The 119,090-nt window shown below is 51.7% G+C and overlaps 2 protein-coding genes across 2 annotated transcripts; one reads left to right on the top strand and one right to left on the bottom strand.

Annotated features, from left to right (window-relative positions):
- Positions 1 to 6,371: 6,371 nt before the first annotated feature.
- On the bottom strand, positions 6,372 to 38,585 carry SH3RF2 (SH3 domain containing ring finger 2). Its single transcript, XM_054168535.1, has 8 exons — positions 38,090 to 38,585; positions 22,934 to 23,203; positions 19,365 to 19,688; positions 13,937 to 14,031; positions 11,736 to 11,906; positions 10,312 to 10,529; positions 8,213 to 8,559; positions 6,372 to 7,269 (listed from the first exon to the last, which is right to left on the bottom strand). Exons 1-8 carry the CDS (start codon positions 38,459 to 38,461, stop codon positions 6,967 to 6,969), a joined length of 2,100 nt encoding a protein of 699 aa, XP_054024510.1. The 5' UTR covers positions 38,462 to 38,585; the 3' UTR covers positions 6,372 to 6,966.
- Positions 38,586 to 54,647: 16,062 nt separating this feature from the next.
- On the top strand, positions 54,648 to 60,429 carry GRXCR2 (glutaredoxin and cysteine rich domain containing 2). Its single transcript, XM_054168547.1, has 3 exons — positions 54,648 to 54,992; positions 57,829 to 58,044; positions 60,044 to 60,429. The coding sequence occupies exons 1-3, from the start codon at positions 54,648 to 54,650 to the stop codon at positions 60,221 to 60,223; spliced, it is 741 nt and encodes a 246-aa protein (XP_054024522.1). The 3' UTR covers positions 60,224 to 60,429.
- The last annotated feature ends 58,661 nt before the right edge of the window (positions 60,430 to 119,090 follow it).

Here is a 119,090-nt window from a genome sequence, read left to right as displayed (position 1 = left end):
AGATGTGGTGGAAGTGAGTGTGGAGCTCTGCAGCAAGAAGTCACAGAAGCAACCCAACCCTTGAGAGGAAACTGCTGTAAAGTAATGCAGAAGGGTAGAACTAATCCTAGGAATTTGCTCCTCTTCTCCACAAGGATCCTCCAGTTCTGTGGATCCTACCCACAGCCCCAGGTACTGTTGGCACCACCCTGTGCAAGATGCTGCAGCCAAGCTCCTTCCTGCTCTGAACCTCTGCTCTATTACCTCCATGCCTCTGCAAAGCAGAACCAGCACAGTAAACCTGAGGAGCTGCTTTGTCCCCTGCACCACACAACCCCAGTCTGTGGTTTATGGTGGAGCAGAAGCCCTGACTAGGTGCTCGTGATTTTAAAGTGCTGTGTGGGAGCAGGGCTGTGAGGGGGGCAGCTGCTGTGGAATGGTGCTGCCTGGAGCAGATGCTGTACAGGCAATGTCACTGTGTAGTCAGGCAGCAAGGAGCTCTTCCAAGGCAGAGCTAAGGGCTCTCACACACCAAGCATCCTGCTTTTAGTCAAAGCTCTGGGTGTCCAGTACCTCTCAGGATGTCTTCTCTCTGCTGGTACTGGGCAGAAGGTTCCAGGTCACTAGCTGCAATGAGCTCCCCAAAGTGCAGAGGAATTCACCAGATCAGGTCTGGATCTGCCCTCTGAGCTCACTGTTGGAGTGACCTCAGCAGCACATACAGGATGAGAAGGAGAAGCTGATCCTCCTCCTCTTCCTTCCCAGGGACCCTGGGTGGAGGCTGGCCAGGGCTTCTGGCTGCTGCTGAGAGGGCAGCTGCCACCCAACCCCATGGGAATGCTGCTGCTTAGCTGAGACTGTCCCAGTTAAGCCTCCCTGGGAGGGAGCTTGAGTCATGAGTCTTCTGCCCATCCAGCCCTTCTCCCTCACTACCCACCATGCAGAAAGCCTTGGTTGCAAAAATAAAATGTGTGAGGATCTCACAGCAATGTCTCTGCTGCTTCTGGTCCCCTTCTGTGGGTATTGTGCCCAATGTCCCCATCTCCTACCCAGGCACCCCAGCAAGTTAGACCTGGGTGCCATGCTATAACCTGCTCCTTCTGCCAGCTCCTCATCTCACAGCAGTTTCACAACCCAGTGGTGCCTTTGAGAGGTGAGCCTAAGCTGCTCTCTTCAGCTGGCCTCTGTGATCTAAACGTTGAGTGCAGATCTGTTTGCAGTTGCTGGGAGAGCAGCAGTGCCCTGCTCCTCCTTCACCTGAAGAGTTTGGAGCACAGGGGCAGTGCCACAGAGCATTGGCACAGGGTGATGGAAGCAGGATGGGGGTCCTGTCCCTGCCTTCAGGGACTTTCTTCTGATTACCTAAAGGGAGCAAAGTGCTGTGCTCTCCTCTTGGCCAGTGGCTGCAAAGCACTTTAAAAAGGAGACTTTAAAAAAGAAGTCAGAAGCAGAGAAGGAGGGAATCATTTTGATTGGAAGAGGCTTTTAAGGTTATCAGGTCCAACATTAACCCCACTGCTAAACTGTGTCCTTCAGCACCACATCTCTATGGCTTTGAAACATCTTCAGGGATGGGGTCTCCACCACTGCCCTGGGCAGCCTGGGTCAGACTTTTTGGGGAAGAAGGTGTTCCTTATGTCCAACCTGAACCTTCCCTGATGCAACTTGAGTCCATTTCCTCTTGTCTTGTGACTTCTTCCTTAGGAGAAGACAACAACCCCCACCTGGCTCCAGCCTCCTTTCAGGGAGTTGTAGAGAGCAGGAAGGTCTCCTCTCAGCCTCTTTTTTATCCAGATTAAACAACCCCAGGGCCCTCAAATGCTCCTCACCAGACCCTTCACCAGCTTTGTTGCCCTTTTCTGGACCTGTTCCAGCAGCTCAGCATCCTTCTTGGAGTGAGAGGCCTCTTATCATCCTATGATGACATGACATTGTCACTCCTGTGCTTGTAGGTGCCTGCTGGGGTAAAAAGCATTAAAAACAGCAGAAGCATGAGCCAGAGCCTGGCTGGAGAGCAGAGCCTTCACTCCCAACCACCACCACAGGCAATCCTCTTTCTTCTCCTCCTTGCTGTTTCACAGAATCACCAAGGTTGGAAGACACCTCAAAGATCATCAAGTCCAACCTGTCACCCCAGACCCCATGACTAAACCATGGCACCAAGTGCCACGTCCAGTCCCCTCTTGAACACCTCCAGGGACAGTGACTCCACCACGGTGTTCCCAGCTGGTGAAGCAGCACCCCGAAATAAAGGACAAATGAACATTCCTGGGTTGTTTTTTCATGCAAAACGTTTTAATGGTAGCACAGGAGCTTCCAAGGGATGGAGAACCACACGTGTTGGGTGCTGAAGGCATCACCAGGAGCCGTGTTTCCTCTCGGTGACCCCCCAGCACCGGCCAGCTGCGCGCATGCTGCAACCCCATCCTGCTCCTGCGGGGTGTGAGGAGCTGTGATCTGCTCAGCTCTAATTAGTTTAATTAACCTACAGGCTACAGAGCTAAAAACCAGTGCTAGAAACTTAGATGAGTAAACTTCTGAGGGCTGAAAATGCTTTGAAACTAGGGGGAGGGGGTTGGTTACAGAAATACAAAATAAATACCTTGAAGATTAATATAAACCAGAAAACTAAGATCTGTGTTTATTGCCTCCTCTCCTCTCCTCTCCCCAGCTGTGCTCAGTTGGAAAAGCCTTCTAAAAAAAAAAAAAAAAAGAGTTTCACATCATGGAAAAAAAATAATAATATTCAGCATCACCCAGTTTGTGCAAATCTCTGAACAGCAAACTAAATGCACAGGGTTTAGTTCCCCCTCCCACCCACCACCAAGAAGGGAAGATTTGATACCCTCCCGTCTCTGAGCATGTCCATGTGAAAATGGTCACTTCTAGGTGCTTGTGTACAGCAGTGGGGCTGCAAGGCTCTGCTGTTCCCTAGGCTCAATGCAGGAAGGAGCCAGCACAATCCCCTGGGCTGCTCCGCAGGGATCGAGGGAATGACCCCTGGCTGATCTCGGCTGCCCTTCTGATTTATTTTGGGTTGAGCTTTGGTATAAATGGGTGGTTTTGTATTACTATTACGTGTGCAGTCTTCATCAGCCTGCCTGCTGTCGGGAATGCTGTGTGCCAGCCCATGCACTGCTTTGGGATCCCTTCCCAACACCCCATGTGGGAAAAGAGTCACAGAACGAGAAGTTGGAAAGAACCTGGGAGGCTCCTCAGTGTGTGCATGGGTCAGGGATGCACCCTCTCTGAGGGATGTGCAGAGCATCAGCTGATGTTGGTTTTCTTGCCTCTGCTGCCTCTGCTCATTGTTCACCTGGAGACACAAGAGCAGCTAAGGCTGGGAGCAATCACTTGGTGGAGCACAGGGAGGTCTCTGCCAGGCCAGGCAAGCAATGAAAGCTGAGCTGAGGGGTGCTGTGATTCCAGCTCTAAGTCATTAATTGGGCAGCAGAAATGAGTAGACAGAAAATCAGCCCAGTTCAAGAACTTCAGAGAGGGTCACTGGTGGTCCCTGTGTGCTGCTTTGTGCCCTTGTCCAGAGCTCCTTTGCTGACAGCCATGATGTTCTGGGTGGTGGGAGCCTGGATCAGCCCCAGCACCACCAGCTGGGCCAGCAGGAGTGATGTCCTCATTCCAGAAGCTCAGGAGGCTGCAGACACCTGCAATGGTGTTCTGCCTTCCTAAAGCTGCTTTCTTTGTGCTCTGTGTCTCAGGCGATGGTTGGTGGTAAAACAGAAGACTGCAGACTGGGTGGCTGAGCAGGGCCAGGGCTTGGACCAGCTTCTCCATGCCATTGAGAGTGCAGAGGGGAGATGCTCCTGAAGGACAAGGGGTGACCTTCCCTCATGAGACCTTCTGGCCAGCTCAGGAACGACCAGGCAGGGTCCCAATGCTGCTGGTCTAACCTCTCTTCACTGGGGCAATGGGCTGAAGGGAGCCTGGAAGGTGGGAAGGCAGGAGGAAAATTAAATGCATCTACAAAAAGAACAGAAACCCTTGAAGAGCTCGCCCACATCCATGTGATGCCTCCCTCTTCATCACTACCTAGCTGAAACAAACACAAATTGGATGACAGCAGCCAGAGAGGGACAGGGGTTTGGAGCAGATCCTCAGGGAAGATGCAGTGATGCTTTGGGCAGCCCAGAGCACAACCAACAAACATGGAGCTTGCTCATGCTCCAAGGCAGCAGCGTGGTGGCTCTGCTTGTGGAGCAAAGGTGGCCAAAGAGACTTCCAGAACAGATGTTCTTGGTCTGCTGCACTCAGAGAATTACCCCCTTACAGACCCAGTGTGGTCAGCTTCTCTGTGGAGACAAGGGTCACTTGGTAGGCACTGCCTTGCTCAGGGCTTGTGTCAAAACTCTATGCTGGCTCCAGCAGGTTCTGCTCCAGCCTGGGCTTTTGGAAGAGAAACATCAGAGCTCTGCTCCCTCTTCTCTGGGCTGTTCCTTGGTGTGATAGCACTGTCCAGGTGCCTCCTCCTAGGTGTTGCAAGGAGAGGACTGGGCAAGGTGAGGATCACCAAGGAAGGTGAGGAGGATGTAGCTGCTTTGCTTGGTGGCTGCAGTGTGGAACCAGTGGGCAGGGGTGCCTGTGGGAGCAGGACACTGATTAGAGCTGTTGCTTTAACAGGTCCTGTTTGCAGCTCTCTCCCTACACATTTGGAAGATATTTAGGGCACTTGTCACCATAGCATCAAAGCTCTGAAATATCCTGTGCAAGAAACTGAGACATCTGCCCCAAAATAGCTGCCTGCTCTTGTACCAGAGCTGCCAGTGCTTCCTCTGCCTGCCCGTGGATGTGTCACAGCTTCCTCTGTCCCACCAGCCTGACGTTGTCACTTGGCACAATGCAGCAGGTGAAGTGCCGTGTCCAGAAGAGATCCCTGCTGCTTTGGGCATTATTTCTCTTGAGACTTTAGTGTCCTGCAGTGGGCTGAGGGATTTTGCAGGCTTCCCTGTGGGCATGTGAGACCTTGTTGCTGTTGATCTTGGGATGAGAGGGTGGCTTTGTTCACAAAGGAGTCTTGCAGGACAGGGTCGATTGTCAGTAACAAGGAAGATTTTAGCTCATCAATCTTGTTCCTGGCTCTCTGGGGACACTAAGCTCTGCTGCGGCTGGGGAGCTTGTGGCTATCCTTCTCTGTAGAGTAGGATTGGGATCACCCTGATGTCTCACCAGAACAGAGCCCAGCTGCTTCCAGCTGTGTCACCCAGCTCACCAAACCAAAGTTAGACCTTGGCTCTGTTACATGGGCGTGAGATGAGGACACTGGTTTGAGGGCAGTGAAAGCCAGGAACTCTTCCTTCTCTGCATGCACATCCCTGCCAAGTGTTCCTCTGGGTTTCACATGTCTTGCTGCTCCTTCTCTGCCAGTGCTTCCAGGTGCATGATGAATCCTTGTGTAGCACCAACCTCCTGTGCCACTATCACCCTCTGGGGAGGTCAGCTCTAGAAAGGCCTGGGACGCTTGGTCAGCAGGCTCTGGTTGGGGTCACAATGAGCACCATGTGAGGAACTTCTGTGCTGTTGCAGCTGCTCAAAATCTCTACAGGCAGGCACCAGCTTCCTGCTCCATAGACAAAACATCTGAGAGTAAAAGAGCAGGGCCTGCAGAGTAGGGAATGATTTTATCCATTCCTTTTCTTAGTTCCAGTAGAAAACATCCTTCTCTGGGGCTGTTGCAGTGCCTCAGAGAGCTTCTGTTGACCAGTGGAGTTAATTTCATGGCTTTTGTGTGCCATTAGCCAAGGATGGGATTTCACAGCCATCCTGGATGAAGCACAGCCAGTGCTGTTAGGAGATGTGGCAGGTGGTGTTAGTGGCTAGGATGGGAGCTGCTGGACTCCAAACTGGCAGTAAAAACCAAGCGTGAAGACCAGAAGCTGTTCCACAGGGTTTGCTGGAGAGCAGGGCACAGCTCTGACCTGCTCTGCTTTGCCCTGGATTCACAGCAGGCTTCCTGGAATGGGGCCAGCTGCAGGCTGGTGCTGGTGCTGTGCTGGCAGGGGGTGGCCCGTGGCACGATCAATGCCGGGCCCTGCTCTGTCACACAGAGAACGTCCCATGCACCTTAATGTGGGCTCAAACCCCTGAGCTCCACCCAGGATATTTACAAAGCACTGTCTGAGGGGGTGGGTGGTGGGAAGGAGCTGGAGCAAGCTCATGGAGGTAGCTGGTGGGTACACAGAGGAAAGCAAGCAACGAGGAGAAGCAGGTCAGTGCGCAGAGCCCAGGTGCCTGTGGCACTGGCATATCCCTTTCTAGCATCTCTTTCCTCTCCAAGTCACCTTTTAAACTGTATTTTGTGTTAAAACTTGTGGGCTAAAACCAAAGAGAAAAGCAAGGAAGCAACTAACCTAACAACAAAAGAAAAAAATAATAACACAAAGCCCTGGGTGAAACCATCCACCCTGCCCCTGCAAAAACAAAACCAAACAAGGCAACAGGAACCAGCCAGGAGCTCACTGCCTTTGATTTATGGTTTCTTTACCCTGCAGAAGCAGCAAGGTAATGAACCTGAGTTTTGATCTCCAGGGGCTTTCCTGCAGCAGTGAGGAGATCAAAACCAGCTCAGCTGTCTCTGATACCTGCATGATTTCCCCCTCCTGCTGCTCCTCACAGGCAGCTTTGCAGGGCACCAAAGAACATCGGTTCTGTGGATGCCACAAACCTGCTTCACGTCTCCCTGGGGCTCCTCTAGCCGTGCTCAGCACAGCTGGGGCCAGGCCAGGACGCTTTTGTGCAGAGCTGGATGCTGTCCTGCCCCATCCTGCTCCCTCGGAAGCTCTCCCAGCTCTGCACAAGCCTCAGGCTTGCAGGTCCTGTGGGTGCTGGTGGAGTGGAATTGTGGGGATGTGGGGAACAGCTGCCCCTTGCCGTGGGATGGGCAGCAGTGGAGGCAGCAGGCTGGTGGGGCTCCGAGGTGCTGGCCCCTCAAGGCAGGGAGCAGAGGAGCTGAGGAGACCAGCAGAGCAGGACCCCTCAGTTGGCAGAGATGCTGCTGTAGCTCTTCTTGCCGGGGAAGGTCAGCGGCCCCGACAGCTCCAGCGCCAGCACCTTGGGGTGCAGCGCCCGCCGCTGGGGCAGGGGGCTGCAGCCGAGCCGGGGGGAGTAGAGCAGGGCCAGCTCGGGGCCTGGCTCTGGCAGCAGCGCCTCCAGCACGGCCGCTGGCTCCGTCCTGCCCCGCGGCAGGCTGGGCGAAGGCTGCAGGCTGAGCGAGGGCTGCAGGCTGTGCCGCTTGGGTGGCGGGGGGCTGTGGTTCTGGAACCTCACAGTCTTCACTTGCTGCAACGAGAAGGGGACCAGAGTCAGGGTGGGAACAGCAGCCACCCATCCTCCCAGCTGTGATCTGCCCTGGAGAACCAGAGGTGAGCTGAGTGGGGCTGACTCCTTCCTGGGGGCAGAGGATGCCTCTGTGTGTGATGTGATACCCATGTGTGATGTGCAGCTGACGGCAGGGGAAAGAGACACCAGTGACTGGCACGGTGTGGTCCAGCAGTGCCACCAGCTATGGCAGAGACTTGGGAGAGTAGAGAGCCACCACCCAAGTCAGGGGGAGAGAGTTTGGGGGCAGAGCAGGAGGCAGTGGATGCAAGGAGGGGTTTTCCTGTCCTGATATGCCCCTCGAAGAAACCCCCTGGTTGCTCTCCAGCTGGTGACTTTCCTCCTGGAAGCTTGGAGGTTGGCTGGCTTTCATGGGTTTGTGGAGCAACTTACTCTCTGGGTGCCCCAGGAAGAAAAATTGGTCACAAGGGCTGTTTGCAGGAGGATTTTATCCTTGTGAAATTCCCCTCTGGCTGACAGAGGACACAGGAATTCCTGTTCCAAATGGAGTTAAGGGGGGAGCTCTGTCAGACCAGCCTGACATCTGGTCTAACACCCAGGTCTGTGGCATTTGCTTTTTTCCTCCCAGACTCTCAGGGACCTTAGTGGGGCTCTTGCCCGGTGTAAGACCTCAGAGGAGTCTCAAGATTTGATCGTGACTGAACATGTTTTGCATGGAAACATGTAAAGCAGAATCTTGCCTTTTTAAAGGGCTTCATCTGAAGAGCAGCGTCAGCAACGCAAACACCTGCTGTCTTAACGTGGGTACCAGTGAAAAGAGAAAACCTGCTGAGAATGGAGTGAAGCCCTCAAGGGATTTGGCGCTGCTCAGTACCGGGCTGGCCCTGAACACCTGCCCGGAGGGCTGGGAACCCCTGAAGCAGCAGGCGACCCCTGGCCGTACCTTCTCGGCGCTGTTGCGGGAGGTATCTGGTTTCACCAGGATGGACGGAGGGGCTGAGGCTGGCGGCTTCGGGGCTGCCTCGCTCTTGGTTGGAGGCTCCTTGGCATCCAGGATCACCGAGCTGCACACTGAGGGGCTTCTGCTCTCCCCTCCTCTGCCTCCCACGGCTGGGGAAGCCTCCTGGGAGAAGGTTGACCTCGCTGCTGCCTCAGCCGTGCCGGCTCCAGGAGGGATGGTGTGGAAGAGCTGCAGCTGCTGAGGCCGCAGCGCAGCCATGGCAGGACGCCGCAGGGAGCCGGCCACCAGCACCGGGGTCGTTGCCTGCCCTGGCCTCTGTAGGGACCCATCTGTGGAGCAAGAGCCACCCCAGAGTCAGCAGAGATCCCCATGGCATGGGCAAAGGCGAGCAAGAGCTACCCCAGAGTCAGCAGAGATCCCCATGGCATGGGCAGAGGGGAGCAGTGGTCACAGTCCCCACCGACAGCCCCGTTCTCAGGGATGCTCTGGGCTCCCCACAGACCACCACATACCTGCCCCTATGAACTGGAACCAGAAACACTGGCTGCTTCTGTGCTGAGTCAGCCCTCTGGAATTATTCAAATGACCCTGGATGGGGACAGTTGGGGGGGTAGGACCATGGGCTCCTCACCAGCCTTGCAGGGGGGTTCATAAGAGCTCCCTCTCCTCCTTGGCAGGAGCATCTCCTGCAGCCCCAGGCTATGCAGGTGAGACACATGGATTGGATCTTTGTGGAGGAGGACAAGAAAAATAGATATGGAGCTTTCCCCCCCCCCCCCCCCCTAACTCTGCTACATCAAGGCTTTTGACTCTGCAATTTCAGTGGGTGACTCCAGCTTCTCTTTATTTGGTGAAGTATCTTTTCTCCCCTCCAGGCTATTCATCATTTTATGCATCTCAGATATTTCCAAGCTGAAATTTCTCTTTCTCCTGAAATAGAAGTTATTCTAGTCTCTTGATCATCCTCTTGCCTGCTTCTCCTGATATGACTCTGTTCTTTTTGAGGTACCAGGAATACATGAAGTGTTCAGGTTGCAAGTTCATCAGAACTGAATTTTTATTCTCTTGTTCTTTTCTTATTAGTGCCTAAATTAACCTTCCCCCCCCCCCCTTTTTTTTAATGACTTCTGAGGATGGCACTGGAGCCCTCTGTGACAATTCCAAAACCTTTCTCCAGAGCCACAAAAGCTAATTTAGGGGGCAGGGCTGTGTGTGTGTAACTGGGATTTTTTCTCCCCATTTCTGTTTCAGCTGCAGCTGCTGTGCCCTGTGCTGGGTGCTGTGGATTTCAAGGGCTGGATTTGCTGGTTTATGCTCTCCAAGATGAGGGCACAAGCCCCTTTTGGGTTTGCTCAGCTCATGTTTGCCTTGCTGGAGTTTGGTTTTGTTTGCTACAGGAGGGCAGTTTTACATCTAATGGCCTCTCTTACTCTGTTGTTTAAAGATTTTTGGCTAACCAGTGCATGCTGAGTGCTGTGCCCATTCCTGCTGAGGACATGGCCATCAGCTGCTACCCAGAAGCAAGACATGCCAGGCGCTGGGGCCGTGCTGGTTGGTACAGGTGAGCCAGCTGGCATCACCCCCAGCCCTGCAATTCCACTTTTGCAGGGAATTAACCCCCCATGGCATTTCACCTCCTCCCCTGCCAGCCTGGAGTGTTGATCCACAGCAGTCAGGGAAGGCTTTGCCCCACTCAGCTAGGAGATGGCATTTTCCTTCACCTGCAGCCCCTATCCTGGTATGGCAATGCTGCCTGTCCTGTGCACTGCAGCTCAGCTTGGAAATACTAGGAAATGGTTTCACAGGGGACATGCATCTGGGTGACAGCACGGTCACTCCATGTCCTCAAGCCTGGTGTGGCCCCCCCAGCTCACCTGTGGGTCACAGGAGATGTTGGTGAGGGCCTCAGGGTGCTGCTGCTCTCTGCTCATATTGGAGCCCAGCTCTGGAGGGGACCACCCAGGAAAGCTTCCACCCTCCTACTTCAGTTTTAGGGCTCTGGTGCTGGTTGCAGGCAGCCAGTTTGGTTTGGTGGGGGACAAGTCTGGCTTCTCCCTCCCCCAAGGCCCCCAGGCACTTACTCTTCCGGGTGCTGCCACGGCTGCGACGCAGCGATGCCTGTCCTGTGCCCGTGCTCCTGCCAGGCAGAGGGATGGGCACAGGCAGCAGTGCTGCCTTCAGGGGCCTGCTCTGCCTCGGGCCGTTTTCTGAGATGCTCCCCTGGGAGGAGAGCGAGGAGGTGGACAGCGTCCAGGAGGCATACAGGGAAGGTACCTTCGAGTCAGAGAGACTGGATTTCCTGTGGGAAAGGGCAAAGAGAACCAGTGAGGCTGGGATTGAGTGTGCCAGGAAAGCCAGAGTTTGCCCCAAAGGCAGCTCGATATGGCTCAGTGCAGCTGCACTGCTGCCAGGGCAGGGTGTGGGGGGGAATGCTGTGGGTGCTGCAGTCACCCCCCAGTTTCTGGTGCCTTTGTTACAAGGGCTTCTGTCTCTCTGCACCTGATTTCTGAGAAGTTGTTCCCAAACAGGGTTAGATTTGTGACAGTAACCCCATGGCATCTCAAAAGGGACAACCCAACACCAGCCTTCCCCTTGCAACTTTCCCAAATGCCTTCCCTCCTACCCCATCTTACCCCTTCCCTGCACAGGGCATGCTGGATGGCACCTTGAGCTGAAGCTCTCATCGTGATCAGTTTCCAGCCATGGAATAACAATATCCCAGTCCTGCTTTGACTTTGCCCCTCTGCAGAGGCAGAGCAAGCAGAGCACTACATGTTAAGCTGCTCTTCACTCCTGAGCATATTCAGGGCAACCAAGGACATAGGCATTTTTTTCCCTCCCTCTCTCCTAAATAGTGTATTTTAATTATTGCTCTTTCTAATGCTTGTTGGTTTCATTAGATCAATGGTGTCCAGTGCTTCAATGCCTGCTCTCAGAGAGCCTTCAGTTTGTGGTTTCCCTCCTGGCAGGACAAAGCCCAGCTGGAGTCATCCAAAAGGAATAAAGGTGAGTCCAAGCACACACACATGGTGCCACTCATCCTGGTCCTAGGCTCATCAAAACGTGCCGGTTGTGCCACCCCTAAGGCTCTGGGGCTGAATTCAACAGTCTAGGGAAAAGCTGCCGATGTCTCTGTTGACGTCTCAGGTTTAAAACACCTGGACTAAGGCTGATGTTGAGCTGTTCACTCAGCTGGGCTCTGTCCCCTCTCTGAGGGGAACACTGCTGGCCCCCCTCTGGCTTCTCCCTGCTGTGGCACCAGGCTGTTGGAGGAGCTGTGACCCCCACGTGGTGCATGCAGCAAGTCAGTACATGGAGAAACAAAAGGAGTGGGAGCTGCCAGCTGTCAGCCATAGAGCATTTGGGGTTTGAAGAGATCTTTAACTCCAGGGACTCATGGCCCTTGCTAGCACTGCAGAAATCCCTGTGGGAAGAAGACCCCAACTCTTAGGTGTCACCCCATTCCCTCTCCACGTGCTTTTGTTCCTTGTGAGAACAGCCAGACCTGAAGAGGGGAGCGACGTAGTTGCTGGGGAAGATGCCGACTCTGCCGGTGACGAGGGACATGCCCCGCAGCCAGCCCTCCTGCTCCTTCCCGAAGACACGGACCCCTTCCCCCTTCTGCAGCTCCAGCTCCTCGGGGCCGTGCGCCGTGTAGGAGTGCAGAGCCACGCACCTGGGGAACAGAGGGGTGAGTGAGAGCAGCAGCTGCCCCTGCAGCTCCTTGTCTCAGCTGAGCTGGGAACTGGTGCTGCTGGCTCTGGGACAGCTCCTCGCCTGCAGCCTCTTCTGCCATCAGCCAGTGTCTGGGTGCTGCCCTTACTGTGGAGCGAGGAGAGCCTGCCTGTGACTCCGTGCCAGAGGGGATGTGAATAAAAGAAGAGCCAGGAGGAGTGGAACAAAGCAGTCAGTGGTGGCTGCCCCAGAAATGCCAGCCAAGGGCAACGAGACAAGTGGTGTGGAGGAGGAAGCTGCTGCTCTCTACCTAGCAAGGTGAGGCCTCCATTGATAGAGCTGGTTGAGTGCTTGATGTGTCCCTGTCCTCAGGCAGCACAGTATGGAGGAGAGCAGTCAGATGCTCCATCTAAGAGACAGCACCAGGATTTCATTCTGCCTTTGAAGGATGTGGTGAGCCAGAGGCCCTACAGCTGCTGGCCTCTGGTGTCACCAGGGGCTATTGGAGGAGCATTGCTCCTGCAGAAGCCCATGTGCTAACTCCATCTTCCACCCTCTCCTCCTCCTTCTGCCACCAGATCCCTGCAGAGACCAATGCTGAGGCTTCAGCTGCTGCCATGAGGATCTTTGAGAGCAAAGTGGGCAGAGAAGGAGGTAAATGGCTCAGCTCTGGGCTGGTGAGGAAACTGGACTGGAAATTACTTATAGATCCCCTCTCCACTTCTTTGTTGTGATTCTGGGACCATGCTGAGGTGCCGAAGCTTCTTCTCCACAGGGAGTCATGTGTGACCATGCAGCAAAACATGAGCAAATGGCATGTTTGCCCCAACTTTCTCCTATTTGTTCTTGTAAGAACTGTAATTATTGTCTCCAGGATAGCACTTCTAATTTAACTGCATTATTGTTGTTGTTGTTTGGTTTGGTTTGGTTTTTTTCCTTTCCAAGGGGAATGGGATCAGCTCCCAAATATTAACAAGCTACAGACCAACACAGCAATTATCAGGTACTGTTTAGAAAATAGAAACCACAGGCTAGTTGTGTAGATAGTCAAGGACTATCCCATAACTTCTAGAAGGGTTTCTCTGTCCTGCTGTTCAGGACAACCATGTGAAAGTTTGACTTGACACACCTGCCTTTATAGGGTGACTTCTCCTTCTGTGCCTTGCAGAGAGCAGGTGAGGCTCTGTGCCAGGGTGTTCTAATTCTGCAGTGGTTACTCACTTCATCCAGGACTTGCCCTGAAGGCCAGGACCTGCAAACCCTGGAGTGAGATTGTAGGGCTGAAAAAGGAGCTGTGCGGAGCAGGCAGCTGATCCAACACTCTCACACCATCCTCATTCTGCACTTTATTTTAAGGTCTTGGGGTTTCTCTAGTGCTCAGGGTTGCACATGTGCCATGGTCTGGCATGACCTGTGCTAAGGCATGGAACCTGTGCCAAGAGCCTGGTCCAGGTTTACTGATCCCATGTCCTAGTGCTTCTCCAGCTTTGTCTCACCACCGTGGAGCTGCCATTGCCCTACAGACAGCTTTTGCTGCTCTGGGGTCATCTGGTGGCTAGCACAGTGCCAGGCAGGGGAATCTTGGCTAGAGGAAAACAAATCAGCACAGAATCATCTGCAAACTGTAACCCTGGGCAAGTTTTGAAGGGTCAGCCCTTCCAAAACACCAGAGACTCTCACTGTTGTGAGATAAATAACTAGAGACCTTTGAGGAGCAATTAGGTATTTTTATATTTCAAGTCTTTAAAATGTACTGTTGAGAAAGAGGCAGAACTATGAACACTGGAGTAAGGGAGAAGGTGCAAGGTCAGCTCTCCTGCTGGGAACAGCTGTGGTGCTAAGTCTATGTGACCTCTGCTTAGACCAGTCAGGGACATTCCCTTGTGGATTTGCACATGGAAGCTGTGCTCTGGTCTGCCTTTACCTCCCATCTCACAAGAATCTTTGGCTGGAGAAGCCTCAGGAGAAGGTACAGGAAATAACACACCCCCCCCTTCTCCCCCTCAAATGTCTTTTGGTCTCCTCACTTACATATAAGATGACATGTGGTGCTGGAGGTGGGGAAGGGTGACGATGGCTGCTGAGTGCCCCAGTGATCCTGGCGTGGAGTAGTAAGATGCACTGACCTGTGGGGAGGGAGACAGCAAAGAAATCCACATCAGTCACAGTGCTGGCTTCTCTTGGCCACTGCAAGAGCAGCTACAAACATTTGCTAGGATTCACCCACCTGTAAAAGAACCCAACCCAAAGCAAATCAAAGAATATGTGGGGAAAAATAGGAGTTTGGAGTATTTGACAAAACAAACCCCAACACAAACCAGGCAGTGAAAGGAAGGCTCATGGTCCTTCAACACCAAGGTGCTCTCCAGAGGGTGGTCCAGTTGGACCAATGGTCCTTATCCCATCCTGTAAGTAAGGAACTTGCTGGGACAAGTAGCCTGGTGTGTGAGGAGGCTCTTGGAACAACAGTTGCACAGGAGCTTAATCTCATAGCCATGATATCCAAGAGTTATATTTGGGTCCTAAACCTTTTGTCCAAAGGGTGAAGGCCACCCAGTAGAAAGAATAGAAGGGATTCCTACAAATGCCGGCTTTCCCAGTAAAAGCAGTCCTACTCTCCTGCCCTGCAGCTGGAGAAGTTAATAGAATGACCTCTGAGGCTGATAAACTCTGCACCTCCATCTCCAGCATACTCTGCAGGTTGCAAGGAGCTTCCAGATGCCGGGAACAAGATGTGGTGGTGTTCCACTTGGTTGCTGGTGTAAAGAGGGTTAGAGTTTCTTAGCTGGCTGATTGAATGAGTGCTAAAACCCCAGAAGTAGAGCTGTTAGATATGAGAAATGTTAATCCTTTGTCCAACACTATCTGACAAACATGCAGATAAAACCACCTAAAGTACATTGGTCAACTGTCCAAAGTGCTGCCTGAAAGGAGGCTGGAGGCAGGTTGGGATTGCTTTCTTTTCCCAGGGAACAAGTGGAAAGGACAAAGCCTCAAGCTGCCCCAGGTTGGACATAAGGAACAATTTCTTCCCCAAAGGGTTGTCAAACCCTTGACCAGGGTGCCCAGGGCAGTGGTGGAGTCCTCATCCCTAGAGGGACTGAAAAGCCTTGGAGATGTGGTGCTGAGGGCCATGGTTTGTGGTGACCTGGCAGTGCTGGGTGAACGGTTGGGCTTGATGACCTTAAAGGTCTCTTCCAACCAAAACGGTCCCACGATCCTCATTTGAAACCCAGCACCTGTGCACACTAGAAGGGCTTCACCCTTCCGTGCTGCTTCTGGAGCCCATCTGCTGTGGGAGATGAGCAGCTTTCCAGCCAGCCCAGGTGGCTGCAGCAGCAGCCCTGGGGAACCTCAGGCCGGCAGGCAGGCAGGCAGCAGGCTGGGCTGCGGCTGGAGTCCTGCTCTCCAGCAAAGACCACAGGATCTTTAATGTGCAAGTGAGGGCTTTAATCTCTTCTTCATTTCACATCTAATTTCTTGTGGTCATGTCTGTACCACAGTGCTGGGGCACTGGCTTAGCAAGGACCTAGGGAAAAAAAAGTGACTCACCAGCAGCTCTGCTGCTCTCCAGTAAACGAAGTTAATTAAAAACCCCAGCAACTACAGCTGCTGTCTCTGGACCTGGAGCAGCAGGTCAGCTTCAACCCACCTTTGCATTCCTCGTTTTCTAGTGCAGGTAGGGTCAGACCAGGCTCTCAGGGAAGTGGAGCTGATTAGAAATTGTAATTCTGGTTTAATAAGTCTCATGAGCAAACCCTTCAACATTTGGGGATTTGAGGTTTCTTTTCCCTGCAGCGGAGCAAACGATTCCTTTTGCTGCCTTTCCGGTGTGGAGGTGTCCCCATCAGGAGGCAAAGCCCAACGTTTTCCATCTTTCTTCCCTTCCACAGGGAAGCAGGGATCCTTTCAGAGCTGGCATTGAAGCTGGGGTTGCATTTTCAACAGAAGGAAGAAAGCTGGAATGAAGCCTTGTGTGACTGACTGCAGCAGTCCTTGTGCTGTGAGTGCGAAGAGTTTCACTTCCTGCCTCTCCTTAAATCCCTCTCTTGCTCTATCTCCCTGTCCAGCCTGTCACCAGCGTCATTCCTAGCCCAGCTCCTGCTGCAGAGACCTGCTGACATGGGCATTCCCTGATCAGAACGTTCATGGGATGCCCCTTGGGGAGGGGGATTTTCCCTCTTCCATCATGGGGCACCTGGTGCTGCTGGAATTTGCTTCTTGCAAGTTTCAGGCCATTTATTCTGCAGACAAGCCAAGTGTGCTAGATGGCAGATGAGCAGCATCTCCTAGACAGATGTCTCCTGACCCAGGTGCCACCAGCCCCAGAGGAATGGGGCTAGGAAGAGGTTCCTGCAGCTGTAGGAGGAGGGGAGGAGGGTGCAGCCAGGCAGCTATCCTGGTTGCACAACCAGCACATGCACAGGCACGGTGTGCCACCAGCCTGTAAACTGGTTCTGGCTCTTGCCCAAGCCCAGCTTGGCACCAGGAAGGGGAAGGAAGAGCAGGAGTGCCAGCTGCTGCAGTTTTCCCTTTTATGGGCTGAAATGAGTCTGACCTGCTCCTCCTGGGAATGCCAAGTAGGCACAGCATACTTTGAGAAGCCCTGTAGCCACCTTGAGGCTCTGCTTTGCTCTGTGTGCACCATGCTGCAGCCTTCCTGCTCCCTCTTCCCCAGCTCCAAGTGACACCTGAATCTTAGAGCCCTCTCCTGTGGCCCTAACCCTTGCTGGTGCCAAATCTGATTGCAGCACAGCTCCTTTCCTTCCAGCTGGTCTCTCAGGGCCTTTCATCCATATCTCAGGGGATGAAACTGGGTCATTGTCTGGAAGGACAAAAGCACCTGCAAGGAAGGTGTGCTCCCAGCTGCTGGGGCAGCTCCTTCCATGGAGGAGAAAAGCTCTGGTGTCTGGATGTGGAGTTCAGCAGTCACAGTTCCTCTTGTAGCTGGATGGGATGGTTCATGAAGGTTCCCTGGCTCCAGGGAGGGTGGAGGCTGCTGTGCACAACTCTCCTACCAGTGATTTACTACTAACCCTGCTCAGGCATCAACTGCTGCTTGCCATTGTAGACGACTCCATCTCCTGTCTTGCACCATCCCTCTGCTCAGTGGAGGAGAGCATCAGGGCTGGGCAGGATCACCTTCCACCCCTTGCTCAGCCTACCCTTACACCTCACCCTTGCCTGCCAGCTGAGGTTATCCAACCCCAGGTTTGGTCTCCTGAGACAATTCCCACTCAACCGGTTGCATTCTCACTTACATTCTCAACAATTCATTCTTGTGAATTGTTTGATCTTGCCCACCAGGAGCTCCTCTCAAGAGACTGTGCTGTCTGGGAGGGCTGGGGGCAGCCACTGCTGCTCCTCACCCCACACAGCCAGGAGCGAGCCCAGGCTCAGCACCCAGGTGAACCCTGGTGAGGATTTCAGCCTGAAGTCAGAAAGGCTGAGCTGAGCTGCAGACTCTGCTCCATCTGCTGTACCATATTGCTGACCACCCACAAAGATTTGGGCTACTCAACCTCTGCAGGCTCACTGGGGAGCTCAGAAATGCACGGAAATAATGCAGGAAGCGATTCAACCCACTCTGCTCTTCACTCTGCTGTGGAGAGCAGAAGACCCCAGCTTGATGCTTGTTCCAGGCTGGCAGCAAACACAACCACTTCTGAACTTCTCTTTCACAGAACAGAGCAGGACATGAAGAAAGCTGCTCTGGTGCTGTTGCTGCTGCCAGCAGCTCATGCTGAGGTGTTTTGGGTGCGATATTGGCTCTGTGAGACGTGACACCCCTGCTGCTGAATTACAGCTTTGTTGTAAGGCTTCTCATGTAAACCAGGAGCCAGCATCCAAGGCTCTTTGCAGGCTCCTGCTAAGTATAAGGTGCCTTCTGGGTGTTATTGCAGACACTGAGCTTCCAGGGCTGGCTTAGAGCTTCACAGAGTGTTAGAGCAACCTTCAGCATGAAGGACATTGCATTAGGCTAAACAAATCCTTTTCTCTCCCTTTTCAGATCTCCTGAGAGGATCCTGAGAACTTTCATCACTGTGAAGAAGTTCTTTTGCCTCCTAGAGAGCGGATGGAGACCAAAAGGTGAGTCTCCATTTGTGATCTCAGCCCCAAACTGAGCTTCTCTCAGCGCAGTCCCAGGGTTAGAATGCAGATTGGTGAGGACTCCTAGGAATTGCCCTTCCCTTGCAGGAAGCACCCACCTGGATGTGGGTGGATGTGGGCACAGGGCAAGGACCCTCAACTGCTTCTCAGAAGGGCTGACAGCACTGGGTAGAAGCAGCAGGAGGTTGCTTTGGTGTTCTGTAGATGTCCTAACTCTGCTGAGCTGGTGCTGGAAGGCCTGCCCTGGAAGCAGTCTGCCTTTGGGAGTTAGGGTGCAGCACCAAAGCCCTGCACTTCCATGGCAACTGTGTGTCCATTGACAAAGGTTGTGCTTAGAGAAGTCCAAAGCTGTAATCTGCACAGAGGTTTGGGGCTTAATCCAATTGTTTCATTAAGCCCAAAGCTCGTCATGGGGGATAATCACAGGAGGGGCTAGGAACCTAGCAAAGACACTGGGACACCAGTCAATGAACAGTGCAGGGGACAGGGGGTTGGATGGAAAGCTTGATAGAGGCATCCCTGGCAGTGCAGACTTGCCCAGTACAACCCAGCTTCCACTGGGATTTCATTTGCTCACAGTTCAGGGCCTGGCTCTGCAGATGCTGGTGTACTGGCACGTGCTGCAGGTGAACAGCACTGAGGGCTGGGTCCGGCTTTAGTTTTGCAAATGCTGAGAGCTGTCTGGTTTTGATCTACACTATTGAGTGTTTAAAGTGAGTTGGATGGGGCTTTGAGCAACCTGTTCTAGTAGGAGCTGTCCCTACCCATGGCAGGGGGGGTTGGAACTGAATGATCTTTAAGGTCACTTCCAACCCAAATAAGTCTAAGTTAGATGGCACACCAGGTGCTCGCTGGCAGCGTGAATCCAGGCACACACCTGTGTGTCTGGATGCGCTGAGGTTCAGTGAGCTCCCTTGGGAGTTCTCCTCTCTTGCCACTACCTAAAATGAAAAGTATTTTGCAAGTGGAACTGTCTCCCTGTGAGAGCAGTTGGACATTGGAATCATCTCCCAGGGGAAGAGGTAGGTTCCTCTACACTGGACGGTTTTAAGGCTCAAAGTGGCAGGGTGCTGGGCCAGCTCATCTCAACTACCCTGTTACCTGGAAAGGTTGGACCAGGTGATCCCTGGGGTCCCTTCCAACCTGGCATTCTGGGATTCTGTTTTCTCCAGCTCAAAAGGAGGGCAAAGTCCCAGGCAGCCTGATGTGGATGTTGTCTCACTGACAGGTTCTCAGTCCCTGCAGGCTGGTGCCTTAGCTGCTGGGATCTCTGCCCTGCACGGCGACGGTTTGTGCCCAGGAGCTCTGGAGGGCTCCCTCCCACGGCACCCACCCCTCAGCCCCTCACCTGCAGCGGGGTGCTGTAAGGGAGCTCAGCCTTCTCGCTGCTCTGGGTGGCCACGGTGGGGTTGCTGGAGCTGATGAGCACGGGGGAGCTGATCTCCAGGGCCTGCCGCTCGCTGGGCGCGTGGACCATGCGGTTGAGGGTGTTGAGGGCGGTGGTGATGGAGAACTGCCGCAGGCTCTTGCGCCGTGAGTCAGGCACCTTGGCGAAGGCCGGCGAGTCCGCGCCCTTGCCTTTGGGGGACGCCGTGCGCAGGGACCCCGACTTGAACTGGGGGGACCAGTGGCCTTTGCTGCTCTGCAGGAGCTGCCTTGCAGTGGTGTTTGGCTGGAAGAGACAAAGGGGTGTCAGCTGCTCAGTTTTCACAGACTCATAGGATGGTTTGGCATGGCAGGGACCTCAAAGAGCATCCTGGTTCCAGCCCTCCACTAGATCAGGTTGCTCAAGGCCTCATCCAGCTTGGCTTTGAACACCTCCAGGGAGGGGGCACCCACAGCCTTCCTGGGCAACCTGTTTCAGTGTCTCACCACCCTCACTGGGAAGAATTGTATTTCTAATCTCCAGTCTAAATCTCCTTTCCTCAAGCTTCAACCCAACCTCTCTCATCCTATTACTGCAAGCCCTTGTAAAAAGTCCCTTCACAGTTCTCAGGTAGCTTCCTTCAGGTACTAGAAGGCTGTTCTAAGGTCTCCCTGCAACCTTCTTTTCTCCAGGCTGAACAGTCCCAACTGATCATTTCCATGGCCTCCTCTGGACCCACTGCAAGAGTTCCATGTCCCTCTTATGCTGGGGACACCAGATCTGGATGCAGTACTGCAGGTGGGTTCCCTTTTCCCTCCCTTTCCCCACTGGCAGCAGGTCAGGTCAGGTTATGGGTGATCCTGGAGAACTTTGGCTCAACCATTCTCCTGACTTGCTCCCGGTGACAGACCCAACTCAGCTGCTGCAAAGCTTGCAACAGAACTCAGATGGGTTTGCAAACCTCACTGCTTAGACTCAGCTGGTTGAGGGCTCCACCCCAGGACTTCACAGGGAGCTTTGGCTCTTGTCAAAGCCTGTGGCTTGCAGAGGTTTGAGGGGAGCTGGCCACCTCCCTGGCAGCGTCATCATCAATTGAACTCTAAATTAGAAGGGAGGTTTGGGCTCCTCTTCCTTTTCCACACCGTGCTGGCATGCTTGGGTGCGTCTCGCAGTGGGACGTCAAAGCCCTGCAGCTGTCTTCAAGGCAGCAGCTTGGAGAAACCCTCCATAGTGGTGGCTTTCACGGCAGAATTAAAGCAACCCAATTAAATGTCTAGGACCAGACATTCATGGCTTGATCCTGCCCATGAGAAACAGCCTGACTGGTTAACCCTAGGGTCTAATGAGGGCAGAGCCAGCCCTGTGCTTGTGTGCGGGCAGCGTTCAGACAGCGCTTCTTGGGAACTGCTGATCACAGTGCTCATGGCACAGGGCATGTGGTGGGCATGCTGCTCACCACCATGGGCCAGGGGAGTTAACCATGAGTTACTGCTGACACCAACCAATTGCAGAACTTTGGGAGTCTCAGCTGCTCTTGAAAGCCAGCGTGCCTAGCTCTGGGCTGGCCAAGGACAGCAAGGAGGTGGAGGTGTCTCAAACCTTCTCTCTTTCAAGCAGGGATTGGTTTCACGTTGCCCCCTCCTCGCTCCTTGGGCAAGCTTTGGGGACCAAACTGTGTGTGTACAAACACGCACTGCCAGTGCTGCCATTTCTAGATGGGATTCAGCTTTAGCCTAAACCAGAAACATTTCTCTTTCTTCTCTAAAGAGCAGGAGCCACCATGAACTGGGGCCAAAACTGAATGCCCAAGCCAAGCCTTGCATCTCCCAGAGCAGATCCAGCTGTACCTGCTCCAGAATCAATTTCTCATTCCTTGGTGGCTGCAGGTGACCTTAACTGACTTATTTCTGCCAGCTCCAGACTTAAGAAAGTAATTATTGAAGCTAAAATGACTTCATTAAGTGAGAAGGCATTTGGCAAAATGTATCAGAACTTCAAACAGGATTTTTGTGGTGCCCTCCCCCAGAGCAACTTCAGAGCAGCACTGCTGGAATTGTGGGGATCACCAGGATTGGGTTTATTTCTAACACCAGGAATGCTGGGAGCACTGGGAATGCTGGCTGAGACATGCTGGACTGGTGCTGGCCAGGGCGGGGTGGCTGATGGCCACTGTGATGTCCACCTGCAGTCCCAGAGAAGCAGCTGAGGGGAGATCAGAGCTTTGGTCTAAAGGCAAGCAGTGGTGGGCAAATGTAGCTCCTGCCTGCCAGGGCTCCTGGAAGACAAATAACCTCCTTAGGGTGACGGGTGGAGGGGTGGCGCTCTCCAATCACCCTGTGCTGTGCCTGGCTAGAGGAGGACACAGCCCTGGTGTGGCCTTGGGTTTCCTGCAGAAGGGAGTTACTGAGGTGACTGATCCAACCTGTGCCATTTGGTAGGGTAAGAGCTGGCACTGTCACAGCTGGGGACAGGAGGATGCCCTTGCCTCTGCAGAAGCCTCTGCTAGTTTGAGATGCCCACTAACTGCCCACCTTTGCTGCAGGAGGGGAGCTGAGTGCAGCCTCCCAGCACAAACACTCCATGAGAGAGACAAAAGGAACTAGAAAGAGAAAAGCCCAGTGAAGGCAGATGGCAGAAACCATGGCAGGTGCCTCTTGCTGTTAGTGGATCCTGACGGTGGAGGGGGACTGCTGCAGCGCCTGCTCTGAGCACCTACTGTGGTGGGCGTTGTCCCTTGCAACCCATGTTTCTCTTCTTGTTCCTCCCCTTCCTCACAAACCATAGATGCCTCTTGGCCCTTCTCTTTCCCCCTGCCAGCCACTCCAGCTCCCTGGTGACCCCCAGCCTGGACCACAGCTGCCCTTTCCTTCCCCACTTCCTATGGGAGAGAGACAGGAGAGCACTGCAGCTGCGCTGCCAGCTGGACATGAAGGTGACTTCCCTGGGAGGACACCAACGCCCCTGGGCAGGACTTTCTGCTCCGCTGTGCCTCACCTACTTCAGACACTCCAGGGCCAGCTGGCTTTGCTGGGAGGTGCACGAAGTTGCTGAGAGGAGCGTGTCCTCTGACTGAGCACCAGTGCTGCAGCCTTCAGGGAACAAAGGGACACGGAGTGGAAGCTCAGGTGTGGCTCTGCAGGTTTGTGCCTCCCCTGGGCTGGGTACATGCCAGCTGCATAAGAGATATATCTCCAGACCTGGAAGCAATTTCCTTCACTGTGTCAGATTTTAGGGATCTTCTTGGGGTGTTTTGGTCCTGACTTGGAACACCACCACCACCAGTGGCTGCTCCTCATCAGTGACAGCAGCATGGGTGAGAAGCTGAGCTGAGGCACTGCTTGCTGTGGGCACTCATATCCCTCTAGATGCCCCTCATCCTGCAACTACCAGTGGGGCAGTTGTGTGTGGGGGTTACCTGCTGGCAGCAGCGCCAGAGTGGGCTTGTGAACCTCGCTGACCTCCAAAAGGGAGCTCCTATGGAGCTGGGGAACAGCAGAACACCCAAACAGTCTGAAGAAGCCAACCGCCCAGCCCCTGTCTGGTGGTGGTACCTTGTGGAAGGTCAGGGAGTCCTTGTTCTCCAGCTTGTCCCTGCTTCTCAGGTCGAGGCTGTAGAGCGCTCTGCCGAGGGGTGGTGGCAGGGGCAGGTGCTTGATGACTTGCACGGAGCTGGCTGGGAAGACGCCGCTGACCCCGTTGACCTCCCCCAGGTACCAGTTCTCGTCCAGCTGCCGGAGCAGCATGATGATGTCCCCCTTGTTGAACCTCAGCTCCCCAGGGTTGTGTCCTCGGTAGGTGTACAGGGCCTTGGCTCGTGGGACCTGTGGGACCAGAAACAGCCCTTGCAGTTCATCCATGACAGCAGTCCTTGACCTGGACAGAATTCCCCCAAAGCATTTGGAATGACTGGGAAGAGTGGAGGCCTAAGGTTTGAGCAGGCATTTGCTGGGATTAGCTGCCCACATCCTCTCTTGATGTCTTTTGCTAATGAGGATGAGCTCCAAAATACTTACACCAAAGTTCTATCAAGATGAAAAGCAGGTTGGACTTGTTTGAGAGTATTAAGAAACAGCTAATGCCTTAAACTAGTCTTCCCATGGGATCTTCCTGCCTGCTGCGAGGTCCCCTCTAATGCAATGTCTGGTTTTGTCAGCCCAGCTATTCCTGCTCCAGAGTGTCCAAGCTCACAGGCATTGTCCAGCTGACTTGGTGGCTGTCACCTGCAGTGGCCAGCTGTTCTTGTCTCAGAGGACACAACAGGAGCAAGGTGAGTGCAGGTCACTGCTCTCCCATGGCTGCCTCCTGCTTTGCCATCGTGTGACTGTGGCTTTATTCCACTCTATGCTCTGGGTCACAGGGAGTGAGGCTCTTCATGCTGTTGAATTGGAGCATAGCACGAGAAAGAGGAGGCACAGTGGGGCCAGAAATGAGGGAACTTTGCCCTCCTGACTCTCAGCAAAATGAAACTGCCAAGTTCACTGAAAATAACCCTTAGCTACACCAGAGAACTCCATTTCATCCCCAAGGCAGCAGAATATTTAGATGCCTCAATAAGCCCACAGCTGTCCCCAGGCTTGGTCCTCTGAACCCAGCAGACTTGAGGGCAGCCTGGGGGGTGTTTTTCTTGGGAGGAGTGGAGATATGTTGGTGTTTTCTATGCTCCAGATAACAGTTCTGATCCTGGCGGGTGCCATACACTGGAAATCAGCAATACTAAGAGGCTCCATCTTTACACACTGGTGATAAAGACAAGATGGAGATACCTTCAGCATGTTTGTTGGACTAGAGATCTGTGTCCTACACAAGTGCATCCTAGAATCAACCTGTGTTTATTTGTGTTGCCATTTGTGACATGACAGTTGTATATGAAATGCACAACTGATGTTGACCTCTGTCGTTCTGCTGGACCTTCAGCTGGAACAGAAATGCTCCTTCAGCTTCTGGTCAGCCCTGAAGTGGTTAGGAGATTGGACTAGATGATTACTTTAGGCCCATTCCTAATGAAGTCTTCTGTCCCCTCCCTCTCCTCTTGACTTGTACCAGGTTCTCAGCTTCAGTGATATCTTGCATTGTGGTTCATTTTAATCAACCTTCTTTTGGTACTACAGGAAGAACATTTGTGATTGGCAGAGGAGCTCCATCCATGACCAACTGCTTCAAATCCAGCACATCATCAGCTCTGGTCCACTGGCCAAGGCGTGTGGACCACCAAGGAGAGCAGGGTCACACCCCTGAGAGCTGAGGTGTGAGGAAGCTTGCTGGTGGGGCAGTGGGATCTATGGCTGCTGGTTCTGCCCCTCCTATGGACAAAATGTGGGTTTTTGTCTGCCAGCTGCCAAGTGCTGCAGTCTTGTGAGTTTGACCCCCGGTGGAGTTTTTCTAAGCCATAGTCACCAACCCCTCCTGACCTCATGGGAGAAGGCTCTTTTGTACCAGTGGCCCATCCAGGCTTTTCCTGCCTTTGTATGAAAGGAGGTGCACCCATTTCCCCAACCCACCCACCTCGGTGCCCAGGGCTTGGGCAGGATTGCTACTGAGTTCTCCCATCAGCCACTTTGGGAAGTCGGGAAGGTGGAAGAGAGAAACTCTATGTGAGACTCCTCAAGGGTTGAAAGGATCAGATTTTCCATGCAGATGAGTTAGGTTTTGGGAAGAGGACCTCATCCAGCACTCCCAGACATGGATGTTTGGTAGGCAGGACCCAAGAAGAGAAAAATGTTATGTGCTGTGTTTTCCTCAAAGTGTCTGGGCAGGAAGCAATTAGTTCAGTGCTTAGTCCTAATTAGTTCATTTTGTCTGTTTGTGCTAACAGCAAACACAAGCACTTGGCTTAGTGAGGCTCAAAGTACATTGCTGAGGGAAAAAAGGAAATGATGGAAGTGGGGCTGGGGCCAGCTTCAGCCTCCATCAGATCTCATATGGGAAACAGGGACCATGGCAGTGCTGGGACCATAGAGACCCTCGCTGCCAATCCATGTGGGTACTCACACCTCCTCATGCAGAGAACCAGACTGAGGGAACAGAGGGTTACAGGAGAGCCAGCCCTGCTTTGGGAAGGCTCAGTGACAGCCTCACTGGTGTGAAATGAGGACAAAGAGCACAGAAAGAGACCTTTGATGGTCTTGGGAGCGAGCAGAAGAACAGGGCTCAGGAAGGAGGAGCAGAAATGTGCAGGGCGATGAGAGCCTGGCTGCATGGCAAAATGAAGCAGAACATAAAAGGCCCCAAGAACAAGTTATGGAAATGTATGAAAAGTAAGAGAAACTCTGCAATGAGATGGATGCCTGCTGCTGCCTGGGGAGGGTAAGCCAGCATGGGGGGAAGAGTCTGGAACGGGTTTTCTTCAGCAAGAAAAGGGATGAGGCAGGAGAGCAGGGTGGACAAATATCTGACACTGTGCCGGGGGAGGTTTAGGTTGGATATTAGGAACAATTTCTTTGCTGCAAGAGAGGTCAGGCATTGGAACAGGCTACCCAGGGAGGTGGTGGAGTCACTGTCCCTAGAGGTATTCAAGAAATGTGTGGACATGACACTTAGGGACATGGTTTACTGGCCACGGTGGTCTTAGGTTGATGGTTGGACTCGATGATCTTGGAGGTCTCTTCCAACCAAAACAGTTCTATGACAGGTGAGTTTGTGATAGTGGGTTGGCTGAGACTCACCCCTGATGGGTGGGTGGATGGATGGATGGTTGGATGAATGAATGGATGGTCAGATGGATGAATATGGCTGTTTCTTCCTTTAAACATGGCCATAACCTTCATTTCCTCACCTTCTCTTTAACTCTTTCCTCCCACTTTCAGCCCCTCCAGGTCTCACAGCCTGTTCTGTTTTCTTCTGAGCCTGGTTTGCTTCTCCATTGCTATCTCCTGGAGCTGGCAGGGGCCACTGACCTAACCTCATGTTGCACATTACCAAGCAGAGTGCTTGCTCTCACTTGCTGAAATTGGTTGCAAGACTGGAGCTCAGTGAATGAAAGTCACAGTCAATGCTTTCCCATCCAAAACCCATTCAGAACTTTGGTCTTTTGGGACTTGCCAGTAATTTTGAGTACTCGGAAGGTAACATTGCCCCACAGATGTTATGTCAAGAAATTATGATGATGACCCTTTGATCTGTACTTTACTCTCTGCTGAAGCTCCCTGTGCTCCAGGGAAAGGCTCTGAGGGCTCTTCAGCTCCCCACTCCAGCCTGGCTGCAGCAGAGGGCACAGGACCCCCCCAGGCAGGGACTGGGGCTTGTCCCTGTTCTCCACAAGCCTCAATTAAAGCCACTCCAGACTGAAGTGCTTCCAAGGGACAGGTGGTGGTAGAGAGACATTGGGCTGGATGCAGGTTTCTGGTGGTACAGCAAGGAGAGCTGGACACACTCTGGACTGGCTCAGCATGGGATGACCAACACTTTCCCAATCCTAGGCTCTTTGAGCTGCCAACATATATTTTTTTCCCCTAGGATTTTATCCTCTGTTAACAGCAAAAAAATCAATGTGACTGAAAGAGAGAGGAAAAGGCTTGAGAGAACTGTAGCAGCATGGAGCAGCTTGTTTGGGAACCAGCTGAAATGAGCCTGAAATTGAGTTTTTCAAGATCTCCACTTCATTAAAAAAAAAAAAGAAAAAAAGCAAGTACTTTTTAAGGCCCAAGTCACTTTTTTTCCAAAGTCTTTGATGCTTTGAAAAAAATCCAACATAATTTGTTGTCTCTTCAGCCCCTGAGCCAAAAACACCCCATTGATTCCCCAGCTTTATTTAGGACATAAGCTGAGCCTTTATCTACCCACACGGAGCAGCCAGTGTGGTTTTGCTGTACAAGGAGCAACCCTGCTTCACAAAATACATCTTCAAGCTGGAGTTTTCAGGGAGATGTACATCAGGGTCACTGTTTCTTAATGTGTTCACAAGATGTGGGAAGGACAAAGAAAAACAGCTCAATTGCTCTGCAACTATTCCCTAGAGAGGCTGGGAAGCAGCAGAACCCTCCCAGGGCAGCAGATCCCATCATTTATGGTTCCTGCTGCTGCCAAATCCCAGGACCTGTGGCCACATCTCTCATCTGATTTCTGTCTCAGGCTTTGGCTGGTTTCTGTCCACTCTTGGAAGTGTAGGATCCTCTGCAAGGCATCTGCTTTGCTCTGTTACAAGCAGGTTAATTGCAGAGGCAGAAACTGGGGTGCTAATTAATCCTGCGATAGAAGTGGGTGTGCCTGGGGGAGGCTGCTTGGGACTGAGGGCAGAGGAGAAGCTTTCCCAGGCCAGGATGTGGTCCTGGGCATGGGATGAGGACAGATCTGCTGTGCTCTGCTGGGTTTTCTGCCAACTACCTGCCCAGAGGCTCTGTGCTGATCCCAGTCAGTGTTTTCTGCAGTGGGGTGGCAGTGGCAGGGAGATGCTCAGCTGAATTATTGCAGATCCTGGCGCACTGCAGGGTTCAGCTTCTGCCTCTGGTTTCAGTGGGGAAACACTGTGAGAGTCCTGAGAGAACTCAGCTAAAGCTTGGTGAAAACCTGCGTAGGGTGTTGGCTGCCCAGGAGCAGAGAGGTAGCAGCTACAGAGCAGGAAGGTCACTTGTGAGCAGAAAAGGCTCTTGATTCATGATGCCATCCAATGCTCCACCTAATTAGAGAGCAGGGTCCTTCCTGTTCTCCCAGGTGAGACCCCTGAACAGAAGACAACAATGCCATCACACATGAAACTGCCCACTGGCACTCCTCCAACCCCTTCCCACTTCAGGTAAGACATTGAGGGGCTGGAGCAGGTCCAGAGAAGTGCAACAGAGGTGGTTAAGAGTCTGGAGAACACATCTGGTGAGGAGCAGCTGAGCTGGGGTTGTTCATCCTGGAGAAGAGAAGGTTGAGGAGAGACCTCACGGCTCTCTACAACTGCCCGAAAGGAGGCTGGAGTGAGGTGGGAATTGGTCTCTTCTCCTTAGGATCAGGTGATAGAACAAGAGGAAATGGCCTGAAATTGTGCTAAAGGAGGTATGGGTTGGACATGAGGAACAATTTATTTAAACAAGAGTGGTCAGGCATTGGAACAGACTGCCCAGGGAGTGGAGTCCTCATCCCTGGAGGTGTTCAAGAAATGTGTGGACATGGCACTTGAGGACATGGTTTCATGGCCATGGTGGTCTTAGGTTGATGGTTGGACTCAATGATCTTAAAGGTCTTTTCCAACCCAAATAGTTCTATGATTCTATGACTTCCCAGGCTGTCAGGCAGACAAGGAGATGTTTTGCTGAGCCCTTTGGGCCAAAGGCAGTGCTGCTGAAACCAGGCCCTTGTGGGTTCTGGTGCTGAGAGAACTCGCATCTTGCCTGTAGTGCTCTGGCTGCTGCCTACAGCCTCTGCCAGAGAAGCCTTTTCCTCTCTGTTTTCTGAGGGGTTCTAACTTTTGTTTTGATGCTGCCTTGGGTGTTTTTTGCAATGTTTCCTTCTCCATCATGCCTGAGCGAGACAGGATCCTGATTTCAGGCTCTCCGAGCAGCTGGAGACCTGAGGTGCTCCATGCTGTGGGGCTGCAGAGTGGTTGAGAGAACCTGGGTGAGACAACACAGCAGGGAAACTCCAGGGTGTGGAAGCAGAAACTCCCTTCAACCACTGCAACACAGCCTGCGGTCTCTAGGCAAGATCTTTCCTCTCCTTGGCCACTCCACAAGCAGGGGTGGTTGTGGCAGATGCACCTCAACAGCTTCTCCCCACTCTTAGTGGATTTGAGGCCAAGAAGATTGATAAAGATGATGGTTTCTTGCTATTTTAGGCATGTGGCATCAGCTGTGCTGGGGCAGCCACCCAACATATCTGAGGCTCCCTCCGTAGTCAACAGCAGCAGATGACAAATCCGTGCATGTGTGGAAGCAACTCAAAGCATCTCCTGGGAGAAATGTGCACTGTAATTATCTCAGACAGGCTCGTTAGAACTTCCTCACTAGTGCCAGAGGATTAATCTGAGGCCACACAACCACAGCACTGGTACTTAGAGAAGAAAGAGAAGTGTGTGAGGTTGGCTGGGGTGGGGGTCACCGGGGAGAGCCATCACAAATTGCCCAGAAGGGACAGAAGCAAAGCTGGGAGTGCAGTGAAGGGGGGAGACGTCTGCTGGAGGCTTGTGTCCTGACCTCAGTGGGGGGTGGTGAGGGCACAGCTGGTCCCTGTTCATGGTCCCCACTCTCAGGGGTGGTCCATGCTGCCAGAGGCTGCTGCTGTGCAGACACTGTGCAGTAGCAATTCCTGTTCTGGGAAGTGGAGGATCCAAGGAGACAGAGCAGGTGAAGGGTGGGTTGATGGTGGCAATGCTGTCCCTGCTCTACCTGTGGGGACAACACTCAGGGTGTGGCTGAGAGACAGGCAGTGACTCCAGGACAGATCTGAGAACATGATTGAGGCCACACTGCTGCTGATTTACACAGGGTAGGTTGCCCAGGGAGGTGGTGGAGTCACCATCCCTGGAGGTGTTCAAGAAATGTGTGGATATGGCACTTGGGGACACGGTTTGATGGCCACAGTGGTGTTGAGTTGTTGCTTGGACCGAGCTTTTCCTACCCAAACCATTCTATGATTCCATGATTAGCTACATGTTGAGGCCAAGGGACATGCTGCCTGTCCACAGCAAGAGGCCATCAGTAACAGCCACCACCCAAGCTGACTGCCACTCTTCTACATGCTGCCCTCAGCGTCCTGCCACAGCCTGCCCCTATCTGGATGGGTGGAGGAGCTCATCCACTTGAGTGCTCAGCTGGAGCAGCTTCAGGGCTCTCTGGGATCCAGAGGATGAGAAGAGCGATTTGAATGCAAATGAATTGCCAGCACAGTTCTGTTTTCCTGCGGATAACTTCAGCCTTGTCACAGAGAACAAAACCCTCAGAAGTGAATTTGTCACTTCAATCTCTTCAGCTGATCATGCTCTGAGCATTCAGACAGCTGGGTGCTTTCTGCAGCGCCTCTTCCCCAAGGAGCGCTGCTCCCATCCCAAGCACAGACTGCACCGGGGACAGCAACGTCTGTCCCTTCCTGCTCGCATCACTGCTGGTGCTCACCAGACCTACCTGATGCCCTCTTGGGTTCACCAGGACACAAGGCCAGTGCTGGTCATGGCTAAAGCTGGTGGGCACCCTGCCCTGTGAGCCAGCTGAAGCTCACAGAGGGAAGCCAGGGGTGCAAATCGTGGGCATTGATCTGGGTCTGGAGAACGCTGCCCGAAGCTGCCGGTGGCAGTGGGTGTGATCCACAGCCCAAGATGAGAAGCCCAGGAGTGTGCAGGAGCAGAGCCAGAGCCTGTCACTGGGGCTGGGTTCTGTGCTGCCACACCTGCATCAGCTGGTGGGGCCATGGCACTTGCACCATCTACCAGCTGCCACCCCTTTGATGTGCCACTGCACCAGGGCTTGCGTCATCTCTGAGCTCTGCTTGCTATCATCCTGCTCTCTGCTGCTGTGGTAAGATGGAAAATGGGGAAAAGGCTGCACAGGGCCCAAGGAGCAGCTTCCATCCTGCAGAAACTCTTCACAACCTCTGCCCCCATGGATGTCTGTCCCTGCTGTGAGCAGTGGTGGTGGGCAATGGCTCTACTGTGTCACTGATTTGAGCCTCATGGAAAACAAACAGTGGCAGCCCTGGGTGTGCCCAGTCACGACGCCCTGCCTCAGCACCATGCTGCCTAGTGCCCTCCCTGTGTTGGGAAAGGGAGTGCTGGCACTGCCTGTCACCCAGCTCTGACAGGCCTGGGCAGTGGTGCCACCAGTGCCAGCGGGCATCGGGATGGGTGCTCTGCAAGCTGAAACAGCACTGGTGGCAGAGGGTGGGATGGTGACGAGGATAAAGGACAAGAGATGGCACTGGATGGGGATGAGAGATGGTGCTGGTGGCAGGGATGAGGACAAGGGACAGTACTGGTCACCTGTGTTGTGTCCCTGCCACCACACCAAGATGCCAGACCCAGATGGTTGCTTACAGGCTGGAGTTCAGTTTCCACACTTCAGTGGGTGCTTATCTGGTGCCAGTGCATCTCCCCACCAGCTCCTCACCTCTGCTTGGCAATCACTTTGGTGGGAAATCAATGACCTTCATGAAGTGATGGTCACCTGCCAGGCCTTGCTTTAGCTGCAGGACAAGAATGGGGAGGATGCTGTACACTTGGCCTGGGGTGTTCTCCTCCTGCCCAGACCTGGGGCTGGACAAAGGAGCTGCTGTCCTGTATTTCCATTTCCTAGGGGAGGCCCAACAGACCAGCAGGACACAGGGCAGTGCGGGTCCCCAGCAAACAAGGCTGGCTCCTTCCTCCCTGCAAAGCCAGGGAGAAATCCTGTGCCCATCACTTGTTCATAGCCCAAAGAAAACCCTCTTAAAGGTTGGACCAAACAACAGATATCTGTCTCAAATCAGCATCCCGGACCGTGTCCCCTCTCCTTCCATCAAAACAAATGCGGTTCCCCAGAGCAGGGTGGGCTCAGACCCCCATCAGCTCCTAGAGAAGTTTCTTAAAACTCCAGGTCATGGCTCTTGATTCCTTTTACCTGAGCCCTACCCTGGGGGGGCTGATGCTGAACAGACTCTGGCCACCTGAAGAGCAGTAGAACAAAGTCCTATTTGAGTGCAAGCACCACATTCTCCTATGGTGAAGGACAGCAGGATCAAGTTTAGATGGCAGCAGTGAATGGGTCTTCTCTGTGCCAAGGTCCAGCCTCACCTCTCTCAGGACACCTTTTTGCTCCAGCCCTGGAACACCATCAGAGCTGCACCTGAATGTTTCTCCTCTTCTCCCTTCCCTCTGGAGGAGAAAACTGCGAAGTCAGGCCAATGACCAACTTCATGGGTGCAGGGATGACGGCCAGGCACCAAAGGAAAACTCTCTGAGAAGAGGAGGACTCCCAGACTTTCAGCCTCCTGGCTGACCACGACACTAAGCAGGTGAGCAGGCGTGCTGAGAAGCCTGCTGTGCTATTCCTGACTTGCCATCTGAGCCTGACTCATTGCCTTGGAAACAAATTCAAACTCTGCTCTGTTTGCAGCTCGCTGCCTCATTTCGTAAAACCAGGGAAACTGGATCCTGATGTTGGCCATGGAGGTCCTTTGGCTGTCCCCTGCCTCACTCACCCATCAGAAGTGCAGAGGAGAGCTTGCCAGCAACACAAACAGACTTGAACATGAGAGGAGCCCACCACAGCCCTCTGCAAGGCCCCCTATCATAGAACCATGCCTTGGCCCAGCTGCACCAGAGCACCCTGCTGGGGGCTTCATCCTTCATCCCATCACAAAGGTATTTTTGCTTTAAGCTTTCTGTAGGGAAGCTGACATAGCCCTCACCCCGTGACCCCAAGATCTACCTCAGGCCACTGCCCAACAGAAAGGAATGGGTGGCTGGGTGTCCTGGTGTGGGACACCAGCTCTTCCTTGTGGCTACAGCCATTGCCAAGCTTCCTGCCTCTGAGCTCTGGAATCTGTTGGTGGTGCACACAGATCTTTTGGGACATGCGGTGTCAGGGAGTCTGTACCGAGGTGACCTCACTCCCTCTTTGTGGTGGATACAAGTGCTGAAACTCCAGGCAAAGGAGAAAAAGGCCCAGGGTGACATTCTGCTCGAGGTGCAGGCCAGCACTGCAGGGACAGTTCTGCAAGTCACACTCAGTGTTTTTCAGAATGGGACAAACCCTGATGGGATGTAGCTGTGGGGGAGGATTTGGCCAACCCCCTTCTTCATGGTATCCCTGCCCATGGCAGGGGGCTGGAACTAGATGATCTTCAAGGTTCCTTCAAACCCAAACTTTTCTATGATTACAGAAAGCCAGGAGGCCACACAGTATTTCTAGCCAAATCAAGCCTCTCCATCTCCAGCTGAAGGACCCTGTGGCACAAGCAGCCACCACCCCTAGCAGCTGCTGGGCAAGAGGCTATTCCTCCTCTTTGATGCCACGGCCTCAGGCAGAGCCAACGTGCCCATGCAGAGTCTCCAGGCGTGTAAGGTCTGCTCAGCACTTGTCCAGCCCTGGGTGATATCACACACGTGATGAGGTCATGGCTGGGACTGCACTGGGAACTCTTGGGATGGGTTTCTGGGGGGCTGGGGAGGGTGGTTTGCACAACGAGTGGGTCAGGAAACGTGCTTGCCTCCACTGGGGGCAAACATGGGGGTTGCTTTGAATCAGGTTTCTAAAAGCTCCAGCAATCCATGTGCTGTCTGTCAAATCCAGCATGGAGCTGGGGATGTTTCTGGGGGAGCAGCACACACCAAGAGGCAGGCTCTATATTTAGGCGGCCGTGTGAAGGTGGCGACGTTGGAGTGCAGGATATTTTTATCCCCATAGAGGTGTGATCTGTCTATCTCCATGAAATGCTGGAGGGGGCTGCTACAGCTCTGCTCCTGCAAGGAGAAAATAGCCCAAGTCCCAGATAAATCTGTGTGGTCCGGGTTTGCTGGAGGCAGGCTGCCATGCCCAGAATTATTCTCCTCTGGCTCACTGCCCTCTGTTTGTTGTATGACAAAGTTCAGCATCCAAGTAGCTGTTTGGTGGCCTGGGCAGATTTGTGCAGCGTGTGGGGTGTAGCCAGGTCTGCTGCTCCAGTTTGGGGCACACCTTGGCACGCAGCCTCCCTCGGCCATGGTGGCATACGCAGGCTGGAGCCGGGTGAGACGCTTCAGCACAAGCCCTGACCACACCTGGCACATGCCAGAGGCGGCTCCTGGGAGTTCAAAGGCTCCAGCCTTGATCACTTACACATTCACCTCCTGGCAAAATCCCTTTATTCTTAAATTCCAGACAGTTTCTTATGTGGAGATCCTGGAAATCCAAAGTCTTGTCCTCTCTGCATAGATGTTAAAGATCTTAAAACCTGGCCAGACGCCCCGGGAGCAGCCACCGGGCAGTGCCAGTGGCCTCTGTGCCCAGGTGGCTGCTCCCACGGTAGTGTCTCCAGGCCTGTCTGGTCCCAGCACGGGCACAGCCTAGGCACAGTTACACCTCGATGCATATATGTGCCCATGTGCACAGACCCAGATCGTGCCCACCCCATGCTTGCATGCAGGCAGCAGATTCTGTGTGTGACTTAAACACTAGCAGGGAAGCATCAGCTTGGGATGCGCTGTGACCAGAACGTTCCCTGGTTTTAGGGCTGGCTCTGTGGAACCCCTGGGTGAAACCTGAGTGCTCACTCAGTGCTCACTCAGCAGCATTGCTGGGGATGCTCATGCTTCCCCCTGGGAATGATTTGAGATAGAGTCACAGAATTGTTTGGGTTGGAAAAGACCTCTAAGATCATCCAGTCCAACCATCAACCCAACACCACCATGGCCTCTGAACTATGTCCCCAAGTGCCATGTCCGCATCTCAGCTTGCTGGCTGGTAAGGGCACTTGTTTTACTTCATGGATGCTCAGGAGGACAAAGTGCAAAGCTGGCAAGGAAAGATCTCTGCTGAGAAGAGAAACTTTGATCAAAGTTGTGATTTTCTCAGCTCAGTGGAGTAAAGGAAGTTTATTTATAGAACAGCCTCTTTGATAAAAACAACCCCATCCTGCACCCTGCCTTTGATGGTGGAGCTGGCTGCAGCACAGCACTGTGCACGGTAATATTCTTTGCTTTGTGGCACCAAGTGGTGCATGGAATTAGCAGTAATTAGCAGACTATGCAGATTGGGGCAGGCTGTCTCTGGGGAGCACACGACCTTCCGCTGCAGCTGCAAATGGATCCTGCATTGAAGAGCACCCAGGAAAGCAACCGTGGTGGGATTGGCTGTGGTGGGGCAGGATGGCACAATAGCTGTTCTCACCATGGTGGAGCAGGATGGCACAGCAGCTATTCTGTTCTCACCATGGTGGAGCAGGATGGCACAATAGCTGTTCTCACTATGGTGGTGCAGGATGGCACAATAGCTGTTCTCACCATGGTGGAGCAGGATGGCACAATAGCTGTTCTCACCATGGTGGAGCAGGATGGCACAATAGCTGTTCTCACTATGGTGGTGCAGGATGGCACAATAGCTGTTCTCACCATGGTGGAGCAGGATGGCACAGCAGCTACTTTGTTCTCACCATGGTGGAGCAAGATGGTACAATAGCTGTTCTCACCATGGTGGAGCAAGATGGTACAATAGCTGTTCTCACCATGGTGGAGCAAGATGGTACAATAGCTGTTCTCACCATGGTGGAGCAGGATGGCACAGCAGCTATTCTGTTCTCACTATGGTGGTGCAGGATGGCACAATAGCTGTTCTCACCATGGTGGAGCAGGATGGCACAGCAGCTATTCTGTTCTCACCATGGTGGAGGAGGATGGCACAATAGCTGTTCTCACCATGGTGGAGCAAGATGGCACAGCAGCTATTCTGTTCTCACCATGGTGGAGGAGGATGGCACAATAGCTGTTCTCACCATGGTGGAGCAGGATGGCACAGCAGCTATTCTGTTCTCACCATGGTGGAGCAGGATGGCACAATAGCTGTTCTCACTATGGTGGTGCAGGATGGCACAATAGCTGTTCTCACCATGGTGGAGCAGGATGGCACAATAGCTGTTCTCACCATGGTGGAGCAGGATGGCACAATAGCTGTTCTCACTATGGTGGTGCAGGATGGCACAATAGCTGTTCTCACCATGGTGGAGCAGGATGGCACAGCAGCTATTTTGTTCTCACCATGGTGGAGCAAGATGGTACAATAGCTGTTCTCACCATGGTGGAGCAAGATGGTACAATAGCTGTTCTCACCATGGTGGAGCAGGATGGCACAGCAGCTATTCTGTTCTCACTATGGTGGTGCAGGATGGCACAATAGCTGTTCTCACCATGGTGGAGCAGGATGGCACAGCAGCTATTCTGTTCTCACCATGGTGGAGGAGGATGGCACAATAGCTGTTCTCACCATGGTGGAGCAGGATGGCACAGCAGCTATTCTGTTCTCACCATGGTGGAGCAGAATGGCACAATTGCTGTTCTCACTGTGTCTCCTGACAAGAAGCATCTGCCCTGTGATGCAAATCACTTGGAGGCCTCTGCACTCTTAGATAACTTCAGGTGGACACCCTGAAGCTCAAGCTCTGGATGGGGCAAGGAGATGACAAGTCACCCTTACTGCTATCTTGTCTCTTTGCACCACACAGGCACCTCCAAACGAGTTCTTGCTGCTGCACAAGTGACATATTGATCTCACTGGGTGCCAGTTTAGGGCAGGGTCCACTTGCATTCATGCCCCATTGGAGCAGCTGAAGTGATGTCTGCTGCCATCTGCATGCATTTCAAACCACCAAACCCCAAACATGACTAATACCTTTCCCTCTTCACCTTCCAGCTGAGGATTCCAAAGTGTTTTAGAATTAATTAACCAATTAAGCATTTCAGTGGAATGTGTCTTTATGTCCCTCTGTCAGGAGACAAAGGAAGTCAGAAGCTATCTCAGGGCTGTGTGGGGATCTGGTCTCCAGCCCCAGCCCTCTTGCCCAGGGTCACTGGTTCTGCCCATTCCCGGCAGTTTGGGCTTAAAATGCTTTTGGGAGCTGCCAGCTGATGGATGCTGCTATGATAACAACAACAAGTTCCTGCCTGTCCCGAGAACTGCTGAAAGAAATGTGAAAGGGCTGAGAGAGGAGCAAAGCAGACAAACAGATTTGTGCTTTTATCTGGGGCTGGAGGACCTAGAACCTTCTCATCTCAGCCAGTTTCCCCTCAGTGCCCACTGCCCAGGCTCTACCTCTCTGCCTGCTGGACATGCCACGGGCCAGGAATTCTCCCAGGAGAAGGACCCACTTCACATGGCCAAACTGCCACACTTCCCAGTGGGAAAACCAAGAAAGGAGATCCTGAGAGATGTTGGGTTTGATGTGTGACCCATCCAGTATGACTTGTCAATGTCACAGGGAGTCCCTGGGATACAGACACCAGCTGATGCACACAGGGCATGGGGGTCCTCCATGCCCACAGGGATGCACTCCCATAGTACTGGGGTGAGAAAACCTGTCCTGTGTCTGCTGCGAGCTTGGAGCTCTGCAGCTCTGAGCAGTGCTCTGAGGCTGAGCAGCCACTCAAGCCAAGCTTTGAATGTTAGGGGAAGGTTTGTAGAGATACTGAACAGAAGGAAAGTTCTGGTGGGAGAAGTGGAAATCCAGGAACAGAGCAAGGAAAGGTAAAGACACAGGTCAGGCTGTACCCAAAACTCAGTGGAGCCAAAACCCTTCACCAGGTCTAGTATCATGTCCTTGTTACTTGAGAAAAGCTTTTGCACTGTTAAAGAAAATAGCAGAAACAACTTAAAACTAGCTCACTAAATCAACCCTAGATAAAGTTAGGAAGGAAGCTGAGTTTAATATTTGTCATTAGTGAACCTCAAAGTACTTTGCCAGGGACCCTTCTTCTCCTTCAGAGGCTGGGGAAACTGAGGTGCAGGAAAGACCTTTCCATACCAGTCACAGCTTTGCAGTTACTGATTTAATTGCTCTCTGTCTAAAACCAAAGTGCTTGAAATGTCCCCCCCCCTAAAAGTCAGGAGGCACCTGGGAACTGCTGGGAGCTCACTCCTGCCGTGCAGAAGGGCAGGCTGATTCTGTCCCAGCCGGCGAGTTGCTGCAGCTGCTGCTCGAGTCAAATAGTACCAGGGAGCAGCAGCAAAACACAAGGCTCTCACCCAGACATCTCTGCAGCGCTGCTGACAGCAAAGTTTCACAGCTCTTGGCACACTAGAAGGAAGCTTTCTATGCTGACGGACAGAGCAAAGAAGAAGGACCTTGCTTACCCCTTCCATGTGGATCCTGGGGTTTGTTGCTAGCCGGTGCTGATGAAGTTGCAAGCCCCTGGGGACCCTCCTGATGGAGGCAGGGGAGGACAGGACTCCCGACCTCTGGATTGAACCAAATCTGGTGACGTTTTGTCCACACCTGACTCCATCCAGGAGGCGAATGAGGAGCAGGTTGGAGGGCAGCTGCTCGATGCTGCAGAGGACGAGGGTCCTGCACTCGGGGCACCTGAGCTCCTTCTGGGACTTCAGGATCCTCTGCAGACAGGGCTTGCAGAAAGTGTGCTGGCAAGGTAGCACCTTGGCGGTGGCATCGAGCTTCTCGAAGCACACAGGACACTCCAACAGGTCGAGGAGAGCTAAATCATCCATCTTCAGTGCAGAGCTCCGTCACCAGCGGAGCCGGAGCCATCCACATGCCACAGCCACTGGAGCAGGCTAAGGAGACTTCCCGTGCCCGCCAGAACCACACCACAGCCCGGACTCCGGCAGCTCCTGCGCCGAGGGAGGAGGGAGGAGAGGAGCAGAACTTGTAATGCATCCCCCACCTACATGACAGGCAGCGCCTCGCCAGCCCATTTGCAAGCGAGCACTGCGCTCGCAGCCCGGCTGGCAGTGAGTCACTCGTGACTCAGTACACGCCAGGGGTGGCACTGGGGATGCTGCCAGGAGCCCCGCTCCTGCTGCTGGGCACACCAATCCCACAGCTGGAGTGGGGTGAGCTGGCTCCCTGCCACTGTCCCCACAGCTGCAGTGGGGTGAGCTGGCTCCTTGCCACTGTCCCCACAGCTGGAGTGGGGTGAGCTGGCTCCCTGCCACTGTCCCCACAGCTGGAGTGGGGTGAGCTGGCTCCCTGCCACTGTCCCCACAGCTGCAGTGGGGTGAGCTGGCTCCCTGCCACTGTCCCCACAGCTGCAATGGGGTGAGCTGGTTCCCTGCCACTGTCCCCACAGCTGCAGTGGGGTGAGCTGGTTCCCTGCCACTGTCCCCACAGCTGCAGTGGAGTGAGCTGGCTCCCTGCCACTGTCCCCACAGCTGCAATGGGGTGAGCTGGTTCCCTGCCACTGTCCCCACAGCTGCAGTGGGGTGAGCTGGCTGCCTGCCACTGTCCCCACAGCTGCAGTGGGGTGAGCTGGCTCCCTGCCACTGTCCCCACAGCTGCAGTGGAGTGAGCTGGCTCCCTGCCACCGTCCCCACAGCTGCAGTGGGGTGAGCTGGCTCTCTGCCACTGTCCCCACAGCTGCAGTGGAGTGAGCTGGCTCCCTGCCACTGTCCCCACAGCTGCAGTGGAGTGAGCTGGCTCTCTGCCACTGTCCCCACAGCTGCAGTGGAGTGAGCTGGCTCCCTGCCACTGTCCCCACAGCTGCAGTGGAGTGAGCTGGGTCTCTGCCACTGTCCCAACAGCTGCAGTGGAGTGAGCTGGCTCTCTGCCACTGTCCCCACAGCTGCAATGGGGTGAGCTGGCTCTCTGCCACTGTCCCCACAGCTGCAGTGGGGTGAGCTGGGTCTCTGCCACTGTCCCAACAGCTGCAGTGGAGTGAGCTGGCTCCCTGCCACTGTCCCCACAGCTGGAGTAGGGTGAGCTGACTCCCTGCCACTGTCCCCACAGCTGCAGTGGAGTGAGCTGGCTCTCTGACACTGTCCCCACAGCTGCAATGGGGTGAGCTGGCTCCCTGCCACTGTCCCCACAGCTGGAGTAGGGTGAGCTGACTCCCTGCCACTGTCCCCACAGCTGCAGTGGAGTGAGCTGGCTCTCTGACACTGTCCCCACAGCTGCAATGGGGTGAGCTGGCTCCCTGCCACCTGGTTGCAGCAGGATGGGTGATCTCAGCCCCGCACAAAGTTGTCTTTAAAGCTCCCCACGACTGACACCACTTCAGAATTCACCAACTCAGGAGATGGTTCCCGGATAAGCCTCAGGCTGGCCCTGTCCGTGCTCGGCTCCAGCTGCAGCAGCCCTCGCACACCTCCTCACCGCCTCGGGTTTCAGCTGCCTCCCGGTTTAGCTCCTTCTCCCCCCGTTTAGACAGCAGCTCTATAAAAAGCCCTCCGACCGCGGGCACTCGGGAGGTCCCTGGCAGCGAGGTGCGGCGCTGTGCGGTGCCATCCTCGCCCGGTTTGGCTGCCTCAGCTCTCTGAAGCAACCCAAAACGATTATTCCTCCCACAGCCTGCAGTCACCCAACCTGTTCGGCTCCCCACTGCTGGCTGAGACTCAGCACTCACCAGGTTAGGATTCAAGCCCGGACCTGTGCCCGCTGCATGCTTGAGGGGCCCAAGGGGAGCTGGCACGGCTGCTGCTGGGGTGGGCAGGCGGTGCCATGCGAGACCCAGCCTAGGCTTCCTGCCCTTGGCTTCCTGCACCCGGCGCTGCAAATGGGAGCTACAGCTGCAGCTGCTCGTCCCTGCAGATGCTGGACTCAGCTGCTCTGTGGGACAGGAGGGAAAACGCAAACGGCCTGCATTTGTTAGCTCCCATTGTGGCTCCCAGTGCCGTCACCAGGGGCTCCACCAGCTCCAGCTGTTCCCAGGCTGGTGGGCCAAGGGGGTGAGAAGGCCACAACTGGGTGCCAAGCACGTCCAGCTCCCACCACAAATCCCCATGGGAAGTGTCTCTGTGCGCTGCAGTGAGACCCAACAGCAGCAGCCTGGGGCTTGACACAGGCAGCTTCTCACCCCATTGAGGCACTGGAGGAGGCACTGGAGGCCAGAGGGCACCTTATGGTGTCTTTAACATGCGTTCACTTGATCAGATGACTTCCTACCTTGAGCTCTGCCTGGCTCACACATACCCATGAGCTGCCTAATGGGAGCAGGAGATGGAGTGAAGCTCCAAGAGAGTTTTGCTTATAGCCTCTGTCATACCTCAGTCATTGATTCCAACCTACAAGCTGTACAAACATCAGAGGAGAAGACTCAATCTGAAGGAATGATTTCTGCTTGGTTGTCACACAGGTGAGGCCAGCAGGCTTCACAGACATCCCTTCTCTCAGCAGGATTCCTCTGGAAGCACAGGCTGGAAATGGTTAAAATGAGTTCTTTCAAAAGTTCTTCTCCCCAGAGCACTATGCAGTCCAAATATGATCATATTTTATTATTATGATGATGATGATTATTCTGTTTTATTTAGAAATGGTGGCTACTGGCCCCTGGGGACATGGTTTAATGGCCATGGTGCTGTTGGGTTGATGGTTGGACTTGATGATCTTAGAGGGCTTTTCCAACCCAAACAATTCTATGGTTCTCTCTTGAGGATACTGCAAGAAACCTATGACCTCCTCCTGTTTCATCTCAAGTTCCCTTTGGCTTTGGGATTGCTTTGTAGCCTGTCATGTGCTGGTCTGTGCTTGGCTGGCCAAGCATACTCTGATCAGTGACTGATGCTGCAAACATCATCTCCTCTGCTGGCTCCGGTGAACGCACTGCGTGGCAGAGCCTGGGCTGCAAACAAAGGCCTGCAAGGTTGCTTTTCCTTTGGGCATGTTCTCCCCCATTTGTGCTCTGTGATGAACACTCCTCTTGCATTTCCCTCTGATTTGAGAGGAAACAGAATGATGAAATACCTTGCAGTGGCCAAGCGGTGGAAGTGAAGCTGACTGCCTGGTTTTGTGCACACCAGGGAATGCTGATTTCCCGAGGAATCTGGGTTGTGGGGACTTCTTCAGCTTCTCCTGAACTTCAAGACAACTCTGCTTTACTTGTACTCTCAAAATAACAGCAGGATGGAAACTGCTGGGGAGAAGCTCATGCATTTTGCAGCACAGTTCCCTGCGAATTCGCAAGAGAATTCCCAGTGGCTGCTGCTGGATCACCCATGGGGCACCTCAGGAGGACCCAGCCTGAGAGGACATGGTGGTGCTGAGCACACTGAGGAGTCTGGGCACATCTGGGGGTCCAGAGAGCACCCTGCCTGCAGGCCAGTCAGCCAAGGCAGCAGTTACTCTCCAGGCTTCCTGAGGGGCTGGGTCTCTGTGTGACATGGCTGTGGGCAGCATGTATCATAGTATCATAGCATCAGTCAGGGTTGGAAGGGTCCACAACGATCATCTAGTTCCAACCCCCTGCCATGGGCAGATGGGCATCTGCTGAGAATGCCACTGGCTGCTAAATCTCTGGGCAACCTTCCCCCTGAAGCTGATCCAGCTGAAGTGATTCCCTGCAGGCTGTGGGCCACCAGGGCAGGGACAGGGTGGGCTGTTTCTAGTCAGGAGCTCTTAAATTGCCTGGTGCAGCCAGGCTCTGATCTTGATTGCAGGCTCCAGGTTCTGTGCAATATAAACTCAGTGGTGCTGACACTCAGCATTTCTGTAACACCTTAAACCTTCAAAGCACTTCCCAAGTGCTCATCCATGTGGAATGCCCCTGTGGCTATGCATCACCCCCAGGTGACATGGAGAAAAGCAGGACATGAGGCCACAAAGCTGGTGGTCAGCCATTGGAACAGGCTGCCCAGGGAGGTGGCAGTGTCACCATCCCTGCAGGTATTGAAGAAATCTGGGGACATGGCACCTGGGGACATGGTTTAGTGGCCATGGTGGTGTTTGGTTGATGGTTGGAGTTGATGACCTTGGAGGCCTTTTCCATCCAAAACAATTCTATGGTCTTGTATCAATGTCTGCTTTAGGGTGGGATGTGAGGCTTTCCTGGCTCTCCACACTCAGGCCATCCCACTGAACTTTTCTTGCCTGCCACTGCCTGCCCCTGCACTGCACCTCCTAATTGGGGTTAAAAAGAAATGCAGAGCTGGAGAGCTGCTGGTCCTCCCCTTTCATTTGGGATGTCTCTGTTTGATGCTGCTGCTGCTGTAATTAGGGCCAGACTGGATGCAGTGGGGTGCTGGCTTTGGAGGACACAGCTCCTCAGGCAGCAGGAGTTTCCTGCCTGGGCACGGCTGAGTGTTGCCTGTTGCTGTCTTGGTCCTGCTGCTCTGCTTGGAGCTCTCCTTGGCTTACCAGTGGAGGAGTGTCTTGCACTGGTGGGGATGAAACCCCTGTGCTATGAGAGTCTTTTCATTAAAGTGGTTTCTCATGAAGCTGGAAACTATCACTGAGGGGAGGAACACTTGTTCTGCCCTGATGTGCCCATCCTCTCCTTGGTGCTGGTGGCTGCATCCATGGCTGCTCAGGGAGCTGCTTCCTTCAGCTTCCCCCACCTCCAGCATCGACTCAGGAAAGAGCTCAGGTTGATGCCAAACAGCAACTGTACTTTGTCCCCTTTGTCACACAGGATCTGGACTGCCCAGGGAACACTGCTGTCCGCCTGGACAGGGTCAGCACTGGGGACAGGCTGAGCGTGCCTAGGCTTGCAGGAACTCAGCCACATCCCTCCACAGTGTATGATCAGAAACCATCCCCGTCACTCCTGAGAGCACGAGGTGTTCTCCTGAGGCATGGTGGGATGTGCCATGGTGAGAAGCATGAGGTTTGTTTTCTCCAGGCTGTCACAGCAGGTGTCTTGTGAGAGTCTTGGTCTCTCCCACCACCTCGCTCCAAACCCTGGTTTCTCCTGGAGAAAAATGGACAGATTGCTGTGTTCACCTGAGTGTGTGCAGCTCCTCCCCCCTATGGCCACCAGCTTGAGTTTCCAACACATGAAGACATCGGTGACAGAAGTGTCACCCTGCACCAGCTTTGAATTTCCCCTGGTTTTGTGTTGTTGGCTGCTGCCAGTTCTGGTGGTTACGAGCCTCTAGCCCACAAAGAAGCTTTGCAGCTGTCCCTGCAGATCACAAGATGCTCTGTGAAGTTGGATGTGATTGCTTCTGTTTAAAGAGGAGGAAGAACAGAGGTGGGGTGACTCTTCAAGGTCATAAATGAATCAGTGGTGGAGTGGGGGAGGGAGCCTCCATGGAATGACCCCTGCAATCAGCTCTGATGGCCTGTCACACAGGATGTGTCCTTGCAACATGAAAGCTCCTTGCTCTTCCTGAGGCTGCCTAGAGAGCATGCCCAGGAGGCAGGGCACTGGGACCAGACATGGGGAACTCCACGGGTTTCCCAGTTTCTTTATTGAGTGACAATGAAACAGGAGGGAGTTGGTCTCTTCTCTCAAGCAACCAGCACCAGAACAAGAGGACACAGTCTCAAGCTGTGCCAGGGGAAGTTTAGGCTGGAGGTGAGGAGAAAGTTCTTCACTGAGAGAGTCATTTGCCATTGGAATGTGCTGGCCAGGGAGGTGGTGGAGTCACCATCCCTGGAGGTGTTCAAGAGGGGATTGGATGTGGCACTTGGTGCCATGGTTTAGTCATGAGTTCTGTGGTGACAGGTTGGACTGGATGATCTTTGAGGTCTCTTCCAACCTTGGTGATTCTGTGATTCTGAGGGGCAAGCTGCTGGTGAAACCCCTGCTGCTGCGAACAACCAGCTGGGCTACATGGCCAAAGTCTCTGGTAAGCATCTCCTCTGTCAAACCAAACAGGTTTTCTTTGGCTCATCCTATTGACAGCTCTCATGGACCTCTGCAAGGAGACCTTCAGTCTCCTGACTGAAGCTGTGGAGATGAAGCAGGCATCTGTGCTCCGCTCCTTCTGGGTACCCACTTTGGTGGAGCTGTGAACCTCTAGAACCCTGTGTCCTCCAGGACTGGATGCCTGCTTGAGGCTGTGTGAGATGGCTCCAGCAGGTCAAAAAGGCAAGATGGGCTTGACCATGGGTAACTGAGAAGTCCCTGTTGACGGTGGTGATGGGGTGGCTCTTGTCTTGGGATCCCTCTAGGCTTGAAACAAGCATCTTTCCATCTCCTTGTGTGATCTGGACCATCTTTCATGCCCTGTCCTTCATGTGACCATGCAGTCAGGGCCCAGACAGCCAACCCTGTGGCCATGAGGGACCCTGTGCCCCCTGCCAGCAGCACAGGGGCACCCAGCTGCAGTTCAGTGGACAGGGCATTGCTGCTGCGGGCAGGGGCTCTGTGCCGGGACAGGGCATGGGCACAGCAGCACTTCCCGAGGCTGTGAACAACCTCTGCTGCTCTGCATCTCACCAGTGGATGTCACACTCCTCCTCCTCCTGGCAGCAGGCACCTTTTGGGCTGTTTTTAGCTGCTGGAGGGCAGGGAGAGGGGGTGCCACTTCCAAGATGCTACAAATCATAGATCAGAAGCTAACAGCTTGTCCTCCTCCCCACCCACAGACACAGCGCCCGGGTTGCTGCTGAAGGGGAGCCAATGGCAGGACCTGCCTGTGCCTCTGGACCCCCAAAGGATGATATGGGCACTGCCAGGCCACTCAGCTGACAGGCTACTCAGCTGCCCACCCAGCAGTGGGTTCTGTGCCCATGTTCCAGTGCTGCTCCAGAGAGGGCTTGGGAAGCATCACAGTCAGGAGCTGTGCCGTGTTTGCTTGCAGACATAATTAGGGCAGTGTGGATCTGCAGGATGTGAGCAGCTCAGGGACCTGCAGCCAGCACAGCTAAAGCCTCTTGAAAATTTTCCACCTCTCAAACCAATGCCTGGACCTTTCTGCTAAGTCCTGGTTGGGCAGACAGTGAGTGGCCACCACCTGTCCGCTCCCAACACCCTGCTTGGCAGCTTTCAGAGGTGAGGACAGCAGGGACAAATCCACCAGCAGCTGGCTGTTGAGTCTTTCTTTCACCTCCTTCCCTTTGCAAGGTGAACTTCATCAGCTGGTGGAGAAAAGTCAAGCACTGGCAAGCCATTGACACTGGTGTAAGGAGAGAGGTTCAGAGAGCTGCTTATTGACCTTCTGGAGAGCTGCACACTGGGTTTTGCCCAGAGCAGCCTCGTGCAGTCTTGCTGCTGCTCTGAAGTAGCTGGAGCAGGGTGGTGCCTGGCCAGAAATAGAGAAGTATTTTTAAGTGAAATGTATTCACTGTTTTTCCTTCAGACAGATTGTTGGGTGTTTGTGGAAGTGTCATTAGAAGCAGCTGGTGGTGGAGCTGGGCTGAGCAGCAGCCAGTGAATGGACACCATAGCCACTGCATCAGAGGTTACCCAGATCTCCTCCCTCTCCTCCTGCTCTTGCCACCTGATCCTGCCCTGAGGGCTGTGGTGACAGCCCAGGAAGGGACTGGAGAGGATCAGAGCTGACAGCAGGCTTGTGACATTTTGAGCCAGACTCAGAACTGGCCTTGGCACCTCTGAGTTAGCACTTACAAGGTCTGAGCTCTTGTACCAGGTCCAGAGTGGGTGTTGCTGGCAGGTGACATTGCCACTTCTCTGAGGAGAGACCCCCTGAAGGCTGGAGATGACACAAGTCATTCTCAGGCTGCTGCATGGCCATAGGGATTCCTCAGGGGGAGGGGAAGGGCACTGGGCAGCCCCTGCTCAAGTAACCCTGGTTTGGATCTTATTCCTGTGGGGCTGTGGCCTCTACAGCAGATAGCAATAAAGCTGATCACAGATGTCACTGCTGCCAGCCCCTGCCTGGCTTTGTCTCTCCTTTCTGGGACTTTCACCCTCTGTAGTGCAGTGAAGAACCACAGAGCACCGAACCCTGCTCCACTGGGCTCTGCCCAGCCAGGGCACTGCAGGGATGTCACTTTCATTAAGACAAGAAATGAGTTTCCAAGTAGCAGTAGATCTGAGCACCACCTCACAGGCCTTTGAAAGCTGCTTTGAGACTTCTCAGCTGGTCTTTACCCACATCTGACCAGAGAAAACATCAGCCTTGAGTTAGCTAATTAACAGAGAAGCAAATACCAACCCTGTTGCGAGGAGACATCACCTCTGAGGGTTCCCAGCTGCTCCTGGCCAACAGCAAGTGCCCACAGCTCATCTGGCCAAGCCAACCAGCTTATAAATCCTGCTGCTGGTGGTGGGGGTAAGTGTTCCATGAACGTGTCTCTGTGTTGTGGAGTTAATGTGGCTCAGCTGTTTGATGCTGCTTTTTTCTTTGATCACATGGTGCTTTGGGAGTTGGAGGCTTGAGTTTGCTTCTCCAACAGAAGCTGGTGTGAAAGGATGTCTGGAGAGCAGGATCCAGGCTGTTTGTGGAGCCCAGCAAAGAGGAGCATCATGGAAAGGCACAGTGGTGCTGGAGTCCTTGGGGTAGGGTTACTCTGTGCTGGCAAACCAGTTGCCATAGAATCACAGACTGCTTTGGGTTGGAAAGGACCTTTAAAGCTCATCTAGTCCAGTGCTGCTGCAGTCAGCAGGGGCACCTGCAACTAGAGCAGGTTGCTGGACAGATGGGCAGAGTCCAAGGGCATGATATTTAACACATCCAAGTGCCGGGTTCTGCACATTGGCCACAACAACCCCATGCAGGGCTACAGGCTGGGGTCAGAGTGGCTGGAGAGCAGTCAGGCTGAGAGGGACCTGGGGGTGCTGGTCGATGGTAGACTGAACATGAGCCTGCAGTGTGCCCAGGCAGCCAAGAGGGCCAATGGCATCCTGGCCTGCATCAGGAACAGTGTGGCCAGCAGGAGCAGGGAGGTCATTCTGCCCCTGTACACTGCATTGGTTAGACCACACCTCGAGTACTGTGTCCAGTTCTGGGCCCCTCAGTTTAGGAAGGATGTTGACTTGCTGGAACGAGTCCAGAGAAGAGCAACAAAGTTGGTGAGGGGTTTGGAACACAAGCCCTACGAGGAGAGGCTGGGGGAGCTGGGGTTGCTTAGCCTGGAGAAGAGGAGACTCAGGGGTGACCCTTATTACTCTCTACAACTACCTGAAGGGAGGTTGTAGACAGATGGATGATGGTCTCTTCTCCCAGGCAGCCAGTACCAGAACAAGAGGACACAGTCTCAGGCTGTGCCAGGGGAGGTTCAGGCTGGATGTTAGGAAAAAGTTCTATACAGAGAGAGTGATTGCACATTGGAATGGGCTGCCTGGGGAGGTGGTGGAGTCGCCATCACTGGAGGTTATCAGGAGGAGACTTGATGGGGTGCTTGGTGCCATGGGTTAGTTGTTTGGGTGGTGTTGGATTGGTTGCTAGGTTGGACGCGATGATCTTGAAGGTCTCTTCCAACCTGGTTTATTCTATGTATTCATGGAGGTTCCATGGACTGTCTCAGCAGTGGCACAGACCAGTGTCCTCACGTGCTCCCCTCTGATGGGAGGTGGTGTTTGTCTGGGAGCTGTCTGTTGTCCTTATTTGGCTCCTGTTTGCAGCTGGAACCAGTGTGTTTCTGGAGGCGCTTGCTGGGCAGTGCCACCTTCATGCCTTGGCTGCTGTTGCTGTAGCCAGGGCACAGGTGTTCCTCTGAACTCCAGATCCAGGCTGTGCTGCTGCTCTTGGGAGGAGCTCAGGAGATTTGCCTCCATAGGTAAAACTCAACCCCTGGGAATTTCCCTCTTTGGAGGTTTTTTCCTGGTTCTTGTTTCTTTGTGACTTCAAGATTTTTATGCTTACTCAGGACTCTTCCCTGCCCATGTAAGAGTCTCCAGGGCTGAGGTGGGTGCTGGGTGAGCTGCTTTCATCAGGGAGCAGTGCTGGGCGTCCTCCACTCCCACTGACCTCAGCTTCCAGGAATGCACAGCGGGCCCTGCCTTGTGCAGGAGACAGCTGGGGCAAGGAGACCTTCTCACCTTGGTTTCCTAGAACAGCAGAGCTTTGGGAGCTCGTGGTATACATGATAGGGTGAGCAAAGCTCTGCCTGTGCAACCTCACCTTGTGAATCCATCTCAGGGGAGAGGAAAAGCACCCAGAACTTCAGACATCCTGTGAGTCTGGAAACAGCCTGAGCATGAGGGCAACTCTGTTAGTCCCTTCATGACAGGAGATGATGCAACAGGACTTCACAGCTCATTTCATATCTAATTAGATGCCGAGGACTCTCCATAGGAGACGTTAAATGTGCTCCAAAGGAGAGGATGTTTGCATCCTAATAGACAACAGAGAATCCAGACATGAGCTAAGTCCCTTTGAGACCAGGTTTCCCTTGCCTGCTCTGCAGTAGGTCTCCTGGGTGTTGCCCTGATCCAAACAGCTTCATTCCTGCTCTGTCTTAGCCCCTCAGCCCGTGCTGGGGTGTGCTGGCAGCAGATCTCAGCCTCCTTGGTAAGGAGAAGTTGGGATGCAGGAGGAGAGATGCTTCAGGAGCCCCATGGTTGAGGGGGATTGGATGAGGCCTTGAGCATCCTGGTCTAGTAGGAAGGTGTCTCTGCCCATGGTATGAGGGTTGGAACTGGATGGTCCCTTCCTACCCAAACCATTCTACAATGTATGAACTCTTTGCAGGAGCAGCATGGGCCCCTTGGCTGTGGGAGCCAAGCTCTAGCTAGGAGGGAAACTCCTGCTTCAGCTCCATGGAGTTTCAGCAGGATCCATGCTCGCTCCTGTGTTTCACAGCAGGAAGAAGCTGCCTTCCTGGTGCTGCAAGGAGTTTGAAGTCCAGCTCTGGTGGAGGCTGGAGGTGTCTGTGGACTTCAACAACATTTAGAGTAGGTCAGGCTGCTTCCCATCACCAAAGGGAGACAAGGCTTAGTGCCTCCTGATCTGACTACCAGAGCTTGCCCTGGTGTCCACAGCTTGCTGTGACTTTGAACTCGTGCTGTTGGGCTAACTGGTTTCAGTGCTGCCTGCACTGGTCCCCACCCGTTGCAGTTCCTCTGTGCTGCTCTTTTGTGCCAGTTTTCTGCTAGTGATGTTAAACAAGTGCATTGCTAGGAACATCTGTAGGAGCAGAGCCTGAGTGGACTGCTCTGAGCAGGAGGCTGGGTTAGATACCTCTGGAGTCAGATAACTCTGGTGACCCTAAATCAGAGAATGAACATTACACAGCCAGCACCACATGGAGGCCTGAGAGCTCCTCAGGTGTATACCCACACTGACCATAGTGATGCCACTATCTTCTCCACCATCAAGTCTTGCAACTTATGACTCCTTCCCTTCCCTCTGTGCATCCAAGATTGTGTATCTAACTGCTGATGGGATTTTCCTAGTACACCTCCAAAAGAAGATTCCTTCCTTAGGCTAGCAGCTCTGTTTGACTCCATGTGGAATCTTTTGCTCCTGGTTGGCCTCTTCAGCAGACACAGAGCCTGCTCCAACTCTTTTTAAATGATCAGCTAAAATTATCTTCTTGACCTGCTGCTCTGAACCTATCTGCTTGCTACTCCCACACTGAGGCAAGTTTAACACTGGTGCTCTTGCTTTCAATCTTCTACTTCGCTCCTTTGCTTCTTTCATATCTGACCTGCCTTCTTATCCATGACCTCTAGCCCTTCTCTGTGGCCTCTAATGCTGCCTCAGACACCTTTCTTATCTCTTCTCCAGCAGCCACCCACAGACCTGCCTTTGAGATGTGCTCAGAATACTGTGAGCAGTGGGGCAGGACTGAGGTGTTTGAGCATTGCTGAAGATGTAACTCTTCCCCATCTTGGTTCCCTGCCCACACTGAGGAGGAGGACTGGAGTGCTTGTTATGAGGAAGCAAAGCACAACAAAACATTTTCCATCAAAACCTGCAGGTGGAAACATGTCTTCAAAGCCTTGCAGTCCAGCTCACTACAGCTCTTCCTTCTGCCCTTCTTTGTACATACCCTGCTTTCTTGCTCTGGATCTAACCCAACGTGTTGCACTCCTTAGGGCAAGGGCTGTCTGCTCTGCACATCCTCCAGCTTGCTCCAGCAATCTCTTCATGGCTCCTGACACAGGGAGGAGGGTGAAGAGAGGCCCCAGGCTTGAGGGACAGGTGCATTGAAATGCAGCTGGAGTAAAGCACAATGCAGTGATGGTTGAGAGCACAAAAGAAAATGATTCCACTGTTGTATGCAACATAATTATTGTTGGGTTATTAACAGTGGGAGACAGCCCCCCACTGACACCAGAGCAGTGTGAATGCTGCTGTCCTGTGCTGTCAAGGCTGGAGATCCTCACAGCCCTTGCATCTTCCAGGCCCCAGCACACTGAATGTCCTCAACTGGAGTGAAACTGGTACTGCTTTGGAGATGTTCTCATCAAACCCATCGTGGAAAGGCCCTGTTGGAATGTTTAATGGGAAGAGATTGGCCTGAGTTGTTCAGAACCACTGAGCAGTGCAGAAGGGCTGCTCAGCAATCTTGTCTTTGCAAGGTTTCTCTGTACAGGACCATAAATCACAGAGCCTAGTGAGGAACCACTCTGCAGTGAGCCTGGTCAGCAGCCTCTGAGTGCTGATCTAGGGCTCTCATGGGGAAAACATGTGGCTGTAGGACTACTTTGAACTTCACCCTGATGGCAGTCATGAGCAGTGCACATCAACTCCAACTGATAGCTGTAGAGGAAGTCCTTGCTTTAAGGTGGAAATTGCAGGGCTGGGGTAGATGAGCTTTGGCAGTAAGTAACTGTGAGGGTAAGAAGTTGCTCCTCTCAAGTACAGACGGTAACATCTATGCTTGTGCTCTGTTCTCTCATTGCTGCTTTGAACTTTGTTTCCTGTTTGATTGTTCCTTTAATCAAAAGAAAAAGAACTCCAATTAAGGTATCTTGCAGAGTGGTTTGTGTCAAACAAGGCTGCTGCTGTGCCCTTGAAGCAGCAGGGACACCGAGGCCTGGCTCGCACAAAGGGGTGGATCAGGCTTCTTGGATGAAGGCAGCAAGAGCTGAGTTTGGTTGATGCAAATCAGAGTGTTTTTATAAAGTGAGATTCTGCTGTTGGAGATAGGCCAGGAGCCTGGCATGGGCACTGTGGTGGTGTTTGGGGAATGCAAAGGGCGGCTCCGTGGCTGGGCTTACCCAGGCGTGTCTATGCACGTTCTCTTGGTGGAGCAGCCACCTTCTGCATGTGCTTCTGCTAAGGCACCCAGCAGCACAAGGAAGCTGCAAGAGCAGTTGCTTTGGGCACAGAAGGGTTGATGGCTTGGGAAGTCTGTGCTGAGTGTACATCTCGTCTAAGCTGTCATCTTAGGATGTTGATATTAGAAAGAAGTCTTAGACTGGATGTTAGGAAGAAACTCTTTACAGTGAGGGTGGTGAGATGCTGGAGCAAGTTGCCCACTCCCTGGAGATGTTCAAGGCCAGATTGGATGGGGCCTTCAGCAACCTGGTCCAGTGGAAGGTGTCCCTGCACATGGCAGCAGGGCTGGAACTCGGTGATACCTCCCTGCCCAAGCCATTCTGTGGTTCTATGACTCTATGATTGCAGGAACAAACTTTTAATAAACAAAAGAAATTAATCTGTTGAGAACATTAAAAGTGCAGGCTTTGAACTGAAAGAAGATGACCTTGGCAGGATGGAGGCAGACAGCTCACCTGAATCTCCACTGCACTTCATGGTGGAAATCAGCTGCAATATTGAAACTTGGAAGCAGAGACATGGGAGCTCCTGTTGCATGTGCTTGATACAGGTCAGTACTAGGAGAGATTTAAACCTCAGACAGCAGCTACCCTGGTGATGCTTTGTACCAAACAGGCTCTTCTTTTTTTTTCCTTCTCTCCCCAGGAAGGAGAAGCTCTAGGTGTGTGCAGCAGGAATGGACACCATGAACAAACCCTGCTTTGAGTGACAAGGCACACGCCTCTATGGTACTGGTTTGGGGATAACTGTGAGGGACCAGAGAATGCCAGGTTGGAAGGGCCCTCCAGGATCATCTGGTCCAACCTTCCTAGGTAACAAGAGAGTTGAAATGAGCTGGCCCAGCACCCTGCAAAGCTGAGCTTTAAAACTGTCCAGTGTAGGGGAATCTACTGCTTCCCCTAGGAGATGATTCCAATGCCCAACTGTTTTAATGGGAAAACATTTTCTTCTGGAGTCCAATGGAATCTCCCTAGCAGTAACTTGTCCCAGTCACCCCTTGTCTTTGACAGGCTGTCATGTGGAGGTAGCAGGGTCACTACTCAATGCTGATGGGATGGATGGAGATTTGTGTGTGTTCAGGAACTGAAGTCCCTTGGGTGCAGAGCAGGGCTGGCCAAGACCAGCACCTTGCAGAGCTGCTGCTGTGCAAAGCAGAGATCTGCTAAATAGAATAGAATAAAATTAACCAGGTTGGAAGAGACCTTTGAGATCATCAAGTCCAACCCTTCATCCAACACCATCTAATCAACTAAACCATGGCACCAAGCACCCCATCCAGTCTCTTCCTAAACACCTCCAGTGATGGTGACTCCACCACCTCTCTGGGCAGCCCATTCCAATGGGCAGTCACTCTTTCTAAGAAGAACTTCTTCCTAACATCCAGCCTAAACCTCCCCTGGTGCAGCTTGAGACTGTGTCCTCTTGTTCTGGTGCTGGTTGCCTGGGAGAAGAGACCAACCCCCACCTGGCTACAACCTCCCTTCAGGTAGTTGTAGACAGCAGTAAGGTCTCCCCTGAGCCTCCTCTTCTCCAAGCTAAGCAACCTCAGCTCCCTGAGCCTCTCCTCATAGGGCTTGTGCTCCAACCCTCTCCCCAGCTTTGTTGCCCTTCTCTGGACACGTTCCAGCAAGTCAACATCTTTCCTAAACTGAGGGGCAAGTGCTTGTTCTTGCTCAGGGCAGCCTGGTGCCTTGTGCCCTTCCTTCTGCTCTGCACCTTTGCAACCCTCTGCTTTGCCTCCCAGGATGGAAAATGACCAAACCAGGGGAGCTGTGCTTTTGGAGCCCCTTGGGCACGTGTGAAGAGCTGCAGATGAGCAGAGGCTTGGGTTTCATCGCTCTCAGTAAGTGACTGTCTCTTCAAACTGAAAAGAAACCCAAAATGGTCAAAGGACCTGAAAGGGGGATTGGAAGCTCAAGAGAAAATCTTAATTAGATCTCCTTCAACCTGCAGAGGAAGACATTTGGATAAAAATGAAAAGGAGCTTTGTGCTGGCAGGGTTTCAGTGTGAGAATGGAAGAGGAATTATTCACATTTGCTGTTTTTTTTTTTTGAAGCAGGATTACTTTTCTGTGAACTTGTCTTTTTAACTTCTCACCTTGTCAGATAATTGAAGGGCTGCTGGGATGGTGTAGTTGAGTTAACTCTTATCACTGCAGAGAGCAGACACATGTCCATGGTTTCAGAGCACGGGCAGAGTGTCCTACTTAATTCTACCCTCCCCAGGTTAAGTCCTTTCCTTTCCTCTTGTGCTGGGCCAGCCTGACCACCCACCCCCTGTCCCCTTCTCCTCCAGTCTGTCCACCTGCCTTGTGTTTCCCTGTCCCTTTCTCCTGTCCCCCTCTCCTCCCGCCTGTCCACCTGCCCTGTGTTTCCCCGTCCCCTTCTCCTCCCACCTGTCCGCCTGCCCTGTGTTTCCCTGTCCCTTTCTCCTGTCCCCCTCTCCTCCAGCCTGTCCGCCTGCCCTGTGTTTCCCTGTCCCCTTCTCCTCCCGCCTGTCCGCCAGCCTTGTGTTTCCCTGTCCCCTTCTCCTCCCGCCTGTCCACCAGCCTTGTGTTTCCCTGTCCCCTTCTCCTCCCGCCTGTCCACCAGCCTTGTGTTTCCCTGTCCCCTTCTCCTCCCGCCTGTCCACCAGCCTTGTGTTTCCCTGTCCCCTGCTCCTCCCGCCTGTCCGCCAGCCTTGTGTTTCACAACCAGGACCTTTCCTTTGTGGAGATTTATCAATATTTCACACGGCGGTGTCGCCGTTGCTGTAAGATGAGAGGGACTGCTTAGAATCCTTGAATTATGCATTGTGTGGCTGGGGGCAGCTGGGGAGGGTTCTTTTGGACGCAGAGCTCTTGGAGCTGATCTCCAGGGCTTGCAGCTGGAAATCCTAATAATGGATGAGCCCCAGAAGAAACTCAATCAGCGGCACGAGGGGCGGCCCCGCAAAGTGAGGTTCAAAATCTCCTCCTCCTACAGCGGCCGGGTGCTGAAGCAGGTCTTTGAGGACGGGCAGGAGCTGGAGCCCCCAGCCAAGGAGCGCACTCGGCGCTTTCTCCGCCACAGCTTCGAGCCGGGGGACCATTTGTGCGGGGCTGGGGAGACGGCGGAGAACAGGTTCTACCCGCCAGCCAAGATGACTGCCCAGCGCATCAGCATCTTCAAGGAGGATAAGAAATACAGCCTGGCCAGCAGCTCCCCTCTCCTCGGGGACTGCCAGGCAGGGGACAGTCACTGCAGGGTGAGTAACGTCCAGCCTGGGGCTCTCAAACCAGCTGGAAGCCAGCTTCAGCCCAAAGAGTTTTTGTAGCGATGTAGTGACAGGAGTCTCACACTGGAGCCTCATGCAGAGGAAACTCAGTTTTTGTCAGCCCAGGATTTGAAGAGCGTGGCTGGAACTCTTCAGCCTGCATCCCACCAGTTCTGTGCTCTGACTCTGGCAGGATCTGTCTCCTGCAGCAGTGTGGGCCAGTAAGTGAAGAGCACCTGCCTGATGAACTCAATTTTCTTCATGGCTGTTTAGTCCTGAGAAGAGAAGGCTGAGAGGGGATCTTATTAATGTCTATAAATATCTGAGGGGTGGGTGCCAAGAAGAAGGTGCTAGGCTCTTTTTGGTGGTGCTCAGTCACAGGATAAGGGGCAGTGAGCACATGAGAAACTTCTTTACTGTTAGGTGCTGGAGCCCTGAAGCAGGCTGCCCAGAGAGGCTGTGGAGCCTCCTTCTGTGGGGAGACTCCAAACCCACCTGAATGCATTCCTGTGTGATCTGCCCTAGGTGATCCTGCATTGCCAGAGGTGCTGCACTGGATGCTCTTTGAGGATCCCTTCCATCCCTTCTGAGATGATTCTCACTGGTTCATTTGCATCTGCACATCTTGTAGACTAAGATAGAACCTTTCTACCTACACCAGTATCTACACACATTATATATCTCATCTATATTATCACTATAGATAATCCTAACCCATCTAAAAGCAGATATTTTCTTAGCTCTAGTTGAACACTAAAGTTGCATGGCTTCAGCTGGCAGAAGGGTTCATGCCACCAGCAGTGTACCAGGGAGCCTTGGAGTGCGGCATCCTCATGCTCTGGCAGGTCAGAATTCCTCTTTGCCCACTGTGAAAACCCCAGCTTGGTTTTGCTGGCTAGTTTGTTAGCATGTAATCAATGTCATTGATAGAAATGTCTCTTTAATGCCAATAAAAAGCCAATGCATGTGTGATAACTGATAAACTGATTAATTCAAGTTACGCTCATTTCTTACCCTGCCAGATTAGATTTATGTATCTTTTACTGCTGCTAGGCTTTATCAACCAGCTGAACAACTCATCACAGTGATGGCACAAGGGCTCTGTTGATAACACTGATACCCAAGCTCTAAGTGGAGTATTCTAAGACTCCATCTTTCTATATGACATGGTAGAGCCAGCAGACTTGTGAAACTCAAGATGAGTCTGCTCAAAGATGATAAAAAGGAAGATGGTGTGAGGCCAGCTGGTTTGCTGAGTTGATTCTGAGGCCTTCCCTGGCTCCTTCTAGCCCAGTTAAGACTACATGATGAGCAGTTTGTTAGCAGCCTGTTGTCCAGCCCACACCCCAGTCCCACAGCTCTGCTTGGTGTCCCAGGTGCTGGCAGAAAGGTCAAGAGCAGAGAGTATCTCCAGGGAGATGTGTGGTCACTCAACTACACCAAGCATTGCCATGTCAAGTTGTGTTGTCATCCATTGTAGTCTTTGGGCAGATAAGGAAGGTCCCTCTGGCACTCAGAGAGGCTGAAGTTCTTTGAAGCATAAAATGCTCTTTATGGCCTAGATTTGAATGCATTGAAATCTACAAGTTCTTGGTGCTAATCAGAGCTGTGCAGGATGCTCAGCTGGCTGATAGTCGAGCTCTGCACCCTGGGCATCCGTTGCACCGAAAGCATCAAACCATGCTGAACCTCTGCTGCCTGCAGACAGCACTGATGGGATTTTATCCACACTGTTAATTTGTTCTGTGCTCTTGGGTAAGACTCATCTGTTCCCTGCTTCCCCCAACCATAAATATCTTGAGTAATCACCTGTCCAGTACCAGTGCTGCATTGTATCAACACACATTTAGCATTTGGAGACACCGTGTCTCTGTAACAAACATGAGGCTTTTAAAGCCTTCTGCAGAGGGTAAGGACCTGCTCTCCCCTGCCATCCCCTCTATGAGTCTCCCCATGGAAAATCAGGAAAGCCATCAGCCACCTCACCTCAGCTGATGTGGCTCTGGCAGGGTATTTCCCTAGGAGAAAGTCTCCTCTTGCATCACTTCTTGAAACAGACACTTAAAGGGAGTGAATTATGCAGAGTGTGTAAGACAATAGGCTGTGGTGACTGCCATGTGATACCTGCTGCCAAGGGAAAGAGGGACCAGGTCAGCAGAATGCTGCTCTCAGAAATGTTTGGCCATGTCAAGCTTGGCTTTAAAGTTGTTAGAAAACAACATAAATCCAGGTGTGCCCAGAGCTGGTTACATGGGCTGGCTCCTCAGAGCTAGGGATGCAGTTTAGATTAGAGCATAAGGGGTCTTTATCCTTTTGGACCCTTTTGCCAGCATCAATAAATTGCAAGGGAAGGTCATCTTGAAAAAACCCAGCACAGGCTGCACAGGTCACCAGCATGGGGAATTGATGGACAAAGCCATGAAAAATCCTCTCTAACTTCCCATCCTCCAACCAGTCAACCTTCAAAGAACTGTAGGTGAGTCCCTACAGCAGAGGTTGCTTTCCCACATATGCCAACACCACTGCTCTTAGAATTGTGCCTTTTCTTGTACGTGGGTTGGAATGAGAATCTACATCCCAGAAAGCTTTCCCTATCCAGGCCAATGGCAATGAGGCTCCTAAGCTTGGACCCAAAGTCTTGGTCTGATCTCATGGTCCATTAGGGCTGTTTCTCCACCCCATTCTGCTCAGTGCTCTGGGTGGTGGTGGTGAGATGACTTGAGCTGCAGATGAGCAAGTAGAAGAGATGTTCTTTTGGAAGCCCAGGGATGACCAGTGTTTGTAGAGTGTATTTGTACAGGCAAGACACTGATCAATCCTTCTGCAGGCTTCCCCAATTCTAGATTTTGGCAAGATCATCATCTACACCAACAACCTGAAAATCATCCGTGCCCCAATGGACCAGAAGGAGCTCATGAGGAGAGTCATCCAGACTGAGGGAGTGAGTGACTGGGCCTTTGTGTACCGGGACAGGAAAGAGAGGCTTGGTGGTGGACATAAAAAAGAGGTGGAAATGAAGGCTGCCTGCAACCAGTATGTGCAGGTAAGAGATAATGGAAACTACTCCCTGCCCCCGCCCCAACCTGAAGCTTTTGAGTCTCACAGTCCTGGTTAGACCTCTGAGTGTTCCCACCCAGTCCTCATCCATGTCTGTATCTGGCACTTAACTGAACTTGGCTTAAAAGCATCACTTTGATACTATTTCCTCTCGGGAGAAAGCACCAACTGCAGAGCAGCCTTGAGAGACTCTGGGGACAGCTCTTCTCCTTCCAGATGCTCAAATCTCCCACTTGATTCCTCCCCTGGAGATCAGTGATGTTTGTGTATCTTGGCTCTGGTCCACTTGTTGTTCCCATGTCCCAGGGGAGTTGGGAGCAGCTTAGGGTTTCTCCAGCCTGAGGAGGCTAAACACAGCTGCTCTGTGGCTGAGACTGCTCCAGGCTCAATATCAGCTGGAATGAGGCTGTGCCTTCCACTTGTTTTCTCAGGGGTTAGTCTTTGTTGGTCAGAATCCCAATTACTCTGACCATAATTTGATCCCACAGACAGAGCCTTGTTGTGCAGGGTAAGTACAAAGCATGACAGTTTTGCAGCTCTGAGACTGACCTGTTCTGAGTTCAGGTCCTTCTGCAGCAGGAGCTTGGTGGCTGCCTTGCACAAGGACCTGAAATCAGCCCTAAGAAACAGAGGAGGGATTTTGGCCTTTGGCAGTTTTGAACCAAACCTGATTTTCATACAGACAGCTTTAAGACAGAAGCCAAGATTCATCCCACCTCCAGCAGACACCTACCTGAGTCACCAAAACCTTACTCCTGGCCTTTGAGGGGATAGATGTGGAAAAGGACCTGTGTAAGGTAATTGAGTGCCTTCCTCTGACCACCCTCACTGGAGGATCAACCTTTGGAGAACAGCTTCTGCAAGGCATTGCTTCAGAGACACTTGTTAACCCTGGAAGAACTCAGCAAGGTTCTTCTGTTCTCCTTGACATTTGGGAACTAAAAGTAAACCATGAAGGTCTTAAACCAATGATGTTTGTATGATAGTTGTGGACTTTTCTGTCCACTGGCATTATGAACACTCATCTAAAGCTGAAAAACCTCAGGACAGTTATTCTTCTGAGAGGTCAATTAATTTGCACCACCAAATTCATCAGCAGGCACCAATATGAAACACACCTGGCACCAGCTCCCCAGATCTCAGTTAAACCCTGTTCTATGGTGGCATGTAAAGCACTGATCACTGTGTGGGAATGATGCAGGGTTCTGAACCTGACTGAACCTATGCTGTGCTCTGTGCTTCCAGGTGGACATAAGGAAGCATTTCTGGGCTCTGTGGAAGCACTGAATTTTAAGATGGGATTGGAAGGAGGCTGTCTGGCACCCTGGGAGGGAGTTGCAGGCACAAGGGGACAGCTTGAAAGAAGCTGTTTGTGTTGGTGATGAGGGATGAGAGGAGGAGAGTGAGGAGAAATGCTTGAAGAAATGAAGAATGGCTCCAAATGGGCTTCACAGCTGAGAAGATGGATGGGTGGAGCTGTGCAGATCCTTGCAGGAGGAGAAAAGCTGAAAGTGTTGTGCTAGAAGCTCTGTCACATTACCAACTTGAAGGTGGAGGAGGGCAGATTTAGATTGGATATTAGGAAGAAATCCTTTCCAGTGAGGGTGGGGAGACACCAGAGCAGGGATGCCCCCTCCCTGGAGGTGTTCAAGGCCAGGCTGGATGAGGTCTTGAGCAACATGGGCTAGTGGAAGGTGTCCCTGCCCATGGCAGGAGGTTGGACGTGGTTGATCTTTGAGGTCCCATCCAACCTAAACTTTTCCATGAATTTGTGAACTTCTTATTTTGTAGATGGATCCACAAATTGTCCCCAAATACAGAGGAGCTTTTTTCTTAATTGTCTTACTGTAGAGGATGGGATATTGGCAGAGGGGCATGTCAGGAGCAATAACTACTCAAAACACCAGAATTTCCCACTTTCGGGTGTGCTCCTGCCTCTGGTCTCTGATAACCACTAACAGGTCTGTTTTCATGGTCTCTTTCAGGTCAGAGCTGCTGGAGGTGGTTGCTCCCAGTGTCAGGGGTCAGGCTGTGCCCCATGCTCGCTGTGCCACGGCAGCAAGTTTTCAATGCTGGCAAACAGGTTCAGAGAGTCCTACAGGGCTCTGCGGTGCCCAGCTTGCAATGAAAGCGGGCTGCAGCCCTGCCAGATCTGTGCTGCCTGACCAGGCCCACCCCCCCTGCTGCAGGCTACGGGCATCATCAGGATGTTTTGTTGAAAACATGGAGTTATTTAACGTTTGAGCAGCCTGGACATCAGGACAAGTGATTAAAAGAGGGTAAAGGCACCCAGATGTGAACACTGCAGCTGTCCCCTTGTCTGCTGCACGCACCAGTCTCCCTTTGGATCACCCAGACCCAGCTAGCTGCAGAGACACCAGGGACCTCCTGGCAGCAGAGATCTCCTGAGGAAATATCAGCATTCAGAAGTGAAGGACCTGCAATGAATGTCTCAGCTGGAATCCGCTGGCACTGCCCCTCAGTCAGCACCTTGCTGCCTGGCGCAGCCAGGTCCTGCCGCGCTGGGCACTTGAGTAACATCACTAAAAGCAGCAGAAATTGGTGCTGTTGGGTCACATTGGTAACGTCTGGGTGTAAAGGCTGCCTGTGTGACAAGTGCCTCCCCTAGGTCTGAACTTGCTGATGATTTTTAACTGACTCTGTCTTCTGCAGTTAACTCTGTGCTGGCCCTGCAGTGTCACAGGCATCTCCTGGAGACTACATAGGCTCTGGCACCTGCTCTTGTGGACACAGCCACTCCTTTGGGGCCTGGCTGAGGGGAAGAAATGGAAAGCCCTTCCCAAACCTGGAACTATAAAAATGTACAATAATTCATTATTATAAACAGCAGTTATTAAGTTTTCAGCCTACTTGTGAGGAAGTGCTGAACTAAAATTCCCCTGTCCCACGCTCAGCACTTTTCAGGATCAGGCTGCTGCTGAGCAGAACTTTTGTTGCCTAATATTAATCCCATGTTGTAATCTGCAGGAGGTAAACTCTAATTAGCTGAGGTGAAGTAATGATGTGGGATCTTTGTAGGCTGCCACTGGTGGCACAGAGCATGGAGGGGGCTTCCAGAGGTGGAGGCAGACAGGGGAAACGGTGTTTTTCCCCCAGAGCATTAACTTATTGCATTTAATATTCACGTGTCTTCATCTGCATGTTGCCTCTGAGACTCTGAGTGAAGAGGCTGCTCAGGGCTGCCTAATGCTGAGGCTGCAAGCCTGGACTGAGTAATTTATGGCTGAGTTTCTGTTTCCCTGTGATAGGTTGTGAGATTTCTCTGCACTTCTTAAATGGCTAGAAATGTCTGCTACTGAATCCTTCAGTGGGTACTGCATTCAGTTTGGTTTTGGTGTTGCTCTTTTTAAAGTACAAACAAACATACCACCCCCCAAAATAAAAACAACCCCCAAACCAGCAAAAAACAAACACCAAAACCCCAGCACAGAAATCTGTAGCAGATACTTAATTGGCTTCATTTATCTGATCAGGATCTGTGATACAAACGAACAAGGTCCTTGGGATTTTCACTGGGTGGGAGATGAGCCCTCACCAATCAGAACTTGTGGTCAGGTGGATTTCTTCCCCCAGCTTTAAATTCCTTGATCTCACAGCTGGGCTTGTTTAAAAAAAACCCAACCAACATGTTTCTGGCTTAAGATAAGAAACAGGCAAGCAGGTGAAATTGTTGCCTGGTAGTTTCTTGTTTAGGATAAAACCAGAGGCAAAGATGCATTTATAAAATCGATATTTATTGGGTTTGGGTAATTATCATGTTTCTCAGCCACTCTTGCTGCTGCTGGCTGTGTCAGCTATTTCTGTTCCTCCCAACATGGCACGGAGAGGGGCTGTGTTCTCTGAGTCTGGAGCTTCAGAGGCCTGGGTACTGTGGGGCTTGTCCGTGCACAGCGTTAGGGGTGGCTTCCGAGGGCCATGCTCAGAGCAACGATGGCTGGGTTTGCTCCCCCCACTTCAGATGCACTCACTTTGTCCTTGGCAATGCACTGGCTTGATTTACCCAATAAACACTGGCTTGTTTCATATGGAATAGAGGTTTGGCCTTTCCTAAAGCTGAGGCTGCTGTTGGGGGCATGGGTTACTTTCAACCACATTACTGCTCTTATTCAGTGTCAGCCAAAGGCTCCTGCTCCATCCTTTCTGGGCCCAGCCTGCATAGCCAGGCATGGTCTGAGGAGTAACCTGACCAGAGCAGCCAGCATCGACCTCACAGAACTGTCTTGGGGGTGGAAGAGACATCTAAAGCTTATCCAACCCCCCTGCAGTCAGCAGGGACATCTGCAACTGTAGCGGGTTGCTCAGAGCCCCAGACAATCTGACCTGGAATGGCTCCAAGGAAAGGGCATCTCCCACCTCTTGGGGCAGCCTAGGTCAGGGTCTCACCACTCTCAGTGGAAGAAATACCTTAGAATCATAGAATAGCTTTGGTTGGAAAAGCTCTCTAAGATCATCAAGTCCAACCATTGACCCAACACCACCATGGCCATTAAACCATGTCTCCAAGTGCCACTAGCCACCATTTCTTGAACACCTCCAGGGATGGTGACTTCACCACCTCCCTGGGCAGCACTATCCCTGGAGGTGTTTCAGAAATGTGTGGACGTGGCACCTGGGGACATGGTTTAGTGGCCATGGTGCTGCTGGGTTGATGGTTGGACTGGATGATCTTAGAGGGCTTTTCCAACCCAAACAGTTCTATGGTTCTTGTCCAGAAACAGCCTGACTGCTGCTTGCAGAGTATGATGTAGTTGGAACATGTGAGAGGGACTCTGATGTAGTGAACAAAACCAAATCCTCTTTCTGCCACAGGCTCTGGTCCTCAGTGATTGTGTGCAGGTCAGTGAGCCATGATGGGATGGATCTGCAGGGGCATGGCAGAAGGGATGTGCCCTCCAGGGGCTCTGCCATGGAGGCTGGGATCTGCTTGAAGGAGAGGTCAGGTCAGTAGGAATGAATTCTGGTTTTCTGTCCTTGCAGGGTCCTGATCCCTGCATCACTGCTGGGTGCAGCACAGCTTTTGGTGTCGTAGTGCAACAATCATCAGACATCTCAGTAGACACTAAAATGGAAATGGTTTGCAGTGTCAGAGGCTGTGCTAATGGCAGGTGGCAGCGTTTCGGTTTCATCTGCTCCCAGCAAAATAGCATCCTGCTGCATTTCCCTTCTGAGCCCTGTTGCCTCTCAGACCTAAGCTTCAAGGTGTGCATCAAAACTGTGCTTTTTGTGTTGGTGTTTTCCTCTGAGAGAGGGATGAATTCTAATCTTCATTGCAAGCTGATGTGGGGCTTTTGCCCTCTGTCTGTGGCTGGGTTTTGTGAGCACCAAGGTGGAGGGTAGAGCAGCCTCTGCTCTGCTTGTGTTGGCCATGCCTTTAACCATGAGGGATCGAAGTGAGCAGCCGTATGGTGCAGGGCTTTTCCTTGCAACCCCCCCTCCTGGGTTTCTGAACATTCTCAGCAGGACAACATGTTTAAACAAATGTTGACTTTAGGCTACATTCAGCCTTGATGCAGCTAACTTTGTTGGGGTTTTTTGTCTCAGCCAGCTGCCAGTTCTCCTGCTAGTGGGGGTCTGGCTTTGACAAAAACAGGATCAGGAGGAACCCAGAGTGTCTCAGATTGTGGGGGACACCGCCAGGCAGCTGGTGCAGGGAGAAATGGGCTGAACATGGGGCTGTGTCCCATGGCTGAAGCTCCTGTGTTGTCCAGCCTGGCTCTCTCCCTCTGCTGCCAGGTGCTGGGAGGCAGAGAAAGCCTTGTGCTGAGTAACCTGGTATTAAAAACTGTCCGATCCCCAAAACCTGGCTTGGTTTTATGAGTTAGGGTAGGAGTGGATGATGATGATGTGTTGCACTTCTACCAAGAAATAACAAGCTTTTCCTGTTTGCTGAAAGCCTGTAAGGATGGCATTGTGCTTGCTGAAGTCACCAGGCTTCTGCATGTGGTCTCTGTGGGGTCAGCCTCTCATGCCCAGTGTCCATCTCACGAGGGAATGAGTGATGAGATGTGAATTTCTAAAAGCTGTGGAGGCATGGGTTTGATTTCATTGACTGACTCATTTTTTATCCCCCACCCCACCTCCCTTTTCCTGGTTTGGTACAAAGTGAGCTCTGTAGTGTCATGCCCTGTACTGAAACCCCAACTGGCGTGTGTCTGAAATTCTTTTACAAAGGAAAAAACTACAAGATAGCTTCACAAGCTAAAGTGCCCAAACTTCGACCAGCAAATGCAGGCAAAGATGCTAAGTCTGGAGCCTGTTAGCTTCTCCTCTCTTATTAAGCATCTCTAGAGATTCTTTTTTTGGCCCTAGAGTGGCGGGGGGGGGGGGGTGGGGGGAAGGTCAGAAAAGCAAACCTATTTTCCTCTCTGGCTGCTGCAGAAGCCCCTGAGCTCTGTCTGAGGCAGGCTTGGGCAGGCCGGTTTGCTAACTGCAGTTTAGACTGCCACGCTATGGCTAAGCTGGGATGTGCTCTGAGAAGGGCTCATTTGGAAACTCTGAGCAGGCTTGGAAAAGGCAGAGCCACCTTCTGCTGATTTTCTGGAGTGCTTGGCAATTTGCAGTGAGAGGAGAAGCGGAGTCGGTGCTGTTCGTTGTGAGAGGTTTGCGGCAGAGTGGAAATGTAAATGGGAATTGTCTTCTGTCGTGTGCCTCCATCTGCTGGGAGAAGGGCAGTTGGAGGTGAGCAGGGAGGCTAATTATGACAGCCAGCAGCAGGGAGCAGAAAGGTTAAAGCAATCCTCATTTGTATGTGGCAGCAAAGTGCATCACAGGCTTTTAACCAGGAGCTTGATATGATTGAAAAAAATAATTGCCATAGTTACTCAGAAAAGCCACAGTTAAAGCTGACTTCAGGGCTCCTGCTCCTCTCCTTTCCACTGCCACTCTGCAAGCTGAACCTTGGAATGTTGTTATGTTGCAAAATAGGGTGGGAAGGTGCAACCAGACATGCTCTCAGAGGAGACCAAAGCCAAAGCAGTCGGGGTTCTTCAAGGGCATGTTTGTGCCAAGGCACCTCCTGGCTCACATCAATCCCACGCGTTGCTTTGACTGGAGCTGCTACCTCAGGTATCGGGGTGTTGGGAATCATAGAATGGGTTGGGTTGGGTTGGAAAGGACCTGAAAGATCATCCAGTTCTAATCCCTTGCCATAGGCAGAGACACTTCCTACTAGACCAGGTTGCTCAAGACCCTATCCAACCTGGCTTGGAGCACTTCCAGGCTTAGATCTTCCCCAAAGTCTCTGGGCAACTTGTACTAGTGCCTCACAACACCTTGTGGGGAAGAATTTCTTCCTGATGGCCAATCCAAATCCAGCTTGAAGCCACCAGCTCCAGCCCTGTCATTTCAAGCCTTTGTAGAAAGTCCCTCCCCAGCTCTCCTGTATCTCCTTTCAAATACTGGGAAGGCCACTGTAAGGCCTCCAGGAGCCTTTTCTTCTCCCTGCTGAACAACTCCAACCTTCTCAGCCTGTCACAGGATCACAGGATGTTAGGGGTTGGAAGGGACCACTGGAGATCGAGTCCAACCCCCCTACAAGAGCTGGACCACAGCAGAGATGTTCCAGCCCTTGGATCATCTTCATGCCCTCCTCTGGACATGTCTGGATATGTTCTTGTTCAGAGATGTGCTGAGAAATATTCAGCCTTTTGCAGCGTGTTTCTGGAGCAAATGTTCCCTCCATGGGCAGTGTGGGAGGATAGGTGCTGGCAGAGCATCATCTGGAGGGATGTGTTGGGTAGGTGGTGGTCTGCAAGGGTCAAGGTCACCTTTTGCATTGCTGTGATGTGGACAAGGAAAGATCCTACTGGAAGCAGGAACATTACTTTCTGTCTCACCTGCCGGAAGAAGAGGAGGCTGAGGGGAGATGATCTGGCTCTCTACAAGGAGCTTAGAGCCTGGTGGGACTTGGTCTCTTCTCCTTACTATCAGGTGATAGAAGGAGAGGAAATGGCCTGAAATCATGCCAGGAGAGGTTTAGGTTGGAGATAAGAAACAACCTCTTTGCTGCAAGAGTGATCAGACAATTGGAACAAGCTGCCCCGGGAGGTGGTGGAGTCACCATCCCCAGAGGTGTTCAAGAAACCTGTGGACATGGCACTTGGGGACATGGTTTAGTGGCCATGGTGGTGCTGGGTTGATGGTTGGACTCAATGATCTTAGAGGGTTTTTCCAGCCAAGACAACTCTGTGCTTCTGTGATTCTCTGATGTGCCTGGCTGGTGTGGTTGGAGCCAGGCAGAGCCGTGGTGTCTCTGAGGCTGCAGGAAAGCCAGGCAGTGTCCAGGGAAGCCCTGCCCCACGCTCAGGGACCCAGCCTGCAGGAGCAGAGCAGTTTGTGCTGGGTGGTGGCCTTTAGGTGACTTCAGGTGTTATTTAAAGTGAGCCCTAAATGATAAATCAAACATGGAGTGTGACCAATTGATTTGTATCTGGAAGAAGTGTGTCTGGGCGGCGTTGTGTTTATCGATCCCGAGCGCAGCCGGTGAGCCGTGCAGGGGCTTTGGGCTGCTCCTCTAATTTACATTTATCCTCAGCAGCCACCTGTCCAAACCAGCAGCAAAGTAGAGGAGTCTGGAGGGGCTTAGCTGATTTTTGTGGTGCCACTGCCTCCCTCCCTTGCAGTCAAAAAAGAAAAGCATCAGAATATTAATGAATGTGAATAGTGTTACTCTGTGCAAGTCTTTGAAGCTGCCATCTTGATTTCTCTGGGCTCCATTTGATCTTGCCTCTAAAACCAGGCCTTCAGTGTTTGGAAATGCTTCCTTTTTATACAAATCACTCCCTGTAACCTGCAGTGGTTTCTCTCTGCTCCTAAACACACTGCTGCTTCTCCAGGCCTGCCATTCCCCTCAAAGAACTCCTCAGAAACAATGCTTAGGAGCTGCTGCTTTTGCTAACTGATGGCACAGGACCCAGTTAGGAACGGCAGGCGGGGGTCTCCGTTCCCTGGGCTCAATGTAGTGATCAATGCAATCAATTTGGCTTGTTGTTGTTTGGGGAAAACAATCAATACCTCTGCAGGCTTGAACGAGAGCACAGGAATTCTTGGACTAATTTTAATTGTCAGGTTTTTGCAAGCAGAGAGTGGAGGCAATGAAATGAGGACTTAACCCTCTCGCTGCTCGAGCCTCCCCGTGCTGGGGTGCTGAGGGGTTTCTGGGTGCAGAGGTCTTGGTGCCCCCAAACTGCTGTCTGCTGGTGCCACGCTGGCAGTTCTGCATTTGTCAAGCACAGAATCACGGAATGGTAGGGGTTGGAAGGGCCCTCCAGAGGTCGTCAAGCCTAACCCCCCTGCCAAAGCAGGATCAGCTAGGGCAGGTCACACAGGAATGCATCCAGATGGGTCTTGAAAGTCTCCAGAGGAGGAGACTCCACAACCTCAGGTGCATCACAGCATCTTCAGGAATCATTCACGACCAGCAGCCAGGGTAATAGGACCTCATTTCCAAGCTCTGGAGAGGTTAGAGGCTTTGTTGCTGTCTCTGGTTTGTTTGGGGTCCTCTTAGTGTGACAGAGGAGAAATGTCTTTGAAACAAGTCGACCTGGAAAGAAATTTCCTGCAGGAACTCCCTGGGACTGCTGGTTTTTAAGGAAAAGCAGGGGACATGTCACCTGGGGAACTGCTTCTTTGTCACGAGAGCACGGTTTCGGAGCTGCAGCAGTTGGGGTTGTGCTTCCCCAGGTGTAGCTTGGTATGTGGGAAGCTCCTTGGCACAGCCCAGGAAAGGGTGGCAACACATGAGCCCCAAGCAGGGTGAGGGGTGGGATTTGCTCCTGCTGCAGGGAAGTGGCCAGGCCTTGGGGGTCCCTTCTGCTCCTGCATTTCCAGAGTGATGAAAGGTTCATGTTGGTCCCCTCCTGGAGAGACCCTTCAACGGGCTGGCACACGGCAGGTCAGGGACTCTGCTGGGGAGCAGCGCCTGCGCTCTGCTCTGCCTCAGCTGGGGGACGGGCAGAGCTCCCTCCGCCTGTGCCCCCTCTGCTGCCCTCTCTGGCTTTACCCAGCCCGGCAGTGCCCACCCGTGCCGGTGCCCTGCGCTGGCAGGCAGCACCACGAGGTGGCATTCCCTCCTTGCCAGGAACTGCCGGCGATGCGGGATGGGCTCTGGGAGCCGGGGATGTCTCCCGTGCCTCCCAGCTCTGCGGCCAGGGCTCATTGCCTACCAGTCCTGCTGCCCTGGCACCACAGCTGCCTCTGACACTCGGCCAGGTCCTGCCCAGAAGCTGCTTCCCATCTTCTCAGCAGGCAACCCTGCTCTCTGTCCTCAGCCTCGGCACCCTCTGTGGTGCTGGTTCATGGGCACAGGCTGAAGAACAGTGCCTTGGAAGCTCCAAGGATGTATCAGAGCAGGCTGGCAGTCCATGCCTGTCTCAGCTCCCCAAGTTCTCCCTCCAGGCACAGGGCTGTCCTTTGTGGCAGGAGCTGCAATGTCTGAGGTCACCTGTGGGCCAGCAGGACAACAGTAGCCACCTCTGCAGGCCATCATACATTTTGCTGTGTCCTGTGGCCCAGCACAGGCAGCTGGGGATACTGGAGCCAATGTCCCCTGTGACTGCCTGAAGGGATTGCAGCGCTGGCCCTGTGCCCACGCTGAGCAGCACAGATGATGAAGGGCACCAGAATCTGGGCAAGGAGAGCACAGGGTAGGGCTGGGCTGGGGACCTCGGGCTGGTGGGAGCCCCTCAGACAAGGGTGGTGCTCCTGTGCCCCTGGTGCTGGGGAGAAGGCTGAGGCTGAGGAGCTGCAGGACTGCAGTGCCAGCCAGGCTGAGCTCTGAGCTCTGCTGCTCTTAGCTGGGGCATCCCCGGAGAGCAGAGCCTTGCAGGGATGCTGGCGATGCTCTTTTGTGGCTGTTAGATGCTCCCAGCCATTAGAGCTGCTTGTAGCCCTGCAATGTTATTTCTTATCCTGTGCTGTGGAGGAAATTGAGTCTATTTCTGTTTAAATACTGGGGTAATAGAGCCTGCTGCTTAGGGGAAGATTGATGTAAGTGGCTCTTTGTTTCACACCATTGGGCCTTGCAGAGCCTCACTCACATCCATAATGTGATTGTGCCACTGCTGCCATGGCCTGGAGAAGCCTCCAATTTCTCTGTAGAATAGGGCTGGGGAACCCTGCACTTTTAAAATCAACTTTTATTCTGCAGTAAGAAAAAGCATTAGAGCAGGACAGCCTGTTGTGGAGTTGCTGGCCTTTTCAGCCCAGAACCCAAGATTTCTTTTAGATCAGGGTGGTGGAGCACCTATCACTGCACAGCATGATCATAGATTCATAGAATGGGTTGGGTTGGGAGGGACCTTAAAGATTGTCCAATTCCAAACCCCTGCCATGGGCAGGGACACCTTCCACTAGCCCAGGTTGTTCAAGGCCTTACCCATCCTGGCCTTGAACACCTCCAGGGAGGGGGCATCCACAACCTCTGTGGGCATCCTGTTCCAGTGTCTCTCCACCCTCACTGTAAAGAATTTCTTCCTGATCTCCAGTGTAGATCTCCCCTCTTCCAGCTCAAAGCCATTGCCCCTCACCCTGCCACTACAAGTCCTTGTAAAAAGTCCCTTCCCATCTTTCTTGTAGGCCACCTTCAGGTACTAATCACCTTGCCTAACCCAAGCTAGCCTCAAAAATGCAATTTTTCTCACCTTTCCTAAAGCTGTGAATTTTGTTTACTGTCAGGCTGGTGGTCAGTGCTGCTTCAGGCTGGCATACATCTGAGTATGGAGGTCAGAGTCACTCTCCAGTCTTATCTGAGCTCAATAAACTCCTTGTGCTTTTACAGTTTAGAGCTCACTGATCAGGTGGATGTTGATTCCTTTGTGCAATGGAGGGCAAGGTCTTTGTAGCCTCTGTGTCTCACTTGCAGCCAGAGGAGGTTTGTAAGCTCCAGAACTGTTCATCCCCAGCACCCCTGTTCTTGTGCTATGTTTCTTACATAGGATGCTTGCCCTACAGGCACCCTGCACACTGTTCACATTGTTCCTTTTCAGCAGTGGTTGTGGAGCAACAATCTGTTTCTTCCAGCCTTGATGTGACTCTGTATAGCCTTAGGACAATGAAGTGACCCTGGGCATGAGCAGGCAGTGACAAGCCCTACCCTTGCTGCAGGCCAGCCCTGAGCAGAAGAGCGTGGTGGGCCCACGCTGCTATCCAAAGTCACCTTCTGCTGTCACACTCTTCAGCAGCTTTTGCAAGACAGTCAAATGGCACATCCCAGAGGCTGCACTCTACCTCTCCAGGTTTTTGCTTGAGGAAATTCTTTACAGTGAGGGTGGTGAGACACTGGAGGATCTCGTTCTGTTTTATGGTCCCTTGGTGTTCCTGTAGTGGTTTTCATTCACAGTGCTCCACGGATCGGATGTAAGGCCCCTGGCAGGAAGCACAGCATCATACCACTGGGCTTGCAGCATCCCTACCTGCCAAGGGCAGCTGGCTGCTTCACTTTCCAAATGAGGAGAGACTTCCAGAAACCAGAGACTTGGGAGGTGGCCTTGTAGGATGCTGAGAGAAAGCAGTCACAGATCTTCCACGTAAAGCTTTGTCATCTAGAGTCCCTGAAATGCTGGAAATGAGACGTTACCATTTCCCAGCTGTAATAAATATGCTGAGGTCAGAGCACAGTTGTCAGGCCAGAGCTGTTGATACCACCTGGAGTTTTGTTTTCCAGCTGCTGAGCCTGCAGGAGATGCTGGCAGTAATGCACTTCGATGTACTGTACAAAGAGTCCCAAGGGACAAATACCAGAGGACTTTGTGTGGCAATAACCACCTTCCTTCCTGAGATGGGAACTGGGAGCAAGCACTCATTTGGGATGAAATAAGAACTTGCAGACTTTCAATGTTTAATCCAAATGCTTCAATCCCCAAAGTTTTAGCCTCTATAGTCTCTATTGTGCATTTAGAAATGCCATCTCACCTGCAGCTCAGGTTTAATGTGACTCCTGATTCCAGGCTTGTGCTCTCTGTCTAAGCAAAGTGGTGGTGAGGTTGCCCTGAGCCTCAAGGAAACCAAGCAGTAGCGCTGGCAGTGCCTTTTTTCTTCTGCTCTGTGATGCATGGAGGTGCTTCACATTATTGTGATGTGTTTGTTAGAGATCTGCAACCCATACCTCTTGAAGGTCTCATTTCACAGCTCCACCAAATGCAGCTGCTCCAGAAGGTGCTTCTTTATCCTGGAGAAGTCTGTAACCTGGGCTGCCTGCCAGTTGGCTTCTCGTTTGGTAGCATTCTGTTCTTGATCTGGGTCATTAAATATTAAGAGGCAAAGTGATTCTAAAAGCCAGCCATTTTTTGGAGACACTAAATAACTGTAATTTGTTTCCTAATAGATAGTTTTGTCCTTGTCACTGGGTCCACTCAACACAAAAATAAACATGTGATGGGACAGGGCTGCTCTGTAAACCTCACTCCCTGTGTTTGCCCAGGGAATGGGCCTGGGAATATCCATTGGGATGAGGATGGAAATGAACTAAGGCTCAGGGCAGTGTGTTGGTCTGGCAGCTCAGCTTCCCCAGCTTTTCTCACCCCAGTCATTGTCCACCTGGTTCCTCTGGGACCAGGTATGTCAAGGCGTTGCTGCCCAGTGGCACCACTGTAAATCACAGAATGGTTTGGGTTGGAAAAGCCCTCCAGGATCATCCAGTCCAACTGGCAGCCCAACACCACCATGGCCATTAAACCATGTCCCCAGGTGCCATGTCCACAGGTTTCTTGAACTCCTCTAGGGATGGAGACTCCACCACATCTCTGGGCAGCCTGTGCCAACATTGAAGGACAGAAATTGTACCCAGTCTCCAACAAAAGCTTCCTCTGGCACAATTTCAGGCTCTTTCCTCTTGTTCTACTGCCTAATACTAGGGAGAAGATACCAACCCTGACCTCACTCCAAACTCCTTTCTATAAATTGCAGAGAGCAATGAGGTCTTCTCTCAGCCTCCTTTTCTCCAGAGCAAACAACCCCAATTCCCTCAGCTGCTCCTCACCAGCCTTGTTCTCTAGACCCTTCACCAGCTTTGTTGATCTTCTCTGGACATACTCCAGCCCCTCAAAGTCCTTTTTGGAGTGAGGTGCCCCAAACTGAGCCCAGGATTTGAGTTGTAGCCTCACCAATGCCCAGTACATGGGGACAATCACTGCCGTACTCCTGCTGACCATTGCTGATCCAGGCTAGGATGCTGTTGGTAAAGTGTAGGTACCACAAGCTGGGTAAGGGGGTCTGGGCAGCAGGGATATGTGGAGCTGCATTTCACCTGAGGTAGAGCCAAATGCTTGTGGCAGGCTTTCCCCAGCCCTGTGGATGGGAAAGCAGCAGAAGTGCTTAAAACCCAATCCTAAAACCAAAGCCTACCCTGCAGTGCTCTGTTAATTTGGCAACATTTCTGCCTGCTCCTTTGCTGTGCTGAGACCTCTTCCAACTCCTTTGCTTTTAGTACAGCAATGGTGATGCTTGCTGGAACTCTTCCCTTCTGATTTTCTTCCCTCATCAGGCTTCTCTGCAGGGATTATTTACTGGGGGAGGACTGCCATGTGCCAGAGCTAATTCCTGACATTTCAGAAAGGTGACTGCTTGGAGAAATTCAGTCAGGTTGTAAATCATTAATGCTTCACTGTGGTTTATCTTGTGTGAAAGGATCACATTTCCTTATGATTCAAAATATCTATCTATCTATCTATCTATCTATCTATCTATCTATCTATCTCTATATATCTGTTTAATGACTTACTTTTAAAGAGAGGTTAAGGGAAAAGAATTCTCCAGGAACTGGTTTTATATTTAACTGGAATGGACCAAATTGTAGCCTTGAGCATACCCAGCTGTAACTGCTGGTGGTAGCTGTTTTACACACAGTGTGATGGGCTTTCATCTTTTTTGTACCTGGAAAAGAAATAATCAGCAGTTTGAAGATGTTACCTGGGCCACAGTGAAGGTGCAGCCATTGCCCTCACCCCAGTGGCACCTTAGGGCTTTTGCGTGGCCTTTAGTAGCTGCTGAGGATGTGGAATGTCCTCAGCTGGGCTGTCCACAGCTGCTCCTCAAGCCTCACTCCTGCCCTCAGAGCCTGGGAGTACCTTCAAAACATTGAGAAAGGGATTCTACCATTTCTGTTTAACAATAATGATAATAATATCTTTCTGTGTCCCAGGTCAGTGTCCAAAAAGTTCTCAGCATCTACTTGGACGAGGAATCTTGGCTTGACATGCAGAAAATAAACACTGCTATCAAACCCCATTGTCCTGCATGGACGCTGTGGCCCTGAGTGAGGAGTCTGGCCAGAGAACCAGAGTCACACAGGGCTTGGAAGGGACCTCTGAAGGACATGTAGTCCAAGAGAGAGACCTCAAGCCCATTCAGTGCTACAGGCTGGGGTCAGAGTGGCTGGAGAATGGCCAGGCAGAGAGAGACCTGGGGGTACTAGTTGATAGTAGGCTGAACATGAACCTGTAGTGTGCCCAGGTGGCCAAGAAGGCCAATGGCATCCTGGCCTATATCAGGAGCAGTGTAGCCAGCAGGAGCAGGGAGGTCATTCTGCCCCTGTACACTGCACTGGTTGGGCCACACCTTCACTCCTGTGTTCAGTTCTGGGCCCCTCAGTTTGGGAAGGAGGTTGACTTGCTGGAGCGTGTCCAGAGAAGGGCAACAAAGCTGGGGAGGGGTTTGGAACACAAGCCCTATGTGGAGAGGCTGAGGGAGCTGGGGTTGCTTAGCCTGGAGAAGAGGAGGCTCAGGGGAGACCTTCTTGCTCTCTACAACTACCTGAAAGGAGGTTGTAGCCAGGTGGGGGTTGGTCTCTTCTCCCAGGCAACCAGCACCAGAACAAGAGGACGCAGTCTCAAGCTGTGCCAGGGCAGGTTCAGACTGGATGTTAGAAAGAAGCTCTTCATAGAAAGAGTGATTGCCCATTGGAATGGGCTGCCCAGGGAGGTGGTGGAGTCACCATCATTGGAGGTGTTTAGGAAGAGACTGGATGGGGTGCTTGGTGCCATGGTTTACTTGATTAGGTGGTGTTGGATGATAGGTTGGACACGATGATCTTGAAGGTCTCTTCCAACCTGGTCTGGTCTACTCTACTCTGCTCTACTCTACTTTACTCTACTCTATTCTATTCTCACTGTGCTGGTGAGTCTGGGTGCAGCAGTGCTCCTGTGCTGGCCCCTGGGAATGGGTTTTCTGTTGCCTCTTGAATGCTCAGTGTGAGAGGGGTCTGAATAATAATTTCTCTGGTCTGTCCCGGATGTGTTCGAAGCAGATGCTGTAGATGTCCCATAGCTTTCCTCTGGCTGGTTCAGACAGAAGGTTGGGCTCTCTGGCCAGAGCCCAAATAATTGCTGGAAATTAATTTTCTGTGTGTTGCTCAGCAGTGGTAGCAGGCTGCCTGCTGCTCCTGCACAGCAGGCAGCGCTAGAGCCTGCCTTTGCTCTCGTGTCCACCAGCAGATGCTTGGACAGCAGCTTAAGAATTATCAACTCCCTCCTGCTTGCCAGCATTGGCACGGAGCAGACTTGTTCTCAAACAGCTCCCTTTCTCTGGTGCTTGGTCTGCTGTGCCCCAGGGCTGCCATGGCACTGCCTGGCAGAACATGGGCAGCATTTCTCTCCAGTGCAGTGTTATCATAGAACCACAGAATTATTTTGTCCAGAGCAGACCTCTAAGATCATGCAGTCCAACTATCAACCCAGCACCACCATGGCCATTAAACCATGTCCCCAAGTGCCATGTTCACACGTTCCTTGAGCACCTCCAGGCATGGTGGTCAGGCACTGGAGCAGGCTGCCCAGGGAGGTGGTGGAGTCACCGTCCCTGGAGGTGTTCAAGAATCCTGTGGGCATGGCACCTGGGGACATGGTTTAATGGCCATGGTGGTGCTGGGTTGATGGTTGGACTGCATGATCTTAGAGGGCTTTTCCAACCCAAATGATTCCATGATTATTCCCCTGCACTTCCTCATGGCAGGCAGCCCAAGGGAGCTGCAGCCTCGCAGTGCAATGGGTGCAGGGTGAGATATCCCCTGGTGTGGGGAGCTGTATGTGAAGTACTCCTCTGCTGGAGATGGGAGCTGCAAGGATCTCCTGTACAAAACCTCCCTCTTTTGAAGAGCCTTGCATTGGGTGTAACTTCTAATTTAGTTTTGAAAACCAGGCAGGCTTTGGAGCCTCTCCCTGATGCTATCTGAACAAGGATATTGTGAGACTTTTTATACTAAAGACACTTTAATTAAGCTCCCATCATGAAAACAATTAGACCAGATCTTCTGTACTTAACCAGTCAATAATGGAGTGGTTGGCTCTCATTAATAGACTTCTTCCTGCAACTGTATTGCAGTGGTGCCAGCTGCAGGCTACAGAAATCAACCCCAGGTCAATATTCCCTCTTATTTTTTCGGTGTCCCCTGCAATGGTGAAACAGTACAATGAATAAATAGATCCCAGCCAGAGCAGCTGAGATTTTCACTGGTGGTGTCCACCCTGTGGAAGGGGGGAAGATTCTCATGTTCTTCAGCTCCTTCACTTGAACTCCACCTGTTTGTCATCTTAATGAATTGCACAGAAATAATTTACGGGTGGTTGCGGCCCACTGCAGGCTTTGGTGGGGCTGGGTTCATCTGTGTGCTGGAGGACAGGAGTTGAGGGGTCCTCTCCTCCCTGCTATCACTGCCTCTGCCTAGCATGATGGGATGGTGTCCTGAGGACTCCAGCAAGTGGGGTTTGCCACTGGCTTTCAAGATTCTGTGGACAAGGTTGTGTCACTCTAGAGCGCTCTCCATGGTGCTGCTCTTTCAACCTTCAGGTCTTGCCTGAAGCAGAGACCAGCTGGACCTTGGCATTGCTGACCATAGGAGGTAGTTGTTACAAACCCCTCCTCATGCTGCTGTTCTTCTATCTATTTATCAGGTGTCTCACACTAACAGAATCAAAGAATCACCAAGGTTGGAAGAGACCTTTGAGATCATTGAGTCCAACCTGCCACCACAGACCTCATGACTAAACTATGGCACCAAGTGCCACATCCAATCCCCTCTTGAACACCTCCATGGATGGTGACTCCACCGCCTCCCTGGGCAGCACATGCCAATGGCTAACAACTCTCTCAGTGAAGAACTTTCTCCTCACCTCCAGCCTAAACTTCCCCTGGTGCAGCTTAAGACTGTGTCCTCTTGTTCTGCCTGGGAGAAGAGACCAACCCCCACCTGGCTACAACCTCCTTTCAGGTAGTTGTAGAGAGCAAGAAGGTCTCCCCTGCACCTCCTTTTCTCCAGGCTAAACAACCCCAGCTCCCTCAGCCTCTCCTCATAGGGCACTTTCCAGCACAGACTTTACTGGTTACTGACAGAAAAATGTGTGTTGTGCTCCTGTTCCTCAGGACCCAGAAAGGCAGAATGTGGGTTCCAGGAGCAGGTTTGCTCAGCTGCACGTTTTGCTCAGTCCCTATTAAGACAAGGGGGTGAAGAAGGAAAATAATATATTGCTTGAATTTCTTCCCCAAATGATAGTCTATTTTTATAGGGCTCAAAATGAGATTGTTTTAAGCCTGGATTCTTTACATCCTTTAATTGTTGGGGGGAAAAAAAAGTGTTTGACCTTTTCTTTTGTATGCTGGGAATAAGCAGAACAGAAATGGCTTTAGTTTGACTATGGTAATGCTTTCAATGCAAATAGATTTTAAACCACGGCGTTTATGACTGTATCAGCTTCTTAATTCATTTTCATTCCTGCTTTCCCCCAGGCACTGAAACACTGCTTCTTCCCAATGCCTCATTACAGAATCACAGAATCATTTGGGTTGGAAAAGCCCTCCAGGATCATTGAGTCCAGCCATCAACCCAACACCACCATGGCCATTAAACCATGTCCCCAAGTGCCGTGGCCACACATTTCTTGAACACCTCCGGGGTGGTGACTCCACCACCTCCCTGGGCAGCCTCTTCCAATGCCTGACCACTCCTGCAGGAAAGAAATTGTTCTTAATCTCCAATGTAAGCCTCCCCTGGCACAATTTCAGGCCATTTCCTCTCATTCTATCACCTGATACTAGGGAGAAGAGCAACTCCCACCTCTTTCCAGCCTCCTTTCAGGGAGCTGTGGAGCACAATGAGGTCTCCCCTCAGCCTCTTCTTCTTCAGTCTGAACAACCTCAGTTCCTTTAGCTGCTCCTCACCAGCCCTGTTCTCCAGACCCTTCACCAGCTTTGTTACCCTTCTGTGAAGAAGCTCCCGCTGTCCTGCTGCAGCCCCTGCTCTGCCTACACAGGACATGGCAGCCACTGACCTACAGCACGATGGATGCTCTCCTGGGTGAACTCTTGGTTCCAGACTGCACAGGTGGTCACAGCAGACCCCAGAGTAGCCAGGTTTGGGGCAGACCCTCCTGTAGTCTCCTTACCCTTCAGCAGCTTGGTTGTCTCACACTCAGCCTGGCCCTGTGCGTGCCTTACCCTCCCTTATCAGACTTGCAGTACTTGGTACAGATGTGTAGCGTGGTACCCATGTGATAGATTCTCAGTCTGTGTCAGCTGGCAGCCCATTCCTGCTCCTGCCAGGCACTCCAGGTACACCCCTAGGCTACTCAACAAGTCTCTAGGGCAGAGTGGCTGGAGAACAGCCAGGCAGAGAGGGACCTGGGGGTGCTGGTCGATGGTAGACTGAACATGAGCCTGCAGTGTGCCCAGGCAGCTAAGAGGGCCAATGGCATTCTGGCCTGCATCAGGAACAGTGTGGCCAGCAGGAGCAGGGAGGTCATTCTGCCCCTGTACACTGCACTGGTTGGGCTGCACCTCGAGTACTGTGTCCAGTTCTGGGCCCCTCAGTTTAGGAAGGATGCTGACTTGCTGGAACGAGTCCAGAGAAGAGCAACAAAGTTGGTGAGCGGTTTGGAACACAAGCCCTACGAGGAGAGGCTGAGGGAGCTGGGGTTGCTTAGCCTGGAGAAGAGGAGGCTCAGGGGAGACCTTATTACTCTCTACAACTACCTGAAGGGAGGTTGTAGACAGACAGATGTTGGTCTCTTCTCCCAGGCAGCCAGTACCAGAACAAGAGGACACAGTCTCAGGCTGAGCCAGGGGAGGTTCAGGCTGGATGTTAGGAAAAAGTTCTATACAGAGAGAGTGATTGCCCATTGGAATGTGCTGCCTGGGGAGGTGGTGGAGTCACCATCATTGGAGGTTTTCAGGAGAAGACTTGATGGGGTGCTTGGTGCCATGGGTTAGATGTTTGGGTGGTGTTGGATTGGTTGATGGGTTGGACGCGATGATCTTGAAGGTCTCTTCCAGCCTGGTTTATTCTATGTATGTATGTATTTGACACCCTCAGGTCCTCAGGCTGCCGTTTCACATGTCCCTTGTTCTTCTGTCACCCTCCTGTGGCTTCAGTGTGCTGGCTGCAGTGACAAAGTGACACTTGCTGGAGGAGCCACCTGTAGCTGGTGCTGAACTGGGACTATGCTGGGAGAGCTCTGGGGTGTCACACTGCTGCGGGCTGCGTGGACACGTGTGGCAGGAGCGGATCAAACTGTTCCAGGGCTTGGCCATCAGAAGCTTTTAAGCTGCTGCTGAGGAGGTGCAGGGTTTAATGGCAGGCAGTGTTTGTTCTGCATCTCGAGTGCATCATTGCACGCTAAGCAGTGTAAATTTAGCTGCTTTAAGCCCGATCTCCTGGGGCTGAGATTTAAGTGTTTGAACTTTAGTTGAAAGGAATATATTGATTAGGCTTTGATTTAGTTGCTCCTTGCTGAAAAGCTACTGGGTAATGACTTGTACCTGCCCTTTCCTATTTTATTCATTTAATGGAGTCCCCTCTCACTCCCCTTTTCTTCCTCCACACCATTTTACTTAGGAGTCTGCAGAGCTGTGAGGAGAAAGAAAAGAAAAAGCAGTTGTCATGCTGGGAACATCATTGGTTCGATAAACAGCTGTTTTGAATTCCCCAGGCAGACCTGGGAGTCCTCACTTCTGTCAATTAGTGCCTCATCCTGAAAACAGTGGCATGTCCCATCCCCACTGGATGGACTCAGCTGGCCAGCTCATTGCCTTCTGCAAGGAGCAGGCCTGGGAGATGAACTGGCTTTTACAGAGAGAAAAGATCTTGTCCCTTTCTTTGGTTTGTAGAGCTGTGAAAAGAAATTATTTTGGCCTGTTTGGTGATTTGCCTTTGTCAGTACAAGGATGGTGAGACTCTGGAGTAGGCTGCCCAAAGAGGTTGTGGATGCTCCCTCCCTGGAGGTGTTCAGGGCCAGGTTGGATGAGGCCTTGAGAAGCTGAGTCTAGTTGAGAGGTGTCCCTGCCCATAGCAGGGGGATTGGAGGAGATGATCTCTAAGGTCCCTTCCAACCAGGGCCATTCTATGATTCTTTTTTAACCTCCTCTCAGGATCCCAGAATCCCATCATGGTGGGGTTGGAAGGGACCTTTGGAGATCACCCAGCCCTGCTAAAGCAGGGGCACACACAGCAGGTTGCTCGGGATCACAATGTCCAGGTGGGTTTGGAATCTCTCCAGAGAAGGTGGTCAGCTGTTAAGGGCTTCTTGTGCACATGGGCTTGGAACCTTGAAGAGTGAATCTTGAACAGTAAATCTTGCTCAGGAATCTTGAACAACCTGCAGTAGTGGGAGGTGTGCCTGACAATGCCAGGGGAGCTGGAACTAGATGACATTCAAAGTCCAGTCCCACCCAAACCATTCCATGAATCTATGAATACATGTGTACGAGATGGGGTGGCCAAGACCCAATACATTCATTAGCATGTTTGTTTCTTTTGAGCTGCTGTTTGGTGTGCCTGAGGAAACTGTCAAATTACTTCTGCCTGAGCTGCTGTGTGCATTTCAGAACCAGCATTTCCATTATTGCACTCTGGATCTTTGGGATAGAATAGGAGGCATTTGGGTTCTCCTCCTCCCACAAAGCAGAAGCAGCCTGTGAATAATGAAAGCCCAATGAAATCTTCTTCTGAGCCTGAAGTGTCCCTCTGCTTACTGCTGGGCACCAGAAAGAGAAGGGTTAGGACTTCTCCTGTGAGCAAGGTGCTTTTGGTAAGGCCAGGGCCTATGGTCAGGGTGGTAGGATTGCCTGGCCCTTGAGCACAACCATCTTGGCTTATTCCCTGGGGCTTGACTCTGCCCTGGGCTTGTAGAGAACAGCCCTGCTGGGCTGGGTAGTGACCCTGCTCCAGCTGCAAGCCCACAGCAGCTTTACTTTGAAGAGATGTGTCCAGTGCTGGAGCTTAAGTCTCCTGGATGCTGAAAGGTGTCCTTGTATCTCCCTGGGAGCAGTCACTGGTCACGTGGAGCTCTTGTTGGCAGGGTGGATGGAGATCCTCAAGACACTGTGAAGTGAGTGACCAGGACATGGGGATGTGCTGGATGCTAGACATCTAGGTCTGTCCCAGTGGGCAATTCACGCATCTCATCTCCTTCAGAAATGACTTGCATTTTGGGTGTTTTTTCCCTCTCTGTTTCTCCCAGATGTACATCATCCTCCCAAGCTGAAGAGAAACAGTTTCAGATAAGGAAAATAAACTGACCAGATCTGATGTCCCCCCCTCTGACCTTCTGTAAGACAATGTGTCTTGCTGCAGTGATCTCTAATCCCCAAGAAAACTCCCTGTTTAGAAGCTCTGTGTCATTGTTCAAACATTCAGTGCTTTCACCAGCTGCAATCATGATGGTTGTGAGATGGTGATTTGACTTACTCAGAGGGTTGTTCTGGGACCTGCAATACTGTGCCCAGCTTTGGGCTCCCCAGTTCAAGAGAGACAGGGAGAGAGTCCAACACAAGATGACTGGAGGACTTGAACGTCTCTCCTGTGAAGAAAGACTGAGAGACCTGGAGCTGTTTAGTCTGGAGGAGAGAAGGGTGAGGGGGGGGGATCTTATCAATATCTATACATATCTGAGGGGTGGGTGTCAGCATGAAGGTGCCAGGCTCTTTTAGATTGTGCCCAGTGATAGGACAGGGAGCAATGGGTACAACCTAGAGCACAGAAGAGTTCACTTCAGCATGAGGAGACACTTTGTTACCCTGAGGGTGATGGAGCACTGAAGCAGGCTGCCCAGAGAGGCTGTGGAGTCTTCCTCTCTGGAGACTTTCAAAACTTGCCTGATGTGTTCCTGTTTGACTTGCCCTAATGATTCTGCTTTGGAAGTGGGGGGTTGGACTTGATGATATCTGGAAGTCACTTCCAACCCCGAACATTCTGTGATGTGGACAGTGGAAGCTTTGACAATGTTTGCCTTCAGAAGTGAGTGTTCCTGGCAGCCCTGCCAGTCTCTTCTGCACACCAGGGTGCTGAACAAAAAGGGAACACCATTTTTCTGAGTGTTTTGCAAAACTAATTAATTCACACTTGGGTAATGGCAGCAAAATTATGTCTATCTCAAAGGTCTTTTCCAACCTTAATGACTCTATCATTCTGTGAATTGTAGTGAGATGTCCCAGTAAAGCTGATCTCTAAACATGCCCATTAAATGGGATGGACTCCATGATGTGTGCCCAGGTGGCTAAGAAGGCCAATGGCATGCTGGCCTGTATCAGGAATGGTGTGGCTAGCAGGAGCAGGGAAGTCATTGTGCCCTTGTACTGCACTGGTTAGGTCACACCTTGAATACTGTGTCCAGTTCTGGGCCCCTCAGTTTAGGAAGGACATCGAGACACTTGAGTGTGTCCAGAGAAGGGCAACGAGGCTGGGGAGAGGCCTTGAGCACAGCCCTGTGAGGAGAGGCTGAGGGAGCTGGGGTTATTTAGCCTGCAGAAGAGGAGGCTCAGGGGAGACCTTCGTGCTCTCTACAGCTACCTGAAGGGAGGTTGTAGCAAGGTGAGGGTTGCTCTCTTCTCCCAGGCAACCAGCACCAGAACAAGAGGACACAGTCTCAAGCTGTGCCAGGGGAGGTTTAGGCTGGAGGTGAGGAGAAAGTTCTTCACAGAGAGTTGTTAGCTGTTGGAATGAGCTGCCCAGGGAGGTGGTGGAGTCACCATCCCTGGAAGTGTTCAAGAGGGCATTGGATGTGGCACTTGGTACCATGGTTCAGTAGTCATGAGGTGTTGGGTGACAGGTTGGACTTGATGATCTTTGAGTTCTTTTCCAGCCTTATCAGTTCTATGATTCTATCTTCAAGGTCTCTTTCAACCAAAATGATGCTGGGACTCTGTGGCTGGCAGCTGGAAATCTGCCCTCCCCAGACCCAGCGCCTGTTTCTGTCCTAAAGAGCTGACAGCTCTGAGAACACAATTTAATGAAATTCAGGGGAGTTTTGCACGATCTAAACCCGTCTTTGAAACCCTTTCTTCCCAGCTCCAGGCCTGCCTTCACTTCTGCTGTGTTTATTTCTTGGTTTGTGAATTCTGTTTCATGTTTGTCTCACTAATGGGACAAACATTTTAGTAAGAGTGACAAGATTTAGAGCACTTATCTGCTTTAATATTAATCAGCTGCCTTCTTGGAACACTAACAAGGCCTTGGGGAAAAAGGCCTCTCTGGTTACCTCTGCAGCTGAAGCTGCTCACCCTTGGGGAGAGGAGCCTGTGGTGCAACCCACAGCCTCCTTTGCTTTGGTATCTGCACGCAGTTGGGACACTGGTGTTGGGCATCCTTGGGGTGCAGAGGTGGGGATTCTTGCACCAGACAGTCCCTGGGCTTAGGGACAGGGAACATAGAATCACAGAATTGTTTTGGTTGGAAAAGCCCTCCAGGATCATCCAGTCCAACTATCAACCCAACACCACCATGGCCATTAAACCATGTCCCCAAGTGCCATGGCCACACATTTCTTGAACACCTACAGGGGTGGTGATTCCACCATCTCCCTGGGCAGCCTGCTCCAATGCCTGACCACTCTTGTAGGAAAGAAATTGTTCCTAATCTCCAATGTAAGCCTCCTCTGGCACAATGTCAGGCCTGTATCACCTGATACTGGTTGTGCCACCTCACCCCAGCAATGAAGTCTCCTCTCAGCCTTTTCTTCTCCAGGCTAAACAACTTCAGTTCCTTTAGCTGCTCCTCGCCAGCCCTGCTCTCCAGACCCTTCACCAGCTTCATTACCCTTCTGTGGAGAAGCTCCCAATGTCCTGCAGCCCCTGCTCTGCTCATGCAGGACATGGCAGCCACTGATCTACAGCACAATGGATGTTCTCCTGGGTGAACTCTTGGTTCTAGACTGCACAGTTGGTCACAGCAGACCCCAGAGTAGCCAGGTTTGGGGCAGACCCTCCTGTACCCACAAGCATGGGGCCAAGGGTACCCAGTGAGTGGGAGGTTGGTCGCCTATGGTCTTGCTCCCAAGGATTCATATTACCTTGTGGCTGTTCATGCAGTCAAAATCTTTTTTTGCTGCATCTGTCTGAAGCTTGGATGTCTTGGGGTGGATGATCCTGAAGGTCTTTTCCAACCTCTGTAATTCTATGATTTATTTTGGGTTGTTCTTCCAGTTAATAAGTGGTTCCCCTTAGCTACCAGCTGGAAACCTGGTTTGGCCAGGAGCCTAAAGCAACCAGCAAGAGCCAGGCACAGAGAAGATGCCAATTAAACTGAGAGCACTAAATCCATCTGATGCCATCATCCTTTAGTGGCATCAGCTGGAGAAACAAAGTGCCCAGGTAAACTGGCTTGGCAGACTGGCACCGACCTTCTTCTGCACTTCTCAGGAATCAAGGTTTAGAAGTGCTGAATAGCTGGTGGATGGCATTGTCCTGAAAAACCAAACCAAACCCCAAACAACAAACACAAGCACACAAAAAAGCCTCCTGATATTTTCAGAGCTGATAAGGGATACCCACGATGGGATCCTTCCGAAAAGAAAACAATTCCCTGTGCTCCCAGGGCAGGCTGGGGGAAGGGGATGCTGTAGGCAGGAGGCAGGGTGAGGTTTGGAGCAGGACACTGAGGGAAGGGGATGCTGTAGGCAGGAGGCAGGGTGAGGTTTGGAGCAGGACACTGAGGGAAGGGGATGCTGCCGGCAGGAAGCAGGGCGAGGTTTGGAGCAGGACACTGAGGGAAGGGGATGCTGCCGGCAGGAGGCAGGGTGAGGTTTGGAGCAGGACACTGAGGGAAGGGGATGCTGCCGGCAGGAGGCAGGGTGAGGTTTGGAGCAGGACACTGAGGGAAGGGGATGCTGCCGGCAGGAGGCAGGGCGAGGTTTGGAGCAGGTCACTGAGGGAAGGGGATGCTGCCGGCAGGAAGCAGGGCGAGGTTTGGAGCAGGACACTGAGGGAAGGGGATGCTGCCGGCAGGAGGCAGGGTGAGGTTTGGAGCAGGACACTGAGGGAAGGGGATGCTGCCGGCAGGAGGCAGGGTGAGGTTTGGAGCAGGACACTGAGGGAAGGGGATGCTGCCGGCAGGAGGCAGGGTGAGGTTTGGAGCAGGACACTGAGGGAAGGGGATGCTGCCGGCAGGAGGCAGGGTGAGGTTTGGAGCAGGACACTGAGGGAAGGGGATGCTGCCGGCAGGAGGCAGGGTGAGGTTTGGAGCAGGACACTGAGGGAAGGGGATGCTGCCGGCAGGAGGCAGGGTGAGGTTTGGAGCAGGACACTGAGGGAAGGGGATGCTGCCGGCAGGAGGCAGGGTGAGGTTTGGAGCAGGACACTGAGGGAAGGGGATGCTGCCGGCAGGAGGCAGGGTGAGGTTTGGAGCAGGACACTGAGGGAAGGGGATGCTGCCGGCAAGAGGCAGGGTGAGGTTTGGAGCAGGACACTGAGGGAAGGGGATGCTGCCGGCAGGAGGCAGGGTGAGGTTTGGAGCAGGACACTGAGGGAAGGGGATGCTGCCGGCAGGAGGCAGGGCGAGGTTTGGAGCAGGACACTGAGGGAAGGGGATGCTGTAGGCAGGAGGCAGGGCGAGGTTTGGAGCAGGACACTGAGGGAAGGGGATGCTGTAGGCAGGAGGCAGGGCGAGGTTTGGAGCAGGACACTGAGGGAAGGGGATGCTGCCGGCAGGAGGCAGGGTGAGGTTTGGAGCAGGACACTGAGGGAAGGGGATGCTGCCGGCAGGAGGCAGGGTGAGGTTTGGAGCAGGACACTGAGGGAAGGGGATGCTGCCGGCAGGAGGCAGGGTGAGGTTTGGAGCAGGACACTGAGGGAAGGGGATGCTGCCGGCAGGAGGCAGGGCGAGGTTTGGAGCAGGTCACTGACAAGCCAGCTGCATTTCCTGCTGTCTTGTAAACAGAGAGTGCTGTAACTGCTTCTGACATTTGAAGGGCCACCACTGTAATCTCAGGTCACTGACAGTGTCTGTCAAGGAGGAGAACAGGACATTTGAGCATTGCTGCTGATATTTTCAGGTTTTCACTGCCAGGAGCCATCGTGGGCAATCTAAGTTGTTCCCATATTCAGGAAGTGGTTGTGCTTTGTGCAGGCACCAGAAGCACAGGCATGTGTCCAGCTGTGGAGCTCTTGGCTCTCCCTGAGGAGCAGCTCCATGTGCCACAGCCTTGACCCTGGGTGCCCTGCATGAGGAGGCTGAGGAATTGCTTTCCTCCCTTGGGTGCCTCTGTCCCCACGCTGCTGCTGCACAAGGACAGGTTTGGGAAAGCATTTATGGACCTGAAGCTGGATTTCCAGGAACATGGGTTGGGCTTTCAGTGTAGGAGAGCAGCACATGGGAGACAAATGGGTGCTCCTGGGGGGCCAGGACCCTGCAGAGTGTTCTCATCCTCTTCTCCTTGCTGGAGTGCCAGTTTCTTGGTTGGGAAGGACATGCTCAAGAGAAAGCTGCAAAGGCTAAATGTTGGGTTTCTGCTAATAAATCTGGGGCCTGGGAGGGCTCAGTGTCACTGCCCTTTGCTCTGGCAGGTGAAGTGGCCATTCCTGGCCCATGCCCTCACAGGGGACTGCAGCTGGTGTTGAAGGACGTGTGGCTGTGGCAGCTCCTTGCCACCCACTGGGCGCAGAGAAGCTGCTCCTGCTTTCAGGCTCCCTCCTCACAAACTCTTCACAGCTTCTCTGCCAGCCCTTGCTCAGGTTCTTCCCAAATCCCCTTGCCCAGTTCAGAGACTGGCAGCTGGTTCCCCAGTGATCAGAGGTGACATCCCTGCCACGAAGGCTGGGGGTCTCCACACAAACCTTCTCCTCAGTGGTGTGTTCTCTGCTTTCTCCGCAGCATCTTCTCACACCCATTTTTTCAGTGGCTTTTGCTTCAATTCTCAGCTGTTTTACAGCCCAGCCAGCCTTCAGCCAGAGCAGCAGCCCGGGCTCCTTGTGGCAGCCTCGGTTCCTTGTGAGGCTGTTAAGGTGCCAGGGTTTTTTATGCTTCTCCCATTGACACTGCTCAGGAGGACCTTGCCATCCAATTGCTCTGCCTTGATTGATTCCTTCTCATTATCAGCCCTGAATTATTTGCAGAGGTATATGCCAGGGCTTTATTTTCTCACACTGCTTTATCTTTTCACCAAATGTTGCTAATGGAAAAGCTTTTAACCTCCTGAGGCAGAAGGTGATCCGTGGCCGTTGGGGTGAGTGGGGGACACGTGGAGCTGCCTGCTGCTGCTGCTGCTGCAGCAAACCCTGCTGCTGCCTCGGAGGCCTCCCCTGGGCCATGGGGAGATTTAACAGACAGCCCAAGGTGACTGGCACACAGCAACAGAGAGAAAATGTCTGCTTCAAAAATTAAAGCAAACAGAAAGGGCAAACCCGGCTCCAGAGGCAGGGACACTTAACCCCCACATCCTGCCTCTGCTGGTGGGCTTCCAGGGAGCCCAGGAAGCTGGAAGGATGGTGCTGGTTGAGCTCCATGGCAAGATGAGGATCACATGGATTCACAGGGACACAGGAGTAAATATTGCTGTGGGGCATGAACAGAGTGAGTGGATCTCAGCTGGTACCCCCTGGTACACAGCCACACTGTCCACCCACCCAACCTGGGCAGCTCCTGGCTGTGGTGGGGCTGAGGAGGGACCTGGGGATGGAGGAGCAACCTAATTTAGTAGGAGGAGTTTAGTTTGAAACTAGCCAGTCTTTAAGGTCTTTTCCAAATCAAAGCAGTCTATGATATATTTTTTAAAGCATAAATAAAGCTGAAGATCTCATTTTCCAAGTCCTGAAAAATGCATTTTCCTTGTCCCCAGATCTGGGCTTTGCAATGTCAACAGCCAAGGGAGCAGAGTGTCCCAGTACTGTGAGCTGGGCACCTCCCTGGATGAGCTCCTGCTGCAAGGCCAGGCTGGGATGAAGATGATTCCAGGCATGGAAATGTATGATTTGAAGCACCCAGAGATGAGGAGAGCATCCTGCTCACCCTGCTGATCCTCCACTGGGGCCATCACTGCTCTAAGGTTTCCCTTCCTTTTCAGACCCCTGTTCCCTTCAGATCTCCATCCACAGCCTGCAGGGCTCATGGTCACCGGGTTCCATCTGTTGGTGCTTTCAGGTTACAGCCAAAGCATTTTTCAGCCCTTTCTGGCAATCCAGCAGATTGAAGGCCTTGAGTGCAGATAGGCTCCTCAGCTCCTTATGGAAGACTGTCCCTGAGCTGTTGCCAGGCTGCAGCCCTCCCTGATGTGCCAACATTAGCCTGGCTGGTGACATGACCCTGCAGAGACAATGGCCACCCAGCACCTATCCCTCCTCAGCACCCAAGCAGTAAATCAGCAGTGAGCAGTGAAGCAGCACTTGGCTTGCTCACTGCAAATCCACCTCTGGAGCAATCCTGCTGCAGGTTTTTCTCCAGGGATGCGACAGAACCGGAGCCACATCATCCTTGCAGGTGGCTGAGCTTCTTGGATGTCCCCTGCCCCTTCCTGGGGGATTCCTCACCAAAAGGGCTTCCACAGCTGCAGAGCTGTTGCCCATTCCCCTCTGAGCTCAGCCATCAGACAGCTGCATCTTTCTCCTGGCTGTTCCATCTGCCGTGGCTGCTGCTTTTACATAACAAGCTGAACTTTAAATTCTAACAACCTGTACCTATCACACTGCTTCCTGGCCTTCACTGCCAGGGTGGGAATTTGTCCTGCAGGGATGGAACAGATTGGGGGGAATATTAGGAAAATTAGATCAAATGGTATTATAAAGCCACGAGATGACTCAGTTCTATTGTGGCATTGCCTCACAATCCCAGGGCTTTGAACAAGATGTGCTTTTACAGAAAAGGGGCTTTTCACCTTGTTATTTCTCTTTAGGAGCTGAACAAACACTCTTCCTGGTTTGTCTTTATGTAAGGTTGAGTGTTGATTTGGCCTTCCTGGGTTGTCCATAGTGATTGATCAGCAGGACAGCCCCAGAACCGGTGTGCTGGAGACTGGGTCTCTGGCAGGCAGCCGTGTCCTGCCCTGGGACTGCTTTGGCTGTCACCAAGAGCAGCCCTTCTGGATGGGCACAGGGCACTAAGCTCCTTCAGGATTAAAAACAGTGCTATCCTTGTATTACTCTACACCAGGCAACCAACTCCCTGCTACCCTTGCAGAACACAAGGGGAAGAAAAAGCTTTTATGGAGCTGTGGAAAACCAGTTTTCATCATCCGACTCAATGCTAATTCTTCTCTTCTTGCTGTCTGCCAACAGAAAAGGGATTTTGGTCAGACAGGTGGTGGAGAGCTTGGTGTGCAGCCCTGCTCCAGTCTCAGACACTCCAAACACTGCTAACACACATGGGATGGTGCTGGTGAAGATTCTCAGCAACATCTCCAATGCACCCTTAGGTAAGCAGAGCATCAGACAATCTGGGAGGGGAAACTCTGAGTATTCCTCAGGTTTTACCCTTAGAAACTGCACCCCTCCAGAAACCCAATTCCCAGCTGAATACCCAGCAGCATGGCTGCATCTTTGAAGTCTTACATTTGCTGTAAGCCCAAGCCCTGACACCAACAAATGATTTAATGACACCACTGCTGATTTCTTTGGGCCAAATGGGGCTGTGATATGGAATCTTCTGTGAAACTTCCCCTTTCCCAGCTGGGCAGAGCCCAAATGTCCAAGGGGAGGCACTGTTGGGTGTGATGCTTGGCTGAGAGCCCCTCACCCCATTACACTTTGTTGGAGTCGAGTTTTTCAGCCTGCAGCATTTTCTTCATGGTTAGTATGAATCAAGCTGCTGAGTGTTTGGGGAGAGAGATACAGCTCTGAGAAAGAAGATGAAGAGCTTCTGCAAATATTTATGCAGCAGGCTGCCATCAGCTGGGACTGAGTCTCATTTACACAGGAGTTACACCTGTTTGTGTGGTTGTAGCTCCTGCAGCTGGATCCAGAAGGGGCAGCTGTCTGTCACAGAGTTAGTTGAGGGGTTCCCCATTGATTTGCTTGGGCAGAGGCTGAAGGGAGAGGATTTTGTGCTGTTCTCCCTGCCCCACTACAGCCCTAGGGCTCCCTGGGGAAGTGCTTGGTGCTGGGTGGGTTCATCAGTTCAGGGTGGTGCTGATGGGTGCAACAGAGGCACCTGAAAGCAGTTCTCTGTACTCACTCACTGGTTCTATTTAATCCTCTCAACTGACCCAGGGAGTTTTTCAGGCTGATGGGAAGCAGATGCCCTGTGCCCTTCTCTGGGTCTGGTCCTGCTCTGGCAGGAGTGTGCTGGGGCTCTGCCCATCCTCCCCATGTGCTCCTGGCCATTGCTGCTGCCTCAGGTAGGATCTCTGCTTTTAGTTAGTGAAGGGGGTGTCTGAACTCTGGGGTTATCTTGTGAGTGGTGTCTCTGTAGACCACTTGTAAGGGGCCTTCACCAGAGCCTGGAGGGACCCTGGCAATGGAGGCAACATGCCTTGGGGCTCAGAGGGCTGGGCCCCTGCTCTCTTTTGGTGAGGAGGAAAGGAGCGGGAGAAACAGGCAGAGTTCCAGCTCTGTCCCTAGTAAAAGCCAGTTGTTCTGATCCAGGGGAATTGATGGCTGCCACCCACCTGGGAGGGCAGCTGCCAGCTCTCTATGGTGGGAGTGAGTTGGGCTCAAGCTTCTTTCGTTAGGGGGGCAACATAGAACTGTTCTGAATTCATGTTCTGAGTTTATGACAGGTCTGTGCATGCCCCCAGCATGTACTAACATAGATTATCCAGGGAAGTGTTATTCTGGAGAGGAGAGAGCCAGCTTCAAATAAAGCCCAACTTTTTGTGGGGGCTCTCCAAGTAAACTTCTTACCCCTCTCCTCCTCCTTGTTTAGTTTTTTGCCTCAGTGCTTTTGAAAGGAGTTTTAAAATATTTAAAGCTGGTCAGATAAAAGCTGTTGTGTGACTCAGTGCACTATAAATAAAACAAAATACTTGGAATAAATCTTGTTAACAAGAAAAGCTAATCCATCTGAATCTGAAAGCCCATCAGTTCCCCTCCCTGTCAAGAGTGAGGCTGCAGCTGCCTTTCTCTGCAGCAGAGACCCCCATGCTGCCCTTCACTGAGAGGACCCATGCAGTAAAGCAGGGCAGTCATTAATAACAACCCAGCATGGCTTAAACTCTTCCACCAGGCAGAGAAGTGTTCAGAAATGAATGTTTCTTCCTACAGCATCAGCTGAGGTCAAACCACTTAGAGTTTCTTGGTTGTACTCAAAAGCACAGCAGCAAATTACTGATGATTGCTGCTTTAAAAACAATAGTGTGGATTTTATTGGAATTGTTCTTTAGGTGTTGACCTAATGGAGGATTTGTGTCTTTCTGTGGTTACTCCCTGCCCCCCACCCTCTCCCCTCAGTTTCTCTTGATTTAGAAAAATGAAGGAAGCAGGGTCATAGACACAGGTGTCAAGAACAGCCTGAGAAGGGGGTTGGGGAGATCTGCTGGGGGTTTATTTAGGGCTGTGACCCCCAACTGCAAGTGCTGAGGTACCTGAGAGCAGCCCTTAGCCCTCCAGCCCCATCCCAAGACCCCACCTGGAGTGCTGAGTGCAGCCCTGGAGTCCTCAGCATGGACCTGTTGGAGTAGGGCCAGAGGAGACCACAGATTGTTGTGGTCTTCCAAGGGTGGAAGCGCTCTGTTTTGAGGCCAGGCTGAGGTTTTTCAGCCTGGAAAAGAGAGAACTCCACTGAGACCTTCTGGTGGCCTTTCAGGACTTCAAGGGGCTGATCAGAAAGATGGGGACAGACTTTTTAGCAGGGCTTGTTACGACAGGGTAAGCGGTAATGATTTGAACTAGAAGAGGGAGATTCAGACTGGATATAAAGATGACAGTAATTATGATGAAGGTGGTGACACCCTTGCCCAGGTTGCCCAGAGAGGTGGGAGATGGCCTGTCCCTGGAACCATTGCAGGTCAGGTTGTCTGGGACTCTGAGCAACCTGCTCTAACTGCAGCTGTCCCTGCTGACTGCAGTGGTTGGACTGGATGACCTTCACAGGGCCCTTCCCCCCTGAACCATTCTGTGATGCTATGAAGTTGCAGTTTGTATTTTAAGATGACCCCCAGCCCGTTTTCATCCACAGCATCCATTGGTCCCATCCAGTGTTTAGCCTTCTACTAGAAGGTGCCAATATCTGGGAAATTCCATGCTGTACAATGCCCTACTTTGCAGCACTTAGTTAAAGTCCTGGGAAAACAGCCAAAAAAGTGAAGTCTTAATTTTTCTGCAGCTGGCCCATTAGCTCTTGCCTGTCCTCACAGGAGAGGAGGCAGGAGGTGAGTGTGCAGCTGAAGCTTTGCTTCCCCAGGGGAGCACTGTGGTGCTATGGAGATGTTGTGTTAAGGAGCTGCAGGGATAAAACACATTTTACTCCCTGAGTTTAGGTTGGAAGGGACCTTGAGGATCTTCTAGACCCAACACCCCAACATCTACACATATAAGGGGTGGGTGTCAAGAAGAAGGTGCCAGTCTCTTTCTAGTGGTGCCCAGTGAAAGGACAAGGAACAATGGGTACCAGCTGGAGCACTGGAAGCTCTGCCTTAACAGGAGGATCTGCTTTACTGTGAGGGTGGAGCCCTGGAGCAGGCTGCCCAGAGAGGTTGTGGAGTCTCCTTCTCTGGAGGCTTTCAAAACCTGCCTGGATGTGATCCTGCTCTGGCAGAGATGTTGGACTTGATCTCTAGAGGTCCCTTCCAGCCCCTACCATTCTGTGATTCTGTGATGAGAGTGTGAGCCTGACTGGAGATGGATGTCTTGGTGACCTCAGATGATGACTCTTGAAACATGGGAATTAGTTTGGTAACAATGAGGTGTCCTTTATACACCTAAACCCTGGGGGTTAGTTTTCCCCCTCTCTGTGCCCAGCAGGCACTGTGTGCTTGTAACCTTCTCAGGTTCACTTGGATGCTTAGGTTTTTGGTCTCTGGTGGCAATTATCTTCATCTTTAAAGATAAGAGAGGCTCAACTCCCCATTTTCTGGCCAGTCCCTGCTTGCTGGCTGAATGTCAGCACTTCTGATGGGAGTGATGCAGTTGGGAAAGCTTCATCTGGCCCAAAACTGGAGCTTTCACCCTGGTACACAAAGTTAGCATCAAACTGAGCACAGAACCTGCTGTGACCTACTTCAGTGTCCCCAGGGAGCCAAGTGTGCTGCAGTGGCTGTTGGTAGCAATGCTGGTTACAATGGTTGAGCTGATGTCAATCATAAGTGGGCAGCAGATGGCTGGGGAGAGCAGTCTGAATGTCTGCACTTTGTTTTGTCAGGGAAAATCAACTTTCAGGCTCTGCTGGAGGAGGTGGGATACTTCCATCACTTCTAGTGGGAAGGGCCAGCAGAGGTTCTGCAGTCTGCCACACATGGAAATGCTGACATGGTTATTTTTATTCTCTTTTCCAATTTCCAGTCCTGCCAGGGACCACCCACCAGTGGCTCTGTGGGGCCTTTGCAGCTTTTCCACCTCTTGGTATTGAGTCAGAAATGAACAGCTCCTTGAAATCACCATTGGGTACCAGGGACCCTCTGTGTGGGAGGCTGCTGCAGCTGAGCCCCACAGGTCCCGCTGGGTGCCTCTCCCTGATGGGCACCCTCAGGAGCTGGCTGGTTGCCCTTAGCTGCTTTCCCCCAGGGAAGCCTCTCTGACCATTTTAGAGCAGGAAGAAGTTGGGCTCATCACTCAAATGAACTTCTCCTGAGTGTGCTTCGTTGTTTGGCCTTAAAAGGAAGGCGCAGAGTTTTACTGAGGAGTGCAATTAATCTGAGCTGTTTTCTGTAGCCATTTCTGGGTCCTCTGAAACACAGAGGAGCAAGTGGGTAGAGGCTGTAGTGCTGCACTTCCAATTAGAGTGTCTTCTGCTGGGGTTCATGTGCTGCAGGTGATTTACACCAAGTGCCGGCAGTGCTCTGGATGCTCCAGCTGGCTGGGAAGGGAAGGAGGTCAGCGTTCACCTGAAATATGCCTGTTATTAGCTGCACTGCTCTGTGTTTCTGCAAGGCATCATTTAAAAACAATTTTTCTGAATTGCACCATCTGGAGGAGGGAAAAAAAGAAAAAATCAATAAAGGATTTACATGAGGTTCAGGAGCAAAACCTACCTCGACTGCGGCCCTGGATGCAGCTTCTGCTGCTTTGCCATCTCCAGGATACAGATCCAGAGAACATTCTGCCTGGCATGGGCATCAGAACTGCAGCTCATCTCAGGGGGATGGGATGGCCTCATCTTGGGGGGGATGTTGGTAGGAGAGCAATGAAGCTGCTGAAGGGTCTGGAGAACAGGTCTGATGAGGAGCAGCTGAGGGAACTGGAGAAGAGGAGGCTCCACAGCTCCCTGATAGGAGGTTGCAGTGAGGTGGGGGTTGGTCTCTTCTCCCTAGTATCAGCTGACAGAATGAAAGGAAATGGCCTGAAATTGTGCCAGGCAAGGTTTAGGTTGGAGATGAGGAACAATTTCTTCCCTGCAAGAGTGGTCAGGTATTGCAACAGGCTGCCCAGGGAGATAGTGGAGTCACAATCCCTGGAGATGATCAAGAAACATATGGACATGGCACTTGGGGACATGGTTCCATGCCCATGGTGGCATTATGTTGATAGTTGGACTGGATGATCTTAGAAGGCTTTTCCAACCAAAATGATTCTGTGATGGCCTTGTACTGGGAACTGGGGGTATGTGATGTCCTCAGCTGCGGGTGACGTGTTTATCCCTGCTCCCTCCATCCTCTTTTCTTAGCCAGAGCATAGGGAGCCAAAGCTCAGAGGCCACATCAAGGACTTGTCCCACCTCAGCTGGCTGTGAGGTGATCAGTCACCCCCATGCCAGTGCTCTGAGCATGGCAGTGTCTGCTCAGTGCTTTGTCCTTCAGGCAAATGGGGTTGGAGAACTTCCTCTTCCGACCACACTGATGGGAAGGAGCAGCACTTCTGACTTAATGAAAGGAGGCTGAACCCTGGTGGCATTCACTGCTCAGAGACCGGGCTCAGCCTTGATTTGAAGCTGATGGAGAGCACTTGTGCATGATTCTCCTCACTTGAGAAATCAAGAGCCGGTCCCCACTGATGCTGCTGCTGCAGCTCCTGCAGTGGGGGCAGCACCAGCCGCGGGCTGTGCTGGGTGCTGTGAGATGCCTTCCTCAGACGTCACCCAGATACCACTGGTGCTGTGCTGCTTAGGATTTGGGTTGTGCTGGAGCCGTAGATAAACTCAAGGTGAATAAAGGGAGGATCTGAGAAAGGCCAAGCCCAGCTTTACCTTCCGCTGCCTCCCAGTGCGGTTGCTGAACACCCAGCAGCAAACCAGCGAATCCCAACCCTGCGGCTGCAATTATCTCTGGAAAGCAAGGCTCCGAGCTTGGGGGATGGATGGCACCTTAAGAGCAAGCCAGGACAAAACAGCTTGTTCTTATCCCCACCATCCTCTCGACAGCCTGAAACCGGCAACAAGCCTCTCCTGCAGCGTCGGCTCCTCAGGTTCGGTGTGGTGCTGACGCACTGGGAGCTGTCGGCGCTTTGTGGCACAGCGAGGAGGACGATGCAGCTGCTTCCTTAGCAAGTGGGCTCCTTCCCTTGGTTAAAAATAAAAGATGCAAATTTCTCGTTAGCCGTTTGCTGCTGCGGGTTCTGCTCAGAATGAAACTCACACCGGCCAGCCGGGAGGCAGGAGCTGTCCTTCTGCCCAGTGCTGAGCACCGGCTCGGCTGTGTTCTGCCACCGGGGCTGTGGTGGAGTAGAATAGAATACAATTAACCAGGTTGGAAGAGACCTTTGAGATCATCGAGTCCAACCTATCATCCAACACCACCTAATCAACTAAACCATGGCACCAAGCTCCCCATCCAGTCTCTTCCTAAACACCTCCAGGGATGGTGACTCCACCACCTCCCTGGGCAGCACATTCCAATGGGCAATCTCTCTTTCTATGAAGAATTTCTTCCTAACATCCAGTCTGAACCTGCCCTGGCACAGCTTGAGACTGTGTCTTCTTGTTCTGGTGCTGGTTGCCTGGGAGAAGAGACCAACCCCCACCCGGCTACAATCTCCCTTCAGGTAGTTGTAGAGAGCAAGAAGGTCTCCTCTGAGCCTCCTCTTCTCCACGCTAAGCAATCCCAGCTCCCTCAGCCTCTCCTCACAGGGCTGTGCTCCAGACCCCTCCCCAGCTTTGTTGCCCTTCTCTGCACACGCTCCAGCAACTCAACATCTTTCCTAACCTGAGGGGCCCAGAACTGGAGACAGGACTCAAGGTGTGGCCTAACCAGTGCTGAGTACAGGGGCAGAATGACCTCCCTGCTCCTTCTGGCCACACTGTTCCTGATGCAGGCCAGGATGCCATTGGCCTTCTTGGTCACTTGGCCACACTGCTGGCTCATGTTCAGCCTACTATCAACCAGTACCCCCAGGTCCCTTTCTGCCTGGCTGCTCTCCAGCCACTCTGACCCCAGCCTGTAGCACTGCATGGGGTTGCTGTGGCCGATGTGTAGAACCTGGTGCTGTGATCCCCTCCAGAGGCTCTGCTCCTCATTGGGGCAGATGCTGCACCGGGAAAAGTGCTCCACTAATGTTGTGGCCTCAAAATCAAGAGCCTTGTGCAGAGCAGCTGAGGCAACTGTGAATGTACAGCCTGGCGAAAAAGGTACTCAGAGGTGACCTTCTGGCTCTCTACAACTTCCTGAAAAGAGGCTGCAGTGAGGTAGGGGTTGGTCTCTTCTCCCAAGGAACAAGTGATAGGATGAAAGGAAATGGCCTCAAGTTGCCCCAGGGGAAGTTTAGGTTGGATGTGAGGAACAATTTCTTCCCCAAAAGGATTGCTAAGGCCTTGCCCCGGCTGCCCAGGGCAGTGGAGGAGCCTCCACTCTTGAAGGGTTTGCAGAGCCTTGGAGATGTGATGCTGAGTGCCACGGTTTCCTGGTGACCTGGCAGTGCTGGGTTAATGGTTGTACTCAATGATCTGAAAGGTCTTTTCTGGCCCAAATGATCATGTGATTCCATGATTGATTGATTATTCTGCTTTCTAATATCTCCTAGGGAGGGCCCAGAAGATCATGAATTAAGCAGCATTTCTTCTCTCTGGGTTTCTGTTTCCTTTCCCTAAACTCCCTTGCTAATGAGCAGGGAACTCAGCTCCCCTCTGAGAAGAGGCTTTGTGCAGCAGGGCTGTGCTCTGGGCCAGGTGATCCTTCAGAACCCCGGCAGCCACCAGGTGTCAGAGAGGGGCACAGGCTAAATGCACCTTTGTTTCCTGCAGGAAAATGTCCCCAAGTAATGATGACCTGCTCTGCTGGGTGCTACTTGCCATCACCAGCTGATTGAGGGCCATTGACCAGGTTCATATTGAGCCCTGCTGCAATTACTGGGAAAGAACAGAACAGGATTTCTTTCTGCCTGGCTTTTGTGGTGTGGAAGAAAGGTTTATACTTCAAATGATCTTCTAATTTGTGCCAGCAGTCCCTTGGAAAAAAAACCAAAGCCTTTAATTCAGGGCAGGTTGGAGGAATGCAATTCTTGAGGTAGTTCTCCAAGGAAGACTTGGATTTTTTTTCCTCTCATTTTATTTTAGTTTCTAAATGCTGAGCTCTACCTGAAGGCACAGCTCATCTTATATCCATGGGCTCTCTGACTGAAGCCATCACCTGCACAGCTCAGGGAGCAGGATAGGGAGAGCTGGTGGCAATATAGCTTTTGGGGTATTTGTTTCCATTCCTGGTTTTATGGCTGTCCAAAATCTAACCAGGTCCATGTCTGGTTCTAAGATGGGGATAATCCCTGCTTCAGGTGTCAGCTGCTGTATGATGATCTACAGGGGCTCTGCAGGCAACCTGGGGCTCTGCATGAGGTGAGAATTTTCTGCCTGGGGCAGGTTGTGGCAAGGACAGATCCCAGCATGGTGGGGTTGGAAGGGATGTCTGAAAATCATCTAGCCCAAGCCTCCTGCCTGAAATTGTGCCAGGGGAGGTTTAAATTGGAGATTAGGAACAATTTCTTTGCTGCAAGAGTGGTCAGGCATTGGAACAGGCTGCCCAGGGAGGTGGTGGAGTCACTGTCCCTGCAGGTGTTCAAGAAATGTGCAGCCATGGCACTTGGGGACATGGTTTAATGGCAATGGTGGTGTTGAGTTGATGGCTGGACTCAATGATCCTGGGGGGACTTGGGGACATGGCTTAGTGGCTGTGGTGGTGTTAGGCTGATGTTTGGATTGGAGAATAGAATAGAGTAAACCAGGTTGGAAGAGACCTTCAAGACCATCACATCCAACCCATCATCCAGCACCATCTAAACCATGGCACCAAGCAGCCCATCAAGTCTCCTCCTAAACACCCCCAGTGATGGGAACTCCCAACAAAGACAATTCTGTGATTCTATCAAGAAGGGTCATCCAGGGTGATTTACTGCTTGGTCCCAAATGGCACTGAGCAGGGAAGGGTGAAGTCCTGTTTCTGGTTACTTCTCATTTATTCATGCTTCCAAAAAGGGTCTGAAACAGGGCCAGGAACCTGGCGCTTTGGCTTTAGGTTTGCGTGCAGAATTGAAGAGCCATTTTGAACATCTAAGACGAATCAATCTTTTCTGTGCTGGATCTGTGTTGTATTAAAAATAACAACAAACATGGAAATTGAGAATTAATACCCAAAAGTGCCTTGTTTTGACATTTGTGACAGCATTTAGTGACGTGTTGGCAGTTGGTTATTTAAAAGTGGTTTCAATCCAGTGAGGCTTCCCAGTGGGAAATGGGTTTGGTGTAAACTTTCTGTCAATGTTTTCCCTTAGCCAGGCTGGCATGTGGGTGCCAGGAGGCTGTGACTGCAGTGGAGCAGCTGGGTGCCATGGAGGATCCCAGGATCTCCAAATGGTTTTCATGTGAGCTTTGCTCTGTTTGGATCTTTGGTGTGCTGCTTGCAGAAGAGCCTCGTCTCTGACTGCCATCACCAGCAGCCTTCCAGAATGTGTGCTGTGAGGCAAAATATCAGATGTTCAGATGGAGAAACTCAGGAGGGGTCTCTTCATTTCACTTAAGCAGCCTGCTAGTTAACATTTTCCCAGTGAAACTGGGCTCTTTTCCTCCTTGGCAGCCAGTCCCATTTCCTTTGATATTGGTCACAGAATCAATAAGGTTGGAAAAGACCTCAAAGATCATCAAGGCCAACCTGTCACCCAAGACCTCATGACTACTAAACCATGGCACCAAGCACCCCATCCAGTGTCTTCCTAAACACCTCCAGTGATGGTGACTCCACCACCTCCCTGGGCAGCACATTCCAATGCCTAACAGCTCTCTATGTGAAGAACTTTCTCCTCACCTCAAGTCTAAACTTGATACTGTGTCCTCCTGCCCTGGCACTAGCCACCTGGAGAAGAGACCAACTCTCCCTGGCTACAACCACCCTTCAGGTAATTGTAGACAGCAATAAGGTCTCCCCTGAGGCTCCTCCTCTCCAGGTCACTGCTTTAGATGTGTGTTTCATGCCTTCAAAACCTGGTACAGACATAGGTTTCCTCACACCTCTTCTTCTGGGTGCAAACAAGTGGAAGTTACATAAATTTGCCTAATTTTTTGCTGTGAATTCCCCATTTTGAGTCTGAGCCAGTCTACCTTACACTGTTGAGCATGACCCAGTCCAGTTGTGCTTATAAAGGCACCTGCAGCATTCAAACAAGCAGTGAAAGAGTGGCTTGGCCTGGCACTTATCTGAGTTTCTTTACATTGCTTCTGCTCCAGATGTCCCCTTTTATTTCTTTCTGCCTGAAGCTGGTTGTGCTCTCTTGCTCTCACCTGATTGTCCTCTTGTGGGCTAAGCTCTTGGTTCAGTACATCAGAGTCCTGACACCGAGCTCTTGAGCTGCTGGTGGCCACTTCAATCAGTTGCTCCACTCCTGAAAGGGCTGCTCAGTTTGGTTGGGTGACCTGAGATAACTCTGAAGTGACTTCCCTGGGCTCTCTGGTTGGTTTGCAGCAGGTGAAGCTGAATCAGTCACACCTGGAATCATTGCTGCATGCATCAAGTGAGGCTCACACTTGTGGTTTTGCCCTCCTTGGTGTCCTGACCCAGGGGCACTTTTGAAGCTTTTATTCCAGAGTGAAAGAGAGTGAGTGACTAGATATTATTTTTTGAGTGGTTTCACTTGTGAAATATCTTTAACTTTGAGCTGCTGGTGGCTTCATGAGCTCCTGTTAGCATTTTTCTTGGAAGCATTTCTCTCCCTTGGGAATTTGCACTAATATCATTAAGGCAGCTCCTCATATAAGGTTTATGTCTCATCCTGCTGCAAGGTTTGAAGTAAATGACACCTCTGAGTAAGTGTAAAAATAATGCTCTCCATGACTGCCTGTTCTGGCTGGACAGAGAGCCTGAATGCCTATCATGTGCCTGAAGGATTTCAAGACTGGTTTATGTTCTGAAATGCACTATCCAATTTGGGTGATGTTCAAATGGAGGTGGCAGCATGGAAATTTCAAGAGTATCCTGTAGAGCTTTACTAATTTTAATAGCACTGGGCCTGGCAGCTTTAATGTGCAGTGATGATGATGAATATCAAAACCCGGGATGCTTTTTGTAGGCTGGCTGCTGCATCCTCTGCGGGCAGTTGGGATCCTATCACAGCATGATCAGTGGCTGTGAAGGTTCTCTGATGTAGGTGCAATAAAACACACCTTTAATTACTGACACAATTAGTTCTGCTGATGTTCATGGCACATTGTACAGGTCATCGGATGCCTCATGAATATTTATGCCACCCTCTGTGAGGCAGAGGCAGAAAGCAACTTCAGTTGGAGTCTGTTATTTCATCTGCCATAAATACACACTGCTCTTCAGAGCATTCAGGAAATGCCTCTCTCGACTTGAAGAGCTGCAGTTTGCTGTTCTTTCATTTTGCATGAATTTGTCTGGGTTTGTGAATGTGTCTGGACACTTTGAGTCACTCTGAAATACCAGGACAGGACTCTGCCTTCAGACGAAGCAGCTGCAGAAAGCGATGTTCAACCTCACAGCGTGTTTGCTGCTCTTCTCTGTGATTTGAGAAGGGCAACACAGCTGGGGAGGGGTTTGGAGCACAAGACCCTATGAGGAGAGGCTGAGGGAGCTGGGGTTGCTTAGTCTGGAGAAGAGAAGGCTCAGAGGAGACCTTCTTGCTGTCTACAACTGTCTGAAGGGAGGTTATAGCCAGGTGGGGGTTGGTCTCTTCTCCCAGGCAAGCAGCACCAGAACAAGAGGACACAGTCTCAAGCTGCACCAGGGGAGATTTAGGCTGGATGTTAGGAAGAAGTTCTTCATAGAAAGAGTGATTGGCCATTGGAATGTGCTGCCCAGGGAGGTGGTGGAGTCACCATCACTGGATGTGTTTAAGAGGAGACTGGATGGGGTGCTTAGTTGCATGGTTTAGTTGATTAGATAGTGTTGGGTGATAGGTTGGACTCGATGATCTCAAAGGTCTGGTCTATTCTATTCTATTCCCCTGAGATACTGGAATGCAGGTGGAAGCTCTTGGGTGGTAGGACAGGAAGATTGATTGTCATCAAGCTTTGTCCACGGAGCAGGTCAGAGCTGGCTGAGGTGACAGAGTTATGGCTGGGATTTGTGCAACAGAAAGCCACACAGGGAGTAAAAGAGCCATTCTACAGTCAACAGTGCAAGGAGATGGAGCAGTGTTGGTTTGAGGGATGTCCTGTGCTCTTGCCCATGGTCCCTGCTCCCTCTTGGATAGCACCCTGCCTGGTCATGGTCTCAAGATCTCAGGCCATGGACTGCTTCATGCCTGGAAACAGAGCTGGTTACTCTGGATGGCTTGAACTCCTACCTTGTAAATGCATCTTCTGGAGATGACTCCCAGAGTACAATGTCTGGGTCACCTAAACCTCCACAGGGCTTCATTTTCAGGGGTTACTGAAGTTGTGTAAACTGGATGACAGCTGTGGTCTGAAGGTGTCTGGATGTGGATGGGTGAGGCTGTGCACCCAGGGCTGCTTCTCCTCATAGAGTAGAACTCTTAATGCATTTCAGCTGCCCTCAAACAAACCAACCCTCAAACTGTGTGAATGTTTGCAAGCAACAAAAACTCATTTCCTTTATTAGCAAACTCTGCCAAGGGACAGGTTGGAAGATGAAGCACTTGCAGAAGCCAGCCCTGCTTTCAGCACAGTGCTTGAAGCAGAGGCTGCTCAGCAGCAGCGGCTTTTTGTGCTGTTGCTTTCCCCTCTTCTCCCCCCTCACCCATCCCTGCTGTGATTCACCATGGGACTTTGCAGGGAGTGATGCTGTGTGATGCCAGCCCAGCAGAGCAGCCTCCCCTGCAGAGAGCTTTCTCCTCCTCCTCCATCACAACTGAGCTCCATGTGTCTGCAAATGAAGTACCAAAAGATGTCCTCATGAGATGCCATGGGGCTGTGGTGTGCCTGCTGGTTTTCCAGTGGCAGGGGTATAACATGTGCTGGATGAGGTGCTAAGGACCACCACATGGGTGGGTACCACCTTTTCCCCTGCTGTCCTCAGGAGCTGGGTGCCTCCTTGCAGTGAGGAGCTCGTTCCAGGGTGCACACAGAGACTGAACTGCTCATAAATAAACCCAGCTGGCTGCCACCAACGTTGGTGTTCCCAGGGCTCCATAATTATGTGTGAGTCAGAGCAGTGCGGCAAGCGCTCCGAAGCAGGGTGGTAGTAAACAGGATCTTGCCATCTCCAAGAAAACTGCTGACTCCCAAAAGCAGCTCCTCCCCCTCCCCAAAAGCATCCTAAGCACGTTGGTGCTCACGTTGTTGTCCATGTGCTGCTATGGGTGACAAAGCTCAGCCCTTGCAGCAGCACCGAGGGCAGGGGTTGTCCCCTTGCGCTGGGAGCTGCTGAGGCCACACCTTGAGTACTGGGTTCAGTTTTGGGCTCTTCTCCCCAAGAAGGGTATTGAGCTGCTGGAGTGAGCCCAGATAAGGGCAATGAAGCTGGTGAGGGTGTGGAAAACAGGTGTGGTGAGGAGTAGCTGAGGGAAGTTGGGTTGTCTAATCTGGAGAAGAGGCTGAGGGGAGACCTCATTGCTCTCTACAGATCCCTGAAAGGAGGTTGCTGTGAGGTGGGCATTGGTCTCTTCCCTCTAGTATGAGGTGATAGAAGGAGTGGAAATGGCCTGAAATTTTGTCAGGGGAGGTTTAGTTTGGAGATTAGGAACAATTTAGTTGCTGCAAGAGTGGTCAGGCATTGGAACAGGCTGCCCAAGGAGGTGGTGGAGTCCCCATCCCTGGAGGTGTTCAAGAAATGTGTGGACATGGCACCTGGGGACATGGATTTCTTAGGTTGATGGCTGGACTGGTTGAGCTTAGAGGTCTTTTTGAACTGAAACAATTCTGTGATTCTATCACATCTAAACAAATGCTCTCCTTGCAGCCCTGCCATTTTAATTACCCTGCTGGCCTAAGTTTGGTTCCTGGTGTTTGAACATTGCCTTGTGTTTGGCTGAATGAGGTCTGGGCAGCCCAGCAACTGAGTAAACAGGTTTTTAATCCCCTTACTGTTAACATCCTTGCTGTTTGGAGTTGCAAATCCCTACAGTCAACAGCCGACCCCATCTGGGCAGCGCTGCCTTCAGCCCACCCTGGTGGCAGGCCTTGCCTTCCTCGCCTGGTGTGCTCCTAACCTCTGTGATGTTTGTTTAATTTTAGCTGTCAGTACTTATGTAACATTTCCCTTTTGCCTGCAGTTTTTCAAGGTCAGGTTCAGGTTTTAGTTGTACAAACAGCAAGAGGCTGAGTGGGGAGCAGGGGAGCTGCAGACCAGAGGTGTGTGCAGTGCCAGGTGAGCATCTTCAGGAGCATGTTGCTGAAGTGGGCTGCAGGAGCTGCAGAGTTGGGGAGGATTCCTTCAGCGTAAGCCTTAGCAAATTTGCTCCTGAAGGATATGTTAAAAAAGCTTATCTTAGCTCCAAGATGCAGCTCATTGATTTGTGTCTTTTGATCAGTGTCCTTTCTGACCTCACTGCATCTCTAATGGCTTTATCTGCTGGCTGGTGTCATGGAGAGGGCAAGCGGCTCCTTCTAAATCTAGGGAAATGGCTGAAATCTGTGGTGAGGGTTATCTGTCCTGACAAGATGTAGTTGTGAAACTGGGGCAGGTTTGAATTTCCCAGCACCAAGTCACCCTCCATGGGTTCCACTGATACTTGTCTGAACTTTGATGGGGATCAAACCCATTTCCAAGCTAATTCCCACAATGTTTGGGAGCTGTTGTGATGCTGAAGACTTTGTAGCTCCAACACCATTCCCCATCTTTCTCATTCCTAACTAAGGGGTCCTGTCCCTTTGCCTCCTGTGCATGGTCTTCCCAAAAGTGAAGTCCAAGCCAGAGAAGGCAAAGTCGCTCAGAGAGATTTGTGGATAGTTTCCAACCATGGTGGCACAGGATGCAGCACCAAACTTACGAGATGGGAAGCACAAAATGGGCAGTTGTGGCTTAGAAATTAGGACAGGGTGGAAAGCTAGGCAGCTTGGGTGGGTAAACTGGGCTCAGCACAGACTGATAATTAAGTGTGGATGTCCCCTTGACATAATTAAGATGTGCCTGTAAAGGCTGCAGCAGGACCTTTGTTTCACCTGGTCTCCTTGTGCACTATAGGGGTCTTGGTGGTGAACACTGGAGGAGACCTTGTCCTGAGCAGCACACCAAGGCTTTCCCAGGCACTGGGTAAGAGGTTTTGGAGTTAGATGTAACTGGCAGAGAGTAGTTAAAAGCTGTCAGCTGCTACCTCTGACAACATCACTGCTTTTCCAGCTGCATGGCTACTTGGCCGGCTCATTGGGAGCTGATTGACTGCCTAGCTTGAGGGAAGACAACAACGAGTCTGTCTCTCACCCATCAGCCCTGAAGGAAGAGTGTGAGAGATGGAGCTTGAGTTGTTTCCAGTGTGAAATCTTGATGTCTCTGTGTGAGGAGCTTGCAAAACCTCTTCCATTACAAAGTGAGGACCCCACCACCAGAGCTGCTCTTTGCCTTCAGGAGCAAGTTGTGAAATGACTCAATGTGAGAGCCATGATCAGAGGCAGGATCAAGTCTCCATGTTCATTTAAGGAGAACAAATGCCACATGTTTTAAATCTGTGAACTTCAAATAGGCTGGAAACCTGACAAAATGTCTTGCTGCCCCCTCTGCTTGCTGTAGGATAATTTTGTTCTGCCATAGCAGACTCGATGATCTCTGGAGGTCCCTCCCAACCTCTAATGTACTGTGATAGCTGAGTGGGCAGCTGTAAATACTTCACACAGAACTCTTCCTGCAGACTCCCACAACATGCACAAGGAGGGTGGACCTCTTATCTCCATCCTAAGGATGGAAAACTGAAGCATGGAGAAGTGAAGTGACTTGCACAGACTTGTGAAGGACTGTGGGAGAGCTCAGACTTGACCACAGCTTTCTGAGGTCTAAGGCTGATGCCCTAACATGGTCTCTTTTGGACTTTGTGTTATAAAATATCCTTGTTCTTTTATATTATTGCTATATTATGACTATTGATTTCCCAGCTGAAATCAGCTGGAGGAACAGAAATCCATTCTGCAGCTGGAAATGTAATCAAACTTCACTTGCTTCCAGCTGCAGCAGCTTAGGCTTCCTGACTGTCCTCAGGAACAAACCAAGGCAAGGCTTGGACTGAACGGAAATTGAAAGGAAGTTGATGAGCAGTTGGGGTGTTTTCAGCAACCACATCCTGAGGTTTGCAGTCCTGGCTGTGAGAGGAGAGAAAAAAAGATCATAGGAAACACAAACCCTGGAGTTTTAAAGCTTTGGCTTTTGGCTGGCAATGGTGTCTGGCTTGGAGTGGGCAGAGAATGGAGCTTTTGGGGTGGCAAGGGGGCCAGTGAGCAGAGCAGAGGCGTATGCTGCTCCTGCCTCCTAACTACTCCCTGGGATTTATGTGGTTTGAAACCTTTTATCAAATATGGAGAACTGAGTCCTTCCTCTTGCTGGCTTTTCCTCCTGGAGAGGAACTCTGTGGGCTGTGAAAACCTGAGATCATGTCAGACTGCCTGAGAGGAGTCACCAAGACATCTTGGCAACTGATAACATCTGGAGGGCTGAATGCCCCAAGCTTCCACAGTTTGGATTTTGCAGAACAGCAAGTGGGAGTGAAATGGGTGAGGCTGGTGCTGGTGGAGGGCTGGGGTGGCCTTGGTGTGTGTGCTCATGTGAGCTCTGACTGTGGAACCATCTCCTGGGTGAATATGCAGGGTTAACGATGCACAGTAAGTAACAGTAACAGCAACAGGGCTCTGGTGTTTCCTGCACTCTTCCCAATGCTCTGCAGCTGACAGCTTTTTGTTTGCAATAACTTAAGAAGTGGAGCCATAGAATTTCAATCACCTTCCATCTCACCAAGAGCCTGACTCCTCCAGAATAACTCAGAGGAGTTGACTCAACCATATTTTTCATGTTTCCTAAATGAGCAGTGTGATGCCATGGGAATTAGGATGGACAGGGAATAGACAGCTGTGTCATCTCCATCCTGCTCAGAAGGTGAAGGTCAGAGACACCTTCCTTCTTGACATTTTTCCTCCCATCTGGGCTGTAAATGTAAGCACAGCACAGTGCAATTAATTGAAGAAAACCAATTCTTATGGCCTCTTAAAAGGATGGAGATGGAGAGCTTTTTGTTTTCTTAGGTGCTGTTGTTGGCAGTGTCATCTTCTTACTGCATCTTGGAGCTTGGATTGATCTACATGAGATTGCAAGACTAAAGTAGTTTCTTGTGTGCTTGAGCCCAGTTATGTAACCTCCACTTTCCCCCCTCTTTTGTTTATTCTGCAACATGCACCAACCCCCAGTGTGTCTTTGGCAGGCAGACTGGAAAAACCCTTTGCTCCCATGGTGTAGAGACCTGTCACTGATCCATCTGTCTTCTATTCCCAGTGCTGGGTGACAGAATTGGCCATCACCTGAACTACCCCTGTCATCTTCTCCTTTCCTTCTGGATGTAACTGTCTTTTATCCTACTGTCTGTGACAGGGGTAAACAACCTGCAGGTTAAACGCAGCTCTTCAACTTGAATGTGAGCCGCTTGAGCTCAGGTGAGGGAATGGCTGTGTGCATCATCCAGGGACAGCAGCCCTTGTGTGTGCTGAGGGAGAGGGCTGTGAAGTCTTGGCTTTCTCTGTGTTTGATAAATCATAGAATCATACAAGGGTTTGTTTTGGAAGGCACCTCCAAAGGTCATCTAGTCCAACCCCTCTGCAGTCAGCAGGGACACCTTCCATTATATCATATCCCATGGGATGGTGCCTCAACTACCCCTCTGGACAACCTGTTCCAGTGTTCCACCACCATCATGGTAAAGAACTTGCTCCTAACATCCCATCTAAATCTCCTCTAATTTCAAACCATTGCCCCTTGTCCTGTCATTGCAGGCCTTTGTAAACAGTCCCTCTGCAGCTTTCCTATAGCCCCCTCCAGGTACTGGTAGGCTGCTCTAAGGCCTCTCCAGAGCCTTCTCATCTCCAGGTTGAATAACCCCAACTCCCTCAGCCTCTCTTCATAGAAGTGTTCCAATCCCCTGATCACTTTTGTGGCCCTACCCCTGACAGGTGCTTTTCTGAATCCTTCATAGATATCTCATGCATAGACTGATAGGGATTAGAAAGGACCTCTGGAGACAAGTCCAACCCCTCTGTCAAAGCATCATCTTGTGCTGATTCCTCACCTGGAACAGCACCTTTACTTGTGGGATCACAGTCACAACTTCACACAGCAAAATTCCACCCTTTTCCCCCTCTGCAGTAATAAGAACAGATTTTTCCCAGGGAACAAGATTAAAGCTTACCTTGATGTCTCTCATAACTTTTCAGCTTAGATCTAAACCATGGTTGGTTTCTCTGTCTTTGGTCAACGTGTTTTGTCTTCTCTTAGTTCTGGCAGACACTTAGACATGTGTTAAGCAATGCTTGGCGCATCTGTTTCTTGATGTTGAGTCCCGAGGCTCAAGCCTGGTCCTCTGTTTCCAGTCAAGGTGATGATTATGATGAAGAGCAATGAAAATCAGATACAAAAGATGTGTGCTGGAGGCTGTTTTCTAAACAGTGTGTTTTGAAGATTTCCTGAGAGTCACCTTGCAGATCCCTGGAAGAATGGCCCCATTTCCCATTACAATTTGAGATGTGTGATCTCCAAACCTCACTGCCTTGTGTTGTCTTCATTTGTTGGAAAATCAGATCTGGAAACTGTACTCTGAAGGTATCTGAGCTGTGTTGTCAAACAGCTTTCACCTGATGGCGTGTTTGTGACTTAGGAAACCCTATCGGCTTAGAGTACAAATGTAGGCACCTACATAAGAGAGAACATGGCTGGTGAGGAGCAGCTGAGGGAACTAGGGTCGTTCAGCCTGGAGAAGAGGAGGCTGAGGGGAGCCCTCACTGCTCTCTCCAACTCCCTGAAAGGATCTTATGTAATCTGCTTTAGATCATTGTGCTCTGGCAGGGATGTCAGGCTCTGCTTTCTGATGTCCCTTCCAACCTCTACCATCCTGTAAGGTTGCAGTGAGTGTGGGAGTTGGTCTCTTCTCCCTAGCATCAGGTGATAGAAGGAGAGGAAATGACCTGAAAATGTGCTGAGGAGGTTCAGGTTGGAGATTAGGAGCAATTTCTTTCCTGCAAGAGTGGTCAGGCATCGGAACAGGCTGCCCAGGGAAGGTGGCAGTCATCATTGCTGGAAGTGTTCAGGAAATGTGTGGGTGAGGCATTTGGGGACATGGTTTAATGGCTACGGTGGTGGATGATTAATGGTTGGACTGGATGATCTCAGAGGTCTTTTCCAATTGGAACAATTCTGTGATTCTAAGAACATCATCTACTGGTGATTGCAGTGTGCAATGTTCACCTGTTCACCACTGAGGATATCACAGCCAACACGCCCATTGCTGGCAGCCAGAGGGTTAAGTCTGAGCTCACTAAAACCTTCTTTAAGCCTGTGCTAGTAAAGCAGAGGAGGATTGTTAAGGAATATACTCCTTGAGCTCATTTTAGCCTTGAGTCTTTCTTAAGGCAAACCACATCAAGTGCATTAGGAAGCATACAGCAGGTCATTACTGGGGGATTGGAGCCTTCCCCAAGGAGGTGTTGAACTAATGAGAAGGTTAACTCTGCATCCAGACTCATCAGGCAAGCAACAGCAGCTTGCAAAATCCTCCCAGAAAGAACAAATAAGAAAAGGATAGCAGGAGTCTGCGGTTTCCCACATCCATAAGCACAATCTCTTCTCTCCGGATCATTCTGTTTCATGTCAAGCATCCCTTGACTCCTGTGACAGAAAATCTTGCCATGAGTGTGACCTCAACTGCTTAATGCAGCCTGATATCATCTGCATTATTTCCCTGCCATAATAATGGAGTCATAATTTGGAGTTGAATTCAAGCATAACCCTGTTTACACCTTAACCATGACTGGGAGTTATTGAGAAGCAGCTGGGGGCTGTGCTCCTGCTGCTGAGGACTGCAGTCATGGACAATAGCAGGTAATGATTTTTCAACCCCAAGACCGAGCCCCTCTCGAGGGCTGCAGCATGCAGGACATAGAGGCAAAGAATTTGTAATAGCCTTTGACAGAAATCCCTTGAACTTAGCAAATACTAAAGCTTGCAAACAACCCAAAGGAAGGCTGTGAAGGTGCATGCTTGTTGAGCAGCAAACAGTGCAAGTGGCTTCACAGTTTGACATAAAAATCTGTCTGCTTTTTCATAGAATGCATCAGGTTGGAAGGGACCCTCAAAAGTCATCTTGTCCAACCCTCCTGCAGTCAACAGGGACACCTCCAACTTGATCAGGTTGCTCAGGGCCCCATAAAATGTGACCTTGCATGTCTCCAGGGTTGGGGCCTGCACCACATCTTTGTCCCAGGATTTCATAAATCATAGAATCATGGCATGGTTTGGGTCAGAATGGACCTTAAATATCATCCAGTTCTAAGCCCATTGCTGTGGAAAGGGACATCTGCCAGACCAGGCTGTTCAAGGCCCCATCAAAAACCTGGCTCTGAATGCTTCCAGGCTTAGAGTCTCCCCAACTTCTCTGGAAGCTCATTAATTGTCGATGAGTTCCTCAGGAGATGTTTTCCCAAAGCAAAGCCTTGGAAGCAGCTGGGCCCCCCCACGGTCACAGAACCTCTTGAGGCAGAACCTAGATGGACATTTAGCCAGATTCCCAGACTCTCCCTATGGTCCAGCAGTCCCAGTGGTAGACCAGCCCATGACTAAGTGGGGTTTAGTGTGGTTGCCAACACCATGCATGAGCTGCTTAGCCTGACCCATCTTCTGTGTGCTCTCTGAAGCACCGACGAGTAGTTTGTGCTTCAGACTTTTCCTCCACGGTTTGCATTTTCTCTTTCTCCCTGGGAGAGAATGAGAACATGAACTGCAATGCCAGGAGAACACTTTAGCTTCTGAAATCCTCTGTGAATAGTTCTAGTTAACCACCATCGTGCCGAAGCGCTGGGACTGCAGAGCTCCTGCCTGGCTCGTGCTTCCACTACCCCCAGCTTTGGGCCTTTTTCAGTATTGTTTTGAATTCTTCAGATTTGACATCTGCCAGCCTTTGATGAGCTTGTCAGAAAGTGGAGTGAGTGAGTCACAGAAAAAACCCTCTAGGCAGATCTCCTCACAGCCCAATTCTTCCTCGTCTTGGAGACTGGAAGTTTACTGTTGCAGAAAGCCCAGGGTAAATGGCACCAGCTGGCTTGTAGAGCTGCTCGAGCTGGTCTCCTGTGACACTTCCCATGGGAACTGGGCTTCCTGGGTACCTACCTCCTTTCTTTGTCCTATGGCTGGGCAGAAAGCAGAGGGGGTTGCTGTGGCCAGGGCATGTGCTGTGAGAAAATCTTGTGTGAGCAACTCAAGCTATGCCTTGGTCAGTTGTGACATCTCCCCTGCTGCACTGGAAGCTAGCTCTGTCCCACCATTACCTGCAGATGGGGCTGGCACTTGGCTCGATGACCCTGGTTGAGATGTGTGACCAAGGCATGGATCCATCCCCATGGATCTTCTCTGCCCAAGTGTGAAGACTCCTGAAGATGCAGTCTGTCATCACACTCCACAGGCAGGAAAGATATTGAGGAGAAAGGAAAAACATCCCAGTCCCTACCCATGGTACAGGGTAACTTACACTGGTGCCAGAGCTTGGAGGAGTGTCAAGAGTTTGAAGGCACTACCTGGGTGATGGGGTGGATCATGCTGTGGGTGACCTTTGGTAAAAGGTGTGTAGAGGATAGAAGATCTGTGTCTGGAATGCAGATATGAGGTGATCACACAAGGTTGTAGAAAGGTCAAGGCAGAAATAAGACTTCTGATGCATAGTGATTTGGGAGCACCTCTAATGGAGTCAGGGTGGAGGAAGGAAAACCTCAGACAGCAGATGTTCTGGGAGTTGTTTGATGTCCTACAGATTCACATGCTGTCATGTAAATCAGTGTCTGCTGCAGTGGTCTGAGCTGTGTGAGGTCAAACCTCTGCTTTCTGCCTGGGTGCTGAGCATCGCTCACGTGGGGAGCAAGGATGGGCATGGTGCTGAGCCCCTCAGGAGATGGCCAACAGGGGAGTTGCTTTTCTGGGGGAGTGGAAAGTTCCTGAAGCTTGCTGGCCTTGAGACAACCTGTCCATGTTTTCAAGGGAAGCAAATTGCTTGTTTCCAGAGGGATATCTTTTAATTTCAGGTTTTTGGCCCTGACTGCAGCAACAGTAATGGGCTGTCTAAACAACATATGGCCATGCTGCACAGAGATGCATGAGCTCATTCCAGTGCTGAAGCGCTGATAGCTTAATTAGCTGCTGAGATCCCTCTGAGGGGACACGGCTGGAAGATGCCCAAGGTCTCCTGCTTCTCAGGAGCCCATTTCCTGGATGCCAAAATCTCTGCTGTGGCCTTTGGTGCCTGCCCATGGTAGAGCGGCCTCCAAGCAGCATGGGGACCTGTTGGCATCAAAGAAAGACCTCCTGGGGAGATGCCTCTCAGAGGGAACTTCTATGAAAATAAATGCCTTCAGCTGTGTGAGCTAAGCTGCATGAAGCAAGCACTGGCTGAGGGCAGGTCCTGCCCACCAGGCTTCAACCACCTCCCACAACAAGTTGGTTAGAGGTGAGAGATGTTCTCCAAACATAGCATGGAGGAACCTACTCTTGCAGCAGGTTTTATTCTTCCTTTTGGCTGCTTTCAGTGTAATGAGCAGCAGCCTTTCATCTTTTTTTATAGTTTATCAGTGTTTGCCACAACAAGGCCAATGGCATCCTGGCCTGCAGCAGGAACAGTGTGGCCAGCAGGAGCAGGGAGATCATTCTGCCCCTGTACTCAGCACTGGTTAGGCCACAGCTTGAGTCCCATGTCCAGTTCTGGGCCCCTCAGTTTAGGAAAGATGTTGGCTTGCTGGAAGGTGTCCAGAAAAGGGCAACAAAGCTGGGGAGGGGTTTGGAGCACAGCCCTGTGAGGAGAGGCTGAGGGAGCTGGGGTTGCTTAGCCTGGAGAAGAGGAGGCTCAGGGGTGACCTTATTGCTGTCTACAACTACCTGAAGGGAGATTGTAGCCGGGTGGGGGTTGGTCTCTTCTCCCAGGCACCCAGCATCAGAACAAGAGGATAGTCTCAAGCTGTGCCAGGGCAGGTTCAGACTGGATGTTAGGAAGAAGCTCTTCCTAGAAAGAGTGATTGCCCATTGGAATGTGCTGCCCAGGGAGGTGGTGGAGTCACCATCCCTGGAGGTGTTTAGGAAGAGACTGGATGGGGTGCTTGGTGCCATGGTTTAGTTGATTAGATGGTGTTGGATGACAGGTTGGACTTGATGATCTCAAAGGTCTCTTCCAACCTGGTTAATTCTATTCTAATATTTCTGTAACTTTTAACTTCAGAGGCCCTAATTGCTTCAATGCATTTCATTAGGGAGGCACCTGCCTCTTAATTCCTTTTTTTCTCTGCTCCCTTCTCTCCACGATAATGCAGCAGAAGAGGCACCTCTGCAGAGATTAAAATCCTCTGGCTCCACTCAGGTTGAGTGGTCCAGGATGACGTTCAGAGAGGTTCTGGCACAACCTGAATTGCCTCTCAGGTTGCATAAGTGGTGCTGAGACAGAAATGGCCTCTATCAGATGTTTTCTATATCATGAGCATCAAAGAAGCTTTTTAGTTGAGGTTGCAGGTCAGAACTTCAGATTTACCATTCTGAGAGGTTACAAAAAAAAAAGATGAATTGTAATATTCCCTCTTCTCAGGTCATTATGCAGTACTCTGGGAAGGAGAGATGCATTTTCACCTGTTCTGAGGTGAAAGCCAAAGGCTTTTTTTTGCAGCAGAAAAATCATCAGCATGGCACTGCAGTGAATTTTATTAAAAGCTCATAAAAATTCATTTACATATGGAAAATGTGCTCTATCTGCTCCACACATTTCAGAGAGTTGTAGAATTGTTTGGGTTGGAAAAGCTCTCCAAGATCATCAACCTGACACCACCACTGCCATTAAACCATGTCCCAAAATGCCATGTCCACAGGGTTCTTGAACCCCTCCAGGGACGGGGACTCCACCACCTCCCCTGGGCAGCCTGACCCCACTCTTGCAGCAAAGAAATTGTTGCTAACCTCCAACCTAAACCTCCCCTGGTGCAACTTGAGGCCATTTTGTCTTGTTCTATTGCTGGTTACTTGGGAGAAGAGACCAACCCCTGCCTCTTTCCAGGGAGTTGTAGAGTGCTGATACCTGTCCAAGCTTCACCAGCCTGCTGCATGGTACAGATTTCAGCTCCTGTGAGCATCAAGCAAGATACCCTCACTCCTTCAGCCATCCTTCCCCAAGCTGTTCCATGTGTCTGCGAGGAGGACCCCTGTGTTTCTCACAGCCACTGGAAGGGCTGGGGTGCGTATGAAGCCCCCTCAGGCTGCCTCTCTCCTCTCTTAGCCAAGTGAGGGCCATTGTACCATGATGTGAGTTTTGCTGCCAGCAGCATTCAGCCTGGGTTTCTCCACACCTCACTCACAATGCAGGATGTCTTCCTGCATTTGTTACCCAGGCTGTTGCCTCAGCACTCCCAGGATTTTATCTGATGTGACTTTTCCTAACCCTGTGGAAACCGCAGGGCTGGGAGATGCATCAGCACTTTTCAGTCCTGGTTCTTTTCCAGTGGTGCCTCTCAGCTTCCCCAGCTGCATAATGAATGAGCTCCCAGGGGTTCCTCTTTCCCTGCCTTTGGATTGTTTGCAGGGAGCTGTGCTTTGGTCAGTGAGCTGGCAGGGAGGCAAGGTGAACTAAAGTTTACCTTTTTTTCCCCCCCTACTTGTCTAACATTTAATACGATTAAACATTTAAACTAAGCAGTTAATTCTGCTGTATTTACCAAAAGAAAATCTTTTGAGGGTGGTTGTTATGGAAACAGTAGCCCTCTGTCCTGCCAGTTGGAAAAGATTTATTTTAAGAGAGCTAAAAACCTTTAAATATTCAGCAAGAGTAAAAAGGTGAGATCATAGAATTAGAGTCATTGAATCGGTAAGGTTGGAAAAGCCCTCTGAGGTCATCGAGCCCAACCATTGTCTCAGCACCACCATGGCCATTAAACCATGCCTCCAAGTGCCATCTCCACGTGAACACTTCCAGGTGGCTCTACCACCTCCCTAGGCAGCCTGTTCCAATGTCTGACCATTCTTGAGGTGAGGAAATTGTTCCTCATCTTCAACCTAAACCTCCCCTGGCAGAATTTGAGGCCATTTCCTCTCATTCTGTCACCTGGGATACTTGGGAGAAAAGACCAACCCCCACCTGGATCTCACCTCCTTCCAGGGAAGGAACCCTTAGTAATGTCCAACCTAAACCTCACCTGTTGCAACTTGAGGCCATTTCCTGTTGTCCTAATGTTCGTCTGGCGTCCTTTACAAGGCTTCAAAATCTCTCATGATGCTGAGGAAACAGACTGTGTGGCAAGCAAGATTTGAGAGCCTGCCTTGAAAGTGAAGAAGTGAAGGGACTCATGAGAAAAGGTATGGCCTCCTTCATTCCTTGAGTACTGTGTCCAGCCCCTCAGTCCAAGAGAGATATTGAAGTACTTTAACGTGTCCAGAGAAGGGAAACAAAACTGGAGAGGGTTTTGGAGCACAAGCCCTGTGAGGAGAGGCTGAGGGAGCTGGGGTGGTTTAGCCTGGAGAAGAGGAGGCTCAAGGAGACCTCATTGCTGTCTACAACTACCTGAAAGGAGGTTGTAGCCTGGTGGGGGCTGGTCTCTTCTCCCAGACAACCAGCACCAGAACAAGAGGACACAGTCTCAAGCTGTGCCAGGGAAGGTTTAGGCTGGATGTTAGGAAGAAGTTCTTCACAGAGAGAGTGATTGGCCATTGGAATGGGCTGCCTGGGGAGGTGGTAGAGTTGCCATCCTTGGAGATCTTCAAGAAAAGACTGGATGAGGCACTTAGTGCCATGGTCTAGTTGATTGGTTAGGGGTGGGTGATAGGTTGGACTGGATGGTCTTGAAGGTATCTTCCAACCTAGTTGATTGTATGATGCTATGAAACGGAACATTCCAGAAGGGGTGTAAGGCTGGTAGAGCAGGGACCCATCCTCACATGAAAACCCTGCATGGGAGAAGAAACCTTCAGCCCTGGGAGCTGCCTCCCTGCAGGCATCACCCACCTCCCAGGGAGCCCCTTGTTTTCCTCCAGCTACTCCCAGCAGGACTCAAGGTTCCAGGCCACACATCATGACTCACTGCCTGAGCACAGCCTGTTTGGGGGGTGGGTCTGTGGCCTGGGGGCTGTTGGGCCCTTGCACCCCTGGGTAGCTGGGAACATTCCTCTTGCCCCTCAGAGCAGCTGCAGAATGGGGCTACAATGTGGGAGAGAAGCTTGGGATGAGCCTGGCGGGAACCAGCACCCCAGCAGCTCAGGCTGGCAGCTTGGAATGCTGTAATTTGCTGAACAATCTCATGCATTAAAACCAGCAAAGAAGTTCCTGGGCTAATAACAAAATCACATGCCCAAAGCTGCTGCAGATCGCAGCAAGATTGATCCCTCAAGTGCCTTCAAATTGAAAATGAAGCTTCAGCTTCTCTCTGTTCCTGCTGCTTTTGTGCTCACTTTCAAAACCCATTCTGGGCTCAGCTCTAGATTCAAAAATTGGCATTTCCTTTTCCCACTGCAAATGAGTGATAAATATATCCCAAGCTGGAATGTTCTGCTTTTAAACCATCCTAATGTTTCCCCTGCACACGTCGAGGTTTGCCTTGGGTTTCTGAGGCTTTCCTGAGAGGGATTTCTTCCTGCATTGCTTGTTTTCAGGTAACAACCTGGATAACAGCTGAATCTCTGAGCATTATGATGAGGTAGAAACTTTGGATTCTTTTTTTTATTCTGGAACCAATCCATACTGCCTAACTGCACTGATTGGTCATAGCACCACTGAAAAGCCCCCTGAGGGCTTTGGTGGTGATGTGGACAGCAGGAGGGGGACATCAAAGAGCCTGAGGTGAAGGATCAACAGCACTTTGTGCCATGTTCTCTCAGATCTGCTGTTGTTGGCCCTTGGTAGAAAAGGTGAAACCCAGGGAATCTGAGGTGAAACCAGGGAATCTCAGAGGGAAAGAGATACCTCATCTTAGGAGGCAGCTAGTTAAACCAGAAGCATAGAAATGTCTGGGTTGGAAAAACCCTCTAGGGTCACTGAGTCCAACCATCAATCCAAAACCACCATGTCCCTGAGTGCCATGGCCCCAGGTTTCTTGAGCACCTCCAGGGGTGGGGACTCCACCACCTCCCTGGGCAGCCTGTTCCAATGCCTGACCACCCTCGCAGCAAAGAAAATACCCGATGCAGGACATCAAGTTGTTTAAAGGCTCTGTGTAATGATGGCACGGCCACTCTGATGCAGAAACACTGATGGACAGGTAGGTTGATGCCCTTGCACTGAGGACAGCCTCCCTTATTCCCACAGACTCTTCCTCAGTGCTGGCTCCAGTGTTTTCCCATGTAAGCATTTTGATTCTAATTAAGAAGGACACTGCTTGCAAACCTTCCTCTGAATTTAGCTGCCGCTCCTTCACCGCGTGCCACAAAGAGTTTATTAAGCTTTCAGATCAAGCAGGAGCTAACGCAGGGGATGGAAAATCAGTGCTGCTTTAATTAATCTTTTGGGGGTTTTTTTTCAGGAGGGGAGGAGGGACACATTGCTTTCAGTGGGGAAAAAGGGAAATGAACTCTCTTCCAAAAACACAGCCTTTGGTAAAAGCCTCAGTGGTGCAGGTGCAATGGAAGAGGGACCCATGGGCATGCCAAGAGCCAGGCTTTGGTGTGATAGCCATGTTTGGAGTGGTGGCCACGCTTGGTAGGATGATGACCACGTTTATCTCTGCAGCAGCATGTCCCTATGGTTTGCAGATGCCCATGTGGAGCCCCGGCTGTGGCTGTGTTTGGGTTGGGCTGATTCCTTTTGTTTGGGTGAAGATTTGGGGGTTGCAGAAGTCATTAACTTTGCTTCATGCCGCTTATACTCTGGTTTCCTGGTCCTTTGTGGTGTGAGTGTCGCCTCCTCTGTAGAATCTCCCCAGCTCTCTGGGGAAGAGAGTGCGTCTCAGCTCCACCTGAGGCACATGATGTCCTGCTCCTCAGGAGGTTTTACTATCACACAATATTCTCCTGCAGGATTGTGCATGCTAGACAGTGTTGCTTCTGTAACTCTGATGATCTTTGTCCTGTCAAATCCCTTCTTCACATCTATGAAACCATTTCTGAATGCTGGTTTATCTTCTCAGGCTGTTTCATGTATTCTGGTATGGGAAGCATTAGCAGCATGAGTCCCAAGTTCTTCCACCTGGGACAATCCCCACGCTGGGGTAGGGAGCAGCTCCCCATCCCATGACATCTCCCACTCTGCTGCTGCTTCTGGGATTTGACCCTGCTGCAAGTCTCCCTCATGGCCAGGGCTGAGCTGCTCTAGATGGCTGCAGAGGGAGGTGGACTCCTGTGTGGTGGAGGAAGACCCCGGTGGCTATGCCATCCTCACCAAAGCCATTTGCTTCCTTGTCTCTGTGTGTGTGAGCAGAAGGCTTTTAGACAGCAGCCATCCTCGAAGAATAGCATGGTCCTGTTCCTACACCTCCATACCATATGTTCTGGTTGGATATAGACCTTCAGCTGAAACCCATCACTGCTGTTTTTCTTGTCACAATTTTTGCAGGTCTCTTTCCTAGCCTTGGCCACGGCCTGTGCGTTGTCAGCGCCGTGGCAGAGAATCAAGCTGCTTGAGAGCAGCTCGCTCCTCTTCCAGAGATGAGAGACAAACACTTGTGTAGAAAAGTCACCTGCATCAGCAGAGGAGGAGCAGAGATCTGAGATGCCCTGGCTCCTGCAGGTTTTGCAGCTGAGGTCTACCCTGCTCCTTGGCTGCCTTCATCTCCTTGGCCCATGGCTATGGGGTGAAGGTGATTTCTGACTGCCAGCAGTGCACCTGTTAAGGCTGCCTGGAACGAGATCTGGAGTGAGGTACGACCTTGCAATTCAAGTGGGTTGTTCTGGACCAGATCCAGAGTAGATCCATCCAGGAGGGGAGTTGTGTGCTGTGAAAAATAATTATTTTGTAGAACTTCTCATAGATTTCCCTGTCAATTAGGCAAATTTCCAAGGAGACTGTCATGAAGTCACAGGTGAGGAGGTTGGGCCTTTGAGAAGACTCTGAAAGCCTAATAAACCTGGGGGCAGGGAGGGTCTCCAGGGTGTACCCAGCTTCTCTGAGCCACGTGCAGTGCTCTGACTTGGGCTGGTTGAACTCCATGGTCTGTGCAGAAGCTGCTCCGGGTGTTAAGCACCACTGCATGTGCTGCCAGTGCACAGCAGCCCCAGGAGAAAGGCAAGCTCCAGCTGGGGAGAAAAGGTCCTGGCAGAGATCAGAACTGAGAGGGTGCTGAGCACCCCGACCCTGCTCCACGGCTGGTCTCACAGGAGCTGTCTTGGTGTGGTGCTGTCCCTCTGATGGGGCAGAGGAAGGTGGTTTGTGCCTGCTGCCAAAGCATGTCCAGAGAAGAGGACGTGCTGGTGTGTCCCTGGCCAGGGAGGGCTCCTGCAGCTCATCCTGTATGCAAATCCTGGCATCTCTTAAAAAAAAGGAGCATCTAACCCTTCGTGCTTGTCTGTTGAGCTCTGGGGAGGGTAAATGGTGGTGAGATAGGTGGCTGTGGGAAGCTCTGTCTCAGAGGTGAAATCACATTTATGTCCTTGGGCCATGTTTGGACTGGGGCTGTGTGATGTCTCCAGCAAGCTGGAGTTTGAAGGCTTTTGATGGTAGTTCTGCCTTTGAGGAAGGAATTTACCATCACAAGCAAACCCGGGAGATCTCCTGTTGTGAGCAAACCTTGAAGCAGCAAAAGTCTTACTGCCACACTTAGTTGTCCTCATTTAACAGTGCCCCAGAGACCCTCTCTGGTTCTCTGCCCTCCTCTCCTTCCCCAGGGCTCACTTCTCTGGCCATATTCTCCTCCAACCTGCTGCAGGCTGTGTCTGGTAATGGCTGAGCCTTTTTTGAGAGCTCAGAGAGCAGCTTCTGGACTTCTCCCAGTGCTGGGGAGGACGCAGAGCTGCCTTGGAGCTCCTGTGGGAGGATGGACATGCTATCAGATCTTCATCTCTGGACCTTCTCCACTCCAACAAGTCCTCCCGAGGAGCTGTGCCCTCAGTGCAGCTACACTCTCCAAAGAGAAGCGATGCTGAGCACATCAAGGGGTGGGACTGGGAACCCTCCCAGGAGAGTGACTGAGCAATGAACCAACAGCTTCTGAGCTTTTTCTTCTCTCTCTCAGCAATGCCAGTACAGAAGTCTGAGGTTCCTGCCCTCACCTTGGTTTCTTTCCAT

The sequence above is a fragment of the Dryobates pubescens genome, chromosome 16 (genome assembly GCF_014839835.1).
Source record: "Dryobates pubescens isolate bDryPub1 chromosome 16, bDryPub1.pri, whole genome shotgun sequence".
Taxonomy (NCBI): domain Eukaryota; kingdom Metazoa; phylum Chordata; class Aves; order Piciformes; family Picidae; genus Dryobates; species Dryobates pubescens.
Note: the sequence above shows the minus strand (reverse complement) of the source record. Positions and strands in the feature narration are given on the sequence as shown.

Excerpts from the sequence above, each read along its gene's own strand:
- SH3RF2 (XM_054168535.1), bottom strand. The coding sequence starts at position 38,461 with ATGGATGATTTAGCTCTCCTCGACCTGTTGGAGTGTCCTGTGTGCTTC. Across the intron at positions 19,689-22,933 it reads ACTCCCTGACCTTCCACAAG|CCAAACACCACTGCAAGGCA; the intron begins GTACCACCACCA and ends TGTCTCTTCCAG. Across the intron at positions 8,560-10,311 it reads CCGTGGCAGCACCCGGAAGA|ATGGGTCCCTACAGAGGCCA; the intron begins GTAAGTGCCTGG and ends CTTGCTCCACAG.
- GRXCR2 (XM_054168547.1), top strand. The coding sequence starts at position 54,648 with ATGGATGAGCCCCAGAAGAAACTCAATCAGCGGCACGAGGGGCGGCCC. Across the intron at positions 54,993-57,828 it reads CAGGGGACAGTCACTGCAGG|GCTTCCCCAATTCTAGATTT; the intron begins GTGAGTAACGTC and ends ATCCTTCTGCAG. Across the intron at positions 58,045-60,043 it reads CCTGCAACCAGTATGTGCAG|GTCAGAGCTGCTGGAGGTGG; the intron begins GTAAGAGATAAT and ends GGTCTCTTTCAG.